Source organism: Oncorhynchus keta, chromosome 36 (genome assembly GCF_023373465.1).
Source record: "Oncorhynchus keta strain PuntledgeMale-10-30-2019 chromosome 36, Oket_V2, whole genome shotgun sequence".
Classification (NCBI taxonomy): domain Eukaryota; kingdom Metazoa; phylum Chordata; class Actinopteri; order Salmoniformes; family Salmonidae; genus Oncorhynchus; species Oncorhynchus keta.
Window position 1 is genome coordinate 8,319,187 of NC_068456.1, and position 111,026 is coordinate 8,430,212.

At 41.8% G+C, this 111,026-nt stretch overlaps 3 protein-coding genes and 1 long non-coding RNA gene across 5 annotated transcripts; all 4 read left to right on the forward strand.

The window, feature by feature from the left end:
• Positions 1-5,208: 5,208 nt before the first annotated feature.
• LOC118369897 (uncharacterized) lies at positions 5,209-23,235 on the forward strand. 2 transcript variants are annotated; one of them, XM_035754673.2, is made up of 11 exons: positions 5,209-6,210; positions 12,826-13,186; positions 13,452-13,568; positions 13,907-14,148; positions 14,340-14,505; positions 14,631-14,733; positions 14,876-14,951; positions 16,169-16,294; positions 16,490-16,657; positions 17,183-17,240; positions 22,109-23,235. In XM_035754673.2, exons 2-11 carry the CDS (start codon positions 13,046-13,048, stop codon positions 22,205-22,207), a joined length of 1,296 nt encoding a protein of 431 aa, XP_035610566.1. In that variant the 5' UTR covers positions 5,209-6,210; positions 12,826-13,045; the 3' UTR covers positions 22,208-23,235. The 2 variants fall into 2 exon arrangements, with proteins under 2 accessions (XP_035610566.1, XP_035610565.1); XM_035754672.2 differs by lacking the exon at positions 5,209-6,210 and adding an exon at positions 7,459-7,680.
• Positions 23,236-25,173: 1,938 nt separating this feature from the next.
• Positions 25,174-40,418, forward strand: LOC118369557 (uncharacterized). The gene is made up of 3 exons (XR_008095035.1): positions 25,174-32,397; positions 32,610-32,735; positions 32,982-40,418. It is a non-coding gene; the product is annotated as an uncharacterized LOC118369557 (long non-coding RNA).
• A 2,699-nt stretch (positions 40,419-43,117) lies between these two features.
• Positions 43,118-45,481, forward strand: LOC118369394 (homeobox protein OTX1 B-like). The gene is made up of 3 exons (XM_035753773.1): positions 43,118-43,139; positions 43,718-43,902; positions 44,430-45,481. Exons 1-3 carry the CDS (start codon positions 43,118-43,120, stop codon positions 45,222-45,224), a joined length of 1,002 nt encoding a protein of 333 aa, XP_035609666.1. The 3' UTR covers positions 45,225-45,481.
• A 10,909-nt stretch (positions 45,482-56,390) lies between these two features.
• Positions 56,391-74,774, forward strand: LOC118369558 (rho-related GTP-binding protein RhoQ-like). Its single transcript, XM_035754046.2, has 5 exons — positions 56,391-56,943; positions 57,311-57,369; positions 66,353-66,517; positions 72,747-72,842; positions 73,096-74,774. The coding sequence occupies exons 1-5, from the start codon at positions 56,802-56,804 to the stop codon at positions 73,255-73,257; spliced, it is 624 nt and encodes a 207-aa protein (XP_035609939.1). The 5' UTR covers positions 56,391-56,801; the 3' UTR covers positions 73,258-74,774.
• The last annotated feature ends 36,252 nt before the right edge of the window (positions 74,775-111,026 follow it).

Sequence of the window (111,026 nt, forward strand, 5' to 3'; positions counted from 1 at the left end):
ATAAGACCAAATCCAGGCAGTCGGTAGTAATTTGTGGATGTCCATCATCCATTTTGTATGATATATTACAGATTGCAATTCGTACAATATATTACGAATTTGCAAAATGTATGATATTTTACAAATTCCAATTTGTTGTGGCTAACGCTTGCTGGGTGATTAACATTAACTAGGTAAGAGGTTAGTGTTAAGGTTAGGGTTTAAGTTAAAGGGTTAAAATTAGGGATAGGGTAAGGGTTAGCTAACATGCTAAGTAGTTGCAAAGTACCTAAAAAGTAGTAAGTAGTTGCAAAGTTGCTAATAGTTCGAGATGAGATTCGAACACGCAATCTTTGGGTAACTAGACGTAAGCATTATTCGTTTTTGCCTTAAGTAACCTTCTGTCTTATGTAACCATACCAAACATGACATATCATACTAAATCAAAATCAAATCACATTTTATTGGTCACACACATAGATGTTATTGCGAGTGTAGTGAAATACTTGTGCTTCTAGTTCCAACATTGCAGCAATATCTAGTAATATCTAACAATTCCACAACAAATACCTAATACACACAAATCTAAGTAAAGGAATGGAATAAGAATATATAAATATATGGATGAGCAATGTCAGAACGGCATAGGCTAAGATGCAATAGATAGTATAGAATATAGTATATACATATGAGATGAGTAATGCAAGATATGTAAACATTATTAAAGTGGCATTATTAAAGTGACCAATGATTTCAAGTCTGTTTGTAGGCAGCAGCCTTTATGTGCTAGTGATGGCTGTTTAACAATCTGATGGCCTTGAGATAGAAGCTGTTTTTCAGTCTCTTTGTCCCAGCTTTGATGTACCTGTACTGACCTCGCCTTCTGGATGGTAGCGGGGTGAACAGGCAGTGGCTCAGGGGGTTGTTCTCCTAGATAATCTTGTGGGCCTTCCTGTGACATTGTGTGCTGTAGGTTTCATGGAGGGTAGGTAGTTTGCCCCCGTTCATGTGTTCTGCACCACCCTGAAGAGCCCTGCGGTTGTGGGCAGTTCAATTGCCTTACCAGGCGGTGATACAGCCCGACAGGATGCTCTCAATTGTGCATCTGTAAAAGTTTGTGAGGGTAAAAGTTTGTGCTTCCTGCCATCCAGGAACTCTATACCATGCGGCATCAGAGGAAGGCCCTAAAAATTGTCAAAGACTCCAGCCACCCAAGTCCAAGACGGTTCTCTTTGCTACTGCACAGCAAGTGGTACCTATGCACCAAGTCTGGAACCAACAAGACCCTGAACAGCTTGTACCACCAAGCCATAAGACTGCTAAATAGTTAGTTAAATAATTAACCAAATAGCTAGCCGGACTGCATTGACTCTTTTAGCACAAACTGTTTTGACTCATCACATACTTTGCTGCTACTATTTATTATCTATCTTGTTGCCTAGTCACTTTAGTCCTAGTTATATGTACATACAGTATCTACCTCAATTACCTCGTACCCCTGCACATTGACTCGGTACTGGTAACCCGTGTATATAGCAAAGTTATCTTCAAATTATATTTTTGCAGGAATCTCCTTGCGAATGATTTTGCCGAAGATTGTATCTCCGCCGGGTTGGGCAACCTGAGCTTTTGCTATCTTATTCTGTAGTTTGATACCGGAGCTTCGGAGGAATCGTCAAAATCACAAAGCTGATTGTGGGATACTGAAGACAACGGCTAACCGCTGCGCCACAGTTGTGATGAAAACGGTTAAAAAACGACCAGCAGATGCCACTAAAGTGCATTGTGAACCTATAATAAAGCTCAGAGTAATGAACTGTTTTTCAAAACTTGAAAATAGGACCATGCCTCAGGACTACTTGGATGGACTCCTGACTGTCTCCTCTGTTGTTGTGCTGCTGATCCAGTCTCTCTCTCTCTCTCTCTCTCTCTCTCTCTCTCTCTCTCTCCCTCTCCCTCTCTGATGTCAAAAGGGCTTTAGAAATTTGACTGAGGTGTTCTCTCATCTTTGTGTTATCTCCTCAAAGCTAGTTAGAGGTTGGCCCCATAGAGATATCAATCATCAAACGAAATTGACCACAGTCCGTGTGCATTCCGAGACAAACAAACACCCATGTGTTAGTGGGCATTACTTGAAATGAAAATCCAACACTCAAATATGAAATACAATCGATTCCATAAATCTCCAACATTCTTGTTTTGGAAAATACTGACTTCATGTTTTAAATTATCCTGCTTACACTTTTTTGTACATTTTGGGACTATGTTATGTTTATGACTACTACCAATGCTACGTTTTCAAGTTGGCTAGACTTGAAATTGGGAAATTGTTGAGTTGAATGAATGTTAGTTGAATTTGAAAAACAATGACTTTGCAACAACTAGCTGGGTTGAGCACACAGAGTTAAGTTTGCACAGACCCGCAATGTAAACTACAGTGTTGGCTATGTGTCTCATTATTACCCAGTGTACCTTTACAACTAAAACATTTATTTCAGAGGCTGAAGAATGATTCATTAAACAAATCAAATATCAAATCAAAATCAAATGTATTTATATAGCCCTTCGTAAATCAGCTGATATCTCAAAGTGTTGTACAGAAACCCAGCCGAAAACCCCAAACAGCAAGCAATGCAGGTGTAGAAGCACGGTGGCTAGGAAAAACTCCCTAGAAAGGACAAAACCTAGGAAGAAACCTAGAGAGGAACCATGCTATGAGGGGTGGCCAGTCGTGGTTGTGCCGGGTGGAGATTATAACAGAACATGGCCAAGATGTTCATAAATGACCAGCATGGTCAAATAATAATAATCACAGGCAGAACAGTTGAAACTGGAGCAGCAGCACAGCCAGGTGGACTGGGGACAGCAAGGAGTCATCATGCCAGGTAGTCCTGCGGCATGGTCCTAGGGCTCAGGTCCTCAGTGGGAGAGAAAGAGAGAAATAGAGAGGGCATACTTAAATTCACACAGGACACCAGATAAGACAGGAGAAATACTCCAGATATAACAAACTGACCCTAGCCCCCCGACACATAAACTACTGCAGCATAAATACTGGAGGCTGAGACAGGAGGGGTCAGGAGACACTGTGGCCCCATCCGATGATACCCCCGGACAGGGCCAAACAGAAACAGTAAGAGGATTAGTTCTAACCATGAGTGAAATTGTTTTACCTGTTTATCTGATCTGTGGCTAGTCAAATTTAATAGACTAAGAACAACATTATTAACATACTCGTCTCAACCAAAATAAAATTAAAATGTCATTTGTAAATGTCTAAATAATTTCAGACTGGGAGCTGTACTGAGAGAAACAGAGCCTCCCACCATCTAAGCCCCAATGCTCCAGGCTAGTGGGTGGCCGAGTGGTACACAGCCCATCAGCAAGGACCTTTGGTGAGGGAAGAGAGCCAGCAGTCACTTAGTTAATACCGAGTCTCCTAGGTAAAAGCACTCTGCAGACCCTACAAAACCCCATTGTCCTGCCAAAAGAATAGGTCAGCTCTGGATACCGGTTAACTCTTTGGCATAGACATGTCTCCCTGTCACTAACAAGAGGATTGTGAGTATGTGTGTATGTGTGTGTGTGTCTGCCTCTGATGCTGTTGTGGCAGATAGTGTTGTGTTGTTGCGGAGGCTACATCGAGGACAACACACCTCGGTATCAGACGGATGCAGCTTGTGCAGCACTGGACTGGCCTGAGGCTGCAGGGGAAACCTGCTGCTCTGGACTGTGCTGACCACTCTGTCTCTCATTCCATGTACCAGAATGCTGCCATTGGCGAGGACATTCTAACCTTTACTGTTAAGGCAAGGCTGAAAGTTCTACCAACAAAACATAACCTAGCACTCAAACCTTGACCCATTTTGTATTCTACAAGAGTCAAATGTCAGAGTCTGTTGCCCATGTTGTGAATGGTTGCTGGTCATACAAGGATTTATACATTGCAAGACATTACCACCGTGTCGATCTGATAGCCAGCGAGGTGAGACGGGTCGGGTCGTCTCACCAACAGCACGCATCCATAAACATTATTGTGTAAGAGGAAGCCGGTTTGATGTTGATGATGATGTGTTTTCCTGTGTGCCAAATACGCCAGATGTTGTGGAGGGAAGCGAGAGGGAGGTTCTCATTTTCAATGTGGACTGCTCATTTGACGGCTACATGGAGCAGGCCTTTGCCGACAAACTTCTAAAATACCAGTATCCTTGAGTGTTCATGCATACAGGGATCTTTGAAATGTCTGGATCCTTTTGAATGTACATTTGATTGGTGGATTCAAATAAAGTATTTATAATGTGCGAGCGAGGTCGTGTGTACCGAGAAGATGGGAGTCTACTGTCCTCATAAACACAAATCAATGGTGACCTTTGCCTCTGTTTTATCTCTTCTCTCACTGTTCATCCACCTTCCTTCCTGACAGAGTCTAGTCAGTCCCACTAATTCACAAATTCACATAATTAAAACACAAAATATTGCATTCTTTACTAGATAGCAACATACACTATCTAAATCACAATAAGAAAATACAGTATTAGTCAAGTGAGTGTAATAGCACACAAATATGCCAATGAGCATTTACACAGCTATACTATCTGACGAGAGTCAATAGGCATCGTTTGGTGTACTGTTTGTCCGTGTCCAACAGTGAGGGCAAACGCTACATTGAAATTCGTGGAATTAGTACCACAGAATATTAGGTTTTTTTGTGTGTTTTTTTTTTACATTGCTCTTAACTTCATAATTCATTTGAACAGTATAAGACAAATAATCCTTTATGTAATGGCATTTCAGAAAATGTTTGAAACAATATTCCGAAAGGATTTAAAGGGTGAAATTATTTAACATAAATACCTTTTCATTTTAGACTTAAAGGGTTTCTAGGGTACTTTTGTATACTTTTTAGCCAGTAGTTTTGAAAGTAGCTTTCACAAGAGAAAAGGTCTCTCTCTCTCTGCTGTGGTTGCATCTTGCTAGCTGTCACTCATATGGCGACTGACTGAAGCTCATTGGCTGAACTCGAATTGCTAGGGGGCTGGCCAACGTGGGGGAAAATGAAAGGAAAATCGACAGAGAAAGAGAGGGTGAGGGTGAATGCAGGGATCATATCTTTCTCTCTTTCTCTTTGTTTCTCTCCCTTTGTCTCGGAAGGAGAGTTGCGTGGGAAGCACAACCAGGTTCCCCAATAGTCTTTCCAAGAACAACAGTGGTTGGCCTGCCAAGAGCGCCATCATCAGATAGACAGGGAGCTGTGCTGAATGGAACAGAGCCTCCCAGCCATCTAAATCCCAAAGCTCCAGGGTAGTGGTTGGCTGTGGGGGAAGAGGGACAGCTTGCCCATGCTCAGTGTTTTAGTTCATGCCCAGTCTCCTAGTTAAAAGCACTCTGCAGACCCTAGAAAACCCCAATTGTTTTGCCAAAAGATTAGGCCAGCTCTGGATACCGGTTAACTATTTGGCAGAGACATTCCTCCTTTTCACTAACAAAGGGATTAGGGGTTAAATCTGGTGTGTGTGTGTGTGTGTTTTGGTTTTCTGTCCTTGTGGGGACCAGAGATTGAAATAAGGACAATTCTGACAAGTGGGGACATTTAGCTATTTTAGGCGTAGGGGTTATATTTTGGGTAACAATTAAGGTAAGGGGTCAAAATTATGGTTTTGGTTAAGGGTTTGGTTAGGGTTAGAGGTTAAGGTTAGGTTAAGGAAAATAAGATTTTGATTGGGAATCAATTGTTAGGTCCCCACAAGGATAGTAAAACAAACTTGTGTGTGTTTATTTGTGTAGATGGGAGTGGGTACACTGTCTGTGAGAGATACAGAGATCTACTGTGCTCATAAATCAATGGATGATCTTTGACCCTGTTTTTTTTTTATCTCTTCCCTCACTGTTCCTCCCCCTTTCCCACTGATTCCCAGATTCACATATTGAGAACGTCAAATATTACAGTATTTACTAGATAGTATGTTGCTGACTTAATCACACCGAGTGTAATAGTGTCATGAAATGACAAAGATAAAAGGATAACAAGGTCTTATTGTTGTACATTCTGCCATGAGATGGATTGCTCACACCTTTCTTGCACCAGTGTATTTTTAAGCATTTCACTTACCCTTGTTTGGAGTTTCACGGTTTTCCTCACAGGAGCATCGCTGTCAACATTGGAGTGTTACGATGGAGGGAATACGGCAGGACACCACTTCGCCAAATTCTCCACCCCTCATGAGAATGCAGGTATCAATAATTCAATGTACATTTCCATTGGCATTTGACCAGATTGAGGTGTGTGTTAAAAGGCCATGGAAGCAACGTGTGCCAGAATGGTTCGGGATGGAGACAAGGAGGATGTTTGTGGAGTGGTTGAAAAATGAGTTTTAATGACTCCAACCTAAGTGTATGTAAACTTCCCGACTTCAGCTGTACCTGCTATTGAGGGCTCACTGACGATTGAAGTTGAGGATTTAAACATTACTGTATCTATTGATTTGAAGACTGGACTGTTACTGATGAGCGGACAGAACTTGAGTAACACGAGGAGCGGCGATGAGAGGAGCAGGCAGGCATGCTACCAGAGTTCCCCCCCATCCCTTAAAACATTTTCTTGCCTTTTGTGGAGTCGATTCCACCCTAACCCCTTTAATGGGTGGCCTACATCATTTTTGATACAATTCCAATCTACTTACTAAAGAAATCTTGACTCCTTGTGTTACTGTGATTCCAAACTGGTCACAAGAACTCAAACCTTCTACTGTTAACTGTCCTGGTGCTCCAAACCTCCACCAGGTGGTGTAGTCAGGTTTTAATGACAATAGTACAGAAATATGCAAATGAGTGAGCTATACAGCTATACTATCTGAAGTAAGTCAAAAGATGTGTGTGTTGATCCTCCATTGACTGTGGGGGAAGCTGTAGGGGACATCTTCGTACTCGTTTAGAAATCAGTGGTGGGGGAACCTTCTACCTTCTATTTCCCGACCAACTAGGATCTGCCTGTTTAGAAAGCCAGTGCTCTCTCGCTCTGAAACACACACACACACACACACACACACACACACACACACACACACACACACACACACACACACACACACACACACACACACACACACACACACACACACACACACACACACACACACACACACACACACACACACTTTCCCATCTCTATCCAGGCCTGACCGGCGAGTCTCATCTCTGATCCCCCTAGTGTCTTTATTGACTGACTGCCCAAGCCCCCAGATCATTGTTCCCTAGATAAACTGTAAGTCTACATCTATCCCCTTAGAGCGTCTGATTACTAGCACGTCACAGACCTGGAGGTTTAATCCAGATCTTGGACTAGAATAGAGCCAAGGGGAGGGAGGGGCCAGGGCTGGAGGCAGGTTGGATTTGATGGCTGAGTGACACCAGGCATGTACCCCAGGCTAATCCCACCTTAAATAGCCCCAGGTAGGGATCTAGGGCAGTTAACACCTTGGGAGCTCTCTGAGCTGGCACACTGTCCAACACACTCCTGGACGTGCCACACACACAGGAGGAGCAGGGAGAGGACTTTTTGGAACTTATCTAGAGTGGATCCTTGGACTATAGCTGGTCCAGGATGAACTTTGCCGCCCAGTTCATCTACGCCAACTACGCCGGTGATGGATCGCCCAGGAGAGTGGGATTCAACGACAGTGAGAATGACCCCTTCTGGCAGAGGTGGGACACTACAGATTCATCCCCCACCCAGTTTACCCTACTAGACACAGAGGGATTCCCTACCTCAGCACCCCCCTCACCCCGAGGAGCCCCCAAAGCCTCCAGCTGTAGTGATTCCTGCTGTGACTCCTGTAGCGCCTCATACCCCTTCATTCTTCCCCTGCATCGCCTCTTCTCTCTACCCAAGGTCAACCAAGCCCGCCAGTCACAACCTTAACCCTCCACCATCTTCCTTCTCCTTCTTCCCGTGCCAAAACAAATCTACCAAGTCATCTACATCCACCAGTAAACCATCCAAAGCCTCTAAAGCCCTCTCTGATCCCCATCCTTCTCCACCTGAACCAGCCTCTCCACCCCATCGAGCCTCCCCTGCTCCTGCCGTCCCCTGGTCCACAGTACCTGGCGCCACAATGGAAGCTTAAAGTGTAGTTAAATTCTACCAGCTGGTTTGAATCATACCATGCAGTCTATCCATTTCAGCAGTGAATATTGTGAGCAAAATGTAGGAGCCTGTTGAGGGATACAAAATGGTCTATTACCTAATGGTTAATGTCAGTCTCTCCTCAACATTATAAAGTCAATTATACTGTCAATGTTCTATGACTGCATGCATTAGGTGTTAAAAATGATTCCTACAGTTGTGTCAAGTTGGCTTTGATGTCCTTTGCGTGGTGGATCATTCTTGAAACACACAGGAAACGTATGATTGTGAAAAACGCAGCAGCGTTGCAGTTCTTGACACAAACCGGTGCACCTGGCAGCTACTACCATACCCCGTTCAAAGGCACTTCAATCTTTTGTCTTGCCCATTCACCCTCTAAATGGCGCACATACACAATACGTCTCAATTGTCTCAAGGCTTAAAAATCCTTCTTTAACCTGTCTCTTCCACCTTCATCTACACTGACTGAAGTGGATTTAACAAAGTGACATCAATAAGGCATCATAGCTTTCACCTGGAGTCACCTGGTCAGTCTATGTCATGGAAAGAGCAGGTGTTCTTGATGTTTTGTATATTCAGTGTATAGCGGATAATATCCTGTAACTATCTGTCATAAACACAAAAACATGGTTAGATTGGTTCTCTTTGGGGGTTTAGGCTGGGTTTCTGTATATGCGCTTTGTCACATGTGCTGATGTAAGGAGGGCTTCATAAATAAATGTGAAGTTTGAAATATATTATCGATCTAATTGTCAACCATCCAAAAAATGAATTACATTACTTTGTTACTATCATGTTAAGTATTGGTATTAATAACAGTCCAATTAAATCAACAAGAAGCGTCTGTCTGATTCTACATTTCTCATCACATGCTATATATTGTTAACACTTTACAAGACACCCAGCGTTATAACACGGTCATAACCATGACATTATGTCACAACAGCTGACATTAGTTGTCATAACCTGTCATAATATGGTGATAACACTGTCATGACCCATATATTTACACTTGTTGTGACATCTATCTACCACCATAGTTATTTTATGGCTGGTTATGACACCTACATAAGAGTGTAAAAACCCACAAAACCGACTACAAAACCGACTACAAGGCAAAACATTCCGAAACACCATAGCCTAAAGTACATGTCAACAGTATGTTTGTTATGTGTGTGTGTGTATATATATATATATATCTTTATTCTTTTATTTTATTGACCATATTAAATTAACATTTTAATTGTGCACACGTTAATGTCAGACAAGCACCTACCCTAATGCTCTGTTGATGATGACTGGAATTAATGCAGGATCTGGCTTATATGATTATGATAGTCATAATGCTTCTTGACAGTGTTATAAAGTGACGTAGGCCTATCTGGCTTATATGATTATGATGGTCATAATGCTTCTTGACAGTGTTATAAAGTGTATTTTCTTAGTCCAAGTAAAGTGACACAGGATGGTCATAATGCTTCTCGACAGTGTTATAAAGTTACGTAGGCCTATCTGGCTTATATGATTATGATAGTCATAATGCTTCTTGACAGTGTTATAAAGTGACGTAGGCCTATCTGGCTTATATGATTATGATGGTCATAATGCTTCTTGACAGTGTTATAAAGTGACGTAGGCCTATCTGGCTTATATGATTATGATGGTCATAATGCTTCTTGACAGTGTTATAAAGTGACGTAGGCCTATCTGGCTTATATGATTATGATGGTCATAATGATTCTTGACAGTGTCATAAAGTGTATTTTCTTAGTGTAAAGTGACACAGGATGGTTATAATGCTTCTCGACAGTGTTATAAAGGCCTATCTGGCTTATATGATTATGATGGTCATAATGCTTCTTGACAGTGTTATAAAGTGACGTAGGCCTATCTGGCTTATATGATTATGATGGTCATAATGCTTCTTGACAGTGTTATAAAGTGACGTAGGCCTATCTGGCTTATATGATTATGATGGTCATAATGCTTCTTGACAGTGTCATAAAGTGTATTTTCGTAGGCCTATCTGTAATATGATTATGATGGTCATAATGATTCTTGACAGTGTTATAAAGTGTATTTTCTTAGTCCAAGTAAAGTGATTAGGATGGTTATAATGCTTCTTGACAGTGTTATAAAGTGACGTAGGCCTATCTCTCTTATATGATTATGATGGTCATAATGCTTCTTGACAGTGTTATAAAGTGACGTAGGCCTATCTGGCTTATATGATTATAATGGTCATAATGCTTCTTGACAGTGTTATAAAGTGTATTTTCGTAGGCCTATCTGGCTTATATGATTATAATGGTCATAATGCTTCTTGACAGTGTCATAAAGTGTATTTTCTTAGTCCAAGTAAAGTGACTCAGGATGGTCATAATGCTTCTTGACAGTGTTATAAAGTGACGTAGGCCTATCTGGCTTATATGATTATGATAGTCATAATGCTTCTTGACAGTGTTATAAAGTGACGTAGGCCTATCTGGCTTATATGATTATGATGGTCATAATGCTTCTTGACAGTGTCATAAAGTGACGTAGGCCTATCTGGCTTATATGATTATGATAGTCATAATGCTTCTTGACAGTGTCATAAAGCGACGTAGGCCTATCTGGCTTATATGATTATGATGGTCATAATGATTCTTGACAGTGTTATAAAGTGACGTAGGCCTATCTGGCTTATATGATTATGATGGTCTTAATGCTTCTTGACAGTGTCATAAAGTGACGTAGGCCTATCTGGCTTATATGATTATGATGGTCTTAATGCTTCTTGACAGTGTCATAAAGTGACGTAGGCCTATCTGGCTTATATGATTATGATGGTCATAATGCTTCTTGACAGTGTTATAAAGTGACGTAGGCCTATCTGGCTTATATGATTATGATAGTCATAATGCTTCTTGACAGTGTCATAAAGTGACGTAGGCCTATCTGGCTTATATGATTATGATGGTCATAATGCTTCTTGACAGTGTCATAAAGTGACGTAGGCCTATCTGGCTTATATGATTATGATGGTCATAATGCTTCTTGACAGTGTCATAAAGTGACGTAGGCCTATCTGGCTTATATGATTATGATGGTCATAATGCTTCTTGACAGTGTCATAAAGTGACGTAGGCCTATCTGGCTTATATGATTATGATGGTCATAATGCTTCTTGACAGTGTTATAAAGTGACGTAGGCCTATCTGGCTTATATGATTATGATGGTCATAATGATTCTTGACAGTGTCATAAAGTGTATTTTCTTAGTCCAAGTAAAGTGACACAGGATGGTCATAATGCTTCTCGACAGTGTTATAAAGTGACGTAGGCCTATCTGTCTTATATGATTATGATGGTCATAATGATTCTTGACAGTGTTATAAAGTGACGTAGGCCTATCTGGCTTATATGATTATGATGGTCATAATGATTCTTGACAGTGTTATAAAGTGACGTAGGCCTATCTGGCTTATATGATTATAATGGTCATAATGCTTCTTGACAGTGTCATAAAGTGTATTTTCTTAGTCCAAGTAAAGTGACACAGGATGGTCATAATGCTTCTTGACAGTGTTATAAAGTGTGTTTTCTACAAGGTACTTAAAATAGGATGAGAAAAAATATGACTGTAAAGAATTGATTACAACAACAACAAAGGATTTAAGAAACAAACTTTCAAACGAAAATATACTTCTTGGCAGGGAAAAAGTTATTGGAATTCAATGTTAGTTTTGACACTTATGTAGGTGTCATAACCAACCATTCAACCAATCCTTCCAACCATTCCCTAGCCGTGTGTGTGTGTGTGTGTGTGTGTGTGTGTGTGTGTGTGTGTGTGTGTGTGTGTGTGTGTGTGTGTGTGTGTGTGTGTGTGTGTGTGTGTGTGTGTGTGTGTGTGTGTGTGTGTGTGTGTGTGTGTGTGTGTGTGTGTGTGTGTGTGTGTGTGTGTGTGTGTGTGTGTGTGTGTGTGTGTGTGTGTGAGAGAGCGGTGTGCGTGCTTGAATGTGTGTGGTTAATAGGCCAAAACTCTGGTAATCATAAGGGACACCCTTGTGTACCTGGACATGGAAGGATCTATGTAGATGATCTTCTAGTGTACAAAGAACAAGGTCACTGCCATCCCTCCCAGATAATGTAAAGCAATGGCTTATTCCCACATGTTCTCACACACACGTACAAACCTTACTCCCAAAACCTCCACCCAGTCTATCAGAAGACAAGGTGAACCGATTACCATATTATTTCCTATTAAATGCTTTCAGAAACAGAAATGATAAGGGTTAGGGCTCAATTTGGCATTTAGAAATGATCTCCTCCTGCTCACTCTCGTCACTCTACATTATTAGAAAAAAAGGTGCTATCTAGAACCTAAAAGGGTTCTTTGGCTGACCCCATAGTAGAATCCTTTGAAGAATCCATTTTGGTTCCAGGTAGAACACTTTTGGTTCCAGGTGGAACCCTCGTGGCTTCCATCTGGGACCTTTTCCACAGAGGGTTCTAGATGGAACCAAAAAATGGTCATACCTGGAACCAAAAAGGGTTATCCTACGGGGATAGCCGAAGAATCCTTTTTTTCTGAGAGATTGCAGCCCATTGCTAAGAGTGTTGACCTGAAATGCATGTGTATAACGGTAAGAGCTTTATCCAACACTACAGAAACCCAAACACTACTCTTCAAGCCCTGTTTCTCTCCCTCTCTCCACCAGCGAGGAGCAGCGTCTTGGGTCAACTAAACAGGGCTGCTCCACCTCCTCCAAGAGTACCTGCAACAAGGACGCCCCCGTCTGTAACGGGGTTGCGGGCTGGCGGCCCACCCTCATCCACCCAGAGCGCCTGAAGGACTTTGGTATTGAGGAGGAGGAGTGCCTCAATGGGAAAGTCAAAACGTTTGAGACCAAGGTGGTGGGCGCTCCTGAGATCCAGCTAATGGACCCACCCAAGACTAACAAGAAGAGAGGCAGCGAGCGCAAAGCAGTCCCACCACCCAAGCCTGAGTACCTCCGCTTCGAGGACATCAGTGCTGCAGCCTTCAAAATCCAGTCAGCGATGCAGAAGACGCCTTGTACGGTATGCCCGCTCCAGTTCAGAGCCTTCTGTACACCCTTGGAAATAAGGTACTACCTATAACCATAAAGGGATCTTTGGAAGTCCCCAGCCTGTAGGAGTCTAGAACCAATTTGTATCCAGGTAAAACCTTGGTTATTTTATGGAGGGACGGTCAAAGAACCTTTTTATTCTAGGTAGTAGTTTGTTTTCTAAAAGTAAATACTTTAGATGATGGCTCCTGCTTCATGCAGAAGCTTATTCGCATCCTGCCTCTTTGTGTTCCCAGTACTCCAGACTGTCCAAACAGTATGGCATGGAGATCTTCCTAAAGAAGGAGCTCCTCCACTACACAGGCTCCGTAAAGGAGAGAGGCGTTTTATACCTACTCACCTCCCTCAACCAGGTATGAATCCCAATGCATTTCCCAAATCATCCCAGCTGGGGAACAGCTCATTTATCATAACAAGTAACCAACAAGCTAACAAGTAGCTAACACATAGGGTTGCATAATTCCTGGAACTTTCAAAAAATGACCTGTTTTTCCCAAAATCCCAGTTGGAGGAGTCCTGGAATCGGGAGGGAATAAGCAGGAAATCCGGAATTTTCCAACTTTCAATTTCTGAAAAAACTGGGAACTTATTGAAGGTTCCAGGAATTCTGCAACCCTGCTAACAAGAAGCTAACAAGCAAAATAAATAATAATCACTTGATCAGTTAGCTAACTCATATCCCTCTCCACAGGAGCAGCAGAAGAAGGGGGTGATCGTAGCTAAAGACTGTAGCTTCTCCATGGCCGTGGCTCACCATGCGGTGGAGTTGAGGATCCCAGTGTTTGTCATCATGCCAGCCAGCTGTGCCCAGCCCCACCTCAGGGTGTACCGAGACTACGGCGCCATGGTCATCTCCTATGGTAGTACCGCCAGGGACTCCCTGAACCACGCCCGCCACCTGGCCAAGGAGAACGGATACCTCTGCCTGGAAGAGTACGTCACCTTGGAGATAGACTGCTTCGGTGGTTACCCCACATAGATGGGTGCCAGTCCCCATAGCTCTCCTTTGTCTCAAACCATGTACTATACAGTGGGGACAATGTGGCCCTGGTACATGGACACATGGTTATATTGTATCTCTCTCTGTCTTTCTATTTTCTCTCTTCCTCTTCTATCTCTCTCAGGGATGATAGTGCTGTGTACTTGGCAGGGCTGGGCACAGTAGGCATGGAGATCTATGAGCAGGTGCCCAAACTAGATGCAGTCATTGTGCCCACAGGTGGGCAGTGTAGTCTACTGGTCAGCACAGCAGCAGCCATCAAACACCTCAACTCACGCATCACTGTCATAGTAAGTGTTTCCTCACTCTCAATATTTGTTTTGTGTACTATTGTCACAGTGAGTAAGATGTAGCCATGCTCTCCAAAATCTCCCAAAAGAATATTGGGATTCATGTACCACGTTCTCTTTGACAGGGAGTTGAACCAGAAGGATTCCCGCTGCTACTACAGTCCCTCAAAACAGGCAGCCCAGTGGCTAGTGAACTTTACAACGTCCCCAACAGGAAGCTTTATGGAGGTACTGTGCCCTTGTACCCCTGTAGGCTATCTGAAACCAAACCTACTCCCTGTGATATGGTCTTTCTTTTTCTTAAATAGATCTCAATTGTCATGGCACAACTCACTGAACCTAACGCCTATATCCTGCTCTCTATCCCCAGATCTATTTGAGCACTCACTGGGGACCCACACCTTCCAGTTGGCTAAGAAATATGTGGACAAAGTCGTTACTGTCAGGTACTACATCTCTATGGAAGGGGCGAGTATCTCTCGCCACACATTTGCCATAGTCATAGTTTTCTACATATATGGACATAGACGTCCCTCAGTTCCCCAGGGCCCTGAGTGTTTCCAGGGCTCTAAATTGGTAGCACTAATGCGCCCAACTTTAAAAAGGTTAGAAGCACCAAAGTATTTGGGAACACCAGAAAAGTGATTAGGCCCATATGAATCCTATCTTGGAGGAGCTATCTAAGATCCCCTTTCCTTTCTTTCAGGGCCATCTTACTGGGCCAGGTTGTTAGCCAGCTAGGTAACATGGGTTAGCGGCCCGCTTGACAAGGTTTATGAAATTATCAAATGAGACCTGAGAATCTGCAGTAGACAGGGAAAAAATGTATCTCCTGTCATATGAGTTATACATGTTGAACGGTTTGGGCCAGAGACGAGCAGTTCTATGTGTTGCAAAGCTTCTCACAGGTGGGGTGCAAAGGGAAGTGAACACTGCCTCTACCTCGCTCTCCAATCAAGGTGCTTGAACTGAGGCGCAAACAGAGTGTTGAAAAGCAAAAATGTGTCTCTGCCTTAGCCTTTTACAGATAGAAAAGAAGGAAGCTTTTGTATATTTCTACATGGTCTCTAATGGGTTCAGGGACTAATCTCAATGGGAATAAAACTCAAAACGTGATTAGTTGCAATAATCCAACCAATAGCCGGTCATTTTTAAATATTTAAAAGTCTTCTTTATTTTTGTCTGTAAGACCTAGAACAAATATAAGGGCCGATGTTGGTTAAACTTCTAGTAATAAACAAGCACTTAAGAGTAGCTGAATTTCCTCTCACTCTCACAGATGAGGTGAAATAAAACAATCTATTGACTTTGCTCGCTGCAATATGATGCAAATGTAACAACAGCCAGAGCGTAGTGGACAAGAAACACAAATATATATATATTTAACCTTTATTCAACTAGGCAAGTCAGTTAAGAACAAATTCTTATTTACAATGACTGCCTAACTTAGCTTGTTGCGTCTAACAACACAAATATAATTTTGCCATTCAATGTATTATCTGGGAAAATATGTTTCCAGACCCACTTCCAGCTCATACAGCTAAATATTTAGGAGCATATGGGAGCAAGATTGTGCAGTAGTGTTTTGACAATATTATTGTCCTTTAGCACTGTTGTTGTTCTCTCTCTCTGAGACTCCCTGACCTCTATCTATTCTCCTCAGAGAAGAGGACTCTCTGGTAGCCATGCTGAGGTTCCAGGAGTTTGAACGCTCCACAGTGGACACAGAGGGAGCCATGGGACTAGCGGCCATCTTGGCTGGGCAACTACCAGAGCTAAAGGGCAAAAGGTGGGTTTACACACTGTAACAAAACATAGGAGTGAATCCTAAGACTTTGCCTCCCATTGACATACTGTAAATGCATGACTTCATGACAATTGGACTTAAGTGGAAACTAGGATTCACACCATAGTGTCCTAAATGTAACCTGTTGATATTCCGATGAACTGATTCTGCATCTATCTCCTTGTCTGCCCGCTGCAGGGTAGCTGTGGTGGTTAGCAGTGCTAACATGGAGTTGGACCTGATCAGACAGTGTGTTGACCGCGCCCTGGTTCTGGATGACCGAGTCAGCAAGTTTACAGTGCAGCTGGGGGACTTTCCGGGGGACATGGCCAAGCTACTGGACATGCTGGCAAGAGAGGACATCAAGTGAGCTAACACTAACAAAATAACAGATAGTTATGACCTATACTGTACATTTGAATATAAATACCCTAGTGTATAAGAGGTTGATTACTCTCTATTTATCTGAAACACACACACACGTCACACATATCAGTGTGTGGTCATACAGACTGACAATAACCCAGTACTGCCAGAGCTTATTGATCAACAAATTCCTGATATCTGTGCTACATATGGATAGAGATGAGTGTGTATAGTTAGATTACGGTGCGCATATTTAGACAACTCTCTCTTAGTGACAGTAATGCCATTGTGACCAATCTGTCCATGTGACCCTGTTCCCCCACATCCAATCACGTCAGAATAAGCCACAGGACAGGGGTAGGCTTTAACTGGCAGGATGATCAGTCTGGACATACAAATCCTCTAACACAAAGAACAATGTGAATTTAGTCTGCTCCTCTCTTCCTTCTCATCCACTGTTTCTTTCTCTTGTTCTTTTCATCCTCCATCTCACTATCTCTCTTTTTCTCTCTCTCTCTCTCTCAGGCTGTTGGATATTTGCCACCGGAGACACAGTGACAAAGGCGATCTCTTCAAGGCCCAGGTACGACAGCATTAGCCTTCATCCCAGCTCTCTCGCCGCTTCCCCCCGACATCCACTCAACTGCTTCTCCAATGACTGTACATATGAAGCGCTTCTCACACTGCCGCTGCAAATGAAACCCTGGCTCGTTGCCGCTGTGTTGGCAGTGCAGGGTGGTGTGAGATAAGTGGTGGATTCCGGGTACAGTGCTGCTAGACAATGTGTCAATATGTGATTGTTTTGGAAGTGGTTTATGACTCACAATTTCTGATTGAGCCGTTGCCTACTAATGTCATGCCTAATTTAAAGTTCTAGATGTGTGATGTCAACTGACTGTAAAGTTGGTAGCTGTAAAATAATTTATGTGAAGGTAAAGGTAGAATACTATGTTACCACAATGTAGCAGATTAAGGATAGTCATAGAATTCTGACAGACTGGAGTCAATTGGGATTTCAGGTGTGTTGAGTGTGCTGGGAGCGTGTTGGGTCGCAGGTTGACATAAAGTCCAGTCAACTTTGTTCTAAGGGCAGAAAGAATCTGATAGGTTTAGGGCAGCACAAATCTATTTCTTGAACTGCATTGTTGGTTAAGGGCTTGTAAATGAGCATTTCATGGTAAGGTCTTCCCCTGTTTTATTCGGCGCATGTGACAAATAAAAATTGATTTGATTTATGTCACCAAAAAAAGCATAACCTTCATAACTTATAAAGGTCATGTTAACTGACTGATATTATCTCATAGAATTTATAAGATCTCCTACACCTGTTACCTCAGACCTTATTTTTGGCATTTATCCAAAAAAAACCTATTATTTCCCCATTTATTTTCCCCATATGAATGGTTGAAAGAACCAGAAGTAACTTATTGTTTTTTTTAGGACTACAAGCTGGTGGGCTCTATTGAATTCTATTGAATTCCCCATTGAATGGGGAATATTTAAACAATGCTATGTAACCTAATGTCTAGAAGTAAAACAATATTCAAAATTCTAAAGGTTGACCTAACTCTAAAGATATGGGTGGAGTTTAACAGATGCACAACTTTTGAAAACATGGCGCAGGTTAGAACTCAGAATCTTGTAAATAAAAATGTCATTTACATGTTGAATTGTTTTGAAATCATTATTGTGCTACAGTAGTCAGACAAATGTGACAATATCTCTACGGTACAAATCAAATCAAATGTATTTATATAGCCCTTCGTACATCAGCTGATATCTCAAAGTGCTGTACAGAAACCCAGCCTAAAACCCCAAACAGCAAGCAATGCAGGTGTAGAAGCACGGTGGCTAGGAAAAACTCCCTAGAAAGGCCAAAACCTAGGAAGAAACCTAGAGAGGAACCAGGCTATGTGGGGTGGCCAGTCCTCTTCTGGCTGTGCCGGGTGGAGCTTATAACAGAACATGGCTAAGATGTTCAAATGTTCATAAATGACCAGCATGGTCAAATAATAATAATCACAGGCAGAACAGTTGAAACTGGAGCAGCAGCACGGCCAGGTGGACTGGGGACAGCAAGGAGTCATCATGCCAGGTAGTCCTGAGGCATGGTCCTAGGGCTCAGGTCCTCCGAGAGAGAAAGAGTGAATTAGAGAGCATACTTAAATTCACACAGGACACCAGATAGAACAGGAGAACTACTCCAGATATAACAAACTGACCCTAGTCCCCGGACACATACACTACTGCAGCATAAATACTGGAGGCTGAGACAGGAGGGGTCAGGAGACACTGTGGCCCCATCCGATGATACCCCCGGACAGGGCCAAACAGGAAGGATATAACCCCACCCACTTTAATTCCTAGAGGCAATTAGGAGGCCTGCGTCTTGTGACCGTAGCGTATGTGTAGGTATGTACGGCAGGACCAAATCAGAGAGATAGGTAGGAGCAAGCCCATGTAATGCTTTGTAGGTTAGCAGTAAAACCTTGAAATCAGCCCTTGCATTGACAGGAAGCCAGTGTAGGGAGGCTAGCACTGGGGTTCTAGTCAGGATTCTAGCAGCCGTATTTAGCACTAACTGAAGTTTATTGTGTGCTTTATCCGGGTAGCCGGAAAGTAGAGCATTGCAGTAGTCTAACCTAGAAGTAACAAAAGCATGGATTAATTTTTCTGCATCATTTTTGGACAGAAAGTTTCTGATTTTTGCAATGTTACTTAGATGGAAAAAAGCTGTCCTTGAAACAGTCTTGATATGTTCGTTAAAAGAGAGATCAGGGTCCAGAGTAACGCCGAGGTCCTTCACAGTTTTATTTGAGACGACAGTACAACCATTAATATTAATTTTCAGATTCAACAGAAGATCTCTTTGTTTCTTGGGACCAAGAACAAGCATCTCTGTTTTGTCCGAGTTTAAAAGTAGAAACTGGTCTCCTGACTTGAAAACAATAAAATGTAGCAAACTAGTAACAACATGCTAAGCTAATCAGAGCAAGCTGGCTAGCTAAGCATTTAGAAACCTCTTAGCTATTCATGTTGACTAAATAAATAGAGCTAATATATAAGAAAGTCAGCTAGCATTTGCTTCATTGAAATGTTAAAGGCGCAATATGTAACTTTTTTGGTAATCCGACCAAATTCACAAAGAAATGTGAGATATAGATCCGTCATTCTCATTGAAAGCAAGTCCAAGAAGCGGTAGCTCTGTTCTATGTGCACTATTCCTATGCTTCCCGTTCTTAAGTTTAGTTTTTGCGTCTTTTACTTTTGGTTTTGTACACTAGCTTCAAACAGCGGAAAATACTATTTTTGTTTATGGAAAAAATATTTCACAGCGGTTTACAATGATTCTCTACACCATACTTGCTTGTTTTAGGCTAACTAAATTAGGCAAACTAATTATATTTTTGCAACCAGGAAATCGCGGAGCGATTTCTGCATCGGACATCTTTACATTGAAGAAGCTATATGAACAAAAATGTGGATGGACAGTGAAGCTGCAGCAACGTAAAATGCTAAGCTAAACGGAACTAGTTGGCTAGCAGATAGCCATCTCTTACTAACGTTGAGTCATAGAATAGAGCTAGATTGCTAGGTCTCAAATATACCAGTAAGTCAACTCCCACTTAAAATATTTACTTGAGTAAGCGAATTATATCAACTTAAAAATTGGAATGAACTGTTATGCTTCCCTGGAGGAAGAAATGTAAAATGCTACACTAAACTGAACTAGCAGGCTAAGCAAATGTTAAATCATAAGTTAGAGCTGGGTCTCAAATATGCCAGTAAATTAGAAAATTATATGGAGCAAAAATGATTGGTAATATTAAGCCTAATAAATTAGAAATTAGTATACCCTGTTTAAATGCTGCTCCTGGGGCAGTAATATTAGTTTGGGTGAAGATAACTATAGGATATAATTCAGATAAGTCATGGCTGCCTCTAGGGCAGTAAATACTACGTTTTGTGCTTCAAGTCTGCCCTTAGGACATCAAGTGATCTTGACCCAAACTAAAATGAATGCCCCTGGGTAAGCATTTAAACAGTGCATTCAAATGGCTGCCCTGGGGGCAGTTCAGACTTTTTAAAATGACCTTTTGTGCTTGAAGTCTGTCCTTATGGCCTATAAGTAGTTTGACCCAAACTAACATTTCTGCCCCAATGGCAGCATAAACTGTATCTAGCTATTTCTATTTTATGATTCAACATTAGTAGGAGATAGCTTAACATTTTACGTTTCTGCCCCCAGGGAAGCATAACCGTCCATTCACATTTTTCAGTTTAAATAGCTTATTCAATTAAATATTTTGATAAAGTGTGATCTGATTAACTACTGTATTTGAGACATAGCTAGTTATATTATATGACTCAACATTAATAAGAGATAGCTAGCCAACTAGCACTGTTTAGCTTAGATATATCTACTCGGCTGACCCCGGGGCAGCATACCTGTCCATCCCAGTTTTTTAAAGGTTATATAGCTTATTCAATAAAGCAAATGTTAGCTGACTTACTATATATATATTAGCTAGCGCTATCTATTTAATCAGCATGAGTAGTTAAAAAGGTTAGCTAGCAAGCGTGCTCTGATTAGTTTAGCATGTTGCTGCTATCTTGCTACATTTTAGTATTTGCCTCAAGTCAGGAGACAAGTTGCATTTTATAGATATTGTCACATTTGTCTGACTACTGTAATACAATAATGATTTCAAAATGTTACATGTAAATTAAAGTTTCATTTACAAGATTCTGAGTTCTAACGTATATACTGTACTCTATATCATCTACTGCAATACATGTATCACTAGCCACTTTAAACTATGCCACTTTGTTTACATACTCATCTAATATGTATATACTGTACTCGATACCATCTACTGCATCTTGCCTATGCCGCTCTGTACCATCACTCATTCATATATCTTTATGTACATATTCTTTATCCCTTTACACTTATATGTATAAGGTAGTAGTTTTGGAATTGTTAGCTAGATTACTCGTTGGTTATTACTGCATTGTCGGAACTAGAAGCACAAGCATTTCGCAACACTTGCATTAACATCTGCTAACCATGTGTATGTGACAAATAAAATTTGATTTGATTTAACCTGCGCTATACGGGCACAAGCCGAGAACCAAATGCAGACACAGGAGGCAGATGGTAGAGCTTCAATATTTATTATAACGAAGGGAGTAGGCAAAGGCAGGTGGGGGACAGGCGAGAGTTCATATACCAGGTCAGGCAGGTGGGTTCAGAGTCAGGACAGGCAAAGGTCGAAACCAGGAGGACGAGAAACAAACAGACTGGGGAAAAATAGGATAATGTATAAGTGGGTCAATGTATAATTAGTTTAGACACTCCATTGTTTGTATGCAGTTGACGGAGAGTCTGTGTATGTAGCACTATCAGTGAAAGATTATTAGGATTAAATCTGTGTTGTGTGCCCACAGGTGGAGTGTGTAGTGGAGACCAGGGATAAGACACAGAGCACTCAGCTCCGCAGGATACTGTCTGAGCGCTACCCCACACTACACTGGCTGGACCGGTGATCAACACTTGTCATGGCTCTCAATCTGACCATCCACACACACACATGTACAGTACCAGTCAAAAGTTGACACACCTACTCATTCAAGGGTTTTTATTTATTTGTACTATTTTCTACATTGTAGAATAATAGTGAATACATCAAAACTATGAAATAACACATGGAATCATGTAGTAACCAAAAAAGTGTTGTGTTGAATGCCAAGAGTGTGCAAAGCTGTCAAGGCAAAGGGTATTTACATAAATAAATCAAAATACATTTTTGATTTTGCAAACACTTTTTTTGGTTACTACATGATTCCATGTGTTATTTCATAGTTTTGATGTCTTCACTATTATCTACAATGTAGAAAATAAAGAAAAACCCTTGAATGAATAGGTGTGTCCAAACTTTTGACTGGTACTGTATGTGCGCACATGCACGTCACACCCACACTGAAACAGAAACTTTGTGAATATGTATCCAAACTAACACATAATACATGCATTGAAATCTTTGCTGCAGAGAGGAGATAAAATTAAATATGGGAATACATGGCATTTACTGCATATTCTGCTCTGATGAGAAAACAATACTTTCACCCAACACTTCTGTTATTAGGGAGCTCATGTGGTACTTTTAGGCCAGTATCACGGACACAGATTAAGCTCAACTAGTCCTGGACTAAAAAAATCTATTTCAATGGAGATTCTCCATTGAGCATACTTTTTAGTCTGGAACTAGGCTTAATCTGTGCCTCAAACAGGCCCGTTGAGTGTGATAATGATTAACATTCCAGAGGGTCACGCCAGTGCATAAACTACTATCCTACAGTCTACTCATGGTTAGCCCCTAGTTAGGAGCTAGCATTTTAATGTGGTTTCTCCTTACAAACCACTACTGTTCCATTGAGAGAAATAATAACACATTAAGTATATAGTATTTTCAATACACATTGTTTTTGAATTGTTGTACATATCTACATAACAACAGGGGCCGTGTCAATCATCACAAATATGTTCTGGAAATAAAAGATGATGATAATGATGTATTCAACCATTTGTCTTCGTAATTTTTATATCCAGTAAAGATGAGATAGGATCAGGTAAGGTCAGCCAATAAGATCAACTGCACAACATGTTATTCATAGCTGTGTTAGAGCATCTGCTTACCATCTACCCATCAATGAATTAGATTGTGGGAAGTGGGAACTAAAGAAAGTCGGCCAACTGTTCCTTGTATAGAATCAGACCTGATCCTCTTACTCCCACTCCCTGTTGAGAGAGAGAGGATGAGCGAGAGAGATCTTGAAATTAAAGTTACCTCATAGTTCAGAAGATGACATCTCGTTGATTTAATGATTGGAGACAGCGCCAGAGGAGAGATGGGATGATTAAGACAGGCTAATTCCTAAATTCGTTAGCAGAGGACATTCTGACCCCACCGTGCTACTTTGGCCTGGTCAGTACTAAGAAACAGTTTTTCACACACGACAGTGACCAGGGTTTACCTAGAAAGGTGCAACAAACAAAAAAACATCCAGTCAGGTGGCAGTCCTGTGGGCGAAAACAGCTCGTTGATGAGAGGTCGAAGGAGAATGGTAAGAATCGTGCTAGCTAACAGGCGGGCCACAAATAGGCAAATAACGGCGCATTACAACAGTGGTGTGCAGACCGACATCTCGGAAAGCAGAACTCATCGGTCCTCGTCACAGATGGGCTGTTGCAGCTGATGAACACACCGGGTTCCACTCCTATCGGCGGAAAAACAAGAAGATGTCAGGGATTTTAGAACTACTTCAGATAAGGTCTGTGTTTTGTGTAGGCTTACCCTGGCATGACATTTAGATAACCGTGCAAATCTCTCTTGGACAAGGTAACTTTTATCAATATGAACAGGTTCTGTAATTATCCCCCCTAAAATGAAATGCTAAATTAGCCACTAATGTGGCTATCATACAGAACTACACATCCTGTTGCAAGCACTGATGTCAGCTATGTTGCATAACACATACACCCACACAAGCCAACAGCAAATAATATTCCATCACATATATGGTAAGGGGCTATAGTGTATAACACAGAACCTCACACTGTTGTTAGCGATTAGCACTAACTAGCTAACGTTAAATATCCCCGAGCTAGCATGTCACATCCCGTAGTGTCTGGGTAAAAGTCTGACTACACGAACGATGAGCTAACGTACCTAGCTAGCTAAGTGTTAGCTAAATATCCACGCCCCAGTGGGCTAACATTAGCTAGCATGTCACCACATGGAAAAGTGACTACACAAACAGTGAGGTAACATTAACTAGCTGGCTAGCTAGCTCAGGACTTGTGGGCTCAATGTTTTCCCGTAGAAAAAACAAATGGTTTTGTTCCACAAGTGCATCTGTACATGACTAGTCAGTTATACAGTGCATTCGGAAAGTATTCAGACTTTTTCCATTTTGTTACATTACAACCTTATTCTAAAATTGATTAAAAAAAATGTTTTCCCCCTCATCAATCTACACATAATACCCCATAATGGCAAAGCAAAAACAGGTTTGTTTAAATTTTGCAGACGATCCCCCTTATCACTGTCGGACCTTCTCAGTGATCTCACGGCTGAGGGTTTTAACTTACCTCTTGAGAATTAAAATCAGAAGTCCAGTAGTATAGCTAATCGCAATACATCCTCTTCTTGCAAATAGTATCCTAGACTATCCTAATCATCAAGTTGAGCATTCCAGATAATTCCTCCATCCCTGCCAAAATGTCCCATCCAACATAGTAGGATTTTGGATGTGTAGATTGGGCTTTGGTCTGTCTATTTTACCATTAATACAGTCAAGTCTATTAATTAATATTTAACCTTTATTTAACTATGGGTTATGGTATTTTAATATACATTTGACCATTTTAGTAATCAATTTAACTAGTAAAATTAAATGTTTTGTCTTTCAGATGGGCGGACTGGAAAACCAGTGACAATTTTCGGCCTGCAGCTAACATTTTCCGGTGGGAAAGAGAAATTGACCTGTATTTACAAGAAAAGCTATCTATCTCATCCACCATGGCAGAAGAAGAAGATCCAGACTGTTGATTGGGAAACGAGAACAAATTATGAGCCATGAGGATTGGGTGTTGAGCGACCACTTGTCACATTGTCCAAGGTGGATGGAAATGGACATCCTGTGCCAGTGTGATCTGAACGCAAGCGTCCCTTTTATTTGATTTATTTTATCTTTATTTAACTATTCAAGTCAGTTAAGAACAAATTCTTATTTACAATGACGGCCTACCCCAGCCAAACACTAACCCGGACGACGCTGAATTGTGCACCGCCCTATGGGACTCCCAATCACGGCCGGTTGTGATACAGCCTGGAATATAACCATGGTCTGTGGTGACGCCTCTAACACTGAGATGCAGTGCATTAGACCGCAGCGCCACTCACTGTAGAATACTAGGTTGACCCAAGTATGAAAAATGACTGCAGCTGGTAAATTGAGAAAGTTGATCATAAAGTTACTAGTCCCCCCCCCATGTCAAACGCCGGATATGTTATAAACCAATGGTAGCATCATATAATCGTAACTAATATAATTCTGGAACGCATTAAAACCATCATCACATGTGCGCGTCTTACAGTTTTATTTTACAACCCATAAAATAGCACGAGTGGTATCTGTTGGAAAAAAGTTTGGATGTTGCCACACACATACCTACTTGTTAACAAAATTAAGGAAGTTTCCTTTAAAATTATTCATAAATATTATCCTGCCAACCACTATATGAAGAAGTTTAAGGAAAACATCAACTCAAATTGCTCCTTTTGTAATGACCACCCAGAAACAGTTGTGCATCTTTTTGGCATTGTATGCATGTAAGAAAACTGTGGCAAGACATCAGTAGGTTTATAATTGAACACATTTATGAAGATTTTACACTATTGTGGAGAGATGTACTGTTTGGATTCTTTACATACAATAGAAATAAGCGGAATCATTTTTATGTAATTAATTTCATTATTCTTTTGGCCAAATTTCATATACACAAATGTACATTTACAAACAGAAAACCACATTGTCGTACCCTACAAAAAGAAATCGAACTGTATTTTAAGACGGTTAAATGCTCTACTAACAAAAAAGCTGTTAGAATTGTAAGTATATGCATGTCCCTTAAGGTCCTTGTGTAATTGTAATGTGATATTGTACCCCCTAGCTCGATTGTCTATTGTTTGTAATCTATGTATGCTTGTGTTCCCTCATGTGCTTTATGTGTCGATTTGATATTAATAAAATAATAATAATAAAAAATAGCACGAGTGGCACAAGGTATTGCTGTGCCACGAGAGATTTTGGGTTCGAGTCCTAACTGTCGCAGGCGGCGCACAATTGGCACAGCTTTGTCCGGGTTAGTGGAGGGCTTGGCCGGGAGGGATATCCTTGTCCCATCGGGCACTAGCGACTCCTGTTTGCGGATTGGACGCAGTGGACGCTGACACGTTCCAGGTGTACGGTGTTTCCTCCTCCGGCTGGCTTCCGGGTTAAGTGGGCATCGTGTCAAGAAGAAGCAGCGCGGTTGTGGACTGTAACTACCAATTGGATGAAGGGGTTAAAAAAAGACGATAGTTACCAGCATCTTTCAGCCTTTTCATTCGTGTTGTGACTTTTAGCTAGCAAGCTAATTTACTTACCAGCATGCGCGAAAAAGCACACTGTGTTTTGACCGGATGCCATAGTGTTAATTTAACGGTACACTATTTTAGAAGAATGAACACATCCGACATCAGTGGCTGTTTTTTCTCTTCGGGTGGACAGGCTACACCGAAAATTGGGATTATGTATGTGAGTACTGTGCGCATTTCGAGCGAAATTCCGATGGGAACATCCGATGGGTCTTGCCAGGAAGCTAATCCTGAAGACGGCTGCAGTACCATCATTGACACTTCCCACCAGGATATGTGAAAAAGTGCGAAGTATGATTGACTTAATATTGGTGTCTGATAAATCTAAAATATCGCAGATTGTAGTAATAGTATATGGAATCCGTGATCATTTTATTACATTTTGCACAAGGATTTTTAAATATATATGTATGTGTCACAAAACCGTTAGAATCAGAGGACTCAACATACTGTGTTGAAAAGTTTAGGGAGGAAGAGGGTCAAATTGATTGGTCACCTGTGCTAGATAGTGTAGCAGTAGACAGTGCCTGAGAAGTATTTTTAAATGTAGATTCCTTGATGTGGTGAATGTGACGGCTTCTATTAGATGGGTCAGGATAAAGCAGAGATCTATCCCTTGGTTTAATCATGAGATTCTAAAATATATCCAAGATATATGAACTGTAAGAACTCTCAAGAGCAGCAAGCTTTGGAAATCATTTTAATGAACTAGGCTGTAGTAGTACTACCAAAAACAAACTAAACAGCATTGGATTGAATGTCAAGGGGGAGGTGGTATATGAAAAAGCAGAGGTTACCAATGAAACTCTTCTATTTTTTTTAAAATTACTTATGTTGCCAGCAAGCTGGTTAGCAAGCAGCCTACAAGTTCTGGTTTGTATGGAAGCAACCAAGTGAAGAAGTATTATGTAAAGTTAGGGGTTCAGCCAAACACTTTTTCTTTTGCAAAGGTAGCAACAGCCAAAATAATCCGTATCCTGGCAGAGTTTAAATGCTCCCAAGCCACAGGCCTGGATAATATTACTGCAAGGTTTCTTATAGATTCTGCTGAGCAAATTGGCCCTCATATTACGTATATCGTTAATCTCTCTTGAACAAGGCACCTTTCCCAGGGACATGAAACAAGCTAAAGTTATACCTCTGTATAAGTAGGGGCTAAAGTTTGACCCTGGGAATTATAGGCCTGTATCTATCTTCTGTGTAACATCAAAGATTCTGGAGAGAGTTGTACATGAGCAAATTTATGAATATGTTAACAAACAGCGTCTAATGTATGATTTTCAGTCGGGTTTTAGAAAAACATACTCCACTGATTGTCTACTTTACGTGACTGACTTCAGCAGGAAAGAGATTCATGATGGAAATCTGTGGAATGGGACTACATGACCTACAGCAGGCATTTGATACAGCAGGCATTTGATACAGTTAACCACTGTCTCCTAATCTCCAAATTGGAAGCACTGGGGTTAAGCAGTATCCGTCTAGGCTGGGTAAAGTCCTATTTATTAGGAAGGGAGCAAGTAATAGAGTTAATGGTTCACTGTCTCAGGCAAAACCAATGAGTTGTGGTGTTCCGGAGGGGAGCATGCTTGGGCCTTTGCTGTTTTTATTGTATATTAATGATATGAAAGATGCTTGTTCTTGCTGTATTTTTCTTTATGTGGCAGACTCTACACTTCTGGTGTCTTACAAAAGTAAAACTATTATGTTGGAGAGCATACAGAACTTACTACCATTAGCAAATGGCTTGGAGATAAAAAAGCTATCTCTGCACTTATAGAAAACTGAAGCAGTTATTTTTGGATCCAGACCTAAATTGTGTAGTTTGTCTGAAATCAGAGTGGAGTTAGGGGGTGAGGTGTTAACAGAGGTTTTAGTAGTCAACTACTTGGGATGTATCCTTGATGGAAGCTTGGGAGGTGTGAGCATGGCCAATAAGGTGCTAGGGAAGGTTAACCTCTCTAGGGTACGTGGGACGGTAGCTGTCAACAGCCAGTGAAACTGCAGGGCGCCAAATTCGAAACAACAGAAAACCCATAATTAAAATTCCTCATGTATTTTACACCATTTTTAAAGATACATTTGTTGTAAATCCAGCCACAGTGTCCGATTTCAAAAAGGCTTTACGACGAAAGAAAACCGAACGATTATGTTAGGCCAGAGCCATGTCAAATGATGTATATCTAATAATAATAAAAAATAAGATATATTATCTTCAATAATGTTCCAACCGGAGAATTCCTTTTTCTTCAGAAATGCAATGGAATGCAGGTCGCTCTCACGTGAACAAACAAGGTTCTAAAGACTGTTGACATCTAGTGGAAGCCTAAGGAAGTGCAACATGACCCCATAGACACTTTTCGATAGGGCAAGAGTCGAAAACCAAAACCCTCAGATTTCCCACTTCCTGGTTGGATTTTTTCTCAGGTTTTTGCCTGCCATATGAGTTCTGTTATACTCACAGATATCATTCAAACAGTTTTAGAAACTTCAGTGTTCTCTATCCAAATCTACTAATTATATGCATATTCTATTTATGGCAGAGTAGCAGGCAGTTTAATTTGGGCACACTTTCCATCCAAAATTCCCAATGCTGCCCCCTACCCTAGAGAATTTAATACCAGGACTAAGTTTTTGGCTCGAAAGTCCAAGCTGCTTGATAAGGATTCCATGAGGACTCCATGAAAGTGATAGCTACTGCCCCCATTCAATACAATTTGACTATACTAGTACTTCCTGGTTTGGGGGCTTATCTAAACGTATGAAGGGGAAGCTCCAGATAGCCCAGAATAAGCTGAACATGGTAGTATTGAAGGAGTCCATATACTCGTATAGGCAGGAGCTGCTTCCAGGAACTAAACTGGCTGCCTGTTGAGGCTAGGATGTCCCAGTTTAGACTAGGTTTGGTTTACAGGAGTATTTATGGTCCTGCGCCCAGATTTCTAAGTGATTACTTTCCCCGTGTTAGGGATGCACACAATCACTGCATCAGATCAAACAATGCCACTTAATATAATGTTTACATACCCTACATTACTCATCTCATATGTATATACTGTACTCTATATCATCTACTGCATCTTGCCATCCTTATGTAATACATGTATCACTAGCCACTTGAAACTATGCCACTTTTATACACTGCTCAAAAAAATAAAGGGAACACTAAAATAACACATCCTAGATCTGAATGAATGAAATATTCTTCTTAAATACTTTTTTATTTACATAGTTGAATGTGCTGACAACAAAATCACACAAATTATCAATGGAAATCAAATGTATCAACCCATGGAGGTCTGGATTTGGAGTCGCACTCAAAATTAAAGTGGAAAACCACACTACAGGCTGATCCAACTTTGATGTAATGTCCTTAAAACAAGTCAAAATGAGGCTCAGTAGTGTGTGTGGCCTCCACAAGCCTGTATGACCTCCCTACAATGCCTGGGCATGCTCCTGATGAGGTGGCGGATGGTCTCCTGAGGGATCTCCTCCCAGACCTGGACTAAAGCATCCGCCAACTCCTGGACAGTCTGTGGTGCAACGTGGTGGTGTTGGTGGATGGAGCAAGACATGATGTCCCAGATGTGCTCAATTGGATTCAGGTCTGGGGAACGGGTGGGCCAGTGCATAGCATCAATGCCTTCCTCTTGCAGGAACTGCTGACACACTCCAGCCACATGAGGTCTAGCATTGTCTTGCATTAGGATGAACCCAGGGCCAACCGCACCAGCATATGGTCTCACAAGGGGTCTGAGGATCTCATCTCAGTACCTAATGGCAGTCAGGCTACCTCTGGCGAGCACATGGCCCCCCAAAGAAATGCCACTCCACACCTCCTACGGCCTCCTCCACGTCTCCTGATGTACTGGCCTGTCTCCTGGTAGCGCCTCCATGCTCTGGACACTACGCTGACAGACACAGCAAACCTTCTTGCCACAGCTCGCATTGATGTACCATCCTAGATGAGCTGCACTGCCTGAGCCACTTGTGTGGGTTGTAGACTCTGTCTCATGTTACCACTAGAGTGAAAGCAGCACCAGCATTCAAAAGTGACCAAAACATCAGCCAGTAAGCATAGGAACTGAGAAGTGGTCTGTGGTCACCACCTGCAGAACCACTCCTTTATTGGGGGTGTCTTGCTAATTGCCTATAATTTCCACCTGTTGTCTATTCCATTTGCACAACAGCATGTGAAATTTATTGTCAATCAGTGTTGCTTCCTAAGTGGACAGTTTGATTTCACAGAAGTGTGATTGACTTGGAGTTGCATTGTGTTGTTTGTGTTCCCTTTATTTTTTTGAGAAGTGTATTTACATACCCTACATTACTCATCTCATATGTATATACTGTACTCGATACCATCTACTGCATCTTGCCTATGCCGTTCTGTACCATCACTCATTCATATATCTTTATGGACATATTCTTTATCCCTTTACACTTGTGTGTGTATAAGGTAGTAGTTGTGGAATTGTTAGGTTAGATTACTCGTTGGTTATTACTGCATTGTCGGAACGAGAAGCACAAGCATTTTGCTACACTCGCATTAACATCTGCTAACCACGTGTATGTGACAAATAAAGTTTGATTTGAGATCAGGTGTTGCTGATGTGTGCTTATACAGGTTCAGGAGTAATGCAGAGAAAGGTACTTTCTTGTATACTGGAGCCTCAGAATGGAATGAGTTGCCTCTGCCCATAAAAACAATGTTCCTCTCTGGGCAGCTTTAAAAATAAAGTAAAAATATGTTTGTCTTCTGTACCCATATGAATAACCCCTATGATGTAACTGGAATGATGAGAGATGTTCTTCTGTTTTATTATTTCACTGCCATACTGTGTTCCATCTTGTCTCAAGAGAACCACAATGGAAATAAGTCCCAGACTTTATTGTGTGTTATCCTCAATGATTTTATTCATGTGCATGTATGGCTTTTTCAAGTTTTGTGTGCTTGTTTTTTTTAAATGGTTGAATTATTAAACTAAACTAAAAAAGTGGATCTTGCAAGCGTTGATCATAATAAGTATCAGTTTGATGAGTCTGACACTGTGGCTGTTTTAATTTCTGAACGCTATATTTTCTGTAACACACCTGATAGTCATTATGTTTTTTGTTCATCCATCCCTAAAGTACTGCGTGGTCAAGCTGACGTCTGCATTTGCCATGCAGTATTTATCTTGATATGGACACTGCAGAAGTCACGGCATTCATGGTTTTTGCTCTTCGTGGAGCAGAGCAGTTGTCAAGGAAGTGAGTTTGTTTGTACAGGACCTCCCACCCCCACCTATTGTCAACCAATCATGTCAATGCGGAGCTATACGGAGCCCTCCGCATTGTTACAACATTTGGGAGGCGCACAGCGATGCTGCAGAATTATGCCTTTGCGTGCTTCTGGAGGATCCGCAATTGCGTCACACCCTCCATACAAAGCCTTCCACCACATTTTAGAATCAACCATGAGTTGGCTTGAAGCATCCTCGGTCGAACTGCCAGCACACAGCTGACACGAAGTAATGTCGTCCGCAAAAGGAGGTGCGGTGTGTATTGTACTTGTAATTTACCCCTGACAATCATATTCTGCCATTGTGTGGGTTGTTGTCTTACAGTTGATTTATTTAGCTTGTGTCATTGGGGCTAATCATGATGATTTTGGGGAACCACGATGATTCATTTCGTCTTCCCACTATCATCAAGCTGTTTCGATAGACAATTTAGAAAATGTAACATCTACTCTGTCTGCACAGTTTCCCAGGCAACCACCGGCAGCAGAAATGCTGTGATACAAAATCAGCTTTCCCTTGGGGATATGCTGTGAAGCTTGTGAAGACAGACCAAAGGGGGATTTGCTGTGAAGACAGACACAACATACTGTAAGTCGTAGTTGTTCATTTCAAATCAACTTTCAAATACAAACAATGACAATTTTCACAAAAAAGTGCACAACCAAATATTGCATATTTCAAATAGAGTACTTCAAAAATAGCTGAAAACTTTGCGTAGAATGAGTAGATCCCTACATCAACGAATTGATAACATCATAACTCAGAACAGTAAATAAAAGGAAATTATATTCACTACCCATTTAACACACATTTCCCTTTTCAAAAACATTACAGGCAATGGGGATGACTGAAGCAAAAGTGGGTGACTGAAGCCTGCTTGATTGAAACGGGGTTTATGGGTCCCACTCCCCTCCGCATCAATCTCTGTAGTTGGTTGCATTTCCTAAAGCTTAAGTAATTCATGTGATATCCAATTTTGTCACTTTTTATATATATATTTTTGCATTTGGATGGGAAATTAGTTTGACTGCACAGTGTAGGCCGGGCCAGGTGCCTATATTAGGCTTACTGCTCTAATATATATTTTTTATGTCATGTTTCACTGTTATTTCTCAATATTTTGACTATGCTGGCCTATTTTTAAATGATCAAATACATGTCTGATCAACACATACAATTCTGAACGTAGTCATAATGCCAATGCAGAGTCACCAATCATGGGCCATGACGATGTTATGTCCTCGTCAGAGCTGTCCAAGCACACGCGAAGACAGCGTAACAGACAGAGGTGGAAAAAAACTAAGTAGCTGCAAAGAGCCAAGTTTGTTCATCAATCACATTTTTATTTGTCACGTGTTATAAACGAGAACTTCACTCTTCAACTCTCATTTTATCCCTTATATTAATAGACTCAATTTGTGGATAAATCCCAAGCTTGTCCATGCTTAAAGGCAAATGTATTAATATAATGTAATATAAGGCAAGTTAAGAAACATCTGTATGAAACATCTGTAGTCTTTTTTTCATAAAACAAGACAATATTGTCATTGTCATTTTGAACGTTGTGATCTCTGTTTAAACAGTGCATTGCATTTTGTCCTAAAATATGTTCTGGGTCAAAGAAGATAATTTATTTTCTGAGGAATGTTAGGTGTGTGGTGGGAAGCTTAACAATAGTTATGTTTTATGAAGGGTTTTGACGGCTTGAACGTTTTTCTTTTTTTGTTGTCTATGGTCCTCTCTGAGCGCTGTAAGCAAGCTGGAATCACTAATAACCATCTTGATCCCAAACATATAAAACAGTTAGCAGATAAAAGTTCACAGCATGCCATGGCCACTCATTATTTGCTGAGGAAGTGGTGGTGTCGTCTATGAAGACTATAGACTCTGTTCTGCAGCAGGGTCTTCCCGTTCTGTGTTGTTTGGGCCTGTGGTCAGGTTTGTATTTGAGAAGCAGGCTGCGAGGCAAAGCAAAACAGCACTGTCTGAACAAAATAGAGGCAAACTAGTCCTTGTGCCGTCCACCCCTTTTGTCACTGTGAAGACACACACACACACACACACACACACACACACACACACACACACAAGGCAGTTCAGTCTTCAGTGTCAATGACTACAGCATAATGGCCTTTAAGTTATTGAGTCGAGTCCAAATTGGCAAATATAAAGAAAGGTGACAGAAGCCTGTAAGATCCTAAATGTAACTAGACTTGCAGTTATACAGTGCCCCCTTCTGGACAAAACAAAACATGATGAGGGATGGTGCACTAGAAGAATCACAAAACTATTTGGTAAAATCAACAGTATCTCTATTACTGCTTTCCTTTTCATAGGAGTTACGGTATTTAGCCTGTAATTTTTGGGGGGCAATGTTTATATTACCCTCTTACAAACAGACCCATTTTTACCACATTCTCATCTACATACACCATTTATACCTCCCGTGCACATGCCGGGATGCCGGGGACGAGTGGTAGTAGTGGTGTGCGTCTATTTTAATAAATCCATTGAGAATATACACAATTAAAAATAAATCCATTATTATTAAAATCAACATAAGACTAACACAATTTGGAGTTTGCCAAAAGGCACCTAAAGGACTCTCAGACCTTGAGAAACAAGATTCTCTGGTCTGATGAAACCAAGATTGAACTCTTTGACCTGAATGCCAAGCATCACGTCTGGAGGCAATCTGGCACCATCCCTACGGTGAAGCATGGTGGTGGGAATGTTTTTCATAGGCAGGGACTGGAAGACTAGTCAGAATTGAGGGAAAGATGAAAGGAGCAAAGTACAGAGAGATCCTTGATGAAAACCTGCTCAGGACCTCAGACTGGAACTAAGGTTCACATTCCACCAGGACAACGACCCTAAACACACACTGTCAAGACAATGCAGGAGTGGTTTCGGGGCAAGTCTGTTTCCATTGATCATTTTTGGAGAGACCTGAAAATAGCTGTGCAGTATCACTCCCCATCCAAGCTGACAGAGCTTGAGAGGATCTACAGAAAAGAATGGGAGAAACTCCCCAAATACAGTTGTGCAAAGCTTGTAGCATCATACCCAATTAGACTTGAGGCTGTAATTGCTGCCAAAAGTGCATCAACAAAGTACTGAGTAAAGGGTCTGAATACTTATGTAAATGTAATAGTTTTTTAAATGTTGTATACATTTGCAAATATTTCTAAACCTGTTTTTACTTTATCATTATGTGGTATTGTGTGTAGATTGAGGATTATTTTGTATTTATTTTTAATCCATTTTAGAATAAGGCTGTAATGTTACGAAATGTGAAAAGTCAATGGGTCTGAATACTTTTCAAAGGCACTGTAGGCCTATATATCAATCTTGAACAGGATGATCTATATTGGATGCCATTTGAATGGAATTGATGGAGAGAAAGACAGAGTGGTCACTTGTGCACTGATTTAAAGCAACAATATAGTGTTTTTGAAACTCAGCAGCTGTAATAAAAAATAAAAAATCTTTACAATTAAAAAAAACAAGGTGATCCTCAAAAGCCTGGTGGAGATGTCTATATTAGACATGCATTCAATCTCTTACTGTAGCATAGGCTATGTTGCAGCAAATGTAGGTCTACCTGTCACAATAAAAAAAAGTTACCATGATGAGATGATAAGTCTACATACTGCGATGGGCTGTTGGTCCCCACCCTGGGCGTTGATGCTTCATCATGCAGTGACCAGAAAGATGGCCGTAGAGAATCCAGATTTAGACATTGCAAATAATTTAACAGTTCAATTTCACATCATGCTGTTCATAAAAATAATTTATTATAATGTACCAGTTTCTCGCAGTTATTTATCCTGGGAAAAGGGAGTGGATTTGGGTGGTAAATCTTGGTAACCGGGTTCCTGCCATTCAACCCTCTACATTGTTTTTAAAAGGTATCTGTGACCAACAGATGCATATCTGTATTCCCAGTCATGTGAAATCCATAATTAGGGCCTAATTATAATTTTTTAATTGATTGATTTCCTTTAACTCAGTAAAATCTTTGAAATTGTTGCATTTATATTTTTGTTCAGTGTAGATGTGGTGTGGATATTAAAATATAAAACCTACACTAGATAACCAGGCTACCAACATGCATATTGCATCCAAGTCACCCGTTCCACAGATTTTTGAAATGGACTTTGAACAAGATACTGCATTATCTATAGGGCTATCTTTGGCTGATTAATAGGCCTAGTAAGATAAATGTCAATGGCTACAAGAATATCATTACCTTTTCACTATGCAGCAGAACTCTAGTTACCCACTCAACCTGGACTCAGAGCATTTTGTATTATTCTGTACGCAAATCCGAGATCCTCCATTTAGTATGTTACATTTGGTATGGTTACATGAGACAGATGGTTAATTAAGGCAAAAATGAAAGTAGGTGGTTAGTCGGGGTGGATGGGGGTTGCGAATTCAAATCTCATCACAGACAACTTTAGCAACTTTTCAACTACTTGCTACTTTGCATGTTAGCTAACCCTTCCCCTAACCCTTTTAAATCTAACTCCTAAACTTAACCCCTAGCCTAGCTAGCGTTAGCAAGCTAGCTAGAATTCATAACATAATACGTTTTGATAATTTGTAACGTATTATACATTTTGCAAATTCATAACATATAGTGGTCCTTCTGTAGCTCAGTTGGTAGAGCATGGCGCTTGTAACGCCAGGGTAGTGGGTTCGATCCCCGGGACCACCCATACGTAGAATGTATGCACACATGACTGTAAGTCGCTTTGGATAAAAGCGTCTGCTAAATGGCATATATTATTATTTATATTATATTGTACGTTTCGAAATTCGTACCATATTATACGAATTCTAATATATCATACGAAATGTTTATTTTATTAATTTATTTTACCTTTATATTACCAGATACGTTGACTGAGAACACACTCATTTACAGCAACATCCTGGGGAATATTTACGGGGAGATGAATGAGCCAATTGGAAGCTGGGGATGATTAGGTGGCCATAATTGTATGAGGACCAGATTAGGGATTTAGCCAGGACACCGAGGTTGACACCCCTACTCTTACGATAAGTGCCATAGGATCTTTAGTGACCACAGAGAGTCAGGACACGCTTTTAATGTCCCATCCAAAAGACGGTACCCAAAACCAGGCAATGTCCCCAATGACTGCCCTGGGGCATTGGATGTACAGTGAATTCAGAAAGTATTCAGACCCCTTGACTTTTCCCACATTTTGTTAAGTTACAGTCTTATTCTAAAATGTATTAAATTGTTTTTTTCCCCTCATCAATCTAAGCAAAATACTCAATCATGACAAAGCAAATATCACCTTTACATAAGTATTCAGACCTTAATGACAGCAAATATCACATTTACATAAGTATTCAGACCCTTTACTCAGTACTTTGTTGGTAGCGATTACAGCCTACAATCTTCTTGGGTATGACGCTACAAGCTTGGAACATCTGTATTTGGGGAGTTTCTCCCATTCATCCCTGCAGATCCTCTCAATCTCTGTCAGGTTGGATGGGGGAGTGTCGCTGCACAGCTATTTTCAGGTCTCTCCAGAGATGTTAGATTGGGTTCAAAACCTGGCTCTGGCGATCCACTCAATGATATTCAGAGACTTGTCCTGAAGCAACTCATGCATTGTCTTGTCTGTGTGCTTAGGTTTGTTGTCCTGTTGGAAGGTGAACCGTAGTCACAGTCTGAGGTCCTGAGCTCTCTGAAGCAGGTTTTCACCAAGGATTTCTCTGTACTTTGCTCCGTTCATCTTTCCCTCAATACTGACTAATCTCTCATTCCCTGCCGCTGAAAGACATCCCCACAGGATGATGCTGCCACCACCATGCTTCACCGTAGGGATGGTGCCAGGTTTCCTCCAGACGTGATGCTTGTCATTCAGGCCAAAGAGTTCAATCTTGGTTTCATCAGACCAGAGAATCTTGTTTCTTATGGACTAAGAGTCCTTTAGGTGCCTTTTTGCAAACTCCAAGCGGGCTGTGATGTGCCTTACTGAGTGAGGAGTGGCTTCTGTCTGGCCACTCTACCATAAATTCCTGATTGGTGGAGTGCTGTAGAGATGGGTGTCCTTCTGGAAGGGTCTCCCATTTCCACAGACGAACTCTGGAGCGGTGTCAGAGTGACCATCGGGTTCTTGGTCACCTCCCTGACCAAGGCCCTTCTACCCCAATTGCTCCGTTTGGCTGGGAGGCCAGCTCTAGGAAGAGTATTGATGGTTCCAAATTCTTCCATTTAAGAATGATGGAGGCCACTGTGTTATTGGGGACCTTCAATGCTAGAGAAAAATGGTATCCTTTCCCAGATCTGTGCCTCGACACACTCCCGTGTCGGAGCTCTATGGACAATTCCATCGACATCATGGCTTGGTTTTTGCTCTAAAGTGCAGTGTCAACTGTGGGACTTTATATAGACAGGTGTGTGCCTTTCCAAATCATGTCCAATCAATTGAATTTACCACAGATGAATTCCAATCAAGTTGTAGAAACATCTCAAGGATGATCAATGGAAACCGGATGCACCGGAGCTCAATTTCGAGTCTCATAGCAAAGGGTCTGGATACTTATGTAAATAAGGTTTCTTTTTTTACATTTGCAAACATTTCTGCTTTGCTTTGTCATTATGGGGTATTGTGTGTAGATTGATCAGGAATACAATTAATTTAATTCATTTTAGAATAAGGCTGTAACATAACAAAATGTGGAAAAAGTCAAGTGATCTGAATACTTTCCGAATGCACTGTATCTATATTTTTTAGACCAGAGTTCCCGCAGCATCTGGTCTCCCATCCAAGGACCAACCCTGCTTCGCTGCAGAGGCAAGCCAGCAGTGGGATATAGGGTGGTGAACTGCTGCCTAAAATAGAGCATTTACATTACATTTAAGTCATTTAGCAGACGCTTTTATCCAGAGGGAGATACACAAATTAATACATCCCATATGAAACGTAACATACCATACTAAATGGAGTGTATCGGATTTAAGTATAGAATAATACGAAATGCTCTGAGACCGGCTCGATACACTCTACACTCAGTAGGCCTAAACAGTTTTCCAGTGGTCCAACCATTTTATGCAAGTAAAGTACATGTCGGTTAAAAAAAATGTCACGCCCGGCCTGATGGAAACGGAACATTTATCGGTAAACTTTCCAAATGTCGACAAAACAAAATACTCTAATCAAGGTGGGATATTTTTGTGTCGGTAAAATCAATTACGTGAGAAATGCCGGTGGTAATGGTATTAGGCCCAAATATTTCTATATCATATCGAAGTAAACTTGGAGCCACGCGATGATATGTTGTGTGGTCCTTCCTACGAGTCGGGAAAACATGCAGTTTAGTAGGATACATATTAATTTATGATTTTACAATATTCGCATTCCAATTGGATTGAAACCTAGCTAGTGATTCCAAAAATAGATACATGATTAGTCGGTCTTTACAATGCCATTTATAAAATATGAAATGTTTAACTTTTTTTTTAAATATTCAAATTAAGGTACATTTGCAGATAATTCATTCATATTTAACTCGCAAGGTTGATGACCTGGCTAAAAGTTCATTGAAAGCGCAACATCTAGGTTAACTTCAAAAGCTAAATAGCGTGCTACTACGCCATGGACTTCACGGGAATTGAATAATAAACAACAAAAATAAATGTCGGAATAAATGACAGAAAATTGTCTGAGTTAGAGATCCGGAGTCCATTCGTGGTAACACCGTGGCTATGTCTACGATACGGTGGCAGTGGCACAGAGTGAACTTAAGTTTGCTTTATAAATGCTGTGGTATTTCTTCAAAACCATTCACGTTTTGTGGCACTCACTTACTGTGAAGAGTCCCATCGAAAGCCTCACTAGTTATCCAAAAAAGACTGCTTCTTCTGAAATAATCGCGGCCATGGTGCCTTTCAACTGGTCCCTATCAGTACTTGCAACAATAACCGTGGAAATGCTTGTGTAACGTAGTAGACTGGCCACACACATACTTACTTATTATTAAGGAAGCTTCTTATAAAAAAAATAGTAATATTATCCTGCCAACCACTATATGAAGACGTTTTTAAAAAACGAATTAAAATTGTAATGACCACCCAGAAACAGTGTTGCATATTTTTGGCATTGTTTTCATGTAAGGAATCTGGCAGACATCAGTAGATTTATAATTGAACACATTTATGAAGATTGTACACTATTATGGAGATGTGCTGCTTGGATTCTTAACTTATGATAAAATTGTTTCAACTAACTTCTATGCAATTCATTTCATTATTCTTTTGGCCAAATTCCATATTCACAAATGTACATTTACAAACAAAACACCACATTTTATTACCTTAAATGATACTATATTTTAAGACAAATACTCTGCCAACAAAAAAGCTGTTAGTATTATAACTGTGTGTATGCCTCTTAAGGTCCTTGTGTAATGTGACATTGTACCCCCTAGCCCAAATGTCCTTTGTATATTCTTGTGTTCCCCATGTACTTTTTGTATTGATTTGTCATTAATAAAAATGTATAAAAATGAAATGTAACATTTTAAAATAGAACAAACAACAAAAAATAATAACAAAAACGTAGTAGACTGCTGTCTGTTTGATGTTCAGTGCTATTCGGGATTCTAAACCCTAACCATACCCCTTTACCTAACCTCAACAGTTTAAATAGTTAACTTCAATGGGGTATAGCATGGACCCTGTCTGAATAGGGTTAGGCTGTTGTGGGGTAAATCTTTCTTTCAGTCATATGATATCATCCAAGGAATGATAGGAATTGCTTTGAATGTGTGCATGCATTTTTTTAAAAACAACAACATTTGAACATTAATATATAGGCTATATATTTATTTTGCTGATGCTTTGTGGGGTTTTTTCTATTCTATTCAAAGTTACAAGGCTAAAGTTAAGTCAAAGTGTGAGATTATCCAACTTGTTTATTGACGTAGCCAAGATCTAAGCTAATGGTTCTACAGTAAGCCGGTCATGGGACCATTAAGTGTTTACAATCCTGTTAATGTCTCACCACCTGAATGAAAATAATGAAACCATGAGGTCATTTCACCATTAGTCAAATGGCCCATTTGGTCAAACTGTTTATCATTACTCATTTACTCTCTGATCATTGCATGGTATGTGTCAGAAGTATTTAAATCCTGACAACAAACAAACTCAAAGAATAGCCTACATGAGGCTGTTATGCAATAGAAACTATGTATGTGCTATGCATTGAACATCATATGATATATTCTGTTATGTGAAAATGCAAATTATATATATATAGACTATATATGTATTGAGGTGGACAATGCTGATTTTGCAAGGGGCTTAAAGGACAAAAATCCATGCATAATGTGTGATAGGATTAGGATGACCCCCAGAATGAATTGCTGTCAGGTACTGTACATTGGCCGAAAGAATGGAACTCTTGTGAGCCGTCCCAAAACATGGAGACGCTGATCCTGATTGTCCAGATAAGGAATGAAAAGACACTGAATCTCACCGGACAATATGAAAAGTGAGATAATTGTTGTTTATTGTATCTGATTACTTATTAATATATACCGGTAAGATCTAAAATGCCAAAATATATTACAGTATATTGTAATACTATTTACTGAATACTATTGTTTTGTTTAACTACTTGTGTGTCAACTACCTGTGTGGGGTGTCCCTAAATTTCTTTCAGGGGCAATGGGTGCCATTGAGGTGAAACTGTCCTCTGGCTCAGTCTTTCCCATAGGCTATGAAGAAACCAGCAAGCCTGGACAAGTCTAACTCAGTGATGAGCTTGTTACCTACTATTAGTGGGTACAACCCCTGGCCTTTCCCTGTAATGGGCCTATACATCAATGATAGATGAGGCAGCATGTTGATAATGGTCCTATTAATTACCAAACAATTAAACATCCATGTTTTTCTTATTTTGATAGCTTGTATCTGTGTTGTATTTGAAAAGAAAACAGCAGTTGTGAAAAAGTTGCCATTCATGAATGGCATTGTGCATTTCACAAAGAAGCCATGTGAGTTAATATTTCTTCATGCTAATTTTGTAAATGTTTGGGTAATTAAAATGCTCCATTGTGGTTGTTGACATAGCCATTAGCAAAGGACTTTCAGCGACTCCCCCGTAATCATTTTCAACATGCGCTGTTGAAATAATGTAAATTATTAAAATAATCCAAAATTGTTGTCTTGTTTTATAAGCCCTTCTGTAATTTATCACGCTTAATAATGGATATACTTGCACATCTATCTATTCCTGTTCACATATTGATTTGTGGTAGTGCAACAAAATAAATGCACTAAGCTCATACAAATTCCCTTCTCACTGCACACAAACCACTGGTTGATAAACACATACCAAAACACAAGTTATTGAATTGCTGGAAAAACAAATGTTAATGAATGCAAACAAACCATGAATTTGCACTGCAAAAAACAAAGCATTTATAATAGTTTGTTGACACAATGCCAAACACTAATGTTCATAAGGCACCTTGAAAATGCAGTAAATCAACTACACATTTGCTACACACAAGTAAGCATTTGTTACAGTTATACGGCACCTTGAGACAAAACGTTCAACTCGTCATAGATGTCCGATTTTATTCAGTAATGTATTTTATGTCTGATTCTTGTGTGCCAATGACCTTGCATGTGATGTGGATGATGTCGCTAGGAGTGGATGGGAGAGGACCATTAGTCCAAAGTCCATTCAGATGATCTTAACCTCAGCAAATCAAAGACACCCCCCTCCCCCAACACAAATTTACATCACCTCAAACTGTCACCAGAAAAATCACACTACATCATCAGCACTTTATTTGAGGCGGAGGGTACTAGTCATGTGATCTGTATAAAATGGGCAGTCAGTACATTTGGGAGACAGAGCTCTTACAGACACCTACAGATTCTTACACATCTTAAAAAGCGTCAGCCAAAAAGTATGTGGAAGAACACCAGCATTGGTAAGGAGAGGCCACTGGATGGCACAGAATATCAGTCAGATCTGTATTTTTTTTTAGCAAGCCAGGTGAATCATAGATGATAATTGTCATTTTGGGGGGGAAATGGAACCAAGTGGCTTAATTTTTATTATTTAAAGCTGAACATTTGCTTTTGTAAAACATTGTATTTTTGTGGGTGAAAAATCTAAGGAACTTTACAGATTTTTGTCTTAACACGTTTTTTTTCTAAGTGTATCTACAACCTAAAAGGGTTCTGCGGCTGTCCCATAGGAAAGCCCTTTAAAGAACCCTCCAGGTAGAATGGTTTTGGTTCCACATAGAACCCTTTCTATAGAGGGTTCTACATGGAACCCAAAAGGGTTCTCCTATGGGGACAGCCGAAAAACTGTTTTAGAACTTAGAGTGTATGGAGTTTGTTTGCCACTTGTAATGCTGCAAAGTGATAGGCAATCATGTGTACAGTATGTGGCTCTCTTTGCTGGAGACAACCTCACTACATGATAAGACCCCCCCACCCCCACCATCTCTGTCCTGCCATGGCTCCTATCTCCCTCATATCTGACCTGTTTTCCCCTCAGATGACCCTAGACAGGTGGCAGTCACTGGAGCCTTGTCCCGGAGTACCAACCGCAGAAAGAGGACCAGCTTCACCAAAGAGCATGTGGCACTTCTCCGTGTCACATTTGAGACAGATCCTTACCCTGGCATCAGCCTGAGAGAGAGCCTGTCTCAGAACACAGGCCTACCTGAATCCCGCATCCAAGTAAGCAGCTAAACACACACACACAAGGCTGTAGAATAAGGCTGTAACGTAACAACATGTTGAGAAAGTCAAGGGGTTTGAATACTTCCTGAATGCACTGTATGCATTATGCACACACACACACACACACACACACGTGTAATGGGGGTTGTTTACATTACAGGGTCTCTTGTGTTCAAATGTGGCCAGCATAGGTGCTGCTGATACTAGTATCAGGGTTTCTGTTTATCTTTTAAATCACTAAGATGATGTAAGCGGTTTTTATCTGTGGTATTGTTTGGTCTGACTGATAGACTGTACTACACTTATTGTAAACAGAGCAGACAACAGCAAGATAAGCCCCAACACTCTCATAATATTCTACAGGTGTTTGTTGGTGGGCTTGGGATATTATTAGCATGGGCACAAAGCAGATAATAATAATCTTAGTCGTTAGAGTCAACTAACTGCAACACAGTATCTGTTTGCATCAGATGTACATTCTAACTGCCATGTAATAACACAATTGTTTTGTCATCTCTCTCCAGGTGTGGTTCCAGAACAGGAGGGCTCGGACTATGAAGTATAAGGGAGCTAAGGCCGTGTGGCAGTCTGACTCTGGCTTCCACTCCCCTGGTGGGTTCACCCCTGTCCAGGACACAGTTTCCCAGCACCGCACCATGGGGACAGGGGCTACCCAGCCTGACCTGGCCCCTCTGTCCACCTCCCCCTGCCTGCCCCCTGCCTACCCCATCCAGTTGAAGGAGGAGTTGGATGACCTTTTCTATGGATGCTGCCCTTCACCCTACACTGGAGTGGAGGAGACTGGCCACTACAACTCCCTGTTCGAACTGAAGCAAGCCAGGGTGCTGGGATACAGTGCCAGCCCACCGCTGAATAGTCCCAGGCACCAGATGGTTCCAGGAGCCTGGCCCCAGGCGGGTGATCAGATGTCCCCAGTGCAGTCCACGTGGAGCCCCTTTCCTCTGGAGGTAAGGAAATGCAGCGCAGGCTCCAGCCAGGCCTTCCTTTACCATAGCTCAGCTGAGCAGCAGCCCCTCTACAGCAACCCCCAGGAAGCCTATGGAGGCTCCATTACCCAGACCCAGGCCCCAGTCACCCCGGATTCCGGCTGCTGGGAGGTTGGACAAGAGAACACCCCTACGATGAAAGGCCAAGGTTCACAGTTGTATGGTTCCTGGAGCATGGATATGTCTACCCCAGAATACCCAGAGCTCCCTGTCCTGTCTCTGCAGGATATCCTGAGGGAACTGGATGAAGAGTGCTGGGAGGGAAATAGCCTGAACAGCTACCCCAATGAGGATAATCTGGTTAACTGTTGAAAACTTTTTTTTGTGGAAAAACAAGAGGGTTTTACTGTATATCCTGTGTTGCTGGAATGTCAACTATGGACTACATGTTGACAGAAATGTTCTCAGAGAGAGAGAGAGGGGATCATCTTTAGGAATTCTACAACAATCATATTCATTCTCCCTCATGAACTTCATCCCACTTCCTTTTACATTATCTATCTATATATCTATTTATTCATATTTTGTTCTCTGTACTTAAATTCTAAATAAAATTTTATTAAAACAGAGTTTACATTTGTTTGTTTTATTCTGAAGAACTTTTTCTGAAAAACGCATTGCGTTACAACAGCTTTGATCAGTGGAGAACTGAACTGACACCTTTGATTTCAGAGGAAGTAATATAATATATTGCTGATTTATAAAGTATTATGCCATAATGAAGGGTATTTCAAACAGGTCAAAGAGCCTAAGTAGGGCTTCAAGATGTTATGAGTAAGCCTTGAATTTACATTTCTTTACATTCATTTGCATTCGTCATGCATGTGATCAGTTGTCACTCATGCACAGCGTAAAGAAACACATCCACTAAGATGGTGGTTGTGAGTCACAGATTCATAGTATGCGAATCCGAGTAGCTGGTCATTGTAGGTCTACTGTATCAGTTATAATGCTGTTTCTGACCATAACTATTAAGTTGTCCATACAAGCCACTTTGTGAAGTGCCACATTGTTCTTGTGTCAAGTGTCCCGAGTGGCACAGTGGTCTAAGTCACTGCATCTCAGTGCAAGAGGTGTCACTCCAGTACCTCGTTCGAATCCAGGCTGCATCCGGCCGTGATTGAGAGTCCCATAGGGCAACACACAATTGGCCCAGCGTCGTCCGGGTTTGGCCGTTATTGTAAATAAGAATTTGTTCTTCACTGACTTGCCTAGTTACAATTTTAAAAAGAGTCACTGGTGGTCAATGATACTGATCGTACCGTATTTTTAAAGCAGTTATGCAATTATGCCACTTGAGGTCATTAGAGAACCGTTAATTTTGAATTTCATGGTTACCTCTCAACTCGTCCAGATGTATTCAGAGATCTACTTTATCTATAGGTCTACTACATTAAGGTCTTGGTACATTTTACAACTAGCAACTTGAGACACAGGGAAAGTATCACTGTATGAGCTCAAGGACATGCTAGATGACCATATATGCCAATTGAAATTATTATAAATCATAGGGTACATTTTATAGATTTTAGAAACTTGATTCTGATTCAATATTATGTATTTTCTCTATTTTGTTTGGTATTTATTTTATTTCTTGGACCATGTACACTTCTAATGCTTTCCTATGCGGAAATTTTCTCAGGTCGCTCGCTCGCAAAAATTCAACCCTCAAGAGACTTTCTTCCTATTAAAATAAAATATAAATACTTTGGAAAGAATGTATATTAGAAATGATTTTGTTAAAAATCACAATTTAAAATATATATATAAATAGGACAGTCTATGCCATCCATGGTTCTGTCACTCCTGGATATGTCTTAAGATACTGTATGATTTCTATAGACACAATTGAAGATCCCACCGGTCAACCCATGACCTCACTACACCTCCCATAATACAGTGGCATCTACCAGATCAGCAGAGTAGCGAGATACATATTTCTAGGACCCAACATTTTCCTGTGGCTGCTACCTCTGTAGTCACACCTATAACCCACAAGGGAAAATGAGCTGTGAGACACAATCGAAAGAGAGACGCTCTCACACAGCAACACCATTCATTCACAGTAACGTCCCTCATTACACAGGTCATGGAGGAACATGGAGGAAAATGTTTTGTGTGCAAAGGTGAACATAACAAAAGGATTACTCACGTATAGTGATCTTTTGTAGTAGTGTAGGTAATGAGCCTTGATACCTCAGAGACCTCAAGAGGAGACAGAAATGCATGTACGTCTGGACACATGCGTGCACACACACACGCACACACTGGTTTCCTATCCCCTTACGATCTGCATCAATCAATGGAAGTGAAGATGTGCAAAAAGACAGGAGAGAAATCCCAAAGCCGTGAGATGAGATCTTATGTAAATAAGAACTTGTAGTGCAGGACCACACTGAGGGTTTGGTGAATTGACTAGCCATATTCTTTAGTGAAGCCTGGGCTCATACCCTAGAACTGTGTGTGTGTGTGTGTGTGTGTGTGTGTGTGTGTGTGTGTGTGTGTGTGTGTGTGTGTGTACGTGTTTGCATACAGTGCATTCAGGAAGTTTTCAAACCCCTTGACTTTTTCCACATGTTGTACGTTACATCCCTGTTCTAAAATGTATTCAATTGTTTTATTCCCTCATCAATCTACAAACAATACCCCTTAATGACAAAGCAAAAACAAGTTTTCAGAAATGTTTGTGAACTGTGTCACGTAGAGTAGGCCAGAAGGCTAAACTGGATAACCTAACCTCTATCAAAATAAAAAGATGGCGGAGCCACAAAAGTTCTTCTGTGCAAAGGTGTTTATTTACAAGTGATTCTGGAACAAAAAAAACAACAGTACTTCCATGAACGTCTGTCTACCTTATGGGACAGCTTAAAAACAATGCTGCCCCATCCACAGCTCAATCCAAAAAAAACCTCCATGACTGAAAGAGAGGCTCCTTTTGTAGGGCTAGCCCCTCCCCTCAGAACAATTAACCCTGGTTAATTAATCAATTAACAATACAAACCTACATTTTCCATGAACTAAACATACTAAAGGATATACATTGCAACACGGTTTTAAACAATATCACAACATAACATTTACAACATTACATCACTACTGACAATATATTTCAATATGCCCATATGCATTAATGAGCCATTTGGGACAGGCACTATAAAGCCAACCCAATTCCCTTAGCTCGGGTCCTTTTCCAGCATACCCGGAAGCTACAGAGATGGAGAGAGAGGAACAGACAAACAAACAATGCGCTCATCCACAACATTGATAAGTATAATAATTATTGTATCTCTCAAATATGAACACTGACAAGTGTGAAATGCATGCACCAAGACAGAAGTTAATTTGTGTGTCGACCCACATTGTTAACTTATCTTATAATGGCACAGGGAGGAGTGATGAATGTGTGTGCGTTAAAGAACCAAATGCTGCCCGCGGCCAGTGACGGACTTCTACGTCACATTACCTTCCTCCTCTCCTGAAGCGACCATGTTCGGGAGCCTTGATAGGTAGTCCGCAGTAACGTTCTCTTTTCCTGCCTTGTGACAGACACAGAACCTGACGGGCTGGAGCTCCAGATACCACCTGGTCACACAAGAATTCCGGTCCTTCATGGTCTGGATCCAGGTCAGTGCTCTGTGGTCCGTGTGCAGGTCAAATTCCCTCCCAAGAAGGTAGTAACGGAGGCTATCTAGGGCCCTCCTTTTCGATTGTAGAATACCTGGTTTCCCTGGGCAACAGCTTCCGACTCAGGTACAGCACAGGAAGCTCTTCTCTTGGCTCCCCTTGGGCCAGTACAGCTCCAATTCCTACAGCCGAAGCGTCCACCTGCACGAGAAATCTCTTCTGAAAAGCAGGGGTCTGGAGAACAGGGAATGAGCACAGTCGTTTTTTCAGTGTCATGAAGGCTTCCTCAGTCCACTTCACAGGGTTGCTGGCCCCCTTCGAAGTGAGGTTGGTCAGAGGGACAGCGATGGTCGAAAACTGTGGAATGAATCTCCGTTACCACCCTGCCAGACCTAGGAAGGACTTCACCTGTGTCTTGGTTCTGGGTTGAGGGCTATTCCTGATGGACTCCACTTTCTCCACCTGAGGCCGAACTTCGCCCTTACCCAGCTGGTAACCCAGGTACTTTGTCTCCTGTTTCGCCCACTCACACTTCAGGAGGTTAAGCGTGAGGCCTGCTTCATGGATCTTCCCCAGGACTCTGCTAAGATGCTGTATGTGCTCCTCCCAGGAGTGGCTGTAGATCACCACGTCGTCCAAGTAAGCAGCACAGTAATCGTCACAGTCTTGGAGGACCTTGTCCATCAGCCTCTGGAAAGTCGCAGGGGCCCCATGAAGGCCAAACGGCATGACCTTGAACTGGAACAGGCCCATTGGCGTCCGGAATGCAGTGTAGGCCTTGGATTGTTCATCCAGGGGCACCTGCCAGTACCCTTTGCAGAGATCCAATGTGGTGATGTAATGAGCTCTACCTATTCTCTCCAGTAAGTCGTCAATGCGGGGCATGGGATAGGCATCAAACTGGGAGATGGCATTCACCTTACGGAAGTCCATGCAGACGCGCAAAGAGCCATCCTTCTTTGGGACAATGACAATAGGGCTGCTCCATTCACTTGAAGATGGCTCGACAACATCCATCTCTATCATGGTGTGGACCTCTTCCTTGAGGGCTACCACCAGCCTCTCAGGCACACGGTAAGGATGCTGGCGGACAGGGTTCTGGCCAGGTTTCAAACGAATGACGTGTTCTAGGACTTTGGTTCTTCCTGGTCTCTGACTGAAGAGGGCCGGATACTTGCCAAACAGCTGCTTCAGCTCATCTTGCTTGTCTTCTTCCAGGTGAGCCAATATGACTTCTGCTCGTTCTTTCCATGCCTCTGTGACCCCATCCGACTCATCCTCTTCTACTCTGCGGACCAGAAAGGACTTTCCTTTGGAGAGTTCCTCTTTCTCCTCCCAGGCCTTGAGAAGGTTCACATGGTAGATTTGCTTCTTCTTACCCTTGTCTGGGTGCAGCACCTCGTAGGTCACTGGGCCCATCTTCCTCCCGATTAGGTACGGTCCTTGCCATTGCGCAAGGAGCTTGCTGGTAGACGAGGGAAGGAGGAGCAGGACTTTCTGTCCTGGCTCAAACTCTCTGTGGCGAGCGTGCTGGTCATAGCCTCTCTTCTGGTCCTTCTGGGCTTGCTGAAGGTTTGCTCTAGCTTCCTCTCGGTACCGTTCCAACCTGTCTCGCATCTGGAGGACATACTGGACAATCCCCTGTCCTGAGGTAGCTACTGGGGAACCTTCCCAGCACTTCTTCAGCAGGTCCAGTGGTCCTTGCACTGGCCATCCATAGAGGAGTTCGAATGGCGAGAAACCTGTCGATGCCTGAGGCACCTCCCTGTAAGCAAAAAGCAGAAAGGGTAACCACTTATCCCAGTCTTTACCAGTGTCAACCACAAACTTCCTCAACATGTTCTTGAGCGTTTGATTGAATCTCTCTACGAGCCCATCCGTTTGGGGATGGTAGGGAGTAGTCCTCAAGCCTTTAATGCCCAGCTGTCGGTGGAGTTGAACCATCAGTCGCGAGGTGAAGTTTGTCCCTTGGTCCGTCAGGATTTCATCTGGGATTCCTACACGAGAGAAGAGCTGAACAAGAGCACTGATTATTTTTGGAGTGGTTATGGAACGGAGTGGGAAGGCTTCTGGGAACCGGGTTACATAGTCACAGATCACCAATATATACTTGTAACCTGCACTACTCTTCTCCAAGGGTCCAACAATGTCCATTGCAATTCTCTTGAATGGGGTAGAGATAACTGGCAGTGAACATAGAGGAGCCCGTTCAGACCTACGGACAGCACTGGTTTTCTGGCACGTGGGGCATGATTTGCAGTATTTTTGTACATCAGTATACATGGAGGGCCAAAAGAAACGGGAGCCTAGCCTAAGATAGGTCTTATGTTGCCCTAGATGGCCTGCCCATGGAACTGCATGTGCAGGGGTAGAGATAACTGGCAGTGAACATAGAGGAGCCCGTTCAGACCTACGGACAGCACTGGTTTTCTGGCACGTGGGGCATGATTTGCAGTATTTTTGTACATCAGTATACATGGAGGGCCAAAAGAAACGGGAGCCTAGCCTAAGATAGGTCTTATGTTGCCCTAGATGGCCTGCCCATGGAACTGCATGTGCAAGGTTGAGAACAAGTGGTCTACAGGTAGATGGCACCACCAACTTCCTGCTATCTGCCTCTGACCCAAGGTAGAGTATGTGGTTGTCTACTGTGTAAATCCCCCACATGAAGATTGACTGTCCCCAGCTAAGGCCTTGTCAAACAAACATTTCAAGGTTGCGTCAGACTTCTGCAGTGTAGCAAAATTTTGTGGAACATCCCATTGCACCTCTAACCCAGACACATCAGCAACAGGTACAGGGGTTCCCACATACTTCTCAAGACGCCGCTGGCGGCGTGACTTTCTGGGCCCTTTGGTTCCCCCTCGCACAGACTATCACACAAGTCAGGCAGAGGTTGTAAACCAGCTTTGGCCTGGGCACGAGTGACAACTGAACATGCCATCTGAACATCAGACTGGCAAACTGACTGCTCATATAGCTGACCCCCCACACTTCCCAACAGATCAGAGAGTACAGGCACATCCCTCCCCAAAATCATCTCAAAAGGTAGCTTCTCCATTACCCCAACTTTGAGGAGGTATTTCTGACCCTGAATCTCAACTGTGAGCTCAGCTGTGGGCTGCTGTGACTGGTCACCATGGACACATTGTATCAGTGTCTGATGACCATAATCAATGTCATTAACAGGTACATTACCTTTTCTGATCAATGACAGGGAACTGCCGGTGTCAACCATTGCAGTAAGACTTTTACCATTCACTTTTACAGGTACCAAGCATGACCCTTCCCGAGTCTGTCTATTCTGAACACCATCCCCCTCTCTGGGTACATAACAGTAACCTGAGAGCTTGGATTTACGTAGCGGACACATTGAAGCTTTGTGCCCCTGCTGCCGGCAGTAAAAACAGGTCAGACCCCTCCCATCAGAGCGAACTGCATGATCCCTTACCTCCCTCCCAGACACATAACCCCCAGAGTTACCTCCACCATCTCTGGCGTTTCTGATGTCCCTTGTGTCTCTGAGACTCCTTGGAGCGGGTGCTGCAGGTTGTGGTGGGCCCCCTTTACGTGCATTAAGATACTGCAGTGCAAGCTTGGCCGCCATAAGCCCGTCCTTGGGCTCGTGCTCTCGGACCCAGGTTCGAATGTCGTGTGGTAATACTTGTAGAAGTTGCTCGAGGATGATGACCTCCCCGATTTCGTCCTGTGTCTTCTCCCCCGGTCGAACCCATCGTCGGTAGAGACCCTTGAGGCGGTGGTACGTCTCTGTCGGCGACTCACCCGATGGCGTTGATGCAGCTCTGAAGCGTTGACGGTAGGTTTCTGGTGAGATGTCAAACTTCACCAGCAGCGCTTCCTTCAAGCCCTTGTAGACATTGGACAGCCCCTCATCCATTGCTGTGTAAGCCTCTAAGGCCTTGCCCGTGAGCAATGGGACAAGCCTGCAGGCCCACTCTACCTCAGGCCACTGCCACGTCTTAGCCATGCACTCAAACCTCAGCAGGTAGTTTTCAATGTCCTCCCCCTGCTGGTATGAGGGCATCTTTGGCTCCTTCCTCAGGAATGCTGGAAGATGGACGTTAACACTGCTGGACTGGTCTCCTGGTGCTGGCCTCATTACTGCTTGGGGTGCCTGCTGTGGAGTTGAAGTCCCTGCTGCATCGAGCCTTTGTCGTCCTGGTGTTGGAAGACCCAATCTTGGGCTCTCACTGATGAGTTCCGCCTGGTGGGGAGCTGTGAGGATAGATTGGCGTAGGCCACGTAACTCCTGCTTGAGGTCTTCGTCCCTCCTCTCAAGGCAGGTGAAAAGTTGCTGAAAAGGGTTACCATGGTTGGGTGTGGTTCTGGTCCCCCAACTGCTCCTTCAGTCAGCAGCTCACCCAGTTCTGGTTGTCTTTGGCCCCGCGGTCGGGCTCCTAGTTTCTCATACTTGACCTCTTCTTCACCAGACGATTCCATGGTATTCCACCCCGGTTCAACTTCAGGTACCTTTTCTGACAGTTGATGCTGTTGCTGAGAACGCAATCCTGTACGCATTCCTTTACCTCTCTTGTTGGAATTCACTGATTTGCGGTACGCCATCCCACCACTGCAACCATATGTCACGTAGAGTAGGCCAGAAGGCTAAACTGGATAACCTAACCTCTATCAAAATAAAAAGATGGCGGAGCCGCAAAAGTTCTTCTGTGCAAAGGTGTTTATTTACAAGTGATTCCGGAACAAAAAAAACAACAGTACTGCCATCAACGTCTACCTTATGGGACAGCTTAAAAACAATGCTGCCCCATCCACAGCTCAATCCAACAAAAAAAAAAACCTCCCCATGACTGAAAGAGAGGCTCCTTTTGTAGGGCTAGCCCCTCCCCTCAGAACAATTAACCCTGGTTAATTAATCAATTAACAATACAAACCTACATTTTCCATTAACTAAACATACTAAAGGATATACATTGCAACACGGTTTTAAACAATATCACAACATAACATTTACAACATTACATCACTACTGACAATATCTTTCAATATGCCCATATGCATTAATGAGCCATTTGGGACAGGCACTATAAAGCCAACCCAATTCCCTTAGCTCGGGTCCTTTTCCAGCATACCCGGAAGCTACAGAGATGGAGAGAGAGGAACAGACAAACAAACAATGCGCTCATCCACAACATTGATAAGTATAATAATTATTGTATCTCTCAAATATGAACACTGACAAGTGTGAAATGCATGCACCAAGACAGAAGTTAATTTGTGTGTCGACCCACATTGTTAACTTATCTTATAATGGCGCAGGGAGGAGTGATGAATATGTGTGTGCGTTAAAGAACCAAATGCTGCCCGCGGCCAGTGACGGACTTCTACGTCACAACTGAGACCCCAAGAACACAGTGAACTCCATCATTCTTAAATGGAAGACGTTTGGAAGTCTGAGCAATCGGGGGAAAAGGGCCTTGGTCAGGGAGGTGACCATGAACCCGATGGTCACTCTGACAGAGCTCTAGTGTTCCACCGTGGAGATGGGAGAACCTTACAGAAGGACAACCATCTCTGCAGCACTTCACCAATCAGGCCTTTATGGTAGAGTGGCCAGACGGAAGCCACTCCTTAGTAAAAGGCACATGACAGCCAGCTTGGAGTTTGCCAGAAGGCACCTAAAAACTCTCAGACCATGAGAAACAAGACTCTCTGGTAGGATGAAACCAAGATTAAACTCTTTGGCCGGAATGCCAAGCGTCACGTCTGGGGGAAACCTGGCACCATCCCTGCGGTGAAGCATGGTGAGACAACAACCCTAAGCACACAGCCAAGACAATGCAGGAGTAGCTTCGCCGGATTTGAACCCGTTCAAACATCTCTGGAGAGACCTGAAAATAGCTGTGCAGCAACACTCTCCATCAAACCTGACAGAGATTGAGAGGATCTGCAGAGAAGAATACAGGTGTTCCATGTCATACACAAGAAGACTCATGGCTGTAACCTCAGCTTCAACAAAGTACTGAGTAAAGGGTCTGAATACTTATGTAAAATGCGATATTTCAGTTAAATTTTTTAAATAAATGCCCAAAACCTGTTTTTGCTTTGTCATTATGGGATATTGTTTGTAGATCGATGAGTGGGGGGGGACAATTTAATACATTTTAGAATAAGGCTGTAATGTAGCAAAATGCTGAAAAAGTCAAAGGGTCTGAATATTTTTCCGAATGCACTGTATGTTTGTGTGTGTGCAAGTGTGTGTACATACACATGTATGTGCGTGCTAGCATGTGTGTGTCTGTGTGCACATGAAAAAGGTATTATCTAGAAATATGAAGAGCAAACCAATCCAATGATCAATCTGCCAAGAAAGTGCTGCAGACTTATCTGTTACCGAAGATACTGAGACACTGGGTTTAGATTCATTTCAATGGACTTTTCATTTCATTCCAGTTTTCTCAACAAGACTGGTCAATCGAAACAGTCAAACTTTGACTGTCAAATAGGGGATACTGGGACAGCATCCCTGTCTTTTATAGATACCTTGACCTTTAAACCTAGTCCGGTTACAAAGAGATAGTTGATATTGAAGTCATCCACTGGGAAATAAGGTCAGCAGCCCACTAATGAACTCATGTAGCATACCAACATCAAACTTACACCAGTAGCCTAGCTTAGGCCTACTAGTCATGCTCTGTAAAATGTCGCAAGGTTTTATATACATATATAGCAAATTAATATATGCATTATATGTGTATTCATTAGACTACATAAAAACAATGCAGATAGTCTCATTTGGAATTTGACTAAATGCTGTTACTTATCTTCTATGATTGGTTCATAACACCTACTTTGCTACATGTTTTGAACAGCAAGTATGAGGTAATTGTTTGATCACGTGAAAGCTGCAGCAACTGGCTGGATTCCTTTTGCATAGGCTGGTGCCCCGGGTGGACGGAGTTTACACATACCATTCCATTGGTTTTGACAAAATTCTCCATTCACCCAGGGCACCGGGCCATCCAAAACGAACAGGCCCCTTGTCAAACGATATGGTAGCGCTACTACAGCGGAGGTTGAAAGCTACAGCTTCGTAGCTCAGGGGAGCCACGCCCCTTGATGCTGATTGTACAGTTGTACAATCTGGCTAGGGACTATCAACAAAGTGGATATGACGTATAGGGGGATGGGATGTTGTGTGGGAGAATGTTTGCATTTGTGCACATGTGGCATATGCTATCAAATGGAAGTTGGGTAGGAGAGAGAAGTCCAGGACATCATATGTGTTCTGGGACAAACATGTGTAACAATACAGCTGTTCCCACCACTATCAAACAGATGTGTGTGTGTGTGTGCAAGTGTGTTTGTTTGCTTGTTCTTCCTCCTTGAAGATAATGGGTCTGGGTGCGCTAATTCAAGGAGACAACCCACACCTGTCCAAGTGCAACACCGAGGCCAAGTCTTCTCTTCCTGTATACTGTATTTGCACAGCATCCACTCCCTGTGGTGTCTCCATCTGCAAGATGATCACGCTACTCTCTCCCCTCCCTCTTCAGGTCATCATGACATTATTGTCATACTTTTGTTTTGGCTAATGATTCTGGGCAATTATGCCATCATTTGGGATTCATTAGGACTAAAACCATAGAGGAAGTATCTGGATGTAACACCATTATACGTAGGGTATAGGCTATGACTAAAATGTTGTTTTTGAAGATGCAAATCAAGTGTAATAACGATGAAACAAATGCTATTTGGAGACACTTCAAAAATATAGCAAAGAAGTTAGCCTAATATCAATAAACTATCCACAATCTATGGATTTTTTACCAAAACCCATTGGTCTCAGATATAGCCCCGCCTCTACAACAAGCGAACTCACCTTTTCTATAGTGCCAATGCAAACTAGGCGAGAGACCGAGAGTCAAGGGGCGAACTGGGGAACAGGCTAAGCAGCGGGCTTCCAAGCGCGTCTCGCAAATACATCAACGATAGGGCGGGGGACTAGGGCGAACCCGTTTCGACTGCTGAGACTTTCTAGACTTTGCTGAGCCGGTAAATAGCCACTCTGCATAGTGCCTGTGCTTTTTGTGTATGCAGTGTGGAAATAAAAACCCTTTAAGGCCACATTTGCGAACTGGACAGGAGGAAGGAGAAATGGAGTTTCCGTCGGTTTCGGTGAGTCGCGCATTTGGTCTCCGTCTCTGGTAATGCCAGTGGTGTGGGGATCTCCGTGCAGCTCAGGAAAACAGGGCGTCGGAGGATGGTGGTAATGATAGGATCATCATGGCAAACGGAACTGGTACTCTTATGTTGAAATGCGTTGTGGTTGGAGACGGTGCTGTGGGCAAAACGTGTCTGTTGATGAGCTATGCCAACGACGCCTTTCCAGAGGAGTATGTGCCCACTGTGTTTGACCATTATGCAGGTAAAATGATTTTGGAACATGTCTTGATCTTACATGAACATTTAGGGTGTGTGTGTGTGTGTGTGTGAGAGAGAGAGATCTCGAATTGAATCATTTCCAGTTACCTGATCCTTCCTAATAAAATCTGACACTCTGGTAATCTAGTTACTGTTGCATGAGTTTCTCTATGCCAATTTGTTTGAATAGTCCCTACATTCCAATGTTCAGGGGAAAGTGAAGTGTGTGTTTGAATGTAGTGCAATGCTTACCTTTTCTACTTTCTTTGTCTCAGATTGCATAGGAATACATCTGTTTCTATAAGCAAAACCACTTGGGATAAGAGATCCCTCTGTCTCTCTCTAAACAAGCCTTTTTCATTGCTTTGCAGTGAGTGTCAATGTTGGCGGAAAGCAGTACTTATTGGGACTGTATGACACAGCTGGTCAGGTACAGTGAGTTTATTTTTACTCTGGCTGGTTGCCAAGCATGCCACGTCCAAGGACACAACCTCTCCCGATGTGCTCCCCCTCTCCCGATGTGCCCCCTCCCGACCCCCCTCTCCCGACTGTTAACTGTTAACCAATGGTGCTCTAGACACACCCACAAGCTTGAAATTCTGATCACTCTAAACTGCAACAGGTGACGGTTTTCTCCACATTGCTCTAGTTTCCAGTCAGTCTGGTGTGTGATAGACCGTGGTTGTAGGCCTCGTTAAGCATTTCAATAGGTCTATTATGTAGAGAACAGGGGTCCTATGTCCAGTAGGGAGGTTGTCACTGCCTTGTTTATGGGTCGTTTCTTTACAATGTAGCATTCAAATCCGCAAGTGTATCACTCAACTCACACTGTACACAGCAGCACGCAGTCAAATGTGCACAGCCATAACATTTTCACTCCCTGTCAGCAAGCTCTCGTGTAAACACACACTCACATTCTCCTCTAAGACCTTTAGCTCTGTTTTTCCAAGCTGGGTCTGAAAGTTAAAGGCATGTCACATGCAGCGACGAATTGCTAACACTCTTCCCCTGAACCCAATTTTTTTGAACTGTGTAAAGTCCAAATAGGTCCTGAACTGAAACATTATTCGTCTGGTTAATAGGTTTTGACGTTGAGAAATAATACTATAAGGCCCATTTGTTTGTTCATTAATCAAATATAAGTACATGAGAGGTTTAGCTTTTTTCTCCAACAATCCCAAATAATTATTCCCACTCGACTCTGTGGCTACCAAAACTAATTCTTTAGAGAAACTATATGATCTTAAAACTACATTTCAGTAGTGTTTCACACAGCTTTTCGTTGCTCTTTGGTGTTTGATTGCAATTCCATATCTGGAGCCTTTTTTGTTTTCTAATTCAGACCGTCTGTGAAATTGAGAAGTTTCCCAGATGTCGACTGTGGGCGCAGAGGCCACAGAGAGTAGTTACTTCTCTTCAAACGCAGCCCCTCCACCTCGGCTGATCTCTTTATGCTTTTGAGCACAAGGCCAGCTGGTAATGTTTATAACTTCAGCATCTGATCAAAGAAGGGAGTGCTAGAGGGAGGGAATAGAGACCGAGGGGCTGGCTGAGACAGGGGAAAAAACAGAGTGAGTGGGGAGCGAAAAACTGCAAATCTGCTCTGGAACCCTGTAATACAGCCCTATAGGAGGCTCGGGGCGGGGGTGTGGAAGAATGCAATGCTAAATACTATACCCCCTCTCTGTTGAGGAACCTCATCCAACCCAGCCACCCACCCGCTAATTCACACTCTCCTGCTACAGTCCCCACCTTCTGCTCTGCATCAGACATGTTTTATTGGCTCCAAAGACCTTTTAATACTTATGCCCCTGGCAGAGCTGAAGCTCCTGGAATCGTCAGCTGTTTCATAGGGGAAGATGATTAACCATTTGCTCAAAGAGAAGAGAAATTAGTCTCTCATTTTGTCTGTGTAACAATTATTCCAGCACCCGTGTATTTCATACATCTATACGTTTACATTTACACGTTCAGTCACATTTCTTAGCTCTTGAACATGTGGGCCAAGAACAGAAGGAACAGAATGGAATATACTTTATTGATTTGTTCATTCATCCTCTCCCTGGCTGATGCACTAATCATAGAAAGCTAGCATTGCTGCTGTGGATAGGAGGGGGAAGCAGGAAGTGGATGTTAAGTGCTGTTGTACCCATGGCAACACTGGGCTCTCTCTACTCACTCTTCACTCATTCCCTTTTTTTTCTGCTCAGTTTCTCATTTGCTCACTCACTCCCTCCTGCACTCACACTCCTCACACTCAGTTGCACATGTCTCCGTCACTGTTCTGTGATGCCCCCCTTTGTTTTGTGTAGTGCCTCATTAGGTTTTGTGCCCTCCCTGAGATGTGACCCCTAGACATCCCAGCAGGGGGTAGAGTAAAGTGGGCTCTGCCCTGCTGCTGCCACGGGGCCTTGTTCCTCTCCACTCAGCTGAACACCAATGGCAGCACTAGACATGCCGTTCACATTTGAACACTACAGCTAGATGGAGGTTGCTGATGGATGTTTTAAATTGGTTCACCATTGACCACCATAGGTCTAAAGCTCCATTATTTGGCATGTGATGTAGTCACCTTGAATGGGATACCTCAGTCTGAACTATCACTTTAGTCCCCATGTTGGTAAATGCTCAGACAGTTTTCGGGATGAACTGTGAAGTACTGTAATATGAAATGCAGTTACTAGCTGGCAATCAACTCCCAGTAAGTTACTGTACAATTCACAGTAACCCTTTTACAGTGCAGTGTTCAGACAGTTTTGAGGATGGGCCATGGAGCGTAGTGCCTGCGCTTGTTATTCTCCTTGTGGCTATGTTGGAACAGGCGTCTCTGACACAGCCGCCAGGCACGAGGAAGAGGGACTCGCTGATAACATAGACTGTCATGTCAGTGACTCGACACACTCACAGCTGAGATCACATACCCAGCCAAGTAGAACTGCCATAGAAAGCCTCGCCCTGATCCAAATGTAAGAACCCGTATGCGGAGAGCGGTTGGAATATGCCCTGCCATGAGTACCTTTATTAGTTTCTTAACCCTTAGCCTAAAATTTCTGCTCCCCTGTGGAAATCGAATTAACATAATAAAAAATATCCAGCAAAATCTGTTGGTTTTAACTAGAGATCTGTTTGTTTGCATGGACTGCGTCTAGGGTTGCACATTTTGGGGAATATTCAGATATGGGAATTAACAGGAATATATGGGAATTAACGGGCATATAGGAATTAACGGAAATATATGGGAATTAACGGGCATATAGGAATTAACGGAAATATATGCAAATTAATATTAATACCATTTAAATGTAATATATTTTTGCATAGGATATTTACCATGTCATATGGAGACAAACAAACATTTTTCCTTATTTTAAGTAGACATAATTGCAAATTATTACATCCTTCTAATAGAAAAAATAATAAAATAATTTGTTACGAATTGAACTTTAATTAAATGAGTTGACTCTTCACATGGGATGATTTCACTGAACAAAGGGGAATATTGAATGATCCCCAATGATCCATCGCATCTCCCAAAAACATTTTAAACATAAATCTGTAAAATGATAACCTAGAAACTAAAGCTTTGGTTGTCTTCCTCTCAGGCTTCCATGTAATCTCCCTGGACCTCCTCAATGTCCACCTCTTGAACATCAGACTCTAAGACCTCATCTTCACTGTCACTTTCCAACCTTGTTGAGGATGGCTCGTTGTCAGGCTCAAAAAGCCTCAAATTTCCCAGATGACCATCAATTTCTCAGCCCGTGTATGTTGAAGGCAACAGGGGAAAGAGCCTCAGATCCACATAGTCCCTTGCACCAGGTGGCTGATGAAATATGTTGGCACGTCTGCCATATTGCATCTCCATCCCAAAGCCCTTGCTTGGAAGTGTACTTCACCAGACTGCCAAGAACCTTGCCCTCATCCAGGCCAAGGTGGTGAGACACGGTAGTGATGACACCATTCGCCTTGTTCATCTCTGCACCAGACAGGATGCTCTTGCCAGCATACTTGGGGTCCAACATGTATGCTGGGGCGTGTATGGGCTTCAGACAGAGGTCTTCACACTTTTTGATGTATTTCAGAACTGCAGTTTCCTCTGCTTGGAGCAACAATGAAGTGGGCAGGGCAGTACGGATTTCTTCTCTTACATCTGCAAGCAGAGTCTGAACATCAGATAGAATGGCATTGTCTCACTCAATCTGTGCAATGGCTACTGCTATAGGTTTCAAGCTCCTTACCACTCTCCCAAAATAAGTTATCCAGGTGGATCCTCTTGATGGGGCTGTCCATATCGGCAGACTGTGATATGGCCATTTCTTGGCGAAACATGATAACACCACCCCAATGGGTGTTGCTGGGCAGCTTCAATGGGGTGCTCCTATTCTTCTCACTGTGCTTGGAGAGGTAGATTGCTGCTATAACTTGATGACCCTTCACATACCTAACCATGGCTCTCTTGTAGAGTGTATCCATTGTTGTCAGAGCCATGGTGTCCTTGAGGAGCAGATTCAATGCATGAGCAGCACAGCCAATGGGTGTGATGTGAGGGTAGGACTCTTCCACTTTAGACCAAGCAGCCTTCATGTTCGCAGCATTGTCTGTCACCAGTGCAAATACCTTCTGTGGTCCAAGGTCATTAATGACTGCCTTCAGCTCATCTGCAATGTAGAGACCGGTGTGTCTGTTGTCCCTTGTGTCTGTGCTCTTGTAGAATACTGGTTGAGGGGTGGAGATGATGTAGTTAATTATTCCTTGCCCACGAACAATCGACCACCCATCAGAGATGACTACAATACAGTCTACTTTCTCTATGATTTGCTTGACCTTCACTTGAACTCTGTTGAACTCTGCACCCAGCAAATGAGTTGATAAAGCATGTTTGGTTGGTGGGGTGCATGCTGGGCAAAGAACATTCAGAAATCCCTTCCAATACACATTACCTGTGTGCATCAGAGGTGAACCAGTTGCATACACAGCTTGAGCGAGACATTCATCAGCATTTCTCTGACTACATTCCTCCATTGAGTAAAAAAAACTTTGATTCCAGGAGGACCTTGAGCTGTTGCTATCCATAAGGTGTCTGATTTACTTTTGTCAGAGGTTGCTTGTTGTGAGCGCTGAGGGAACTTTATGCACTTGGCCAGATGATTCTGCATCTTTGTTGCATTCTTCACTTATGATTTGGCACAATATTTGCAAATGTACACAGCTTTTCCTTCTACATTAGCTGCAGTGAAATGTCTCCACATATCAGATAGTGCCATTGGCATTTCCTGTAAAGATTAGAATAAAAATTAGTTAAAACAATTATTACAATTCCATGTACAGATAAACAGTTAGATTAAACAACTCCTTTGAGAGAAATGTTTTAAAATGAAACATGTATGGAAACGGGTGAATTAACACTCCTCGGTTATCAGGCTCAAGCAAGCTAAAACTCACATGGTATCAACAGCTAAGTAGCAGGAATTGTTAACAAGTTAGAAATTATTTAAACACACTTTGCTAGACGCTACTATTTACTAATTAACAAAAAATCATGTATGTCATAAAATATATTCACCCCACCCAGTATTGTAATCAAAACTTACCAGAAAGCATGTAGTCCTTGGCTCAGACAGTGTAGTAGTGTGGGCTCAATAGCATCTCATTAGTGTGCAAGATCTTGAGAATCAGCTGTACATGTGATGGAAGAATGCACTGTGAATGCAGAGGGTTGCAATTCCGTTGAATTGGGGATAGTTTAACCAAAATATGCCACAAGACCTAGAATTGCTTTGTGTATCCCTCAAAAAAAGGTTCACTGTTATAAGCTAAGTTTTTTTTTCTTTGAATGAATTTAAGAAAAATTCCTCAAATTCCAGGGCTTACTTTCCAGAAAAATTCCAGAAATTTACTGGAAATTGTCCAACCCTCTGCAACCCGAACTGCGTCTCAATCCACCGCATCCTTCCGCACTTGCGGTGAAAGGTGGCAGAGCTAGAGCTGTGCTTATCAGATCATGAGACATCCCAAAGAATCAGCCTCCTCAAGAAAACATCTGTAGCATCCAAACGTTTTGGCCTACAAACTGTTGTGACCACTCAATTGAAAGACGAGATGCCCTCACAAACATGATGTTCTCCATGTTTCTCTATGATACTCACAAGAATCATCTGAAGGTCCCTGGTACCAGTTTTATCAAATCAAATGGAGATAGTTTAGTGCCTAAAATAAGGGGATATATCCATGATCTTTCTTTTGTCTCTCAGATATATGACACTTCAAACAAACGTCATTATGATTTCCCTGTTGTTCCATGTAGTGAATATTTTGTTCAATGCATTTATATTGGCTAATAGCAGTGATGCCATTCTGTGTTTCATCCAACAATTTGTTTACATTTTATACCTTAATTAAGGGGTCTTAATTCAAAATCAAATAGCTAAACAATCATTGGTTTAACCATCTTAACACCCCCCCTCCCCAGGCATAGACAGAGCTTAGACTCTTTACTAGAAACCCTCTTCTGTCTACCCCTTTGGTGGCCCCCTTTGTATTTTTATGCTTCCTTCTCCCTCCTTCATACTATTTACTGTACACGCTTACATTGTGGAAACATTTATGAAATGCGATGGGGATAAAAGAATGGAGGAACTAGAGATCGCTCCCCCTTCAGAAGACAAGCATGTATGGTCAATTCTTCATGGGTACCTAGCTACCAACTTCTTCGTTGCTAGCTGGCTGGCTGGCTGGCTGTCTAGCTGGCAGGCTAGCTGGCTGGCTAACCAACAGTAGTAGTTAGCCAGTTCACTCTATTGACTTAATAAGGGCTTGCAATCTACACACAGTGGGTATTGAGGCAGGTAAACATACCACAATTTACGCAGAATGTAATTAACATTTTCTAGATACAATATTGTAGTCAGGCAACATATAAGATGTGAATGGGCAGCATTTTAATATTTTCTCTTGCTTCAGCTCAAATAATGGAGGGTCTATCATGGTCCACACAGACCAACACAGTTGTGAAGAGGGCACAACAAAGCTTTTCCCTCTCAGGAGTCTGAAACGATTTGGCACTGGCCCCCGGATCCTCAAAGTTCTTCAGCTCCACCATTAAGAGCAAATTGACTGGCTGCATCATATCTTGGTATGGCAACTGCTTAGCATCCGACTGCAAGGTGATACATAGGGTACTGCGTAGAAGTGGAAGAAGTTTGGAACCACCAAGACCCTTCCTAGTGCTGGCAGCCTGGCCAAACTGACCAATCGGTGGAGAAGGGCCTTGGTCAGGGAGGTGACCAAGAACCCTATGGTCACTCTGACTGAGCTCCAGAGTTCCTCTGTGGACATATGAGAACCTTCCAAAAGGACAACCATCTCTGCAGCACTCCAGTAATCAGGCCTTTATGGTAGAGTGGCCAGACGGAAGCCACTCCTCAGTAAGGCACATGTCAGCCTGCTTGGTATTTGCCAAAAGGCACTCAGACCATGAAAAACAAACAAGATTCTCTGGTCTGATGAAACCAAGATTGAATTCTTTGGCCTGAATGCCAAGTGTCACGTCTGGAGGAAACCTGGCACCATCGCTACGGTGAAGCGTGGTGATGGCAGCATCATACAGGATTCGAGGGAAAGCTAAACGGGGCAAGTACAGAGTGCTCCTTGATGAAAACCTGCTCCAGAGCTCTCCGGACCTCAGATTGGGGTGAAGGTTCATCTTCCAACAGGATAACAACCTTAAGCACACAGCCAAGACAACGCAGGATTGGCTTCGGGACAGGTCTCTGAATGTTCTTGAGTGGCCCAACCAGAACCCCGGACTTGAACCAGATCGAACATCTCTGGAGAGACCTGAAAATAGCTGTGCAGCGACACTCCCCATCCAACCTGACAGAGCTTGAGGATCTGCAGAGAAGAATAGGAGAAACTCCCCAAATACAGGTGTGCCAAGCTTGTAGCGTCATACCCAAGAAGACCCGAGGCTGTAATCGCTGCCAAAGGTGCTTCAACAAAATACTGAGTAAAGGGCCTGAACACTTGTGTAAATATCCATTTTTTTTCAATTCAAAATGTGTAAAAATGTCAACCTGTTTTTGCTTTGTCATTATGGGGCATTGTGTGTAGATTGAGGGGGGCGTCTGTAACGTAACAAAATGTGGAAAAGGTCAAGGGGTCTGAATACTTTGAGTTCTCGTTTCTCATTGTGTAGTTATTATTACATGTTAATACTTTTCTTTCTCTTTTCTTTCTCTCTGCATTGTTGGGAGGGGCCTCTAAGTAAGCATTTCACTGTTAGTCTACACCTGTTGTTTACCAAGCATGTGACAAATGCAATTTGATTTTTACATGCGTTTGAAATGGACTAGAAAGCAGAAGTATCAGCATATTTTCTGTAAGACATCAGCTAAGCTTCATGAAGGCTATTTCTATTTCCGTCAGTTCTTGAAACCACTGCTCTCACAATAACCTTTATTTATTTAACTAGGCAACTAATTTAAGAACAAATTCTTATTGACAATGACGACCCACTGTTCCACCGTAGGCCAACTGCCTTGTTCAGGGGCAGAACGACAGATTTTTATCTTGTCAACTCGGGGATTCGATCCAGCAACCTTTCGGTTACTTACCGCCCCCAAGTGGTAGTAACAGATGCTATCATGGCATCGCCACTAGGTCGTCCAAGACTTCTTAATTATCCAGTGCACAGAATTTAATTCACTTAGATTTTTCTGTTTTTTACCTGATCAATGTTAGTTTGTTGAGCTAGTCAGTCATATTAACAATGATTTACTTCCTTCAAGCTTGCCACCTTGTCCATCACCAGTCTTCATGTGTGCACTCTGCATGTATAAACTCGGGTCATTCAGAGTGTGCCGGTGATGTAGAAGGACATCCTCTCAGAATTAGGGAGCAGGGAGCAATGAGGAAATGCTTGATCTCATTTACCTCATTTGTCTGATGCCTTCCGCACTGCTTCCTCTAAAGTACTGCTAATGTGAAATAATGCCCAATAGCCACAGTCGGAGAGAGACGGAGAGAAAAGCTGTAGAAATCGGCACATTTCAAAACTAAATTCTAATGGCTAAATGTTTATCACTCCCTTCATATAAAAGTGTTCATTGTTCTCATAAAACAGTCTGGTAGCTTGGCAGTGTGCTGTGTTGTGCATGGTGAAGTCCGGTAGATAAGCACAGAATAAGTTTGCTCTCCTCTCTGCCTCAGTGAGGAGTAAAAAGATAGCTGCATTTGGAGCTCATTTTTCATACGGTTTAATAATTCATGAGTATTAACTCTGAGGATGTGGTAGTCTTTTGGAGGATATTATGTAAGGAAGGTTGTTGCTCTCTTTCTCCCCCAGTGTCTTTGTTCCCCTCCCCTAACTTCTCCCTCTCCTGTGTCTCTTATTACCCGCCCTTACATTTCTCCAGGAGGACTATGACCGCTTGAGGCCTTTGTCGTACCCCATGACCGATGTCTTCCTCATCTGCTTTTCTGTGGTCAACCCGGCTAGTTTCCAGAATGTGAGGGAGGAGTGGGTCACCGAGCTGCAGGAGTATGCCCCAAGTGTCCCCTACCTCCTCATAGGCACTCAGGTGAGCCACCCCACCCATAGCCTGTCTCTATACTTTGTCCTGGCCATTTCACATGCTGAGTTTCACAGAGTGTATTGTAATCACCTGGCATGTGCTATCCTCATCCACCCTACTCATTCTCACGCCCTACTTCACATTGACAGGGGAGGTGGATTATAAAACTGAGCCTCCACTTAAATGTACTATACACTGGTTTATTTAATTTTTAAGACCATTCATGAACATGCATAAAGAAATATAGGTGTATAGTTCCGAATCATTAAAAAGTAGATGGAACTTAATAGTAAGAGTAAATTGAACTTTTTATTAACTCTCAAATACTTTCCAAAAGATCAAACCACACTTATGGGTGTCCCTCCGCCAGCAATTCCCTGGCCACCAGAAATAGAAAATGTCCATATTGGTGGTGGTGAGTTTAGTGGAGTGGGCCTGTGATTTATCGTTCTTTCGGCTGATATTTACCTCTCTTGTCAGTCCCACCGTAACTCACATTCTCACACTGCATACTGATGTGGGCCCAATCAATTCACATACTGATGTGGGCCCAATCAATTCACATACTGATGTGGACCCAATCAATTCACATACTGATGTGGGCCCAATCAATTCACATACTGATGTGGGCCCAATCAATTCACATACTGATGTGGGCCCAATCAATTCACATACTGATGTGGGCCCAATCAATTCACATACTGATGTGGGCCCAATCAATTCACATACTGATGTGGGCCCATTCAATCACATACTGATGTGGGTCCATTCATACATACTGATGTGGGCCCAATCAATTCACTGATGTGGGCCCAATCAATGATGTGGGCCCAATCAATTCACATACTGATGTGGGCCCAATCAATTCACATACTGATGTGGGCCCAATCAATTCACATACTGATGTGGGCCCAATCAATTCACATACTGATGTGGGCCCAATCAATTCACATACTGATGTGGGCCCAATCAATTCACATACTGATGTGGGCCCAATCAATTCACATACTGATGTGGGCCCAATCAATTCACATACTGATGTGGGCCCAATCAATTCACATACTGATGTGGGCCCAATCAATTCACATACTGATGTGGGCCCAATCAATTCACATACTGATGTGGACCCAATCAATTCACAGATGACCAGAGCCACAAATCAAACACTACCACAGAAGTGTTAATGAATGTTTGTCTCAATAAAGAGTTTGTTACACGTATCAGTTGGGCATGTGTGGTAAAGTAGAGTGTGTGTCCCCCCCCCCCCCTAATCATATAACAATTAACTTTTACCAGTTGAATGTAGACAAGACTTTTGTATAACCATTTTTCAGAAATAATTTATTAAAATGTGCAAATGAGGCAATATTTCATTAATTTCGTTTTAATCACCATTTTATTTCAGCGGGCTCTCTCTTTGAAAGTAATTCTAAGACTATTCACAACTATATTGGGCTGGGTACTGATAGGGGAAACTTTGAGTTCAAGCTTTTATTTTAGGCTATTTAGAGAAAAATAAGCCCCAGATGCTTTGCTAGCAATAGATAAGAAATCTACAGGGGCCGGCCAATTGGATCCTGGTCTGCTTAAGTGTGCAGCGCCCATCGTTGTTGGCTCAATAACTCAAATATTTTAGTTTTATTTAACATTGTTATCCGGAAATATTCCAAAAACATGGAAATCCGCTCTCGTGCTGCCACTCCATAAGGGTGGAGAAAGTAGAGATCTTAACAATTATCGCCCCATTTTAAGGATTCTTGAATCCTTGGTAAATGTACAACTTTGCTCTTTTTATTTGAGAAATGTGTTTTTGAATGTAAACCAATCAGGGTTTAGGCCTGGGCATAGTGCTATGACAGTAACCAATTTAGTTGTTGATGATCTTGTCAAACAAAGCAGCACATTTCATATTAAAGGCTTTTGATACTGTTGATCATGCTATTTTCTTGAATAAGTGGTCCTCGATAGGCCTGAGCTATGACGCCTGTTCTTGGTTTCACGGTTATCTTAGTGACAGAACTCAGATTTGTAAAACTTGTGCTTAATATGAGCAAAACAAAATACATGTTTTTAAACTCTCGCACAAATGTTTCAGATGAACTACGTTCACTCATTAGATGGTTCTCCAATCGAACGTGTCCCGCAAATAAATGCTTAGGCATTTGGATTGATGTGGATTTGACTTTTTAAAAACATATAGATGAGCTGGTTAAGAAGCTAAGATTTAAAGTTGTCTTTTTCTACAGAAACAGATCGTGCCTTTCTCTGAGCAGTAGGAATCAGATTATTCAGTCGACCTTTTCATATGTTCTTGATTATTTATCAAAGTGCAGCTGCTGCTACTCTTAAAAGTTTGGATGCCACCTACCATAGTGCCCTTTGTTTTGTTACAGGTGACAGTTTTGATTCACATCACTGAATCCTGTATCAAAAGGTTGGCTGGACTTCGCTAAAAACCTGTAGATCTCTACATTACATCTCTACATTTGGCCCTACTTCATAAACTTCCATCTTATCTGTGCTAAGTGTGCTAAGTAAATCTAACTGTGCTAACTAAGCATAGACACCGGAGTTGCCTTACCTGTTCATAGGATTGGTTAACCCTTAAGGTTCGTAGGGCCTCCACTGAGATAGGTAAATCAGATTTTTAGTTTAAATGTTTTCAAATTGATGAAAAATAAGAAACAGATGCCTTATTTACATAACAATTCAGACCCTTTGCTATGAGACTTGTAATTGAGCTCAGGTGCATCCTGTTTCCATTGATCATCCTTGATGTTTCTACAACTTGATTGGAGTCTACCTACGGTAAATTCAGATTGGACTTGATTTCCCACAGTTGACAGTGTATGTCCAAAAATAAAGCCATAAGGTCGAAGAAATTGTCCGTAGAGCTCAGAGACAGGATTGTGTCAAGGCACGGATCTGGGGAAGGGTGCCAAAAAAATCCTGCAGCATTGAAGGTCCCCAAGAACACAGTGGCCTCCATTATTCTTAAATGGAAGAAGTTTGGAACCCCAAAACTCTTCCTAGAGCTGACCGTCCGGACAAACTGAGCAATCGGGGGAGAAGGGCCTTGGTCAGGGAGGTGATCAAAAACTTGATGGTCACTCTGACAGAGCTCCAGAGTTCCTCTGTGGAGATTGGAGAACCTTTCAAAAGTACAACTATCTCTGCAGCACTCCACCAATCAGGCCTTTATGGTAGAGTGGCCAGTCGGAAGCCACTCCTCAGTAAAAGGCACATGACAGCCAAAAAAACACTCTTTCTACAGTGAAGAGGCAACACCGTGATGCTGGCCTTCTAGGCAGAGTTGCAAAGAGAAAGCCATATCTCAGACTGGCCATAAAAAATAAAAGATGGGCAAAAGAACAGACACCGGACAGAGGTAACTCTGCCTAGAAAGCCAGCATCCTGGAGTCGCCACTACATTGTTGACGTTGAGACTGGTGTTTTGCGGTTACTATTTAATGAAGCTGCCAGTTGAGGCGTCTGTTTCTCAAACGAGTCACTCTAATGTACTTGTCCTCTTGCTCAGTTGTGCACCGGGGCCTCCCACTCTTTCTATTCTGGTTAGAGCCAGTTTGCGATGTTCTGTTAAGGGAGTAGTACACAGCGTTGTATTAGATCTTCAGTTTCTTGGCAATTTCTCGCATGGAATATCCTTAATTTCTCAGAACAAGAATAGACTAATGTTATTTTTTTGTGGCCATTTTGAACCTGTAGTCGAACCCACAAATGCTGATGCTCCAGATACTCAACTAGTCTAAAGAAAGCCAGTTTTATTGCTTCTTTAAATCAGGACAACAGTTTTCAGCTGTGTTATCATAATTGTAAAAGGGTTTTCTAATGATCAATTAGCCTTTTAAAATAATACACTTGGATTAGCTAACAACGTGCCTTTGGAACCCCGGAGTGATGGTTGCTGATAATGGATCTCTGTACAGCTATGTAGATATACCATCAAAAATCAGCTGTTTTCAGCTATGATTGTTAATGTTGTAAATGACTATGTCTACACTCTATTTCTGACCAATTTGATATTTTAAAATGGGCAAAAAAATGCTTTTCTTTCCCAAGCAAGGACATTTCTAAGTGACCCCAAACTTTTGAACTGTAGTATATTATTTACAACATAACAAAAAATTCTCTCTTGGCAAGTCTGGAGAATATATCTAAAGATAACCACACAAGTTGCTGAATGCAGATGCTTCTGAAGCTAAGAAATTAGTTGGCATGTCGGAAAAGTCTGACTTTCGGGAAATGGGAGTTAAGGACAAGTACCCTGAATTCAGACTACCAAACATCATCTCTTGAAAGTAAGTTACCAAATATAGTCCAGTTTGTAACATTCTCTATGAAATTAGCTTTTTAAATTCTGTAATTTAATATAGTGAGCTTTGAAATTGTTGATGAATGTCCATTTTAAAGTGGTTAAAATGTAGTGGAAAGTGGTATGCCAAACTAAAGAAATAAAACATGTTTTAAACTTGATAAATGTATATGTTTACTTTTTAAAAATACTTATATTAATGGAACAAAATACCAACAAATCAAAACATTAATAAAGGCAGCCTGTGGTGCCTGGCCTCATAATGGGTGTTCGTAAGAGAGGAACAGCGTGACTGAGCGTGCATTGTGTGTGTTCTGCACTCAAAAGAAAATGAAGGGACGAATGCCTCATGGTTGAAGTTGAATACATATGAAGGAATAATATAATAGAGAACCAGCAGGGTAGCCTAGTGGTTAGAGTGTAGGGGCGGTGGGTAGCCTAGTGGTTAGAGTGTAGGGGCGGTGGGTAGCCTAGTGGTTAGAGCTTTGGACTAGTAACTGAAAGGTTACAAGATCGAATCCCCGAGCTGACAAGGTAAAACATCTGTCGTTCTGCCCCTGAACAAGGCTGTCATCGAAAATAAGAATTTGTTCTAAAGTGACTAGCCTAGTTAAATAAAGATCAAATGAAAACAAGGTTTGGATTGTGTTTGGAAATAGTGCAATGGACCAATATGGCACATTTCTCAAGATGAACATTGTCTGTTTGAATACTACAGCGAAACTCCATAGAAGAATCGTGCAACAGGAAGAGCACCTCTTTGGTAATTGAAGTCAAATGTGGGGTGCTCTTTGAAAATGGGGAAGAAGATCCATTTGGTCTCCCATCTCGTCCAGCTCTGCTTAGCTTTGATATTTGCCACTGACTGTTACCAATCATGAGAGTGATTGAGAAATCTCCACTTAATTCATTGTTGCTTGCTATCGAATTCATTCCAAAGGGTAGGTTTAAATTCAACTGAAAATAGACAATACAGGGTTTCAAGCTTTGGTTAATTTCAAATGGAATATAGAAGTTAATCCAAAATCCAATCAAACTGCATTTTAAGATTGTTCTGATTTAGTCCTATTTTTTATTACATATATTTTTGGTTGAAATGGAGATGTGAATTCAGGACATCCATTATTAATTTGTAGACCAACTGGAATTAAAGCCAGACTCAGTGGCACAAATGGAATCTCCTTTACATTTTTGCTTGTGTTGTTAACCAAACATTTTGTAACATTTTTGTAATCCAGTAAATAGCCTTCAATTTAAGGCTATTTTACAAACTAATGTAACAGTATATTTTTTTAACTTGTTAAATGAGTAAAACACTAAACACATTGAGGTTACTGCAACAAAGATATTCTTAATCATAGAAAGTGTGCATGTTCAAGATAGCATGCAAAAGTAGCAGGTCTGTGGAGATCTTCACAATTGCGATTGAATAAATCTGTGCAGAATCTCGAATGGCATTGATCAGTTGCATGACTTACTTGAATGATCTCAATTGCAGTCGAGGTTATTTGTCGTGCTAGATGGAGCACGGTGATAACGTTGTCGTGTAAATAAACTAAATATCTGACACTGTTCCCTTTTTGAACTTTTGGTTTTTAAATGGTTGAAAGTGCAACAATAATGTGAGAGATTTAAACCAAAAATCTGACATTGAGAATTTGGTTGTTGTTTTTGATGGTTGAAGAGATGGTCATAACACATTGTTAAATTCTCAAACTTTTGGCTGTCTTTTTGAATGGGTGAAAATAGGTTGTATTCTCATTGATCAAACGTATTAACTAAATATTACCAAATGATGTGGTGTGCCCAGTAGGTAGTTGAATGAACAAGTTGTTCACTCAAGTGAATAAGTTGCTCAAGATTGGCTGTGCTGATTGGAAATGTTGTCTCTCCCTGTTTCAGATTGACCTGCGTGATGACCCCAAGACCATTGCCAAACTAAATGACATGAAGGAAAAACCCATCACCACAGAGCAGGGCCAGAAGCTAGCCAAGGAGGTACGTACCACTGTGGGGCCAGGAGGGAGGTTAGAAGGAATTTTTTGTGTGTAGGAGAGACAACTTTACACAGATGGTCTGTCCCTCATCAAACCAATTCTGTATTAAAATTATTATAAAGCTTGAATATATTCAGTTTTGGGCATTTGTTGATTGAGTCCCTCTCACACACAAGACTTCCTCCCCAAGCTAGCTTGGTGATGAGGTTTAATCCTATGTTGATAGTATTGAGTGACAGCCTGTTCCTCTCCAGATTGGGGCGTGTGTCTACGTGGAATGCTCGGCTCTCACCCAGAAAGGACTGAAGACTGTGTTTGATGAGGCCATTATCGCTATCCTGAACCCCAAGAGGAAAAGGGGAGTCTTGAAGAGAAGACTGGGGCCACGCTATATCAACTGCTGCCTCATCACGTGAGAGATGCAAACATCCACTGGGTCGTATTTATTAGGGCATGCAATGGAAAATGTTTTAAAACATGTGAAAACGGAAAACAAAAACAAGCATTTCTTATTGGACAAGATCAGGAAGCCCCACCCTGTTTCAGGCTGTTTTCTTCCATTTGGTGCCTAATGAATACAAACCAGAACGAATGACAGAGACCTCGGAGAGGGCATAAAAGGGGGGAGAGAGGCTGAAGGACCGACATGGACAAGGACCCTATTTTTAGTTTGGGGCTCTTGAGCGGTTTTGTCTCTCCTGCTGTCGACCAATGGAGTTAGGGGGCAGCTTTACTACCAAAGGAGCACAATACCCAAGTCAACAACGCCCTTCAGTAAGACTTTATTTGCCTTTATAAGTACTTAAAAAAAAAACATGCTGTAAGCTGTCAGAAAACCCATAGGTATCACGTGCCCATTTAACTCCTAATATGACATGTATTTTTAATAATATATGCTGTAGCAATTAACGAATGGGTTGATTGCATTTATTGAAGGCGCCTTCCATCAAGCCTCCAAGCGCTTTACATTGTGTGTTTGAGTAACTCACCTCAGCCACAACCAATGAAATACTTTGTTTAAAAGAACAGGCTATTCCCCTCAACTATGGGGAGTTGTCTTTTTCTTCTACAAATCCACATCTTTTATAACATTATCTGCTCTTCTTGCTCAGTTTGCGGTGCTTGCAGTATTATTACCAAACTTGGACTTGAATTAATCAGTAACCCAATGGTGGCCAAATAATTGAATGCACACAGCTGCGTGGGATACAGACTCTTTGGGGAGAGAGGCACACAACATGAAGCACACTCCACATACCTATCCTTGTCCAATAAAGCACAGTTAAAAGTCGACCCGCAAACCCCTACCATTAGCATTATCGTGCTGACCTGAACACACTGTGTGTTGATGGCTGCAGAACCAGTCCATCCCAATTCAGCTCAGTTCGGCTTGGCTCAGTAGTGTGAAAAGGGTACCCCTCAATTCTGTCATTGAAGCACAGAACATACCATGGTTACAACATCCACCCCCAAAAGGCCAAGGGGGTGCATGCATGAGCACAATAAGCCTGCTCCAACCATATTCCAACCCCAGCCATATTCCAACCCCCTCTTCAGACACATATGCCTTCGCCAGCTGGAAGATATCTCTTTTTTTTGGTGCATTTTTCTATCCATTGGGAAGGTGCTTGCCGACTGCCTGATCTTTTTTTTTTTTCGGCCAGAGTTGGACTTGTTGAGTTTTTTTTTTAGAAAGCTTTAATGTATATGGTGCTCCTCTCTTTCTCGTTCTCTGTCCCAGCCTGCTGTGCTGTGTAGTGTTTTCCCTAGGAGAGCGGAGTGGATTATTGGGTGTTGACATTCTCTATTTACCAGGAAGTTGTGGCACATGCTGCTACTGAGGTAAACTGAATGGATCTATAGCGGTGCAGAAACAAGTGCAGCTTCTGGTTAATCCTTTTCTCTACTCAATAAATGTGTTTTACTATCTAAAGCCTTTCTTTGGGGTCTTCCTTGAGGATGTGTTACAGGACATTATGATGTTTGGTTATGTATAGATGTTGTTTTTACAAGTACAGTATTGGGCACACTTGATTTGGATCCGTTGCTAGCTAGGCCGTGGTGACCTCGTACAAGAAGGAGTGTCTTCGAAGTGTGTCACACATGTGATTCCTCCCGAAACACAGAACAACAAAGACCATGATTCACACAATGTAATCCATAGAACAGTAATTTGAGGAAGGATTGTTGAAATTACATTTTGTATCTAAAAGCATAATTGAGAAATAATTGATCCAAGTTTAAGACTCCATGGTGTTTAATCTGTAGGTGCTACAAAGCGTGTCATGTGAAGCTTTACAGCTTGCTCAGTAATATGAGTAGTATTTTGTATTTTTTTAAAAATTTGGCTAATTGTTTCATATTTTCTAATGGCATCTCTGCTACTTTTAAAGTTAAGATCCAATTTGTAAGCATTTTCCAAGAGTGAATGTGAAAATGGTCACCCTCTGCTGGTAATTTGCAGTATGTGCAATGTTACAAGTATTGTAAAAGGAGGGCTGTTATTTGTTACATGACCTACTATGCCAATTTGTCTGTATAAAATGGGCCATAACTTTAAAACTAGCAGAGATCCCACCCTGGAACTTTGATATGCCGGTAGAGTATATTAGGTTCAACAATTTAAAAAAAAAGTGCCTAATCAAATAGTTTTCTATATTCATGTTTATTTTTCAATATTCATAAATTATGTACATGTTTTTTTTATTGACATCAAAAAAATACTCATTACAGAACAAGGGGTGAAGCTTCAAATAACCCAAATGTTTGCTTTGTACCATCTACATTTTCCAAGGTAATGTAATCGAACGACTGGATCGCATCTCTAGCAACTAAAATATGAGAAAGTATGAATTCGATTATATAACTGAAAATATGAACGGGGGAAAGTGTTTCTACCGATACATGTCTGCTTTCATGTTTTCTTTGGCAACTGTGGTATAAGTGGGACAAACGCCTCCGTTCTGTACATTACCTTGGAAAGATTAACTCCGCAAAGGGACTGGGCTCCGCCTCATCCCGCTGTGTCATCCATTACTTCCGAGGTAATGTTGTCACGAGAATTATGTTCTCAGTGTTCATAAACCCAATTGAATTGATTACTCAGCCTGATACCCAGAATTTGTAGGAAACTGGTTGGAATGAATCAGTCGGAGGCCCAGCTACAATTCTCAGGAATGTTTATTTAGAGAGCTCTCCTTATAATTTCCGGTACATTGGTCAATATACCTCACATTTCGTCAAATGTCCCTCCTCCTCTCAGATACAATGGCAACATAGCTCACAAGTCTTCTCCAACTCATACATTGTTTAACAGGTGGCAGACAATCTACTACAAGCCCAAGGTCTCTCCCCTCCCTGGGTGGGGACAGAATGTCCTGTAAGGAACACAGTCCAGCCTGTTTGACGATAGCTCCATTTCACACTTGCACCCTGCTCACATACTAAAAAGGAACAGGAAGTCCTTGTTCTAATTCTTGACTAAAACTACACACATTAGATTTAGTTTTATGATTCTAATAAGTTTCATACAATCATACAGTGACAGGGTAGTATTCTGTTTAGTTATAGCTCTACGTTAAATGTATACATCATTTTAGTCATTATTCATACATTTCATAAATGTACAGAACGTCGGCGTTTATCCCTTATACTTTTAGATTAAAATGGTCAACAATCCTTCCTCCATAGGACTAATCTATGGATTAGTAAATGGTTCCGAAATGACCATCTTAATGCTTGAAGAAGAAATACCTCCAGACACAGATCTCGATGACCAGAATCATATATTATATGGTTTGGGTCAGGTCACATGCTCAGGAAAAACTCCTGGCCCTATATGTGTCATTAACTGCTTAAAAGTATGAATATACGGAATGACCAGACAAGATCACAGAAACCTGAACCAGATTCATTCTTTAAGGGCAGCTTCAAAGCTAAATCAATCATTGAGAGCTTGAGACAAGGTTCTATCTGCACAAGATTATTCTGAGATAATTGGCTTTATAATTCTGAACCCCCGTTGCTTTGTTTTATCTTGTACTCTTTTGAACTTAACATGAATTGGGGATATTTAGAGTATTATATAGGTAGAGAACATTGAACAGAACAAGGCTACGTCAATAATAAAATGTTGACAAAAACGCAGATAGAACCTTACAATACCATGCTCTCGTCATGTTGATTTGCAGAAATGTCAGCTGGTCACACTGGTCAGCTGCTTGATCATGAGAGACTACAAGAAAAAAATCTACATTTTTAAGCTGAGGGAATAGATTCAAGAACAGTCCACAAAATCCAGATAAAGACATTAGGTTAGGCCCTAAGACCCAACCCAGATTAGTATTTATGTGGTCAATTTAAGAACTCCATCTCAGGCAGAGGAACTGCTGTGTGACGGTTCAAAGATACATTGAACCTTCCATCAAAAAGTTAGACTTCTCTTGCGCAACATCAGTTAAACTAACGGCAACACCCTGTGTCAGTGGAGTAAAGATATCTTAAACACTATTGTATAAATAGACCAGACACATTCCTGTGGGGGGGTCGGGACTAATAAGATGACTCATGTAAAATATACTGTGTGTGTGAAATGTGTATAGGTTCAGAACTTTTGTGAGACCGCACAGTTAAGAATATTTGGCAAATAGAAATCAAACTGGATGGTCTTCAGAAATAGATGGGAGGGGTTGAGGGTAGCTGAAGGATAGAAGTAAAAACAAATGAAAGATAACTATTGGAAAATAGATTGTGTACATCATTTATGTATAATCTGGAAGTAGAAGCCAAAGTGTTGTTCATAAATTTACTCCAGTTAGGGGAGGGGTATATATATATCTTTTTTTTAAATATGTGTGTGGTGTACAGTGCACTCGGAAAGTATTCAGACAAAATCTACTTAAATCTATGGCAAAACCTGAAAATGGTTGTCTAGCAATGATCAACAACCAATTTGACAGAATTTTTAAAGGAATACTGGCCAAATGTCGCACAATCCAGGTGTGAAAGACACAGCTGTAATCCCTGCCCTGTGATCTGGCCAGACTGAACCATTTGAGCCACATGGTTTTGTGAGAAGAACCCCTTTGAAATTTGGACGCGGGCGTCAGACGACTGCCGTAGAGTTTGGATGTCGTAGAGCAAAACAAGCGACACTGGTGGGGTCTTATGAGTTGCCAGCTCAAACGTTTTGGGTTTTGCATACGAATTTGTGACAATTTCTTGCCTAGATTCCCATGTGTAGAAAAACGAGGCCCCGTGTTATGGAATAGACGCCAGCTTTATATCGGAAGAAAGAGGGGATGGAGCTAAAGCCACTGCAATAAACGGTAAGTCTCTAGCATGTTCAAAATGACGTGACGAGCGGGTACGTCAATCAACTCCTCTCCGACGAAAAGTCTCCTCTCTGCTTGTTGAGGCGAAGGGTGGTGGGGGGGGGTGAGTCTCACCAGTGTCCAATACAGAGGAACATGCACACTGTGCCAGCCAGGCCAAATTGCACGCTATGCTTCTGTATCTTTCCCGGGATTCAAAATATTATTATTTGCTAAAGATGAAGTCTTCATCAAAGTCAAACAGTTACAGGGACACTTTTACATGTCATGATCACTTACTCTATTGATTTACTTCTTTGTTAATGTTTTTGCCCAGTTGTATCGGTTAGAACACATTCTTAGTTTGACTAATTTCTATGAAGGTTCTTAAAAGCTCTTTTTCTCAATGCTTCATTGTGATAGCCGACGTGTGGTGAATTTTGTGGCACAAATGATGGCTGTGCTTTGTCGAGGTTACAATGTGAAGGGATTTGAGGGAAAATGCCATTGTGTCTATTTGTATTATTTTTATACCAAAAATCATTGTAATTATTATGGTTATCGTTAATTGTATTAGTACTGTATTTGTAGCAGTTGGGGGGGAAGTAAAAACAATTAGTTATTGTCAATTGTGACCAGTTTGAGATTATGTAGCGACAGTAAATAGAGAAACTCCAAACATGATGACTTTCCATGGTCATCTACTACCAGTGCTTGACTTGGGCCGGAGCTCACCGAAGCTGAGTACCGGCACCTCAAATTCTCTACTGCTTGAGCTCCTGTTCTTCTTATAAAATACTATTTCAGTCCAAGTCAAGTCTATTACTGTTAAATCAGATCAGATACCACTGTCTGCTGCCTGTCTCCCCTCCTACGGGACGAAATAGTTCCATCCCCAGCTTAAACCCAAAGTGTTACTGAAGATCCAGGCAGATGTTTGATACAGTATATGCATGGAATGGTCAAATCAGAGTTCAGCTCCTACTCCTAGGAATCTCTGACTTGTATAGTTACTTGAAACATGAAGTGTGACGTACCTAGGTTAAGGCCTAGGTTAAGTCGGATCAAAGTTGTGTCCTCTGGATGCAATGTAAGACCAGACCCACACAAAACAGAGATTATTGTGAAGTGAACAATAGCTCATATTGATGTGACGTAGTGGACAAATACATGAAACTTTGAGTTAACTTAACAGCCTTAGTGAGCATAACATGGTATTTTAAGATTATAAAAGAAAAAAAAAAGATCCAATCTATGATTCGCAACTCGTGATCTGTGCAGAGCAACTGTGGTATGCCATTTTATGAACATCCCATACGTGAACTATTCAAGGATGGACAGTACATATTGGCTGTATTGACATTGGTTCTCAGACCTACAGCCAGTTTTAAAATCGGGTTGCTATCGTCTCTTTGACTGGCAAGCAGTCACATTATCTGTAAAATCCAAGTGGATATCGCAGAGTGAAACAAGTAATATCAGCGATGAAATCCACAGAACAATCTCATCAAACCTTTAACTTTCTTCATAATGTTAGACTATGTGAATGACTTGCCGGAGGATGGATCGTTAATGTCACATGCCAGCCTGATTGCCAGCCTGATTGCCACAACTAGTTTTCACATTGCCAACTAATTTAGCATAGGTGAGTTCCAAAACTGTCTCTGCATGATCACATGTACTTGGTGTGCCTGCCATCCAGTGGCAAAAGGAAATCCTTTGGTTCCACTTTAAATGAATTACAACTTTTAAAAGGCTTTATATAGCATACTTTGTCTTCATAAGCACAACATAAATGCTTCACAAATCATCTATACCTTAAGTCATACTTTAATAGTGGTTAAACATTTTCATTTAAAAGATGGAGGAAGACAAGTGTTTCCGATGAGGTCATCTGGTGTGTATCATGTGATTTTAACCAGTTATAATCAGGCGTGTCTACTCATAATGGGTTAAAATCGCAGCTTCACTGTACAAATAAATACTTGGGGGAGTGTATGTTGATGTTGGGGTGGTGCTGGATGTGATGAATATGAAGTACATTTTTAAATCTAATTGAACCAGTTTCTCCCTATATGTACTTTCATTTGTCCTGTCAAACTATCAAATATGTAAGAGGATCAGAACTCTTATCTCCTTTAAAAAATATCCTTTTCTCCTTTAATAAAAATATATATATATATATATATAATTGTATGCTAAGAGGAAGGTTAGAGGTACAGTAGGTGACGATAATGGGATATACCTTGCTCATTTCAATCAAACAATACCATATTGAATAATATCTATTGGTTTCTACCAATAGTTATTAGTGTGCTTGCTGAAGCTAACACAATATAATGTGGAAAAAGTCAAGGGGTGTTAATACTTTCCGAAGGCACTGTAGGGAAGGTGCACACAGCACAGAAGGAGCGAAGGAGACGAGACCAAAAATACTACATGAGAACAAGCAGACATAAACGCTCATGAAAACGTGGGGGAAAAAGACATTGATTCTTGCGATACAGGCATTTGGAATATCGTGCTAAAACATGCATTCGAATAAATCAAATTAATTCGATATATCGCCCAGCCCTTGCAGAGGTGGGGTTCTAGTCAGGCTCAGGTGGAGAGCAAACCATCCACCGCTTCCGAGTATATTATTCGCTAACTTTCAGTCTCTGCACAATAAAGTAGATGAGCTTTGGGCGAGGATCTCCTTTCAGAGATGCATAAGGGACTGTAACATACTCTGTTTTATGGAATCATGGCTCTCCGGATATATTGTCCCCGTCCATACAGCCAGCGGGATTCTCTGATCATCGCAAGGACAGGAAGAAAGAACTCTCTGGGGGGAAAAAAGGCGGAGGGGTATGTCTCATGATAAACTACTCATGGTGGGATTGTGGTAACGTACAGGAACTCAAGTCCTTTTGTTCTCCGGATCTGGAATATGGCACCATCAAATGCAGAATGCATTAGATCAAGATTATTTTCTTCTGTGATTGTCACTGCCGTGTATATTCCCTCCTAAGCCGACACAGCAATGGCTCTTATGGAACTTCACTGGACTTTGGATACTGCATATCCTGAGGCCGCATTTATTGTAGCTGGGGATTTTAATAAAGGCAATCTAAGGAAAACGTTCCAGAAATTCTACCAACACGTGCTATACGTGGAGATGACAAGCTTGACCATTGTTACTATCCCCTCTGGGAAGGCTACAAGCCCCCCTCCCTTCAGCAAATCAGATCACACCTCCATCCTGCTCCTCCCTGCCAATAGACAGAAACTTAAACAGGAAGCACATGTGATAAGGACTGTTCAAGGTTGGTCTGACAAATCGGAATCTATGCTTCAAGACTGTTTGTTTTCATTACGCAGACTAGAAAATGCTGCGCATCGCCTCTGGGAATAGTATCGACGTATACACTGACTCTGTGACTGGGTTCATCAGGAAGCGCATAGAGAAGGTTGTTCCTACTGTGATGATTCTAACCAAAAAAACAGATTCAAGCAACACTGAAAGCACGAACCACCACATTTAACCATGGCAAGGTGACTGGGAGCATGGATGTGTACAGACTAGCTATGACCTCCGTAAGGCATTCAAAGAGGCAAAACAACAGTTTGGAGTCGCAACTCAACTGGGTCCTAGACTTCCTTACGGGGCGACCCCAGTTGGTGAAGGTAGTCAACAACACCTCCGCCATGCTGATCCTCAACATGGGGGCCCCACAGGGATGTGTGTTCAGCCCCCTCCTGTACTCCCAGTTCACCCATGACTGCGTGGCTATTCACGTCTCCAACTCAATCATCAAGTTTGCTGACACAACAACAGTGAGACAGCCTACAGGGAGGAGGTGAGGGCCCTGGCGGAGTGGTGCCAGGAAAATAACTTCTCCCTCACCGTAAACAAAACGAAGGAGATGATCGTGGACTACAGGAGACAGCAGAGAGAGCACGCACCCATCCACATCGTCTGGGCTGCAGTGGAGAGGGTCAAAAGCTTAAAGTTCCTCAGCATGCATGGAGAAACTCTCCAAAATACAGGTGTGCCAAGCTTGTAGCGTCATATCCATGAAGACTGGAAGCTGTAATCGTTGTCAAAGGTGCTTCAAAAATGCAATTGTGATATTTGTGTTTTTTTTTAAATAAATTCTAAAACAGCTTTGTCATTATGGGGTATTGTGTGTAGATTGAGGGGGGGACGGGACTATTTCATACTTTTTAGAATAAGGCTGTAAAGATTTTTGGGGAAAAGTCAAGGGTTCTGAACACTTTCCGAATGCACTGTAAACACTGCTCGCTCTATTTCTTAATTACTTAATTTTTTATTATGTGTGTATCGTTATTGTACTGCTAGATATTACTGCACTGTTGGCGCTAGAAACATAAGCATTTCGCTGCACCTGTGATAACATCAGCAAACCTGTGTAGGCGACCAATAAACATTTGAATTTGACAAATACACCTGCCCTGCGCCAGGCTAGAACTCTTTCACACTTTATAAAGCACAGCTTTTGGGGGGAAATTGACATAGGGGTTTATTTTACATGTGGAAAGCCTTTATACATTTGTTATAATTGGGGCCAATAAGGCAATCTACAGTATTAAGGTTGGTGGTGGGGAATGAACTATCGTTGATGGGATGAACAGAACTCTTGACAATACACAGGAAGGAGAAAGGAGACTGGCGACTAACCCGGTGAGCTCTAATGAAACAAGGTTAATTGCTTGAATGCACATCCTATTATGATGCAGGTCTTGCATTGTATCGCACTATAGCTGGTTCATTGGTTCAGTAAACATGCTCACATATTTTATCAGTAAGGGATGTGCATTCACATCTTCACAAATGACTCATTGCTGGTGATTTTGGCCTATATGACCCTTCTCACTATCTGTGATACTGTAGCAATATCGCTAATACACTTTCTGTCTTAACCCCTCTAGATGGCAACATTTCCTTTTTTCATTAGGACTAAAGAAGGACATAAAGCAGACCAATCTCACATATTCATGGCCAAACACAAACCCAGACCAAAACACAAGTATATAAAGCCACGGTTATCTACGCAAATGAGTTTTATTGGTACTTAAAGAATATACCATGATTGCGTATAGACTAGTTTTGAGGTTGAAAGTCTTCCACCTCCCTTCTAATCAGAGCTGAAGAGTTAGGACTCTTCATTGAATTCCCATCTAACTAAATCTGCTGAGCCAGAACTTTACAGAACTTTATTGTAGCCGAACAATGCTTTACACCATTCAAGATACTCATCCCTACATGTCCAGTGGCATGACACTGATAGTAAGAGGAGTTGGCTATAACACATGCAGAGCTGGGCCAGGATAACCTACTTGTCTGGTTACCCAGACTCCTGACAGTCAAACGCTATGCCACACCCATGGACGTTAGTTTCTTCTCCGCAATGAGTTTGGATCTGAGTACCTCCCAGACCTGTCACAAAATGTGAACACATTCGGGGTCATCTGATTGGTCCAGAAACCGATGGGTTGGGCCAGAACCAAAACCCACATTGGTAAAGCAGTGGTTTGAAAATGTGTAATTGGCATTGATACTCTGATTGGTTAGACTTTGTTTTGACCAACTCATGCCCCTGGTCACCAAAAACGACTTCAATGATGGCAGTCTCAGACTAAAGTATGTAGCAAACGACAGAGCAGCAGAATAACTTGGTGTGAGTTGCCAGGCTACTAACATACCCCATCTAAAAAGGAATGATCACTAACTTGGCAGCCATTGACTTCCAAACCAGTCTTAACTGTTCTGGTTTACTGGATGGGACATTCAGAATCGGCGTGCCCATTTCAATTCAATTAGGAGTGCCGGTCCTTGATTGTAATTACACAAAATGAATCATACATAAATGGTGTAAAACAGATTGAAGAACCTTCTTGTTTGTGGGAAAAAAAAGTAACTAGGACCTCAAAGTTGAACTGCAATTTCTGTCAAACATGCCATGAAAACCTTTGAAAGTTCTGCATCAGCCTGCTTTGGAGAGGTTCATATAATGTAATGTATGGTCTTCTAAATAGTCTCTCATTCGCTCACCTATTACACCATCACATTGTCTTCTGTACCTCATTGCACAATAGATCAGTCTAGTGCAGTTATCTGATTGTTTACATTAGGCCTACTAAGAATGCATAAGGCCTCAGAATGCTTGCAAATCATTGAATGTTCTTCCTCTTACAGTACCAGTCAAAAGTTTGGACACATACTCATTCAAGGGTTTTTGTTTTTACTATTTTCTACACTGTAGAATAATAGTGAAGACATCAACACTATGAAATCATGTAGTAACCAAAAAAGTGATTGGCAAGCGTGTGCAAAGCTTCACCCAAATTATACAGTTACATATTGGTTTCCTTACCCTGTAAGCAGTCTACTACGGACAAGGTAGGACAGCAATTCCTACCACATTACTCACAGCACTTCCTGTTGCTCACAGTGACCGTGTTCAAGAGCATCAAAACCCTGATGTATCATGAGTAAATTGTGACTGACTTACAAGTAATATTGACTAGTTATTTATGATGCAAGGGGATTTGCAGATCAGTCAGCCTTGGCTCGCCTTTAAAGTCGGCTGCAATGACGAACATGCCAATTGTGTCCCATCACATGGTCATTAATGCTCTTGACTCCAACAGATGACATCCCCTGTAGGTGGCTGGGTATGAATGCTCCTCTGAGACCATTGTGATCTGATTTATTAGTGTGTACTGTGTAAGCTAGATTTAATTATACTATATGGCCATATGGGGATAGCTGGGGCTGTTCACTCTTACTTCATGTTTTCATCCCACCCTCATCACACCCTACATTTCACACCTTTCTCACAGAATTTCATTGTTAGTGGTTGTCAACATTGCACACACAAAAAAAAGTCTATGGTTTCAAAATGAATGTATTATTGAAGGGTCTTCAAGTATCGGTTCTCCAGTTGAGCTGGTCTGCGATTCACTTACACCTGTGACCCGCTAGTCTGTCGTCTCTCTGGCACCTTCGGGGGATGGGTGGAGTGAGATGGTAATGAGAGACTAGCGGGCCATAAACTTGCTCCTCAAACTAGCATGACCTCTCCGGGCCACTGATCCGTTGCTATTGGTCAGGTTGGCAGTCCTTTTTCCTGCTCAGGTCAGTGCCTTGTTAGTCTCTCTCCAAGTGGACATGTGTGATGGAGTGCGTGGGCCCACCAGGACACATCATTAGCAGTGGGAATTCTCAACAACCTTTTTATTGTGTCTCATTACAGCTTTACGATATCTCAATGCCAACAGTTAAACTGAAAAAATGAATTGATTGAGTGGACAATGTGATTTAATATTAGTAAGCAATTCAAATCAGCAGGCCCCCAGACTAACCAGTTCCCCTGTTGGGACTGATGCCACTAACTGTTTCAGTTGGTGGCACCAGCCCACGATTTGGTCACACCCCAAAATATCAGGTGTATAAAGTAATTCCCAATGCTTAATAAGAAGTGTCATTTAGAATACTGAGATGGTATTCAATAAATAAGTTACGTCCAACATGTCCAAGCAGGATTGCAAGATATTGAGATATGCAACCTAATCATGTGACTGTCATGAATTTTGGGTTGACAATTAGGCTATTATTGTTATATTTTACCATCAAAAAAGGCCTCCCGATTTTTTGGGGTTCTATAGAGATGATTTTAACTTAATTTTGTGCACTAATATGACATATAGGTCTGATTCAATTAGTGCTAACTCACCACCTGAGAAATGGGAACTCTAGGGCCCTATCATTTCTATTTAGTTTATTTTCTCACTTTTTTGGTAGAAAAACAACATTGGATGTTCTACATCCACAACAATGCTTAAATCACATCAGGAGAAAATTTGCGAAAAGTTGAATTCAGGTGCACACCCATAGAATTAGATTAATAGGATCTCCATGTGCATACCTAGACGCTGTTGTTTTGTAGCGCACGTGATGGCGCACGTGATGATTGACAAACAACTACTCAATGGAATGATACAAATAATCAGGATATTGTTACGCTATGTATGCATACAGTTGAAGTCTGAAGTTTACATACACTTAGGTTTGAGTCATTAAAACTCATTTTTCAACCACTCCACAAATTTCTTGTTAACAAAGTATAGTTTGGGCAAGTTGGTTAGGACATCTACTTTGTGCATGATACAAGTAATTTTTCCAACAATTATTTACAGACACATTATTTCACTTATAATTCACTGTATCACAATTCCAGTGGGTCAGAAGTTTACATACACTAAGTTGTCTGTGTCTTTAAACAGCTTGGGAAATTCCAGAAAATGATGTCATGGCTTTAGAAGCTTCTGATAGGCTAAATAACATCCTTTGAGTCAATTGGAGGTGTACCTGTGGATGTATTTGAAGGCCTACCTTCAAACTCAGTGCCTCTTTGCTTGACATCAAGGGAAAATCAAAAGAAATCAGCCAAGACCTCAGAAAAAAAAAATTGGAGACCTCCACAAGTCTGGTTCATCCTTGGGAGCAATTTCCAAATGCCTGAAGGTACCACATTCATCTGTACAAACAATAGTACGCAAGTATAAACACCATGGGACCATGCAGCCGTCATGCCGCTCAGGAAGGAGACGCGTTCTGTCTCCTAGTGATGAACGTACCTTGTTTTGAGAAAAGTGCAAATCAATCCCAGAACAGCAAAGGACCTTGTGAAGATGCTGGAGGAAACAGGAACAAAAGTATTTATCAAATTTATTTATATAGCCCTTCGTACATCAGCTGATATCTCAAAGTGCTGTACAGAAACCCAGCCTAAAACCCCAAACAGCAAGCAATGCAGGTGTAGAAGCACGGTGGCTAGGAAAAACTCCCTAGAAAGGCCAAAACCAAGGAAGAAACCTAGAGAGGAACCAGGCTATGTGGGGTGGCCAGTCCTCTTCTGGCTGTGCCGGGTGGAGATTATAACAGAACATGGCCAAGATGTTCAAATGTTCATAAATGACCAGCATGGTCGAATAATAATAAGGCAGAACAGTTGAAACTGGAGCAGCAGCACGGCCAGGTGGACTGGGGACAGCAAGGAGTCATCATGTCAGGTAGTCCTGGGGCATGGTCCTAGGGGTCAGGTCCTCCAAGAGAGAGAAAGAAAGAGAGAAGGAGAGAATTAGAGAACGCACACTTAGATTCACACAGGACACCAAATAGGACAGGATAAGTACTCCAGATATAACAAACTGACCCTAGCCCAACGACACAAACTACTGCAGCATAAATACTGGAGGCTGAGACAGGAGGGGTCAGGAGACACTGTGGCCCCATCCGAGGACACCCCCAGACAGGGCCAAACAGGAAGGATATAACCCCACCCACTTTGCCAAAGCACAGCCCCCACACCACTAGAGGGATATCTTCAACCACCAACTTACCATCCTGAGACAAGGCTGAGTATAGCCCACAACTATCTCCGCCATGGCACAACCCAAGGGGGGGTGCCAACCCAGACGGGATGACCACATCAGTGAATCAACCCACTCAGGTGACGCACCCCTTCCAGGGACGGCATGAGAGAGCCCCAGTAAGCCAGTGACTCAGCCCCTGTACTAGGGTTAGAGGCAGAGAATCCCAGTGGAAAGAGGGGAGCCGGCCAGGCAGAGACAGCAAGGGCAGTTTGTTGCTCCAGAGCCTTTCCGTTCACCTTCCCAATCCTGGGCGAGACTACACTCATTCATATGACCCACTGAAGAGATGAGTCTTCAGTAAAGACTTAAAGGTTGAGATCGAGTTTGCGTCTCTGACATGGGTAGGCAGACCGTTCCATAAAAATGGAGCTCTATAGGAGAAAGCCCTGCCTCCAGCTGTTTGCTTAGAAATTCTAGGGACAATTAGGAGGCCTGCGTCTTGTGACCGTAGCGTACGTATAGGTATGTACGGCAGGACCAAATCAGAGAGATAGGTAGGAGCAAGCCCATGTAATGCTTTGTAGGTTAGCAGTAAAACCTTGAAATCAGCCAGTGTAGAGAGGCTAGCACTGGAGTAATATGATCAAATTTGTTGGTTCTAGTCAGGATTCTAGCAGCCGTATTTAGCACCAACTGAAGTTTATTTAGTGTTTTATCCGGGTAGCCGGAAAGTAGACCATTGCAGTAGTCTAACCTAGAAGTGACAAAAGCATGGATACATTTTCTGCATCATTTTTGGACAGAAAGTTTCTGATTTTTGCAATGTTACGTAGATGGAAAAAAGCTGTCCTTGAAATGGTGTTGATATGTTCTTCAAAAGAGAGATCAGGGTCCAGAGTAACGCCGAGGTCCTTCACAGTTTTATTTGAGATGACTGTACAACCATTAAGATTAATTGTCAGATTCAACAGAAGATCTCTTTGTTTCTTGGGACCTAGAACAAGCATCTCTGTTTTGTCCGAGTTTAAAAGTAGAAAGTTTGCAGCCATCCACTTCCTTATGTCTGAAACACATGCTTCTAGCAAGGGCAATTTTGGGGCTTCACCATGTTTCATTGAAATGTACAGGTGTCTGTGTCATCCGCATAGCAGTGAAAGTTAACATTATGTTTTCGAATAACATCCCCAAGAGGTAAAATATATAGTGAAAACAATAGTGGTCCTAAAACGGAACCTTGTGGAACACCGAAATTTACAGTTGATTTGTCAGAGGACAAACCATTCACAGAGACAAACTGATATCTTTCCGACAGATAAGATCTAAACCAGGCCAGAACTTGTCCGTATAGACCAATTTGGGTTTCCAATCTCTCCAAAAGAATGTGGTGATCGATTGTATCAAAAGCAGCACTAAGGTCTAGAAGCACGAGGACAGATGCAGAGCCTCGGTCCGATGCCATTAAAATGTAATTTACCACCTTCGCAAGTGCCGTCTCAGTGCTATGATGGAGTCTAAAACCAGACTGAAGCATTTCGTATACATTGTTTGTCTTCAGGAAGGCAGTAAGTTGCTGCGCAACAGCCTTTCCTAAAATTTTTGAGAGGAATGGAAGATTCGATATAGGCCGATAGTTTTTTTATATTTTCTGGGTCAAGGTCTGGCTTTTTCAAGAGAGGCTTTATTACTGCCACTTTTATATCCACAGTAAAACAAGTACTATATGGACATAACCTGAAAGGCCACTCAGCAAGGAAGAAGACACTGCTCCAAAACCGCCATAAAAAAAAAAGCCAGACTACAGTTTGCAACTCCACATGGGTACAAAGATCGTACTTTTTGGAGAAATGTCCTCTGGTCTGATGAAGCAAAAATAGAACTGTTTGGCCATAATGACCATCGTTATGTTTGGAGGGAAAGGGGGATGCTTGCAAGCCGAAGAACACCATCCCAACTGTGAAGCACGGGCGTGGCAGCATCATGTTGTGTTGTGCTTTGCTGGAAGAGGGACTGGTGCACTTCACAAAATAGATGGCATCATGAGGCAGGAAAACTATGTGGATATATTGAAGCAACATCTCAAGACATCAGTCAGGAAGTTAGAGCTTGGTCGCAAACTTTGACTTTGTTGTCCTGAAGCCATTTTGCCACAACTTTGGAAGTTTGCTTGGGGTCATTGTCCATTTGGAAGACCCATTTGCGACCAAGCTTGAACTTTTTTGCAAGCCTCCCTCTTTTTCCTCCAAACATAACGATGGTCATTATGGCCAAACAGTTATATTTTTGTTTCATCAGACCAGAGGACATTTCTCCAAAATGTACAATCTTTGTACCCATGTGAAGTTGCAAACCGTAGTCTGGCTTTTCTATCGCGGTTTTGGAGCAGTGGCTTCTTCCTTGCTTCGCGGCCTTTCAGGTTATGTCGATATAATGTGACATTTGACATTCTTAAAAAAGTTGTGATCCTAACTGTCCGAATACAGGGAATTTTTTACTAGGATTAAACGTCAGGAATTGTTGAAAAACTGAGTTTAAAATTATTTGGCTACGGTGTGTATGTAAACCTTCAACTGTATTCAGAGCCATATCCCTGTAATGCTTAAATAATATCTTCTGTCAAGTGTTGTGGTTGCAGGTTCACCTGGCACATCTAAAGCCTTTTCTTTGCGGTGTTTCTATAGGCCACCAAGTGCTAACAGTCAGTATATAAATAATGTGTGTGAAATGCTTGATAGTGTATGTATGTGATGTAAACAGAGTCTACTTTCTTGGGGACCTGAATATGAACTGGATTTCATCAAGCTGTCTGCTCAAGAGGAAGCTTCTTATTGTAACCAGTGCCTGTAATCTGGTTCAGGTTATTAATCAACCGAGCAGGGTGTTTACAAACACTACATGAACAAGGTCATCCACATGTATCGATCACATTTGTACTAATACTGTAGAACTTTGTTCTAGTTCTATTATTTCACCTTTTTTTTAACCAGGAAAAGACCACTGAGACCCAGAGTCTCTTTTTCAAGGGAGACCTGGCCAAGAAGGCAGCAACAATCAATACATTACATAATTAAAATATACGACAATAAGATCCAGACTAAAAAAGCATTCACACTCCCCTGTAACGGTCTCCCATCAATATTTTAAATTAATTCAGTGGCACTAACATATCTAGATGAAGCATGGATTGTAGACTATTCCATGCCTCTGGTGCACAAGAAGAGAAGGCAGTCTTGCCTAATACTGTGAATGTCCTGGGGACTTTAAGTAGCAACCACCTAGCAGACCGGGTATGGTAACTGCTGGTGGTGAAGGAGACCAGACTATTGAGGGAGTTTACCCAAAAGGCTTTGTAGATGAACTCGTAAAAATGTATATTTCTGTGCATATAAAGTGAGGTCCAACCTACCATTTGGTACAATGTGTAATGGTGGGGGAGTGACTTGGCATTTGTAATAAAGCACAAGGATGCCTGATAAACAGAGTCCAGTCTCTGTAAGACGGAGGAGGTTGCATGCATATAAAACAAGTCGCCATAATCAATTACAGAGAGAAAAGTGGCCTGAACAAGCTTCTTTCTAGCTATAAGCGGGAAGCAAGCCTTATTACGAAAATAAAAACACTATTTCAATTTAAGCTTTGTCACAAGATTATCCACATGAACTTTAAAGGACAACTTGTCCTCCAACCAAATACCTAGGTATTTGTAGGACGACACTTTTTCAATGGATAAGCCATCAGATGTGACAATGCTAACGTTCTCCGGCAGAGTTCTATGTCTGGTAAAGGTCATGAATTTCGTTTTTTTGTACATTCAAGACCATAAAGTGAGGCCTGCAGTGACTGAAAATCAGTCTGGAGCTCTTCAACAGCCTGAACCAGAGGAGCACATGAACATGACTATCATCTGCATATAGATCTGCATATAGATGTATGTTTACTGGTTGCATCCCATTTCCCAAATCATTAATAAAAATGTAAAAAATGTAAAACAATGTAAAACCTCTATTAATATCAAGAGATCTAGGTTTGTGATTGTCAGTGTGTACACACACACACAGTGTTCTGTCAGAAAGATGGTTTAGGAACTAATTTACTGCCCCTTCACTGACACCAATGAGTCTAGCTAGCAACAATTCATGGTCAGCTGAATCAAAGGCCCTTGATAAATCCAAACAGAGCAGCACAATGTTGCTTTTTATCAAGTGCATTAATGATGTCGTTTTCCACTGCCGTAGCTGCAGTTGTGGTGCTGTGCCCCGATCTAAAGCCAGACTGAACCCCACTCAGTGGGTTATTTTTTAAATAAGATGTTTTAACTGCGAGTTCACTAGGGATTCATAGACTTTGGCCAGGATAGGGAGTTTAGAGATAGGACGATAGTTATTAGCATCTGAGGGGTCTCCACCCTTTAGCAGTGGGAGGACTGATTTCCAAATGCTGGGTATGGAATTGGTCAAGAGACTCAAGTTGAAAATGTAAGCCACAGGTTCAGTAATACCAGCTGCTATCTTTAAGAGGTAGGTGATCCAGGTTGTCAGGACCTGCAGACTTTTTAGTGTCCGTAGCCTTTAGTGCTTTATAGACCTCAGTATAAGAAACAGGCTGAAAGTTAAAATGGTTCACATGAGAGCCTATATCATAGTTGACTGTAACAGAGCTTACATTAGAGACCTGGGCCCCACCATTATCAAAAACTGAACCAGCAGATATGAAGTGCTTGTTTAAAAAAAAAGTGTTTGTTGGGACAGCAGGTAGCTTAGTGGTTAGAGCATTGGGCCAGTAACAGAAACGTTGCTAGATCGAGTCCCTGAGCTGACAAGGTAAAAATCTGTCTTTCTGCCCCTGAACAAGGCAGTTAACCCACTGTTCCTAGGCTGTCATTCATTGTAAGTAAGAATTTGTTCTTAACTGACTCATTAGAATCCATCATAAATGGTCAGGAAGGCCAGAGGATAGATTAGAACCTGACACTGATTTGATTAGCTTCCAGAACATGGTAGGGTTGTTTAGGTTCTCTGCGACTGCATTTGAATAGTCATCTGATTTGGACTTCCTGATAAATCCAGTGCATTTGTTTCTTAGCACTTTAGCTTGAGGCCAAGATATATTTATCTTTCCAATATATTCTGCCGAGTATTCTGACAACCAGGGATTGTCCCTTCCACCGATTCTAAATTTATTCAAAGTGCATGTTCAACACAAATCGACACATTTCATATGAAAATAGTCCCAAGCAGTGACAACATTGAGAATCAGACTTACTCTGTCAGTATTATGGTACGGATCATGTAACTGTCTAAAATGTATTTTACAAATATAAATTGGGTTTGGTCATTTTTCTATTTCTAACACAAGCAATTGCACAGTGATCACTGACATCATTACAGAACATCCCAGTCCATGTGCATTTGTGAGGGGTATTCGTTAGAATAATGTCCAATGGCGTTGATTTGTTAGGTGCTCTGGGATTCGGTCATGTAAGGGCATTAATGAATTGAGCGAGATTCAGAGTCACACATTTCTTTAAAAGAGTCCGATACAGGATGTAAGCATGTCCCAGTTCAAATCTCCTAAAATAATGAATTTAGAGTAATTTAGCTTGTGCAGGAGTTAAGTGCGTCTCCCGAAGCCGAGGGCGGGTCTGTATGTTGCAGCCGACTACAGTGATGTGGAAGTCCTTATATTGCGTTCACTTTAACCGCAAGCAAATCAAAATGTTTGGCTTTGGTAATCGAGAGAATTTCAGATGTGTTAAACTCGGATTTCACATGAATTGCAACCCCTCCTCCTTTACTCATCCGATCCGTTCTAAAAACCGTGTACCCATCAATAGAAATACAGTTATTTGACACGTAATGGTTTCTAATGTCTTTTTGGCCCATATTCTAATCATATCTATTTTTGTGAATAGACTTCGGACATTAACATGCAAAGGCCAAAACCTGCTCTGTTTCTAAAATAATAGGGAGTCGGTAGAGATTGCATGGCATCTACTGGCCCAGAGTTTGGTCGCACATTACCAGAGATCAACAATAAAAGCATAAGTAAGTCGCTTTGGATAAAAGCGTCTGCTAAATGGCATATATTATTATTATTATATCTAATTTGCCCAATGCGTGAGGACTTGGTGGAGCCAGCACCATTGTCAATAAAAATAACGGAGTCTTTCGACACAGACATGCCACCAGGGGTCTTTTCACAACCCTAAATCCAGAACAAATTCAAGAAAGTGTACAGTGTTATATAGATCCCTTATTGCATGGAACTTCCTTCTATCTCATATTGCTCAAATAAACAGCAAACCTGGTTTCAAAAAACAGATAAAGCAACACCGCATGGCACAACAACTCTCCCCTATTTGACCATGATAGTTTGTGTGTATGCATTGATATATAGGCTACGTTTGCCATTAATTTTTTAAAATGTAGTTCTGTCCTTGAGCTGTTCTTGTCTATTGATGTTCTGTATTTTGTCATGTTTCATGTTTAGTGTGGACCCCAGGAAGAGTAGCTGCTGCTTTTGCAACAGCTAATGGGAATCCTAATAATATACCAAATATATCCACAGTGCGATTTCAATTGTTTTTTGTCAAATTTAAGAATTATTGTCTTTTGTTGAATTTATATAAAAACATTCCAAACAGATTAAGCATTATCTAATCGAAATAGACCATGATTGCACTATTTGTATCCGTTTGCATCAGTTTAAATGAATAACTTTTATTTTGAAGTCGAACCGCAAATTCCACTATCATGGCTAAACGTTATTGTGGCTAGCACTGGCAGTGCTGGCCGCTGCTGGAAACAACGGCTCTCCAGATTACCTTGTTTTCCGTGTGGAGGCATGCATCGAAAACTTGGGTTAGCGTGCTGCTACACACATATATATATATATATACACACACAGAGGTGAATTCATATATTTGCAAGCTATTCATCTGACTGATAAAGAAAATGCCATTAACTTGCCAGCTATCTTGAAAATGCTGGGGTAAAAAAGCTAGCTCACTCCCACCATCAGAGTTCACTTTAGCTGGCTGTGAAAAAAAATGGAAAAAAAGTTCACTTTAGCTGGCTAAGTGGACTGTAGAAAAGAACTAGCTATATATTTTTTTAAAGATTAGCTAGTTACTGACCTTTCAACAGTTGTCACACTACTTAGTTCACCTGCCTGTTTGATGTATTGATGACTGAAAGTTGGCAAGAAAAATGTCCCTCCTAATTTTACGACAAATCGGCTGTTTTCATATAATTTGGCTCATTATGCTAGTGCACATTTACATGTTCCATTAGCTAGTTAGCTAAATTACTGACATGTTAGCTAATTCTTCATGTTTTTATTGCATTTCAGGTAGAGTGGCATTACTGACAAGCCAGAATGCTGACAGGCCAGAATGCTGACAGGCCAGGGCCCATATTTACAAAGAATCTCAGGAGTACTAATTTAAGGATAAATTCTGCCTTCAAAATCAAATCAAATTGTATTAGACACTGCGCAGAAAACAGGTGTAGTAGACTTTAGTGAAATGCTTACTTACGAGCCCCTAACCAACAGTGCAGTACAAATAAGAAATAAAAGTAACAAGTAATACTGTGGCTTTCACACAGAGTACAATTACATTGACAAGGGGGAGGTCCTCCTAGATCACTATCCTTACTCTGAGACGCTTTGTAAATATGGGCCCTGGAAGAAAACTCTTGCCCAATAAATCGCACAGCAGTCGCTTTAACCCTGTTCTAAGGTCCTGTGGTGGACAACCCTGTTCCTGGAGTCCCGCAGGATTTTGATCCAACTAGGCTCTAAACCAGGGGGTGTTTTTAGTTCGCTTGAACGTTTTCTACGTTGCTGAACGGGTTTGTACAGAACGTCATGTTTTCCCAAAACGTTTTTTTTTTTTTTTTTAACAGACAGATGTGTTTGCTCCGTTCAGTGGGTGTGCCGGGGTGTGGCTTGAAGCAACAAGTGGCGTATTTAAAGGGCAGCGGTGCATTTTAAACCCACAACCTAACCCTTACCCATTTTTCAACTGGTTGTTTAGAAGTTTACAGCACCACTTCCTTTCAATTTAACATTCTATCACATTTTTATGTACGGAACGAAGCCCTTACCAAAGCCTAAATTCAACACACCTGGTCTTCCAGATCGGTTAAATCAAAAACACGTAGTGCCTGGGGCCCTCAAAGACCAGGGATGCCTACCTCTGCCCTGGAGGTATTAGTCAATGCTTATGAACTGAATATTGTTTCTAAATGTCCATATACCGATGACACTAACAAAAAAAAGGTTGAATTGTTCAGCAACATGTGCAGTAAATGTTATCATGGCTTTGGTGATGAAAGGTACATAATACATTGTCATCTCAACTTCACATTGCCTGACTGAATACTGTGGCTTTCAGTGGTACTGGAAGCAAGGGCCTTACCTGGGAGTAGAGCACATCTCTTTCTCTCTCTCTTGCAGCAATTCTGTCAACATGTATTGTATGTAACCATTCAAATTCATACAAAATGCTACTGATGCAATCACTGACTTATATTAAATTTGTCTACTTGTCCCATTCTTCAATTTTGTCTAGGATATATTTTAGTTGACACATAACATGAATAAAAATATATTCACGAAAGACACGAGACTTGCATTGACTTTAGACCTTTTTAATCATAAGCTAAGTGTTGTCTTTGTGTTTAAGTTACTGTAAAATTTAGTGTGAAGACCAATGTGAAACATGCTATGAAAGTAATTTTTTTGTAATTAACAAAATGAAAATGAGTCTATACAAAACTTTATTGCATTTGGTCATCCCCAAAGGGGTGCACAACTTAATATTAGCAAGGTGTTAATGTTTTGTACACTGTATATTATGGCACCACGTCTCATCTCACTAACAATTGTTAAGGTGAAAAGAAAATTCCACTATTGTGGCTAATCTCTATTGTGGATAGCTTCACATAGGTGATTTACTCAATCATGACATCATGCTCCTTTTCGACTATATTTAGCTTGCTTAGATGCCTGTGATTGGTTGCAAAATAAGGTCTCAACAAACTGCTTCAAAGATGGATGTTGAGAATTAGTTTATTGACAATCCTATTCATTAAGTATCCACTGTGTTGCTTAAAAAATGCAGAACCAAGAACAGATACAGCCCTTGGTTCACTCCAGACCTGACTGCCCTCGACCAGCACAAAAACATCCTGTGGCGGACTGCAATAGCATCGAATAGCCCCGTGATATGCAACTGTTCAGGGAAGTCAGGAACCAATACACGCAGTCAGTCAGGAAAGCTAAGGCCAGCTTCTTCAGGCAGAAGTTTGCATCCTGTAGCTCCAACTCCAAAAAGTTCTGGGACACTGTGAAGTCCATGGAGAACAAGAGCACCTCCTCCCAGCTGCCCACTGCACTGAGGCTAGGAAACACGGTCTCCACCGATAAATCCATGATTATCGAAAACTTCAATAAGCACTTCTCAACGGCTGGCCATGCCTTCCGCCTGGCTACTCCAACCTCGGCCAACAGCTCCGCCCCCCCGTAGTTCCTCACCCAAGCCTCTCCAGGTTCTCCTTTACCCAAATCCAGATAGCAGATGTTCTGAAAGAGCTGCAAAACCTGGACCCGTACAAATCAGCTGGGCTTGACAATCTGGACCCGCTATTTCTGAAACTATCTGCCGCCATTGTCGCAACCCCTATTACCAGCCTGTTCAACCTCTCTTTCATATCGTCTGAGATCCCCAAGGATTGGAAAGCTGCCGCAGTCATCCCCCTCTTCAAAGGGGGAGACACCCTGGACCCAAACTGCTATAGACCTATATCCATCCTGCCCTGCCTATCTAAGGTCTTCGAAAGCCAAGTCAACAAACAGGTCACTGACCATCTCGAATCCCACCGTACCTTCTCCGCTGTGCAATCTGGTTTCCGAGCCGGTCACGGGTGCACCTCAGCCACACTCAAGGTACTAAATGATATCATAACCGCCATCGATAAAAGACAGTACTGTGCAGCCGTCTTCATCGACCTCGCCAAGGCTTTCGACTCTGTCAATCACCAAATTCTTATCGGCAGACTCAACAGCCTCGGTTTTTCGGATGACTGCCTTGCCTGGTTCACCAATTACTTTGCAGACAGAGTTCAGTGTGTCAAATCAGAGGGCATGCTGTCCGGTCCTCTGGCAGTCTCTATGGGGGTGCCACAGGGTTCAATTCTCGGGCCGACTCTTTTCTCTGTATATATCAATGATGTTGCTCTTGCTGCGGGCGATTCCCTGATCCACCTCTACGCAGACGACACCATTCTATATACTTTCGGCCCGTCATTGGACACTGTGCTATCCAACCTCCAAACGAGCTTCAATGCCATACAGCACTCCTTCCGTGGCCTCCAACTGCTCTTAAAACGCGAGTAAAACCAAATGCATGCTTTTCAACCGATCGCTGCCTGCACCCGCATGCCCGACTAGCATCACCACCCTGGATGGTTCCAACCTTGAATATGTGGACATCTATAAGTACCTAGGTGTCTGGCTAGACTGCAAACTCTCCTTCCAGACTCACATCAAACATCTCCAATCAAAAATCAAATCCAGAGTCGGCTTTCTATTCCGCAACAAAGCCTCCTTCACTCACGCTGCCAAGCTTACCCTAGTAAAACTGACTATCCTACCGATCCTCGACTTCGGCGATGTCATCTACAAAATGGCTTCCAACACTCTACTCAGCAAACTGGATGCAGTCTATCACAGTGCCATCCGTTTTGTCACTAAAGCACCTTATACCACCCACCACTGCGACTTGTATGCTCTAGTCGGCTGGCCCTCACTACATATTCGTCGCCAGACCCACTGGCTCCAGGTCATCTACAAGTCCATGCTAGGTAAAGCTCCGCCTTATCTCAGTTCACTGGTCACGATGGCAACACCCATCCGTAGCACGCGCTCCAGCAGGTGTATCTCACTGATCATCCCTAAAGCCAACACCTCATTTGGCCGCCTTTCGTTCCAGTACTCTGCTGCCTGTGACTGGAACGAATTGCAAAAATCGCTGAAGTTGGAGACTTTTATCTCCCTCTCCAACTTCAAACATCAGCTATCCGAGCAGCTAACCGATCGCTGCAGCTGTACATAGTCTATAGGTAAATAGCTCACCCTTTTTCACCTACCTCATTCCCATACTGTTTTTATACTGTTTTTATTTATTTACTTTTCTGCTCTTTTGCACACCAATATCTCTACCTGTACATGCCCATCTGATCATTTATCACTCCAGTGTTAATCTGCAAAATTGTATTATTCGCCTACCTCCTCATGCCTTTTGCACACATTGTATATAGACTGCCCATTTTTTTCTACTGTGTTATTGACTTGCTAATTGTTTACTCCATGTGTAACTCTGTGTTGTCTGTTCACACTGCTATGCTTTATCTTGGCCAGGTCGCAGTTGCAAATGAGAACTTGTTCTCAACTAGCCTACCTGGTTAAATAAAGGTGAAATAAAAATAAAAAATAAAAAATAATAATAAGTTATCCAGCTAACATAAGATTGCTAACATCCATTGCTTCTGACACATGACGCGATCCTGCTTGTTTTGCCAAAAACATAATTTACATGAGCCAAGTGATAACTGAGCAATAGCTTTCAACCAATGGAACTTTTAAAGATAATTAACAATATGTAAATAATTAAAACAAAAGCAAACAAAGTTCAGAACTATTGCCTTTTTGAGTGAACTTTGTAGATGGCGGCCCTGTGGAAGTTCTTTGTCCAAAGCTTGTAGAACGCATGCACTGAAACAAAAACAAAATTTGGATACTGAAAACATTTTATATTTTGGCATTTTAAAACAGTAAACTCAGTGGCTAATGGATGCGTTTGGCTTTGGAAAAATTGGGTCAGCTGTTTGAGTTTCCTTGATGTTGCTATGCTTCTCACTGAAACTGGCATTTTATATATTTTTCAGCAAGGAAACATTTTTCAGCAAGGAAACAATGTTTCTGCCTTGAATTAATGCAATATAAACAAATGATGTAGCTAGCATAAACTGGGATTTAGGCCTACTAAATATACTTTTAAATGTGTGGCCAACCGTTCCTTGCGAGCCACAGCCTAGCCTCAACACAATTGATTCAAACTAATCAACTAATTATGACATTCAATCTAGACTTGGGACTTCATCATTAAGAGACAGTTGTATACTAGTTGTTTATTCTTCATAACTCCGGTGTATACAGCGTGAATGGAAGAAAAACAAGATAATGTAACGAACCTGAGTTTATAAGCGCGGATATCGACTCTGCCGCACGAGCACGCTAGCGCGCTGGACTTCGGGCTAGAAGGTCGAGGGTTCGAGTCCTACTCCCTGCTTGTTTCATTAAAATAATATTGAGTTATGCCTAATATGGCAATTTATTTTTCAAAATCAATTATTGTTAACTTACATCTCAAAGCCATGTGACCACCATTTGCCTCATGCAGCGTGACACATCTCCTTCGCGTAGAGATGACCAGGGTGTTGATTGTGGCCTGTGTAATGTTGTCCCACTCCTCTTCAATGGCTGTGTGCAGTTGCCGCTATAGTCAGCGTACATTGTTATTATATAAAGTAACGTCAGTCAGCATAGCTAATATAACTAACGCGTTAGTAACCCCGCTACAATCATGCAGTAATGTTAGTGTACAGTCAGTAAGCAGTTACACCAGTGGGTCCCTTGGAAGACGTCCATGTTGTGCTGGAAAGTCATAGCCAGCTAGCTAACATAACATCCCTCTGAGTAGGGTGTTTCAGTAGGCTAAACTAGAAAGCTGCATTGCAGTGACACTGAAAAAATGTCACTCTCTATTTCTCTCTTGCTTCTCCTTCATTTTGGAATAAATTAATTTGTTTTAACCAGCTAGGGAGTTTTATTCCTCTGCTGGTAGCGTGACTACAGCTCAAGCTCATTACCATAACGCACAATGCGCAAAAATATTCCTAAAAATATTTAACCTCCACACATTAACAAGTAAAATAGCTCAAATGAAAGATAAACAAGTTGTTTATCTAGCCAGCAAGTCAGATTTCTAAAATGTTTTACGGCGAAAACATAGCACATATTTATGTCAAACCACCACCGCAGACATAGCTCATTAGCATAGCCAAGTAGGAAAAAATATGCAATCAACAAACGCAGGATTAAAAGAAAAATCATTTCACTAACCTTTTGAAATCTTCATCAGATGACAGTAATATAACATGTTACACAGTACATTCATTTTTTTCAATAATATGCTATATATATCCATAAATCTCTGTTTACAATGATGCATCGTTCAAAAAATGCTACGCAAATGTCCTGAGAAATGACGATAGCCCCGGCAGATAACGTCAGCTAACAAGGAATACACATCATAAACTTTGACTAAATATGCATGTTTTACATATGTATAGCAAGATACACTTCTTCTAAATGCAATTGCATTGTTACATTTAATTTTAACGTTACATTTTGCGTTCACTAGACTATAATATGGAGTCGGCGCTCCCACAGTAGCATAATGACTCCTCTATCTTGGAGTCGACAGAAACCCAAAATTAATACATTAAATATTCCCTTACCTTTGTTATTCTTCCATCAAACGACCTGTAAGGGATTATACTCACCAAATTAGCGTTCAGTTTTCAAGTCTGCGTCTTTCGGTTCTCAAAATAGCCTGATTTTGGTAAAAATGTAGTCAAAATTGAAGTGGTTGCGCACCAAAACTTTGAAAGTATATATAATATGTTGAGTAAACTTGTCAAACTAACTTCATAATCAAGCTTTAACATGTTATAAAGGTGTACAGCAATTTTGAGAACAAACAGAAACACAAGCACTGTTCAATCGATCTTGGAAAAGAGAGGACTTGACCATTGCGCACAGGTTTTTTTGAGTGACTGAGAGCTTACCGCTTGCTCAAACTCTCGTGAGCAGGCGATTCTCAAAATGAGAAGCCCCATTGAAAGCTGAGATCACGCTGAACACGTGTAGACTGTTCCTGTTGCTGTAACTGTTTGGGGAGGGTGTTTGCGATGAGGTCAAAGGTGACCCAACTTTTCAGATGAGAAGAGATATTTTGGGAAAATGCAGATTTTGAGAGTTCTGCTTTACATAGAGACATAATTTAAACGGCTTTAAAAGCTTTAGAGTGTTTTCTATTCGATAATATTTTTTATTTGCATATATTAGCAACTTTTGACAAAAGTGTATCATGTTTTATATGGGTACCCAAATCCTCCAGAAGGGGCAGTAAACCGTGGTATCCTGAACAGGCTAAACTGTTCAACTACTGTCTCTCTAAGTCAACAACTCACCACATTTTATACACTGCAGTGCTAGCTAGCTGTAGTACTACATTCATTATCTGATCCTTTGAGTGGGTGGGCAAAATGTCAGTTCATGCTGCAAGAGCTCTGATAGGCTGGAGGACATCCTCTGGAAGTTGTCATAATTACTGTGTAAGTCTATGAAGTGGGTGAGATCCATGAGCATCCTATGTTATGTATTGAAGTTAATGTACCCAGAGGAGGACGGAAGCTATCTCTGAAATGACGGCTTCTGGTAGAGAAATGAACATTCAATTCTCTGGCAACAACTCTGGTAGACATCCCTCCAATCAACATGCCAAAATTCATGCTCCCTCAAAACTGAAAACATCTGTGGCATGTGTGTTCTGCAGATTTTAGAGTGGCCTTTTATTGTCCCCAGCACAAGGTGCACCTGTGTAATGGTCATTCTGTTTAATCAGCTTCTTGACATGCCACACCTGTCAGGTGGATGGATTAGCTTGGCAAAGGAGAAATGTAAACATGTGTGCACAACATTGTAGAGACGTCATTTCCGGTCACAACTTGCAGAGACGTCATTTCCGGTCACATCTTGCAGGCTTGTTTTCGAATTGCTGTGCGTTTTGTTGCCAACCTATTTTGCTACCTGACAACTTTACGGGTTTCACTTTTTAATTACCGTTCATATATTTATTTATTTTTTCCTCAACTTTTTCACTCCGGACGCTTTATCTGGACACGATTCGTCAGGACCTCCAACAGCCGAAGCTAAGTAGTAACATTAACATGATGCCTTCTAATTGCAGCCGCTGTGCTCGCCTTACGGCGAGGATAGCTGTACTGCAAGCCCAGCTTCAGACGCAATCGTTAGGCAAGGGTCATTTCAGTGTAGGAAAGGATGAAACAGCGTCTGTGCCACCAGTAAGTACAGATAGTAGTATAAATCCCCTGGCACAGTCCCCGCAGCCGGACAACTTTCTCACGGTTTCTGGAAGGAAATGCTGTAGGAACGCTCAACCGGTGTCGCTCATTCAGCAGACAGAAACTTTCAACCGGTTTTCCCCATTAAGCAGCGGGTCGGAGTCAGAGACCGAGTCTTCTCTGGTCTCTACTCCTCCCGTTACGGGGTCTGAGACGCCGAAGCTTCCCACCATTAGCTCTGACAAATTGAAAACTCTAGTCATTGGCGACTCCATTACCCGCAGTATTAGACTTAAAGCGAATCATCCAGCGATCATACACTGTTTACCCGGGGCAGGGCTACCGACGTTAAGGCTAATCTGAAGATGGTGCTGGCTAAAGCTAAAACTGGCGAGTGTAGAGAGTATAGAGATATTGTTATCCACGTCGGCACCAACGATGTTAGGATGAAACAGTCAGAGATCACCAAGCGCAACATAGCTTCTGCGTGCATATCAGCTAGAAAGATGTGTCGGCATCGAGTAATTGTCTCTGGCCCCCTCCCAGTTAGGGGAGTGATGAGCTCTACAGCAGAGTCTCACAACTCAATCGCTGGTTGAAAACTGTTTTCTGCCCCTCCCAAAAGATAGAATTTGTAGATAATTGGCCCTCTTTCTGGGACTCACCCACAAACAGGACCAAGCCTGACCTGCTGAGGAGTGACGGACTCCATCCTAGCTGGAGGGGTGCTCTCATCTTATCTGCCAACATAGACAGGGCTCTAACTCCTCTAGCTCCACAATGAAATAGGGTGCAGGCCAGGCAGCAGGCTATTAGCCAGCCTGCCAGCATAGTGGAGTCTGCCACTAGCATAGTCAGTGTAGTCAGCTCAGCTATCACCATTGAGACCGTGTCTGTGCCTCGACCTAGGTTGGGCAAAACTAAACATGGCGGTGTTCGCCTTAGCAATCTCACTAGGATAAAGACCACCTCCATTCCTGTCATTACTGAAAGAGATCATGATACCTCACATCTCAAAATAGGGCTACTTAATGTTAGATCCCTTACTTCAAAGGCAATTATAGTCAATGAACTAATCACTGATCATAATCTTGATGTGATTGGCCTGACTGAAACATGGCTTAAGCCTGATGAATTTACTGTGTTAAATGAGGCCTCACCTCCTGGCTACACTAGTGACCATATCCCCGTGCATCCCGCAAAGGCGGAGGTGTTGCTAACATTTACGATAGCAAATTTCAATTTACAAAAAAAAAAATGACGTTTTCGTCTTTTGAGCTTCTAGTCATGAAATCTATGCAGCCTACTCAATCACTTTTTATAGCTACTGTTTACAGGCCTCCTGGGCCATATACAGCGTTTCTCACTGAGTTCCCTGAATTCCTATCAGACCTTGTAGTCATTGCAGATAATATTCTAATCTTTGGTGACTTTAATATTCACATGGAAAAGTCCACAGACCCACTCCAAAAGGCTTTTGGAGCCATCATCGACTCAGTGGGTTTTGTCCAACATGTCTCTGGACCCACTCACTGTCACAGTCATACGCTGGACCTAGTTTTGTCCCATGGAATAAATGTTGTGGATCTTAATGTTTTTCCTCATAATCCTGGACTATCGGACCACCATTTTATTACGTTTGCAATTGCAACAAATAATCTGCTCAGACCCCAACCAAGGAACATCAAAAGTCGTGCTATAAATTCACAGACAACACAAAGATTCCTTGATGCCCTTCCAGACTCCCTCTGCCTACCCAAGGACGCCAGAGGACAAAAATCCGTTAACCACCTAACTGAGGATCTCAATTTAACCTTGCGCAATACCCTAGATGCAGTTGCACCCCTAAAAACTAAAAAAATGTCTCATAAGAAACTAGCTCCCTGGTACACAGAAAATACCTGAGCTCTGAAGCAAGCTTCCAGAAAATTGGAACGGAAATGGCGCCACACCAAACTGGAAGTCTTCCGACTAGCTTGGAAGGACGGTACCGTGCAGTACCGAAGAGCCCTTACTGCTGCTCGATCGTCCTATTTTTCTAACTTAATTGAGGAAAATAAGAACAATCCGAAATTCCTTTTTGATACTGTGGCAAAGCTAACTAAAAAGCAGCATTCCCCAAGAGAGGATGACCTTCACTTTAGCAGTGATAAATTCATGAACTTCTTTGAGGAAAAGATTATGATTATTAGAAAGCAAATTACGGACTCCTCTTTAAACCTGCGTATTCCTCCAAACCTCAGTTGTCCTGAGTCTGCACAACTCTGCCAGGACCTAGGATCAAGAGAGACGCTCAAGTGTTTTAGTACTATATCTCTTGACACAATGATGAAAATAATCATGGCCTCTAAACCTTCAAGCTGTATACTGGACCCTATTCCAACTAAACTACTGAAAGAGCTGCTTCCTGTGCTTGGCCCTCCTATGTTGAACATAATAAATGGCTCTCTATCCACTGGATGTGTACCAAACTCACTAAAAGTGGCAGTAATAAAGCCTCTCTTGAAAAAGCCAAACCTTGACCCAGAAAATATAAAAAACTATCGGCCTATATCGAATCTTCCATTCCTCTCAAAGATTTTAGAGAAGGCTGTTGCGCAGCAACTCACTGCCTTCCTGAAGACAAACAATGTATACGAAATGCTTCAGTCTGGTTTTAGACCCCATCATAGCACTGAGACGGCACTTGTGAAGGTGGTAAATGACATTTTAATGGCATCGGACCGAGCTCTGCATCTGTCCTCGTGCTCCTAGACCTTAGTGCTGCTTTTGATACCATCGATCACCACATTCTTTTGGAGAGATTGGAAACCCAAATTGGTCTACACGGACAAGTTCTGGCCTGGTTTAGATCTTATCTGTCGGAAAGATATCAGTTTGTCTCTGTGAATGGTTTGTCCTCTGACAAATCAACTGTACATTTCGGTGTTCCCCAAGGTTCTGTTTTAGGACCACTATTGTTTTCACTATATATTTTACCTCTTGGGGATGTTATTCGAAAACATAATGTAAACTTTCACTGCTATGCGGATGACACACAGCTGTACATTTCAATGAAACATGGTGAAGCCCCAAAATTGCCCTCGCTAGAAGCATGTGTTTCAGACATAAGGAAGTGGATGGCTGCAAACTTTCTACTATTAAACTCGGACAAAACAGAGATGCTTGTTCTAGGTCCCAAGAAACAAAGAGATCTTCTGTTGAATCTGACAATTAATCTTAATGGTTGTACAGTCGTCTCAAATAAAACTGTGAAGGACCTCGGCGTTACTCTGGACCCTGATCTCTCTTTTGAAGAACATATCAAGACCATTTCGAGGACAGCTTTTTTCCATCTACGTAACATTGCAAAAATCAGAAACTTTCTGTCCAAAAATGATGCAGAAAAATTAATCCATGCTTTTGTCACTTCTAGGTTAGACTACTGCAATGCTCTATTTTCCGGCTACCCGGATAAAGCACTAAATAAACTTCAGTTAGTGCTAAATACGGCTGCTAGAATCCTGACTAGAACCAAAAAATTTGATCATATTACTCCAGTGCTAGCCTCTCTACACTGGCTTCCTGTCAAAGCAAGGGCTGATTTCAAGGTTTTACTGCTAACCTACAAAGCATTACATGGGCTTGCTCCTACCTACCTCTCTGATTTGGTCCTGCCGTACATACCTACACGTACGCTACGGTCACAAGACGCAGGCCTCCTAATTGTCCCTAGAATTTCTAAGCAAACAGCTGGAGGCAGGGCTTTCTCCTATAGAGCTCCATTTTTATGGAACGGTCTGCCTACCCATGTCAGAGACGCAAACTCGGTCTCAACCTTTAAGTCTTTACTGAAGACTCATCTCTTCAGTGGGTCATATGATTGAGTGTAGTCTGGCCCAGGAGTGGGAAGGTGAACGGAAAGGCTCTGGAGCAACGAACCGCCCTTGCTGTCTCTGCCTGGCCGGTTCCCCTCTTTCCACTGGGATTCTCTGCCTCTAACCCTGTTACGGGGCTGAGTCACTGGCTTGCTGGGGCTCTCTCGTGCCGTCCCTGGGGGGTGCGTCACCTGGGTGGGTTGATTCACTGTTGTGTTCGGCCTGTCTGGGTTGCCCCCCTTGGGTTGTACCGTGGCGGAGATTTTTGTGGGCTATACTCGGCCTTGTCTCAGGATGGTAAGTTGGTGGTTGAAGATATCCCTCTAGTGGTGTGGGGGATGTGCTTTGGCAAAGTGGGTGGGGTTATATCCTTCCTGTTTGGCCCTGTCCGGGGTGTCCTCGGATGGGGCCACAGTGTCTCCTGACCCCTCCTGTCTCAGCCTCCAGTATTTATGCTGCAGTAGTTTATGTGTCGGGGGCTAGGGTCAGTTTGTTATATCTGGAGTACTTCTCCTGTCCTATTCGGTGTCCTGTGTGAATCTAAGTGTGCGTTCTCTAATTCTCTCCTTCTCTCTTTCTTTCTCTCTCTCGGAGGACCTGAGCCCTAGGACCATGTCCCAGGACTACCTGACATGAGGACTCCTTGCTGTCCCCAGTCCACCTGGCCATGCTCCTGCTCCAGTTTCAACTGACCTGAGCCCTAGGACCGTGCCCCAGGACTACCTGACATGAAGGCTCCTTGCTGTCCCCAGTCCACCTGACTGTGCTGCTGCTCCAGTTTCAACTGTTCTGCCTTATTATTATTCGACCATGCTGGTCATTTATGAACATTTGAACATCTTGGTCATGTTCTGTTATAATCTCTACCCGGCACAGCCAGAAGAGGACTGGCCACCCCACATAGCCCGGTTCCTCTCTAGGTTTCTTCCTAGGTTTTGGCCTTTCTAGGGAGTTTTTCCTAGCCACCGTGCTTTTACACCTGCATTGTTTGCTGTTTGGGGTTTTAGGCTGGGTTTCTGTACAGCACTTTGAGATATCAGCTGATGTACGAAGGGCTATATAAATAAATTTGATTTGATTTGATTTGATTTAGAGAAATAAGCTTTTTGTGCGTATAGAACATTTCTGGAATCTTTTATTTCAGCTCATGAAACAAACACTTTATGTTGAATAATGTAAATATGTGAAGCTAGCCACAATACAGATTATCCACAATAGTGGAATTTGCTTGTCACTTTAGCATTTGTTAGTGAGATGAGACGTGATGTACAAAACATTAAGAACACCTTGCGCTTATTTTTTGTTTAGTGTCATTTTAACAAACAATTCATGTATGGGCTACATTTATGAGAATAATACCTTATCAAGCTTGAAGATGATACACTCATTTATCACTCAAAATAAGCTTGGGGATTCAATCTTGCAACCTTTCGGTTACTAATCCACCACTCTAACTACTAGGCTACGCTGCCGCACCATTAAAATACATCAACGCACTCACGTAAAAAATAGAAAGTGTTCAGGCAAATCATTAGTTAGATAGCTAGCTAGCTATCACATTAATTGTGCAAATATATGATAGCGCTAGCCAGTTAGTGGCATTGACCGATTTGAAACTGGTCTCCAAATCGCTGAAGTTGGAGACTTTTATCTCCCTCACCAACTTCAAACATCTGCTATCTGAGCAGCTAACCGATCGCTGCAGCTGTACATAGTCTATCGGTAAATAGCCCACCCATTTTTACCTACCTCATCCCCATACTGTTTTTATGTATTTACTTTTCTGCTCTTTTGCACACCAATATCTCTCTCTACCTGTACATGACCATCTGATCATTTATCACTCCAGTGTTAATCTGCAAAATTGTAATTATTCGCCTACCTCGTGCCTTTTGCACACAATGTATATAGACTCCCCCCTTTTTTTTCCTACTGTGTTATTGACTTGTTAATTGTTTACTCCATGTGTAACTCTGTGTTGTCTGTTCACACTGCTATATGCTTTATCTTGGCCAGGTCGCAGTTGCAAATGAGAACTTGTTCTCAACTAGCCTACCTGGTTAAATAAAGGTGGAAAATATATATATTTTAAATCCCATAAAACATGACATTGCTAACTAGGCATCAATTAGCAAACACACTTCTTGAGTTTATTAGGAAATGTAATGAATAAATTAGATCCCTGATAACTTTGGTAGGTAGCAAGCTAGATAGCTTGGTTTCTATTTTCCAACAGATTTTTCTAATCCCCTTGATTGGTCGTCAACGGGTGCTGGTCTTGGAACTCATGTATTTACCAGAAACGGCTTCTGTTTAAATGTTTGCCACTAGTGGCAATAAATATTGTTGCCACAGATTCACCACTAGTGGCAAACATTTGCAAAGTTCTGGCAACATTTTGTGGCACACTATTTAGTTTGCAGCTAATTTGCCATAAACTTGTGGGAAATTTGTGATAACAAATTCATTTTTGTAAGGGTCAAGGTCTGGCTGTAAAACGTGGCTAGCTAACTACTGCAGCTAGCCAATTTGACTTTATCAGTTGTAGCCAAGCCAGCTTGTTTGATACTCACGTAATAACTTTAGCATACCGTGATTTTCTGGGCAATCCCGGTCGATTTATAAATTAGAATCTACTATATATGGCTGTAGTCCTGTGTCTTATTGTCAAAAGGAACCCACTCATAACAGAGACAGGCATGGTTGTGTTCCAAAACTGTTCACCCGTTTCTACGTCAAGCAAGGACAATGTTCCATTTGTTATTTTAGAGTGTTTTAATTGTGTGTGTGTGGCACAGCCGCATATAAATTGACTTTTATCTCCACCCCCCAAAAGGTGACATATCATATTGATACATAGCTATATGCGCTAATCATTATTGTTTGGGGGGACGCTAATGTGAAACATGGCCTTAAACACCATTGTGTCATCCTGAACGCAGCCCAGGCAAATGCAACCGAGCAACGTGCGGTGGCATTGATCAACCAACGGTGCGCTAGATACCACCCACATACGTTTGCTTGACACCACTTCATTATCATGTTGGAGGAAGAAATTCATATGTAAATATATAAATGAATAAAATTAAAGGTGGGACTAATTATTTATCTATTTATGTGTGTATTTATGTACATGTATTTATTTATTCATGTATTCATCTATTTATGTGTGCATTTATTTATTTATTTCTAATAACGGCAGATTTGGTCATCCATACGCTACTTTCTAATTAATGAGAACGTTTTGGGGAAAACCTTTCTCCATTTACCAGAAGAAAGTTATCATTAGCATCGCTAATGGCTACAATGATAGACATACAGACACACACACACACACACACACACACACAAAACGGGCATTGCAGTGTCGTTGCCTCTTCAGAAACTTGCAGGAAAAACGAATTACTGACGCATTCTGTTCGTGTCTTATTATGAATTTGGGCAAATTAATACAATTTCTAATGAGTTTAATACATTTAATTGATTTCCTTACGAAGTTTAATAGGCTACTACTACCCAATGAGGCCTAGCACACTCGCCGATGTGCAGCTTCAAAGCCATATCAGATACACTATACAGTATTTACAAAAGTATGTGGACAACCCTTCAAATTAGTGGATTCGGCTATCATCAGTAGCTTCATGAAATGGGTTTCCATGGCCGAGCAGCCACACACAACCCTAAGATCACCATGCGCAATGCCAAGTATCGTTTGGAGTGGTGTAAAGCTCGCCGCCATTGTACTCTGGAGCAGTGAAAACGCGTCGTCTGGAGTGATGAATCACGCTTCACCATCTGGCAGTACGACGGACAAATCTGGGTTTGGCAGATGCCAGGAGATCGCTACATGCCCCAATGTATAGTGCCAACTATAATGTTTGGTGGAGGAGGAATAATGTCTGGGGCTGTTTTTCATGGTTCGGGTTAGACCCCTTAGTTCCAGTGAAGGGAAATCCTAATGCCTCAATGACATTCTAGACGATTCTGTGCTTCCAACGTTATGGCAACTGTTTGGTGAAGGCCCTTTCCCGTTTCAGCATGGCAATGCCCCCTGTGTACAAAGCAAGGTCCATACAGAAATGGTTTGTCGAGATCAGTGTGGAAGAACTTGATGGAGTGCACAGAGCTCTGACCTCAACCCCATCGAACACTGTTAGAACTAATTGGAACACCGACTGTAAGCCAGGCCTAATCGGCCAACATCAGTGCCTGACCTCCCTAATGCTCTTGTGGCTGAATAGAATCAAGTCCCTGCAACAATGTTCCAACATCTAGTGGAAAGCCTTTCCAAAAGAGTAGAGGCTGTTATAGCAGCAAAGGGGGACCAACGCAATATTAATGCCCATGATTTTGGAATGAGATGTTCGATGAGCAGGTGTCCACATACACTACATGACCGAAAGTTTTTTATTGTAAAACA

Coding starts and splice junctions, on each gene's coding strand:
- LOC118369897 (XM_035754672.2), top strand. CDS start 7,580: ATGAACTTTGCCGCCCAGTTCATCTACGCCAACTACGCCGGTGATGGA. Junction 14,952..16,168: donor GACAAAGTCGTTACTGTCAG/GTACTACATCTC, acceptor TATTCTCCTCAG/AGAAGAGGACTCTCTGGTAG. Junction 17,241..22,108: donor GCGATCTCTTCAAGGCCCAG/GTACGACAGCAT, acceptor GTGTGCCCACAG/GTGGAGTGTGTAGTGGAGAC.
- LOC118369394 (XM_035753773.1), top strand. CDS start 43,118: ATGTGGAAGAACACCAGCATTG. Junction 43,140..43,717: donor GTGGAAGAACACCAGCATTG/GTAAGGAGAGGC, acceptor TTTTCCCCTCAG/ATGACCCTAGACAGGTGGCA. Junction 43,903..44,429: donor TACCTGAATCCCGCATCCAA/GTAAGCAGCTAA, acceptor ATCTCTCTCCAG/GTGTGGTTCCAGAACAGGAG.
- LOC118369558 (XM_035754046.2), top strand. CDS start 56,802: ATGGCAAACGGAACTGGTACTCTTATGTTGAAATGCGTTGTGGTTGGA. Junction 57,370..66,352: donor TGTATGACACAGCTGGTCAG/GTACAGTGAGTT, acceptor ACATTTCTCCAG/GAGGACTATGACCGCTTGAG. Junction 66,518..72,746: donor ACCTCCTCATAGGCACTCAG/GTGAGCCACCCC, acceptor TCCCTGTTTCAG/ATTGACCTGCGTGATGACCC.